This window comes from Myiozetetes cayanensis, unplaced genomic scaffold (genome assembly GCF_022539395.1).
Source record: "Myiozetetes cayanensis isolate MyiCay16 unplaced genomic scaffold, myiCay2020 scf9, whole genome shotgun sequence".
Classification (NCBI taxonomy): Eukaryota; Metazoa; Chordata; class Aves; order Passeriformes; family Tyrannidae; genus Myiozetetes; species Myiozetetes cayanensis.
Genome location: NW_026088185.1, coordinates 1 through 140,963, shown reverse-complemented (window position 1 = coordinate 140,963; position 140,963 = coordinate 1). Strand labels below are relative to the sequence as shown.

The 140,963-nt window shown below is 51.8% G+C and overlaps 2 protein-coding genes across 4 annotated transcripts; one reads left to right on the top strand and one right to left on the bottom strand.

The window, feature by feature from the left end:
* Positions 1–59,142: 59,142 nt before the first annotated feature.
* NDUFA10 (NADH:ubiquinone oxidoreductase subunit A10) lies at positions 59,143–86,704 on the bottom strand. The gene is made up of 10 exons (XM_050339809.1): positions 86,580–86,704; positions 85,849–86,017; positions 85,156–85,371; positions 84,482–84,568; positions 82,767–82,888; positions 81,690–81,769; positions 78,626–78,680; positions 74,422–74,507; positions 69,072–69,180; positions 59,143–59,573 (listed from the first exon to the last, which is right to left on the bottom strand). Exons 1-10 carry the CDS (start codon positions 86,652–86,654, stop codon positions 59,505–59,507), a joined length of 1,068 nt encoding a protein of 355 aa, XP_050195766.1. The 5' UTR covers positions 86,655–86,704; the 3' UTR covers positions 59,143–59,504.
* A 428-nt stretch (positions 86,705–87,132) lies between these two features.
* LOC126652843 (aryl hydrocarbon receptor-like) lies at positions 87,133–134,355 on the top strand. 3 transcript variants are annotated; one of them, XM_050339999.1, is made up of 11 exons: positions 87,133–87,278; positions 89,310–89,425; positions 92,456–92,643; positions 100,867–100,985; positions 104,173–104,262; positions 105,864–105,963; positions 106,078–106,220; positions 106,373–106,563; positions 106,931–107,040; positions 107,342–107,483; positions 107,852–111,455. In XM_050339999.1, exons 2-11 carry the CDS (start codon positions 89,385–89,387, stop codon positions 109,647–109,649), a joined length of 2,922 nt encoding a protein of 973 aa, XP_050195956.1. In that variant the 5' UTR covers positions 87,133–87,278; positions 89,310–89,384; the 3' UTR covers positions 109,650–111,455. The 3 variants fall into 3 exon arrangements, with proteins under 3 accessions (XP_050195956.1, XP_050195955.1, XP_050195953.1); XM_050339998.1 differs by lacking the exons at positions 87,133–87,278; positions 92,456–92,643; positions 100,867–100,985; ... (5 more) ...; positions 107,342–107,483; positions 107,852–111,455 and adding exons at positions 112,645–112,832; positions 124,010–124,116; positions 127,195–127,284; ... (5 more) ...; positions 131,115–132,696; positions 133,522–134,355 and having other exon boundaries at positions 88,249–89,425; XM_050339996.1 differs by lacking the exon at positions 87,133–87,278 and having other exon boundaries at positions 88,249–89,425.
* Positions 134,356–140,963: the final 6,608 nt, after the last annotated feature.

The window sequence follows — 140,963 nt, the reverse complement described above, 5'->3', positions numbered from 1 at the left end:
TCACTCATTATCTGGACACTTCCAGGGATGGTGACTCCCCCACTGCCCTGGGCAACCCCTTCCAATTACCTTTATTTCCCTGAAGAAATCTTTCCCTATATCTGACCTGAACCTCCCCTGGCACAGATTGAGGCCATTTCCCCTTGTCCTCTCCTCTGTTCTGTGGGAGAAGAGGTTGACCCCCACCTGGCTCCACCCTCCTTTTAGGAGGTCCTTGCCAGCCGTGAGGGCCATGCCATGATGGACTCCTTGTGAGTCCAGCTCAGGATTCTAGGTCCTGCCTGATCCCTGCCTGCATCCCCATGGACAGTTGGGAAGAGGGGAAGCCCAGTGTGGAGAAATCCCAGCAGCTGGAGCAGAGAAAAAAAGTCATCTGCCCTTTTCCAGGAAAGCGCTTTGCAACCTGATTACTCTTGTATTTGTTTATTAAACAAAGGTTCGGGGAGGAAATTCCTTGCTGCGGTGACAGAACGTGTTTCCAAGGCTATCCCAGAGCACAAAGAAAGACAACAGTCCTTTTTCATTCCAGTAATTAGAGAAAGCTTTTTAGCAGATTAGTGCTAAGCAACATTTACATACAGTAATATGGTCGTAACCAAGTGAGGGGCTGCCTCTCCCCCTGCCTTGCAGCAGGAGGGACTGTGCTCACAGCACTGTTCCCAGGGGATCTGAACATCCCATCCAAAGGCAGTCCAAACCCAGCCATAAGATGCCCATCAGGAACACCGTGTTTCTGGAATTTGCTTTCCCTGCTGCTCGTTGTGTCTCAGAGTCTCTTCCCAGAGGTAGATTTGAGAACAACATCCCTCCACCGCTCGGGTTTCCTTGGGTTTGCTCATCACCGACAGCAGTGCAAATCCCAGGCCGGAATGCCTGGCAGGGATTGGGAATGGGGTGGACACAAAGCATTCCCAGGTTCCTCAAAGCACCTTCGATGAAATGCTCCATGTCCCCTCCCCACCCCCCGCGGAAAAACAACCCCAAACCCAGCCACTCCCAGCTCCTCCAACAGCCATTTCCAGGTTCCCAGACTTAACAGTCGAAGGCTGCAGACACATTTATTATCTTTTTTTGTGGTGCCATCTGGCATTTGTGTATCAGAAGAAGATTATATCTATGTCAAACAGGGGGAAAAATATCTCTCCCTGTAACAGTTGTAGAAGCAAGGGGGAGAAGAAATACATTAAAAAAAAAAAATAAATCCTGTGGACCATATGGAAGGTTTTTTCTGAAGTGATCTATCTTGAGCAGTTAGGAGGTGTCACAGCCAATATGCAGATCCTGGGCTGGCTGGGAGTGCTGGGACAGGAGCAGGGTGGCAGCGTCAGGGTACCTGAGTCACCAACGCTGTGACTGCCCGAAATAGCCCGGGAACACGAAATATCCCCCCTCTGCTCTCCCAGAATGGGGGAAGAAGAGAAAGTGAGAGGAGAGGGAACAAAGCAAGGCAGTTTGCGGCACGTTAAGTGAATCAGAGCAATGGCCTTTCCTTGCCTTTCGGGGTTTTATCACCGCACGTCTTGCGAAAGCAATAGGTGTGAACCCGCCGTGGAGCCCGGCCAGGTTTGCAGTGCTCGCTCGGTGCCTCCCGACGCCGGGGATAGTGGAAAATTACCGGCTTCTCCTCCCAGCGCCGCCACACGAGCCTCGTCAGGGTGAAGGAATCAACCGCTGGCCCGACCCGGGAAGCACCGAACGGGGACAGCGTTGCCACCACATCCTGTGGAGAAGGAGGTGGCGAGTGTGTGTTGTGCTCGTGGTGCCCTCGCCTCGCCGGGGCACGGGCCCTCCCTGCCTGGCAAGGCGGCTCCACGGTCACCTCCTGACCGAGAGCATCCCCTGCGGCACAGCGGCCGCATCCCCCGGGCGGAGAAGCACAGCCAGCACCGTGCACGGGAAAGCCTCAGCAGGAAGGTGGAAATGCCAGCCTGGGACGTGCAGGTCCTCCTTTGCCACCCCGCGGCTTGGAGCCTCCCTGCGCGTAGGGGAGCTGCTGCAGCAGCCGGCTCCTGTGGGCAAGAGGGGCATCGGTCTCCAGCCTGGGGCTGGGCTGGGAAAGCAGCTCCCACCACGCCCTGGCAGAGCAAACGGGCTCGGGCCAACGCCACACAGGCAGCCCAGCCCCATCCTGCTGGGATACAGGGAAAACAAAAGAAATACCACAAAATCAAACAGCATCACTGCCCGGGGCAGAGCCAGCCAGCTTCCCCCACTCCTCTCTGCAACGCTCCTCGCCTCCTCTCTTTTATTCCTCTTTCACCATCGCTGCTCTTCTGAGTGAGAGGGCCAGAGGTGCTCTGGGAACCAGTTTAGTCCAGTATTTATTCTTTACCCAGCCTCCCAAAAATATCCCCCGGTTTTTACCAGTGTCAACCAGAGACATTCCCCCCTTGCCCCGTCCTCTGCTGATTCCCCTTGGCTGATGTTTGCTGGTGTGGTGGCAGGAAGGAGTCAAACCCCAGCTGCTCTCTACCCTTCCTGCTGTGGAAGTTTATGCCACAGAGTTATTTTTACCAGGAAATCCAGCTGTGGTCAGCCCTCTTCTGGCAGCTGCCCAGCCCTGGGGATGAGGAGCACCACCACCCACTGCTCCACCACCATCAGCACGTGCTGTGCCAACCTCCCCGGCAGGTGCCCCTCCCTGCTCCCCAGCACCTCCTGCTCCCCAGCACCTCCTGCTCCCCAGCATCCCCCACAGCAGCACCAGCTGCAGAACATCCCACAGTGCAGGGTCGTGCCAGTGGCTGCCCCCAGCAACCTTCTCCCTCCCCATCCCGCAGTTTCCACTGCAAACCCCCCCAGTGGCATCTCTGCACTGGGCCATGTGGCACTCACAACAGCCTGAGCCACCGGGAATCTTTCACTAGGGCTTCACTGGGTCACCCCGCATTTTGGGGAGAGGGGGAGAGCGGCCAAGGGGCAGAGAGGCAGCTGGGCATCAGCAGGCGGATCTACAGGGCTGGGAGGTGAAGCTGGGGAGGGAGGACAGGGGAGGCACATCGCTTTATTTAAGGCACATGCCCCCCCTCCCCTCCAGCAAGGGCCATGGGTGAGATGGGGCAGCAGGGGGGGATGTCCAGGATGGGCGACAGCAAGTGTGAGCACCCTGGGGATGCTCCAGACTTCAGCCTCCTCTGCTTTGCCCCAGAAGCACAGTATCCCCCACACTGAAGGGTAACCCTGTGCCAGCCCACCATTGCCCCTGTGCTTAGAATTACTCAGAAGTCAGTCAGATGGGGGGAAATGTCTTTTCATTGTAAAAATCCTTTCTAAAATGAAGACTAAGTGTAAAAGTCCTGCTCCCGAGCCAAGGATGGCTGTGGACCTGGGGTGAGAAGATCCTTGCTGTGGTGCACCACATAAAACTGCTCCCTGCAGGTCTGTGGCAGAGGAAGGGGGACAGTCAGGTTTGTTTAGTAAAGCTGATTAAAAAACTCTCAAAAATAACTGCTGTGAGAAAACTCACTCAACTGGTGTCAGGAGAAATGTCTCTGAAGCTCCTTGTGGCTTGCTTGCTCAGGCTTCCCCATCCTCCCCAAGAATGCACCTGGAGACTGCCCCAGGCTCCAAATTCCCCTCTCCAGGGTTCAGGGTCATACTGAAAGCTCCTACCCTTGACAACAGGACACTCATCCCTGCCAGGATCTCTTTGCAGAATCATCTCCAAATTTCTTCATTCCTCATTGGCTCCCTCCATGAAAGTTTCAAGCATTCCCCATCCCCAGTTTTCTGTGGCAGCCCCAGACCTGCCCAGCAGTGAGTCCCCTGCCCTTCTGCACCCACTTTCCCCTTTTCTCCCCTTGTCCCTTTGTTAGAAAAGCCCTCTCCTCTGTAAATCCCACCTGGCTCAAGCTCATCAGGAGCTCCTCCATCTCTGCAGGTTTGGGCAGGGGGTCTGCCCACCCCTTCTCCCAGCATCCTTGCTCTGCTTTGGAAACCCCATCCTGCACCCCCAGCTCTATGCAGGCTGCAGAAAAGTGGGAAAACCAGCATTACTTACTGCCCAGGAGGAGCAGCTCAGCTGCTCTCCCTTCCACCACGGAGCTTTTCTGAGCGGAAAAGGCTCCTGCTTGTTCACCACAAGGTGCTTCAGGCAGCATCAAATAAAAACTGGTCACCACCAGAACATCTGAGTGGAGAGGGATGAGAGCAGGATGGATGTCAGCTCTGGAACATCTGAGTGGAAATGAGAGCTGGAACTCTGTGAGAATCCCAGTTTTTTATCTACTCTCTTTCTTTATATTTTGTTTCTGTTCTGGGAAAACTTGGGGGGAAGGGGGAGGGAAATGTATCTGAGGCCAAACAAACCATTTTCTTTTGCTAAAAGGGAAAGATTTCCTCTCTTCCTCAGCATTAGAATAATTTCCATTTCAAAAGCAGGCTGTGATTTTGAAATGAAAATCAAGACTGTCCCATCCCCAAAGGCTGAAGTGGGATGGTTTTTTGACAGACCTTTCTCTTTCTTTTTTCACCTCTAGGGCCCTTTTGCCTGGAATCAATATATCCCCGCAGCGAGCTCTACATTTGACAAGCAGCAACTTTTCACCAGCTAAACATCCCCTTAAGTCTTCATCAGTTGAGGACAAGCTGCAGAGGTACAGAGTCCTTGTTGAGGTTCCTCTGCCCTTGGATGCCGTTTGCTCCATCCTTACTGGTTCCTCAGGGATGTCGCCTGGCAATCCACACACTCATTAGCACTTAATGCACAGCGAGAGGAGACAGTACCTATTCCTCCCACCCAGAATAACCCCCTAATGTTTGAAAATAAATGGCAGAAATATGTACTAGCAGGTGTTACCTCTTCAATGTTGTCTTGTTTGTAGCCAGTCACAAGACAACATTCTCATAACACCAGAGGTAAGCAGATGGCACTTATTAATTTACATCGTAAATATACTCTAATATGTACATTGACAAGCCGGTTCTGTGGGAGGCAGCTCTACCTGGCTCCCAGGAAACACCACGGCACAAACACTTCACCTGAGGTGAGAGATGGAGGTCCCATGTCCCTCCTCTGCTTCCCCACGGAGGATCTGTGTCCCAGGGGGAGCACGGAGGATCTGTGCCCCAGGGGGAGCACTGAGGATCTGTGCCCCAGGGGGAGCACTGAGGATCTGTGTCCCAGGGGGAGCACGGAGGATCTGTGTCCCAGGGGGAGCACGGAGGATCTGTGCCCCAAGGGGAGCATGGAGGATCTGTGCCCCAGGGGGAGCATGGAGGATCTGTGCCCCAGGGGGAGCACGGAGGATCTGTACCCCAGGGGGAGCACGGAGGATCTGTGTCCCAGGGGGAGCATGGAGGATCTGTGCCCCAAGGGGAGCATGTGCCGTTTCCTACAGCAGCAGCAAAGGAGTTCCAGAGGAACCCAGGCATTTTGCACCCCCCTTGGAGGCCCATCCCCACAGCTGTCAGTGGGTTGCCCCAGGCACCAAACCGGAGAAAATTACACCCAAAGTTATTAGAGGCAGCAAGACTCGAGGCAGCATCAACACGGCATATGTCCCAAAGTAAACAGATTGCACGGAGCTTCTCCAGCACGCTGAGGGGCCGTGGGCGCCCGGATCGCTGTTCCCGAGGCGTGGAGCTGACTGCAGGGAGAGGGCCGGGTGGTGGGAAGGAGCTGTTTGTTCCCCTGGCCCCCAGGGCGATGTCCAGAGGAGCAGCTCGTGCTGAACCCCCACGCCACGAGCAGGGGCCACACCAGGGATTTTCCTGGCCAGGTCGCCCCACAAACCCAGCGGCGGTCGAGGCTGGGTGGGGAATTGTCAGTGCAGGTGGATTCAGGCTGAAATAGCTCTGTCCCCTCCCCGCCCCTCCCCTGCTCTCTTCTGCAAACAGATACAGTTGAAAATTGGTGAGTTTTTGATTGTTTTTTTTAAATTCTGGAAGAGGCACAAATAAATGGGCAGCAAAGGGAACCCAACATCTCCATGGAATCCAAGAGGGGTAGCTTTTGGTTGAAGGCGGTTCTGAGCTGGGGGAGCACCAGCCCAGTGTTTCTGTGGACACTCTGGCTGCAAAATTCAGCCCAGTTCCAAGCTCCTTCTCCGTGGAGCGGGAGAAGGAAGGACAGTCCAAGGACTGCAGAGGAGCTTCCAACTCCAACCTGCCAAGAGCATCCAGCCTGCCTGGAAATCAGTCTCTGTGTTGGCTAATGCAGGGGCTGACCCCAAAATCCATCTGCCACCCATCCTGTTTGGAGACCTTGCCACTCAGATCCATACCTGGCTTCAGCTTGGGGAGGTGGGGTCCAGGTCCCTATGCATGGCTGGCTTGCAGGATCACAGCAGGATCACACCAGAATGGAGGTGGGCACCTCACATACCCTGCTCCACCTCACTTCTGGACCCCCTTGATGACTCATGGAGCAGATGTGGGCTCAGGGCATCTCCAAAACGTGGCAGGGGCTCTGCCAGGCCTCGAGGGGCTGTAGCAGTGCCAGGCACTGGAGGTGTCTTGGGGAACCCAGAAGTGATGCCTCAGGAGGGGAGAGGGTTCTGGGGGGCCCTGGGGAACTAGGAGCTGAACCCAGCAGGGAACAGCCCAAGACAATAGATGCCTCTGTTCCAAAAATAGCTGGCAATGTGGCCGCTTTCCAAGGAGGAACCTAAATCTGGAGAGCACACGAGGCAGGCAGCAGCTTGTTGGATGCCAGAGGAGCCGGACAGGCACATTTCGGAGAGTCAAACAGGCACCCTGACAAATAGGTAACGTGGCAACCAGGGGCCTGAACGAGCAGGTGGTGAAACTGCACGTCCTGCTGAAAGACACGCCGGGCTTGGAAAGCGGTCACGGGAGGCTGGCAGGGAACCCGCAGGCTGGCAGGGAGCCCGCCTGGCTCCCGCTCCACCGGAGCGCTCCAACGCTCCCTGTGCCCAGAGCAGGGCAGAGCAGCCAAGCACGGTGAGCCTGGTCCCACCACGACCTCGCCGTGTTCCGCTCCGCTCCCCGCTGCCCTTTGATGGGTTCCTGCAGTGCTTCCAGAAGGGAGGGGTGTGCAATGGTCCGGCTCCCGGCGTTATCCGTCTTATCAGTTTCCCAGGCACTGCACCGGGAGCAGTGCCAGGTGGCAGGGTGGCCGTGTAGCTGGCAGGGCACCGAGTGCTCGTGGAGCTGCTGCTTATCTCGCACGGGCTCCAGGCTGGAGGATCACAGCTCCTGTGCTGGAAGCTGCATCCTTCCCTCGGGGCTGCAGCGCCGGGGCTGCCACTGCCCTCGGCTTGGGAGGGATCGTTGCTTGTGTCCCACGACACCAGGATCACTGGGAGACCGAGGAATGGACGGAGCAAAAGTGCCATCACGGTGTCTGACTCGCTCCAGACGCGAGGCTGATATTCCCAAACAGGAGCAAGGAGAGCATCCCAGGTGCCTGACACTGCCACCATGTTTGAGAGGCTGCCTCTTCCCCTCCCCTCCCAGCCTCTCCATCTCCACCACTCAGTGGGTGTTTGGTCACGACCTCCAGCTCACATCTGTGACCCTGGGGACATCCCAACAGTCACCAGCTGAGCACTGGTCAGCACAGTGAGGGTTTTTCTTCCAGGCCATGTCCCCAGTGTCACCTGCGTTCAGCAATCGCTGCGAGCACCAAGGATAAAAAACCAACCAACACACATCAGGAGGTTGTGGTAAAAGGTACGTGGTGTCACCTCATCCCTGTGTGATTGAAATCAGACCTGAGCAAGGGGAGCCCCAGACCTGGTGCAGCACCTGCCCGCTGACCCCCCTCTCCTGCAGCCACCCCAGTGCCCACGATCCACGGGACCTGAGTGATGGGAGAACATCACCCACGCTGCAGAGTCTGCACTGGGGAGAGGAAATTCGCTCCAGCTGCCAGCTCTGGGTGATAAGACAATCTCCCTTCATCTCTTTCTGCTTCTTGCTCCACCCTTTCATTGGGTTTGTTTTTTTCTGGTTGCACCCAAAGCCTTCACTCCCCGGGTTGCCCCACGTCACATTGACGTCAGGGAGGCAGCAAGGGGCAGGATAATGGGGTTTCTTTCATAACCTGCCTGCCCTGGGGACACTCATTAATCATGATACGCAGATAACGGCGCCGGAGACCGACTGCCAGCAGGCCCCAGGGAGCCCACACTGGTTTTTCTGCACAGCCACCCTGCCAGTCCAGGAACAGGGCAAACACAGGGAGAAAGGAGGCTGGAAAAGGGCAGGGGGGGCTCAGTGTGGGTGCACAGGCAGTTTGCAGCAGGGACTGACAGGGCTCAGAGCGACCTGGTCTAGTGGAAGGTGTCCCTGCCCATGGCAGGGGGGGAATGAAATGGGCTTTAAGGTCCCTTCCAACCCTAACCATTCCATGATTCTATGGCATTGTTCAGCAGGGTTGCTCCAGTGTTGGCACAGTACTTTCTGCACCCACCCTGGGACAAAAAATGATGGATTTAGCCACAAGATTCTGAATTCTTATTTATCTGTCTCGTTCTGCTGGCTCAGTGCTCGGCTGTGGGTATTTGCACTGAGCTTCAGCCCCACCAGGAGCACAACAGAGCCATCCCACACTCCCAGGCTGGACACATCCATGGCACAGGAACAAGTCTTCAGTTTTTCCATTTTGCTTCCTCTTGAGCACCTTTAAAAAAAATCAATAAAAATACCTCTAAGAGTTCCCCAGCCCTACCTCCTTCTCCTTCACGTCTGCTCCTTGCTGGAAAACAAGGATTACCTTGGCTGCTGGATTTCTCTTGCTCAAGGAGGGTTAGCTGCAATCACTCCTGGCATGGCTTTATGTTAAGTACTGGCCCAAGCCTGCTTTTGGGAAGAGGGCATAAATTTAGGGCTCATTTTGAGCCACAACCCTCATTTTCAGACTTTGATCCCTCCCTGTGTAATGAAAACCCATTTCTTGTCTTGGGGGAGTCTGTTGTAGACAGAAAAGACCAGTGTGGTTTGCACATGGAAAAGAATTACTATGAGACGCTTTTCAAAACATTTTTTTTATTGATGTGCTCCCAGTCTCCTGTTTGCTGGTGGGTAATTATGTCAATTAACAAGCATCTGTTTATTTATTTCCCTCATTTATGGATGTAAGCAGTTTGCAACAAGGGCCTGTTGTATCTTGCCTGCCAATACATGAATATTCAGGCAATCACTTGACTCTATCTGTGGACCTGCCTCCTCCACCTCCAGGAACCCAGGCATGAGCTCCAGGGTGGGCAGGGATGGGACAGGCTGTGCCTTGGCTGGATGGGGCTTGGAGCAACCTGCTCTGGTGGAAGGAATCCCTGCCAAAGGCCAGGACTTGGAATGAGATGAGCTTTGAGGTCCCTTCCAACCCGAGCCACGCAGTGAAACTTTGATTCTAAGTTCCTTCCTAAAGTGCATTTTGGCAAAGCCCCTCAGACACTCTCTAAGCCCTCCTGGGGCTGTTTCTGTGTCCTTCCTGCAGGCCAAGGCTTCAGCATCCCTCAGATAACCAGGCTTTGGTTGCAGGGCAGGCTGTGGAAGCTGGAAAGCAGCACTCACCTGCCCTCAGCCCATGGCAAGATGGTCTGATTTAACACATCAGCCCAACCACAGAATCACAGAATATCATGAGCTGGAACAGACCCACAGGGACCATCCAGTCCAACTCCTGGTCCTGCCCAGGAGACCCCAGCAATCCCACCCTGTCCCTGAGGGTGTCGTCCAATTGCTTCTGCAGCTCTGGCAGCCTTGGGGCTGTGCCCACTGCCCTGGGGAGCCTGTTCAGTGCCAACCACCCTCTGGGGGAAGAACCTTTCCCTGAGATCCTGCCTGACCCTGCCCTGGCACAGCTCCAGCCCTTCCCTCAAGTCCTGTCACTGATCAGGACAGCGAAGTGATTGGTACCTGCCCCTCCACTGACCCTCGGGAGGGTGTTGAAGACCACAATGAGGTCTCCCCTCAGTATCCTCTTCTCCAGGCTGAACAAACCAAGTGATCTCACACGGCTTCCCCTCTCCTCTCTACACCCATGCTCTTCCTGGATGGCTGGGAGAGGAAGCAGCACCACAAAAGCAGCAGCTCCCTGGGAATTTGTCATCCTTGGGGATCATGTGGGGCATCCTGGTGCATCTCCACTCAGCCCACTGACCATCCTGGGGGGCTCCCCAGAATCTTTTTGGGGTGACCCAAAACTCAGAGCACTTTGGAGTCCCCAGAGCACCCCGGACACCCCTCTGTCCCACCTCCTTTGCAAGGCAAGCTCCGCATGCCCAGAGCCAGAGGCGGCGAGCCTGGCAAGCACCATTCCCACGTGGATGAAATAACTCCCAGTGGTGCCTTCAAAGAGTTATTTAATCACAGGGGAGCACAATTAAGGAGGCCTAGGAGCGAGAGAAAAAGGGATTAGCAGTATCTGGGAAGAGCATTCATCACAGGGAGCAGTTTGCAGGGGCACATCTGCTGCTGACTCCTCTCCTGCAGCCGCACCGGTTTTGTTGCCGTGTCAGCAGGATGGATGTTTACTCCCTTGGAAAGCCGTCAGGCAACTCGGATGCCGAAGCCCTGTAACGCTGAACACGCTTCTGTTCCAGAAGGGAAGGGGGGGAAGGATGCTTGGAGAGGAGGGAATTGCCAGGGCAGATCAGACTGGCCTTGCATCCCCTGCCCCTGGCGTGAGGTGCCATCAGCAGCTCAGAGGAGGCTGCAGGAAAGCAGTTGTGGGGCTCCCTGCCTGCCCTGTATCCCATGCTTGGGAGAAGGGAGGGCAAGACTCCTAAGGAGCCTTTCAAAATTCCTTGGCTTTGGTAAATTAATTAGTTTAAATGAGCAATTAGAGCCTCAATTTACCACTATCTCAGTGCAACATCCGCTGGATGGCTGCACCTTCCCCTCTCCTGCTCTTCAAACAAGAGTTCTGGTGTCTTATAGCGAAAAAACATCAGATCTGGTAATGCCAGAATGGGGGATGGAGGGGCTGCATGCTGGGAAAACACAGGTGATGGTGGGTGAGGGAGGGCATGTCATCCCCAGGCTGGGGGGAGCACCAGGGAGCTGCAGATTTGGCAAAATCCTGCTATTTTTGGCTGAAGATCTCCAGGGTGGCTGGAGCTGGCTGGTCCCTGCTTCCAGCCAGGATACCCCTGCAACATGGATCCAGGGAATTACTGCTGCTGGTTGTGGGGTGGGCTGAATTCCACATCACCAAATGTGAGGAAGGGATGGGAATGGGGGTGGAAGGGATGGGAATGGGGGTGGAAGGGATGGGAATGGGGGTGGAAGGGGTGGGAATGGGGGTGGAAGGGAGAAAACTCCAAGCAGAAGCAGTGGCATGGCTGCCTACAGATGGGCTGGAGCAGGCAGAGCCCCTCAGGCATGATCCATAGCAGTTCCCAGGCTGCAGGGGTGGGATTTGTGGTGTCTGGGAGCCAGCACAAACACAGAAAGAGCCTCCTCTTATGAGCAACATGACCACAGGGTCCTCAAAGAGGCTGGACTCTCACTACCACACATTTCAGAGCTCCCAGAAATTTGACATCCAGAGATGAGATGATGAGAGAGACAACTCAAAAAAGCCCGACAAGAGACTCCAGAAAACACCTCCACAGTCTTATTTACAGCAGAGTGGGAGGTATAATAATAACAATAATAACAATAATGATAATTGGATGAATTTAATAATTTGTGGGCTGTGAAGTGCCCCCCATCCATCTCCACCACCTCCCAGTCCTGCCCCACAGACAGTGGTGGGATCACAGCTGACAGGACAGGACCTGCTGTTGGGTTTTGCTTTGTATTTTGGCAGTGAGAGAATAAAAAGTTTTAGTTTCTGTCTTAAATGCTGGAAAGCATCACAAATTGGGGGGGGTCTGTCTTGGAAAGTTAATAATCAACTACCCCTTGATAGGTTTTGGTGTTTGGTCTCTTCCAGTGCTTCATTTTGGAAGTGGGATTTTGGGGGCTGTGGTGGGGGGACCAGGAGTTACCAACATGAGGACAGGGGCAGTGAACAGCAGTGTTGGGAAAAGCATAAACACCCAGGACACAGGGGAGGAGGGAAATTTCTTCCACCCATTTTTCTCCCAGAGAAATCACCCTCAGGTGTGGCTGCCCCATCCCTGGAAGTGTCCAAGGCCAGGCTGGATGGGGTTTGGAGCAACCTGGGCTGGTGGAAGGTGTCCCTGCCCGTGGGGGTTGGTCTGGGATGAGCTTTAAGGACCCTCTCAACCCAAACCATTATGGGATTCCATTATTCTGTCATGCTTGCATCCTCTGAGCCCTCATTTAATTCTTTTGAGAGTCTCTGGAAGACACCAATGAAGACATTATTTTCCTGGGCAAATGAAATCATTTGCTTTTCCCCATGGAAATTATTTCTATTCTGCACCTTTTCCTTAATCCCACACAATTTGAGAGATGGTTGATTTACAGATTTTGGAGGCTCTTTTCTTTCCCACTGCTGCCAGAAATGAAATGGATCATGTAGTAGTTCAGATCCCACACTGGATGAGGTATCAGGGTGTGTGCTGAGCACTCCCCATGTCCCCTGTGGACAGGGCACGTGGAGACGAGGCTGGGAGAGGATTTTAAACAGCATCTGTGGCTCCAAGCACAAGAGAAATTACACTGCCTGGTGAAGTGGCTCCTGCATGTGAGGACAGAAAACGCCCTCCTGAAAAGCACCCAGGGCATTTTTTGGGGCGTGCAAGTGAACTCTCTGAAGGCAGAGTGGGGGAGGACCCACACTCACATCTGTCAGTGGCACTGCTTAAGCACAGGTGGATTTGTCCCACAGCTCCTGGCTTTTGTAGGGCATTTTCTGCAGCCTGCAGGTCGAGCTGGGGGTGCTGAGGACGGGTGTCCCTGGCAGGGAGAGCCACACTGGCAGGGGGATGTGGGAAGCTCTGCAACCCACCCCTCTGCACGGGGGGCAAGAGCATCCCTGGCAGGACTCCCCTGGGATCAGCAGGGGTGACAGCACCACAGGCTGAAACCTTGTCAAGGGCAACCTTTGCTGTCAGGGAAGCTGGGAAGAGTCCCAGGCCCTAGGAAAGGAGAAGGGGATCCTGTTTCCTCATACTGACAGCCTCTGGGAGCTGGGCTGTGCTTCCTGTGGCTTTGGGATCAGAGGACACAGTGAGTGTCATCAGAGGGCTGACAAGGGATTAAAATTGTTGCTGTTATTATTATTATTATCATCATCATCATCATCATCATTATTATTATTATTATTATTATTACCTCCTCTTTTTATTTATACATGACAAGCTAGGTGGAAAATATGGAGGAGACACATTCTGGCCACAGAAAGGGGCACCTGATCCAAATTTCAGGGAGGAGAAGGAAAAAATGGGAAGTGAGAGAAGTAATTGGTGCACAGGAGGATGAAAGACAAAGAGTGAGCAAAGGGGTCACTCTGCAGGGATGGGGGGGTTTGGAGGGTCTTTATAACCCAGCCCAAGTAGGGTCCCACTCACAGTCTTATTACCATTAATTATTACCTCCACCTAATCTCTAATTCTCCTAATCTACCTATTTTTCCCCTTCCAAGCCCTTTGCAGGCCCTTGTGTGATGCACATGGAGCCAGCGAGGATGGCAGGAGCACTAAAGGCAGGCTGCAGCAAGGATGAGGCCTTTGGAAAACACAGAGAGAGGAGGATGGGGTGAGACACCCCATCATTGCCTCCCTGCCAAACTCCCTCCCTGGAGGGCCAGAATTGTGTCCTGGCATTTGTTTGGAGAGAAAAAACCAAAACCAACCAACGAAAACAAACAAAAAAAGCCTGATCCCTCAGAGAAAACAAATGGAAAAAAACCCAACCAGCTCCCCTCCAAACAACAAGAAAACCCACCAAAAAATTCTGAAATCCTAAAAAAATACCTAAACAAACAAACAAAACACAAAAAAACCCACAAAAGAACCCACAAAACTCACAAAAAGCCCCTAAACTCCCTCCAAAAGCAAATCCCCCAAAAAACAACCTTACCAAGAAAAAGTCCCCAAAACAAACAAAAAAAACCCTCAACCTCCCCCCAAAAATACCAAAATAAACCCAAAAACTCAACCTCCCCAAAACCAAAAAAAAGCTACCTTGAAATAACAAAACAAAACAGAAAAATACCCCCAAAAACCCTAAAACCAACCAAAAAACCCCCTCCTAAAATAAAACCCAACCTCACTCCAAAATCCCCTCAAGAAAAACCTCACAACCCTCCTCCAAAAACAACACCTAAAAAAAAAAAAATCTCAAAATATTCAAACCAACCTCCAAAAAAAAAAAAAAAAAAAAAACCAAACAAAAACCTAAACACCCTCTCCCCAATCCCCTGACAAAACAACACTTTCTGGGGTGGGGGGGCTGTTCAGATCACTGCAAAGGCAAACACAGTTTTCCAGGATTTCCTCCTAGAAGGGACTGAGCAAAGGGTTTGGAAAAGCTGAAACTGAAAAAAGAAAAATCGTTTAAAAATAATCAATAAGCTGGAGGCACCAGCACAGCTGACAACAGCATCTCCATGGTGCCCTGGGTTTTAGGGTGGGCTGAGAGCCAGCTGGGTTACAATCCTACTGAAAGCTCAGCCTGCTGCTTCCTCACCTCCTGACATGGCTTTGGTTCAGGCAGAAGGGCTGACCAAACAACCCACATTCCCATGGGGGCAGTAGGAACCTTTTTTGGGATGGTGGAAACCTTATGGGGATGGTGGAGACCTTTTGGAGATGGTGGAAACCTTGGCTGCTTCATGGTCTGTGGGCAAATCTGATCGAAATTCATTCCCCACCCTGCTCTTCCCATGGGTCTTCTCCATGGGTTTTCTCAGGAATTGGGAAGGGGAATGAAGCCATGGCAAACACAGGTTCTAAGGCACCCAAGAGACTCCTGGTCTCACTCACTCCCAGGCTGACTTGTCTGAATTTCTTCCTTGAAAAACTTCTTGCCTTTTCTAAGGACTAACTGGAAATCATTAAATGGTTTGGGTTGGAAGGGATCTTAGAGATCATCTTGTTCCAACTCTCTGCCACGGGCAGGGTGATCTTCCACTATCCCAGGTTGCTCCAAGCTGCATCCAACCTGGCCCTGAACACTTCCAGGGATGGGGAGTCCACAAGCTGGACTTGCTCTCTGTTTTCTTGGTGCCCTGAAACTCTCACTCACACAGATGTTATGGATTTCCTCCTTGAATCAGAGACTCCTCTCTCAGAGAATTTCCCCTAGTGGCACAAAAATATGTTACTGCTGGGCTGGCAAATACACTGAGAACAGATACAGGCTGAGCTTGGAAAGGAGAGAGCAGAACTCTCAGCTTTCAGGGGGGAACAAGCAAAAATTCCTCTGATATTCACGTGTTCCCCAGAGGAAAAAACCCTGATGTGGAAAACACCCAACACACTCACGTCCAGAACAGCCCTGCCCTTGCAGTGACTCCAGCAGGGATGCCAGGTGGGAATACCAACCACAAAAGGTGCTTCCCATTCAGGTACAGACCTGAAGACAAGGGAATTTGGGCCGCATTTCTGGAGGTTTTGAGATCCCTGTCTTCTCTTACCTCTGCACCTGTGGGAAGGTAACTCGCTCCTTCCTTCTTTCTCATCCAGCTCGGAGCAGGTGCTGATGTGTCTCTTCAGTGGGTGCTCAAAGCTTCCTTCTTCATCCTCGTGGAGGAGTTTTTGCCTGGCTGCAGCCTTCAGTGCTGGATCACAGGATCACGGAATCCCAGAATGGTTTGAGTTGGAAGGGACCCCTGCCATGGAGAGGGACACCTTCCACCAGAGCAGGTGGAGTGTGCCACTGCCATGGTCCTTCCTCACACAGATCACTGCCCATGGCTGAGGGATGGAGCAGCCACCACTCAGGGGGAAAGGGAAAACCTCCCGGGATTGCTGCCCAGAGCGGGCAAGGAACACAATGGAGAGATTACAATGGGCCCATAAATCAATTCGGGGAAAGCACGGAGCATAAACACCCAGAGGGTCACTGAATACACGGGGAAGTGGGCATATAAGCACAGGCAGGAGGCTTAATAAATACTCATTCCTGGGGAAACTCCACCTCTGGCACCAGCAGGGGGTTTATCCAGCTGGGCATGGAGGAGGGACAGATGCTGGCCCCACCTGCCCGGCAGTGGGTACAGCCGAGGTGGGATGCCGGCTGATGTGACAGGGAACGTCTGTCCCTTCCTGGGTATCCCAGCAGGAATAGCTGCGTGATTCCCAACCCTGCAGGAAGTTGTCATGACAGGGAAGTGGCTCCAAAGACCATTGGAAGGTGCATTTGTAAGGGAAATCCAGGGCCACCGACCCTGGGGGGAGCGTGGTGAATGGCACAGAGCAGCTCTGCCCTCAGCCCTTGGGTGGGAGGTCTTTGCCTGGCTGTCTGACAGGGCCACTCCAGAGGACAGCCTGAGGGACAGGACTTCTGCTTGAAGTCCTTCAGGTCCAACCACTGGGCATGAGGTTCACCAGAGGAGAAGCTGTGGCTGCCCCATTCCTGGAAGTGTCCAAGGCCAGGTTGGAGGGGGCTTGGAACAATCTGAGGTGGTGGGAGGTGTCCCTGCCCATGGCCGGGGATGGAACTGCATGAGCTTTAAAGTCCCTTCCAACCCAAACCATTCCCTGATTCCATGTGCAAACACGCTTCTTCATGGCTGTGCCCACTCCAGTCCTTCACCTCGTGCTGGATTAAAACCAGTGGCATTAAAATGATTGCCCTGACCCTCCCTCCCAGCTGCAAGCTACATTTTCTGGGCCAGAAATATCTGACAACCTATTCCCTGAAGGATGTAAGGAGATCTTCAAATTTGATGTGGCAGCCTTTCCTTCCTCCATTACAGGCAGCATTTCCTTAGGGATGAGCCCTTTATTTCTGCCCTCAGCCAGAGGATGCTCTGCCAGTGTGGAGACAGAGGGTCTGGGATGGACTCCACTGTACAGGCAGTAGCAAAGCCAGCATTTGACTCCATCCCACTGCCTCCTAAATCCCTGACTCTTCCAAATCCCCCAGCCCTCACGATCACCTTGCAGGGGTGGCTGAGGAGCCAGGCAAGAGCAGAGGGTGAACTCCAGCCCCCGGTGTCCACAGAGGCAGCTCTTCCCCTGCAGCTTTCTGCTTGCTTAAGCAATGCTTCTGCTATTAAATTCAAAAAAGCAATAACATCCCCAGCAATAGATGCCACTCTCGATAGCTGAGGGAACAGATAAGACTCCCAGAGATGTGTTATTCCTGTTCAAAGCTTTGGTCACAGTGACCTGCACGGACACTTCAAACTCAAGCTGTTTTAATAGTGGGTTTTTATTTGTTTGTTGTTGCATTACACGTTTTAAAGGAACTTTCAGAGACTCTGAGCCCTGCTGTGTATCTGCTGTTCTCTGGTTTTCCTGTTCATTTAATGAGGCAAAGACTAGTTAATTAAAAAAAGATCTCCATCTCCCAGCTGACAGATTGCCCTTGGCTTGAGTGATTGTGCTCCCAACCCTTCTCCTCCTCTCTCTTCCCAGGAGATGGCAACCAGCCTCCTGAGGGATGTGTTTGCACCTTTCAGGGATCCAGGAAATAAAAACATATTAAAAAAACCCCCAATGAAACAGGGTCAGTTTACTTCCCATGGAGCCCCAAAACTTGGGCACGTTGCTGCTGTGGGGTGCAGCACGGTCCTGCAGCACTCCTGGGCTGCATCCCTGGGCCAGCCCTGGAAATGAAATCTGCACCTTTCCCACTGCTTCCAGTGAGGTGCCCATCACCCAGCGAGAGATGGTTGGAGCTCCAGACCCCAACCCTGCCCCACAAACCCCTTCTTCGAGCTCCTGAAGTGTGGGTAGGAGTAAAACTTGGTTTTCCCAAAACAGGCTCCTTCCTTGCCACAGGGACCCTCTGATGGCAAGACCTGTTTGGCACCTCCCAGACAGGACAAGCCCTGGTTGTCACAGCCTGTCCCCTGGAAGGGCAGAGACCAGAACAGCAGGAAGCAGGCAGACTGGGCACCAGCATCCCAGCTGGAGAGAGAGGGGATGGGTGATCTCATGGGGCCCCATTTTTAACGCAGAAATGCAGCTTCCAAAGCAGCAGCCACACACGGCTTCATCCCAAACCCCTCCATGCAATTACACATCCATGGTTTCTTCTGGGCTTCCACTTATTTAATCATCCCTTCTCATCTGCCTTTAATACCCTGAGCTCTGTCAGAGGGCAAAAAACACAGCCTTCACATCCAGAAGGACAAGAGTTCCCTGCAACAGCTGCTATATTTAACAGAAAAAAATACACTGGGTTGCCATGGCAACCCTGGGTTCTAAAAATAGAAATGCCATATCCAGCACGGCCGAGAGCACAGGCAGCGCTGACGGAAGCTGCTTTCATGGAGCGCTGGGAAATGGAAGTAAACTTTTATTCCTTGCTGGGGTTGGCATCGAGCAAATCGTGCAAAAACCAGACGATCCTTTGCTAATTAAAACCTTGATCCAGTGCAAAGGATCCCCGCTTCCCTTGGCTCAAACACTGACCCAGGAACCTCAGGATCAAAAGACTGCCTGGAGGGTGGGAGGGAACTGGTCCAGCCGAGCAGTGATGAAGAGATGGAGGTGGTGCTGGATGCAGTTGTTTTTCCTCCTGGCACCGCCACGCTGAGGCTCAGAGCGGCCAGGTCCCCGTGGCTGCGGCACCAGGGCATCAGGGTCAGCCCCTGCAGCAGCTCTAGGGGGTAAGGCTGGGATTTGGTAAGCTCAGAGGAGCCCCCAGCCTTGCCTTGCTGGCTTTAAATGACTGCAGAGCAGGTATCCGAGCCCTGAGGGAGATAACACAGTTTCCAAATGGCCTTTTCCCCTCTCCTCCAACAAAACCAGTTCTCTGGGCGTTAAATCAGGAGCCTTCTCCTTTTTCTCTTACAAACAGACCCAGCCCAGCCCTGTTACCAAAACACACCCCGAGCTTCCTACAGCAAGAGCCAGCTGAGCATCCTCCGAAACCTGATTAGCAAGGCTGAGTAGTCACAGACTGCTTAGGAACAGCAGTTGCTTCCCACTGCACTCCAGGTCTCCAGCCATCTCGCTAATTCTCCTTGACATTTCTTGCTCCGAGTGGAGCGCGTGCCTTGCCAGATTGCAACCCCACGGAGTCGCTTCCGAGCCCCCTTTCCCCGGATGGGAGGATCAGAGTCCCCTCTCTGAGCTCTCCCCGTGCAGCACTGGCTTCCAGGAATCCTCATGCGTGCTGGTGGAGTGCTGGGTGCCTTCTGCAGGAGGCTTGACTCCTGCACTGCTCCTTAGAGGAAGCCTTTGGAGAGGGAGGAAGGGCTCTTGAAGAGGAAAATACTTCACATTGCTGCAGCAGCGTGTGTGAGTGCTCATTCTTTTTTCCCACTTCAATAAACACACATTGCCAGAGCTGAGGGGAACCTAAGGCAGTCTCCTGCAGTATTTTTTTCCATATTTCATGGCTGATTCCAGCAGCCTCAGAGGAGGGTCCAGAGGAGGCCACGAAGATGCTCAGAGCTCCTCAGCTCTGGAGCCAGGCTGGGAGAGCTGGGGGGGGTTCACCTGGAAAAAGGAGGATCCAGGGAGACCTGAGAGCCCCTTGCAGGGCCTAAAGGGGTCCAGGAGAGATGAGAGGCACTGGGGACAAGGGATGGAGGGACAGGACACAGGGAATGGCTTACCACTGCCAGAGGGCAGGGATAGATGGGATATTGGGAAAGAATTCCTGGCTGTAAGGGTGGGCAGGCCCTGGCACAGGTTGCCCAGAGAAGCTGTGACTGCCCCTGGATCCCTGGAAGTGTCCAAGACCAGGTTGGATGGGGCTTGCAGCAACCTGGGATAGTGGAAGGTGTCCCTGCCCATGGCATGGGGTGGCACCAGATGATCTTGAAGGTCCCTTCCAACCCAAACTGTTCTATCATTTCACAGTTCCATTATTCTGTTCTATGAAACTAAAAAAACCCATGCTGTGCATTTTTGGGATGATCTGCAGTGGTTTGCAGCAGTGCCAGCACTTCCCTGACACAGAGCATGCTCTGCCTCAGTCTCCTGCTACTCTTGCATTTCATTGGTTCTTCCCACTGGGATATCTGGAGTTTTCTCAGTACATCTCAAAGCAGGATGAACTGGACACATTTAGGTACCTGCACAGAAAAGGGGGCTTGGGGTACAAAGGACAAGTTCGCCTGTCCAAGGACCAGAGGACTCATACATTCTGAAACCAGTAAATTATTGACTGCAGGTTGAAATGGCATTGAAGACAATGTCACTGGGCCTAAAACTTGAGTAAAACAACCCCTTCTCTCTGCACACTTGAGCACCAGACCTTGCTTAATGCATGAGCCCACCTGCAGCGGGGCCAAGGGGGTGAATTCCAGCAAGCAGTGGGGGCTCTCCCAGCTCATTGCATATCCCATGGTGGGGATGGACACTCATGGTGGACACAGGGACATTGCCTCCCCCTGGCTCGTGCCAAGGGAACACCTCTCCCCTCCATCTGCTGTGGCTCTGGGTTGGCTAAATACACTGGCATGGCACGAGTGATGCCACAACCCACCCTGTGACCCAAAGCTGGCCAAGATGGAAACACTTAGTGGGTCACTGAGCTGGGAAGTGCCCAGTGTTACTGTGCAGTAAACATCACTGCTGCCACACAGACTCGCCCAGCTGGGGTTGCAGGCACGTCCAGGAGGCTGGCTGGAGGAAGCTGGAGCTGGGAAGAGCAGGAGAGCATGGCAATGGGCTTGGCAGGGGGGGAAGGGACCTCGCTCAGGGACTTCAGGGTTTGTTTGCTTCATCCCTCTTCATCCTGACCCAGTTCCTGGCCAATCCCAACTTGCCATGAGCTCACTGCAGAGAGGATATAAACACTGGATGTTTCTCTGACTCCCTCCACCACCTGTGATGTCCTGCTACAATTCCTGCTCAGCATCTTTCCTCAGCCTCCCTGGGCCTCTGGAAGCAGAGCACACTCATCCTCCTCTATTTTATCTCAGGTCTGGCCCACTTTTCCACCTACCCTGCATCCCTTTCCCCCTTGCAGTGCCCAGAATTCCGAGGAATGGTGTTTCTGCAGCTGTATCAGCAGCACAGCAGCACCTCCTTGCCACTGACAAGGGCAGTAAATCCGTGGCACTTACAGAGCACAGATAAACCCACACCTTTGCAGTGTGTGCAAGGAAAGGCTTTAACAGTGAATATTCTCCCAGACTGGCCAAATGGAGACAGGCATGGCTGAGATTTAACCTCAGTGCCCTGGTGTGATGGCAGGGGCCAGCTCTTCTGGCTGAGCTGGACTGAGAGGATGAAGGAGGGGATGCTGCCGGGGCTGGTGCTTTTAGAGCAGGGCAGGGAGTTAAGTGCACAGAGCCTGTTACTGCTAATGGTGTTTGTGTTCAGAGCTCCCCAGGCGTTGCTTCCGAAGCTGCTGTGCCCAGGCTGTTAACCCAGGCTCACCTGCTGTTTGGCTTTTGGGACTCGGATGTCAAACCTCCCCGAGCGTGGATGTGCAGGGCACGGCAGGAAGCACTCGCTGCAAGTGCTGCTGTTTGCCTCCCCTGCTCCTGCCTTCCAGCTGCTCCAGAGGAGGAGGAGGCTGTGCAACAGCATCTCAGGATGGCTGGGTGAGCAGGAATGGTCCAACCTGCTGTCCTCACCCAAATCTCACTGATGCCATGGGAAAGCCCTTCTTACAAGGGCCTGCAGTGACAGGACAAGGGAGAACGGCTTCCCACTGCCAGAGGGGTTAGATGGGATAGTGGGAAGCAATTCTTTAGTGTGAGGGTGGGGAGGCCCTGGCACAGGTTGCCCAGAGAAGCTGTGGCTGCCTCTGGGTCCCTGGAAGTGTCCAAGGCCAGGTTGGACAGGGCTTGGAGCAACCTGGGCTGGTGGAAGGTGTGGAATGAGATGATCTCTGTGATCCCTTCCAACCAAACCAGTCTGTGATTCTGTGATTCTATGATTATATGAAAGGGAATGTGTGGTGGTGCTGGGAGGCCTGATGGGTTAAAATGAGAGCCCCTAAGAGGGACTTCAGGTCAATCTCCAACCCTTCATCTCCGCTCCAGTGACCCCTTCCATCAGCCCACCCAAACAGCAGCTCATAGGCAGGTCCCTGTGGGAACTGGGGACACTCAGCACCCCACAGGGCAGCAGCAACAGTATCATGGACAAAGCTTCAGGTCCTTCAGTGTCCCATCTTATCAGTGGCCAGTGCACTAGTGAGCCATGCCTTCGTGCTGGAAGTAGATGGAATTCCTTATCCTGACTTGTGTGAAAGAGAAAAGCCCTGTTCCTCTGCTGCAGGGCGCTCCAGCATCCTCTCCTGGGACCTCCTTCTCCTGGTGCCTGTCTCAAAAGGGATGAACTGAAGATGCTAGGTTCCATGAGGGCATCCTTCCCTGCCCAGGAGGGTTTCCATCACCCAGTGATGCCAGACCACATGCAGATGGAACAGCAACCTGCCTGTACAGACTCACCCACGCGGTGCTCGTGGTCGGGCGGGGGCTTTCTCAAGGAAACAGGGCTCCTGACGGCACTGTCCCAGCCTCAACCTGCTGACAGCAACCACAGGAATGCAACAACAGCCCTGCACAAGCCCACACACACTGATAAAGCACTTGGCTGACACGTGGACTGTGTGGCAGTCGTGCTCTGGAAGTCAAACATGAGAGAGATCGTGAAAAGTGCTCAAGATTTACAGGGATGAGCAGAATAAACAGAATAAGCTGCTTAATTTTGATGTGCATCTGGACAGATTCACCTCAAAGGCTTAGCTGGGACCCCTGGAAGAAACTCTGCTGGCAGCAAACTCCCAGCCCCCAAAAATACAAGACACAGCCCAGAATAGCAAGGGCACCAGCACATCCAGGCAATGCCTCCAAACAGGAGGTTAGACAGCTTATCCCAGAAACCTGCATCCCAGGATGTCACCCCATCACAAACTCTCACCTTCCCCCCAATTTCATGCCACCAAGCTGGCTCAGGTTTGTGCCCTGTCCTTGCAGACAACCCTGATCTCACATGCCCACCTCTGGCAGGATAAAACTGGCGAAAAATCCCAGCAGGACACGTGTTCTGTTAGGAATCTATGGAAAACCCACATTACAAGCCAAAGGCTACCTTGGGTACATCCAGCCTGCTGGAAGTTATGTGATTTGTGGCTTCTCTGCTGTCCCAGATCATAGAACCACAGAATGGTTTGGATTGGGAAGGACCTCAAAGCTCATCCAGTGCCAGCCCCTGCCATGGGCAGGGACACCTTCCACCAGCCCAGGTTGCTCCAAGCCTCATCCAACCTGGCCTTGGATGCTTCCAGGGATGGGGCAGCCACAGCTTCTCTGGGCACCCTGTGCCAGGGCACCCCCACAGTGCCTTTTCCAGCCTGTTCTTGAACAAAACCTGATAGAACCAGCCCGAATTTTGCCTCAGGATTCATTTCTTTGCTCCAAGTTCAGCTGGGTCTATATCCAGGAGCCAGGAATTAAGTAGCATAGCTATTCCAAAGTAAATTGCTCTACAATTGCTTTTCCATAGCAAGATGGTTGTTTTCTCAGGGCAAACCACTTTAATCCTTGAGGAAAGTGTCAGCAGGAGGAATAGCCAGGGAAAACCTGGCTGTGCTGCTATTCTGGAGTTATTATCAGGTAAAAGAGGCCAGTGAGTTTCCCCTCTACGGCATTTGTGGCCAAGCTGGCAAAAAGGAATGATCCATTCTTTAACTTTCCCTCAGCTCAGCTGAGGGTGTCAGAGCCGGGGTTCCCTATAAATTCCCTCAGTTTGGGATGGGACTGTGGGGACAACACTCTGTCTCCAAACCAAAAGGGCACAAGAAAACGTGGAGCTGCTCCAGCCAGGGAGAAACGCCTGTAATTAATGTAGTGGGAAAATTACACGTTTCTACAGCCCCCCCAAACACAACAGCAGACATCCATTTCCTGCAGGGCTGTGGATGTTTGCCAGCCCACAAAATAAATCACAAAACCACAAAGCCAACAAGGAGGAAAAGAAAGGGGAATTATCACATGCAGCAGCCTTTTGTACCAGGAAAATCACCACTGTCTCCACCAGACGTCTATTGTTTATCAATAATATTCCCTATTAACGGTGGAGACCCACCATTTGGGCCTCCAGCAGAATGACGGAGGTCTCCTTGGATTTTCCAAGCTCCAAAGGCACAACCAAGGGGTATTTTGGGAGATGTAGTGACCTGCCCCTGAGGCATTCGTGGGACCAACCCCAAAAAAACCCACGGCAAGCCTGATATTTAATAGACTTTGGTATGGGTGAAAAAATGGAATAGACCCAAAGTTCCCTACTTTCCTCCAGGAAGAGGGTGTCTGGAGTGCCGGGATGGAGTGCTCAATGGTCTGGCAGCGCCTCTGGAGGGACCGTGCCCAGTGATGCTGGAGATTAAAACAAGAGCACAAACAGTTTTAGCGAGGACTCCCAGTCCCACTCCCACACATTTTCCCTCCCCCCGCCTTTCCCTGTGGAGGTTTAATGGCACGAGCTCCCACTTCACAGCCCATGGAGCCAGTGAGAGCCTCTCCATTGACTTCCAGCTGCCAGCACCGGGATTGTGACACCTGTTTTATGACTTCCCCCGTGGCTTATGAAGCTGGGCTTTATCAGCAGCAGGAGACTGGAGGAGAAGGTCCGTCAGTGGGTTTCAGAAGGGCAGTTCCTGTTTTCCTCTTTGCCCAGGGCTGTGTTAAATGAATTACGGGTGTGCTCCATACTTCCCAGAATATACTTTGGCTGCAGCAACCCTGGCAAATGCATGAGCACTCCCAAGGTTTATTTTTTTCCTTTTCCATGTGCCACGGGGTGAGTGCTGCTGGCCAGGTTCCTGGTGGAGGGGCACCTGGAGGCTCTGCCTAGAGGGGTCTCTGTGCCAGGACCTGGTACCTGATCTGAGGGTCCTTCACGGCACAGAGTGAGTCGTGGGCTGTCCAATGTCCTCAGAGCTGGACCTGCTTTTGAGCAAGATCCACGGGGGCATCCCCAAAATGCTGTGCTGAAGCAAACTTTGAGTTGAAGTGCTTGAGGGGACATCCAAATCCATCCTCTGCTGCTCACACGGCAGCTTCTCCACACCACAGACTACACTGAAGTGTGATCTCTTGGGTCAGAAGGGACCCTAAAGCTCATCCAGTCTCACCCCCTGCCATGGGCAGGGACACCTCCCACTAGCCCAGGTTGCTCCAAGCCCCGCCCAACCTGGAGGCTCTGGCTGAAGTTGGTTTATCTCACTGAGATTTATTTTACTGCCTTTCCACCAAACCTCCATCAGAACCAGAGGCCCCATGACCTGGAACAGCCACGTTTAAATTCCTTCCCTATTCCAGGATTACCGACCCCAAATCCTCACACCCTTTGCTTAGGGGGCAAACACAGCTGGCACTTAGAAAGGAAATGTGCAAAATGCTTCCCCACACAGCAGGTACTTCAGCTTTTCCTTTGTTTCCTTGGACAGATTAAAAAAAAAAAAAAAAAAGAAAGAAAAATTGTATTTATTAACACACACTCCACAGTGAAACACTTGTTCACTTGTTTTGGAGAAAAACATGTTTCTCTCACTGATTATTGGCTGTTATTCCAGAGGCAGGGAGAACAGCAGCCCTTAAATGCCTGCCCCGTTCCTCAGTGATTTGTGCTTTTGTGTTGTGAACGACATTCCCAATTCTGATAAAGGTATTAGTGCATTTCTCGGGCTGAATAACAAATTATTAAATGCAAATTTATGCACTTCAGTGCTGAGAACTTCAAGGCAAAGCACTCAGGACATCCAAATTCTCAAGGTCCCCACAGCAGCTCTGCACAGACCAAGTCCCCAGCCTCCTTGGCTGTGTTTATGGGGGCACATTTCGGGGATTAGGGCAGGGGTAGATGTCTCCTGGACGTTTGCACAGCACTTTGCTCAAAGCAGTGGCTCCAGGCAGTATCCTCTGAGCTGGGTCCACAGCAAGCTCCCTCCTGAGCTCAGTATGACTAAGTGGCACACAGGAACCGATAAGCACACTCAGGATAAACACATCTGGAAGCTACAAAGAAATGCTTATTAGGATGCTTTTTTTAGGGTAAAAATGGAGCAAAGCTGAAATACAGGGTTAGAACACGGGTTAGAGTTTTCACCTGGGGACGGGGAGGCAGGGGAAAGCTGTCCTCAAACCAGAGCTGCTTTGGCTTTTTTCAAACAGCAGATTAATCCTTTTTTCTTTGTGTTTCCATTTGCTTTTAACCAAAGGAATCACAGAACCGTTAAGGTTGGAAAAGACCTCCGAGATCATCAAGTCCAGCTGTTCACCCACCACCTCTGTGTTCACCACCAGACCGAGTCCCCAGGCGTCACATCCACACGCCTTTGGAACACTTCCAGACATGGGGACTCCCCACTGCCCTGGACACTCATCCCAGGTGGATCACGGGCCAAGGAGCTGCACTGCCCCAGGGTAGTGGTGCTTTTCCCCTTCACTCCTACAAACAGGAAGAAAAAAAACCCACAAAAAATTGATTTAGTCTAAACCTAAAAGGAAAGTTCCTATTCCTGAGCTGGATTTCAAAAACAAACCCTTGGTTTGACCCGAAATATTTAATTTGATTTAAAGCTTTTGCTTTGCTTTGCATTTCTTGGATACCTTAAGGAAAATTAATATTGAAAAATAATTTCACTTCTGTTTTTGTGGTTTGGTGTGGGGGGGTTGTGTTTTTGTTTGTTTGTTTCTTCATTTGTTTGTTTTACAGCCTCCTGTGGTTTGTTTCCTTTTTTTTATTTGTTTTTTTTAAAGTATCAGGCAGATCACGAACCCTGGGCACAGCAAACAAAAGCCATAGGGCATTGTCCTAGGTGTCTCTAATTTAGGGAGTTATTAATTAATAATATCTATTAAAGTAATAATTATAATTAATAATAATAATAATAACAAGATGGGCTTTATGGTCACTTCCAACCCAAACCCATCCTGGGATTCTGTGACTCTAAACACAAGGGTTGTTTGTAATGGTTTGGACTTAACAAAGTCATTTGCTGGTGTCCTTTCATGATGGGTGAAGGAAGGGCTGGCAGAAGCCACTTAGAAATCAGGGGACTGAACAGGTCATTAAAAAGTAAAAACCAAAGCACTCTCACGTCTGGGTTTCAGGCAGGTGACAACAATAAGCATCAATAAATGAACATCAGTCTGTGCTCACAGGAAATGCCTCATCTTGGCCGTGTGCCCACAAGGATGCACTAGTTCATGCCGTCGAGACTTCTGTATTTAAAAATAAAATAACAAAAATTAAACGTTCCCTCAGACAAATGGAAAGAGAGGGTGATGCCTGGGTAGGAGCAGGAGCCAAGCGTCCCAGCCTGGACCACTTGGTGAGTGAGGGTCATATCCCATGTCTTGCTCTTCCCCTGCACCATGAGGTGCCTGGGCTGGAGTTCCTTCCAGGCCCCTGGCACCTCCCATTTGACAGCACCAGCAATTCCAACACAGCAGGAATTCTCTGGGAGACCTGGACTGTGCAGCCACAACACTCTACCCAGAGGGTAGAGACAAGACTGGTTTTTGGGGAGAAGTCTGTGTGTTAGTGGCTGTATTTCACCTCCCACCCTGCATTTTGCTTTCAAGCCCCTCCAGCATCCCAGACACAAGCTCATCACTTTCCCACCATTACCTGTCCATCATTACTAAGAAATAGCTGTGTGATTGCATCTGCCTGTAGCTCCACCTGACAGGAGGGGTTTATTGTGCTTGGGTTTAAGAACACTTTAAAAGGGCTCAGAGCCCGTCATTCATCCATTTCCTACGGTCACAGAATCACTGAAGTTGGGAAAGACCTCCAAGATCACCAAGTCCAACCTTCGATTGGAAAGGTGAATTTCCTTGTATGCTCCTGAGAATTAGAATTTCCCTTCATTTGAGACTTCTCTGATCATCCCTAATTAAACAAAGAACACACATCTGTCCTCCTTAGTAGCCTGCTTCCATATTTTTCCAGGCCTCCTGGTTCCTGCCTGCTCTCAGTGACAGTGACTCAACACGAAAGCTTTAGCACGTTCCAGGAGCAGGCTCTGGTCACTGCAATTTTTAGCCTCAGTCTGACACATGGCTTTTGGGGGCAGAGGATTTAGCTTGTTATGTCTGAGACCATTGCCCTAAATACTTCCTCCTCCTCTCCATTTTCCCAGACATTATATGATCCCGGAGGGCATTTCACATTCCCTCCAACTTTGCTGCAGTGGAGTCTAAAATTTGCGTTGCCTCTTCCAGAGCCTAATAAAGCCTCATGAGAACAACAGCTTTTTGTGTGCTGTTACTCTCTGTATCTGAAGGATACTCCTGAACTTTAGCCTGGCTTTTGCTTCTGGCTCCTCTCCCAGGACTTTGATCCAAGAAACCCTCTCGACATGTTCCACTTGCTCAGCTGAGGAATCCAGCACTGCGGTATCTTGCATTGCAGATTATTTTTAGGGATGATCAAATCGAGACAGATAAAAATAAGGAAGGAGCTGGATCTTTGCTGGAGCTGACTCCAAAATGCTGTGACTTACCAGCACTTGGCCTCGTGGCCAGAGTGGAACTCCTGATCCAAGAGCACACCTTCCTGCAGCAGCAGGTGAGGAGGTCAAGGGTGCACCAACAGACCCAAATGGCTCAGTCCTGCTGCTTGGGGGCAACACAGTTAGAGGACAGAAAGGAGAGATCACCAGACATCTGCATGCAAAAGTACACAAATCAAACCCAAATTGCACTTCAAAGTCAAGGAAACATCATCCATGGCTGTGAAGGACATCCTGAGAAACAATGGCCAGCAAGGCTGGGGATGAGCTGCCCAATTTCACTGAAGCCCTTTCATAAATGACTATCAGATCTTTCATAAACTCATCATGTGGCTCTTTATTGGAAAGAAGAGAAGAGCAGGAAGAAACCAGTAAGATACCTCTCTGTGTCATATGTCAAGACTCCAGAAAACAGTTTGGGGGGAAATTCCAGAGCACTGTGAGGTAAAAATGTGAAGGACAAAAACTGGGATTTTTTTGCTGTTGTGAAGAAACAGACTTTGCTCTCAACTGGTCAGTCTTGCCTGGGGAAAGAAAGTGAAAAAATCACCACTGAGGGATGACAAGTCTAAACGAGTCACTTAAAGGTATTTTTTTGCTTGCTTTTTTTCCTTTTTTTTAGGTCAGGTTGACTATTGCCAACAGTACTTTAGCATCTGCTGTGCCTACTGACCTACCACACCTACCCTACTTACACTGATTCGACTTTAATTAAGTTTAGTAGGTGTTCATGCAACATCCAAAGTAAGTCAAAGGCTTTGCAGAGCATTGGTGAAGGTCTCAGCATGACTGGGCAGTTTTGGTGTAAGTAATTTTATTTATATATTTATAAAAAAGAGGGTGGTTTTTTAAGGGTAGGACACTTCTGACCTACTCCCTGTGAGCCTTCCCAGCACCTGGTCTGCAGTTCCCTTCAGAACCAGCAATACCAGAAGCGAATTGTCCTCTTACAGAGTTCACTCCATTCTCACCTTTAGCACAATTGCTCAGCCTTTGATCCTGGGGAAGCTACCTGTTTTAGAGAGCAATTGCTCTAGAACTGCTTGGGCAAAACTCCCTTTTTTCCTTTTGGTTTTGCTGTTGTTGTTGTGGTTTGGTTTTGCTTTGGGGTTTTGCTATTTTTTTGGCCTTTTTAAATGAAAGTGCACGTTGGCACTGGGAATAGGGGTGTGCTGACACACAGAGTAAACCTCACCACTGGTGATTTCTAAGTTAAAAGATGCATAAACCTGGTCCAAGTCCAAATTCCCTCTGTGCAGGAACGAAATGGGGGCATATGCCTTAAAGGCCTGGGAAAACAGATGCCCCTTGCCCACGCCTTGGAGTTAATCCTGCCATTATTCCTTGACCTGCAGTGCACAGAACGGGATAACAGTCTCCTTGGGCCTTTAAAAACAAATCCAAAAACCCAGTATTTGTCACGGAGACAAGGTAAATTCACTCCCTGAATTGAGAACCTCAGATTTCAGCACATGGAAACATCCAGCCCAGAAGCATCAGCTCCTCACACACATCCCAGCAGGGTAGGACCCGAGTCACAGAGGTCTGCTTTTAGCCCTGGATGAGCCCCAGGCAGGAGAAACAACCAAGCAGAGCAGACAAACCAGAGCTGTACCAAGTTCCTCTGCAAGTGTGGCAGATGCAGCCCGGTGTGTTTTCCTCCCGGGGACCCATCTGGGTGTCCGAGTCACACGCCCTGATGGAGCAGGGGGGGAAATTTGCTCTCTACCTTACACGAGGTAAGTGCTCCCCCTTGATGTCCTGCCCGTACTGACGCTGACTCGCAGCCTTTCGTGGAATTTGTGCTATAAATACATTTGCCAGGTTCCAAAATAGCCTCGCGGGGTTACGCTCCAAACAGAGCTGCTCCCTGATGTTTCCTGCATCTATTTCAGCAGCTCCACAAACCCTGCAGCGTTTTCTGGGATCCTCTATTCCACTGACTAACGGGGAGCGGAATGGCTTTGGTTCCAAACCCACTTGCTCCACGGCACGGGAAAAAGCCGGGAGGTAACAAGAGAAACAGAACATTTGGCAAATGTATGTTGAACTTCACACAACAAACCAATTAGTTCAGGCGGCCCCATCTCTATGGCAACCAAACAGCACAAAAACAAGGCATTAACACCTAAATTTATTAGTGTGAAAGTGCTCAGCTTTTATCATTCCAGGGGTATATTCCCCTCCCCAGCTCGTTTTGGTTCACAAGAAGACAACTCGACTCTAGTTCAAACGACAACATAAACATCAGCACACAATTTACAGACAGCAGAGCTGAACCTTTCCCGTTTTTAATCACAGTTTGAAAAACAAATAACAAAACAAAACACAAAAAAAGAGGCTGTGTGTAGGGAGTTACCCACTTTCCATTGTATTTTGCAAAATTGTTCAGGATTTGCAAGTCATGGGTGGGGGGAGAGGCACTATCCATCCTACCCTAACAGCTCCATGAAGATCTTCACTAGGAGGAGGAACTGGGAATATATACTGCCTCTCCCCAAATAATTTACAAGTGTCTTGCCTTTATTTTAAACGGATATTACAAGCCCTAGGTAAATGTGCAACATAATCTGCCACAAGGCTACAGGTCATGTCCCAGGCACTGGGGGAAACGTGGTCTGGTGACAGTTGGGGGTGATGTTGACTCCAGAAATAAGAATGGGAGTGGTGATAGAGATGCCGGGAAGCCTCTTTATCTGGGAAGATGCTTTAAAGTGGGAAGCACCTTCCCATTCAGTGAGTGAATTCCAGCGGCCTCAAGAGCACAGACCGTACTGGGACAGCTTGTAGAAGATATCAAGGTGTCAGATCTCTCTTTACAAGTCCAAGTGAGGCAGGGAAACAAAGGATGTGTCTCAGCCCAAGGCACACTTGAAGCTGTGCTGGGGCTGACAACACTCTTCACATCTAACTAAGTGTTCACTGAACTTCTCTTTTCATCTTTGCTTCGGAATTTAAAATTACTTTTACTCGGAATAAGGATCTGGCTTTCCTGGGGTGGATAATCTTAAAGACCCTAATCCTGGTCACCCTCAGAGAGTGGAAATCTCTGCCTGGAGAAACTGTGGCTGCCCCATCCCTGGAAGTGTCCAAGATCTGACTGGACAGGGCTTGGAGCAACCTGGGAAGGTGTCCCAGCCCATGGCAGGGGTTGGAATGAGATGGACTTTAAGATCCATTCCAACCTATTCCTCCTTCCATCATGAACTGCTGTTTCCAGGTGAAAGGGACCTTGTTTTGGGGCTAATAATCACCACAGATTTGGACCTAATCATTAAGCATTCTGTGTCTTTGCACAATGACAGCAAAGAAAATCCAGGCTGAACACTCAGGAAAAATCCTTAGTGGGAAAAGCAACACCGCCCTGGGAGATGAGGCCTTAAAAAAAAGCATCAATCTCCTCCAGCCCCCTCAGGTGGAGGCAATAGAGCCTTTCTGAGCTGACACCAGTGACACCAAGCACCGTGCAGAAGGTCTATTGGCAAATTGCTTGTCATCCGATTTCAGCGATGTGATCAGAGGACGTTTAATAGAAGGGTTGTGATATATTCACCACACCCCCATTAGCAGCAGCACAATCCATTACCAGCATCCCTCCGTCCCCAGGCAGCGCCTCCTCCTCAAAGCACACTGCCAAGATTTAAGCTGACCAGGGCCCTGCTTTCCAAGCCCTTCAGGCAGGTTACAAGAAAGCAAATTAACAGGTTGAAACCCTGACAATTTGCTCCTGAAACAAGGTCGCTGAGGATCCCACAAGTCCCTGACTGGCTGGCTTGCTCTAGGCTGAAAGGCATTTCAAGAACATTAGCACCGGTGCCAAAAATATCTGGGCTTTGTCCCTGCGGCAAAACAGCGGCAGGAGACGGGGGAGGAGATCTAATGTCGGTGTGTGAATGGGCAGAGTGATGGGGGGAGTGGAGATGTTTGAGTTCGTGGGTTTTGGGGTGCCTCCATCGCTGGGAAGAGCAAACGACGGAGCTTAAAACCTCCCGTCAGCCAGAACTGACTCTGTCACCAGGACACGCCCTCAGCTGCAGGGTAATGCTTGGACTCAGGATCTTAGAGGTCTTTTCCAACCTTAATGATTCCATGATTACCTCTGACAATAGATCTGAGCACACAGCAGCAAAGCCAGCTTGAAACAAACCTGCAGTCCCCTGCAGAAGACACAACTCCACCAAAACAAAATGCTGGGTGACATCATGCCCACTTACAAATGTTTTTCCTCTACTGGATTTTTTTTTCCCATCTCCAGTCTCTCCTTAGAGTTTTTTCAAAAGGAAAAACTTTTGGTTTTCACAGCAGTGAAATAAGTGCTGTAAACCAAAATTTAGCAATTATAACAAAGCTTTATTACACACACAGCTTCCCAGTGGCCTGGAATAAGGTATCTCAGAACCTTCTTTCACATCTTTCAGTGTTTTGTTTTCTAAATTAGACATCTGGAAACCTCCATGCTGAGTCCTGAGGCTTTTCCCCCTCAGAGTCCTCTGGGCTGACAAATTGCTGGGGTGAGATGAGGTCCCTGGTCCATGAGAACGCAGAGCAGCTCTGACTGCTCCTTTCAAACACAGTAACATTTCTGGGGACAAAGGCAAATGGCTTTAAGCTGAAGAAGGGAAGGTTTAGATTAAATAAGAGAAAGAAATCCTTCCCTGGGAGGGTGGGGGTGCCCTGGCACAGGCTGCCCAGAGAAGCTGTGGCTGCCCCATCCCTGGAAGTGCCCAAGGCCAGGTTGGACAGGGCTTGGAGCAGCCTGGGCTGGTGGAAGGTATCCCTGCCCACGGCAGGGGGTGGAAGGAGATGAGCTTCAAGGACCCTTCCAACCCAATCCACCTGGAATTCTGACTCCTAAAATTCACTCCAGCATATCACTGCCCTAATGGGGAAGTGCACATTGGGATAGAGGCACATCCTGGGTAGCAGCTCCTGGTCCTTAATCCCCTCACCCCACACAGGCAGGCACAGGGATGCAGATTGTGCAACAGCTTTGAAAACCCCTCCAGGCCCTCTGGAGACAGTGCCATGTTGAATCCATTAGCTGTGTTAGGAACAAATGAGTGAACAAAAGCCAAGTTTGTGTCTGTGGGGAAGGCAGAGGAGGAGACAGGTAAGAGCAGAGAGGTGGAGCAGTCACCGGCACATGCCCCGTGATGCTCATCAGTCCTGGGGGAGCTACACACCACCCAGAGCTGCCCAAATCCAGACCTGGAGGCTGCCTGAGAGTGTTTATCTCAGTCCTGCTCCCATGCATGCGTGTTCCCAGCAGGAGGGGATGTAAACTGGCTCAGCCATCCCTGCCCAGCCCTCCATCCTCCGCCACGTGCCAAAACTCTTCTGCTCACGCTAGGTCACATTTCTTGGCGCAGAGCTCCACTCCTTCTCCCCTCTCCCTTCCCCCATGCTCCTGGTGAAATATGAAAACAGCCTGCCACCTGCCATTTGCCTGGCCTGCTTCTCCCTGTCTGCCAAAAATTAGCAACATGCCCCAAAATATAATTGGAAACACTGCACCACACTGCAGGGGTCCCGTTGCTGTTGCATAGAAGAGGCTTGACAAAAAGCCAATTTAATTTCTAGATTCCCCGGGCTGCATGGAGCTGCTAAGTGAGGAGGGAAAAAAAAAAAAAAAAAAAAAAGAGTCCCTTTTATCAGGCCAATTCCTATTAGTAGATTCAGATCTTTTAACGAGCCATGCTGTAGGAATCAGCGAGCTGTCACTGCCAGCAGATTTAGGGCATCGTTTCCTGGAATTAGAGTCGTGTGGGAGGTCAAGAGTTAGGAGCTGGCATTCCCCAACTTCAGAGCTGGGAGCTGGGGTGTGCAGAGCAGAGCTGGAGGTGGCAGAGGGTTCAGGAGGGCTGACATTAAGCTCAGGAAGCAAACTGCCCAATTCCCCCTCCTGCCCAGCAGAGCTTGCACAAGTCCCTGGAGGATCCTTGCAGGAGGGATTTGGAGATGCCTCCCACATCTCCCGTGCCTGGGACAGCTCTGACAGCAGAGCATGCTGACCACTGAGGCTCCACAGACCCTGGGCCAGCCCTGCAGAGCCAGCAGTTATCTCCTTTCTGCAGAAAAAGGGCAGAACAGGCAATCAAGAGAAGACTGGGTACCTCATTCCCACCACTCTCTGGCAGAGAGCTTGGCCAGCAGATTTCTGAAACCAAAAAGCAACATTTCACCCCAAAAGAGCTGTTTGCGTTGCCAGGGTTGACTTGCCAGGCTTAGGAAAGAGCTGTGCCAGATTGGCTTATTATTATCTTCCTTCCTCCCAAGTACTCAGGGTCTGCTCCTTTGTTTCAGGGTGTCTGCATCCAGGGATGTGCTAAAAACCAGCTCCCTTGGGCAGCCCTGTACATACAGGCACAGGGCACTCAGCCACTCTCCCAGCAATAAAGAGCCCTGATGGATATTGGGAAGGAATCCTTCCCTGGGAGGGTGGGCAGGCCCTGGCACAGGTTGCCCAGAGAAGCTGTGGCTGCCCCTGGATCCCTGGGAGTGTCCAAGGCTGGGTTGGACAGGGCTTGGAGAAACCTGGGCTAGTGGAAGGTGTCCCTGCCCATGGCAGGGGGTGGAAAGAGATGAACTTTGTGGTCCCTTCCAACCCAAACCATTCTGGGATTCTATGAAACAAATTGCTGGGCTGGAGCTGGAGCCCTACTTATTTAATGCTTTCCCTGGAATTCTGCTCTCCCCCTGCCCTTACATCCAAGCTGTGCAGCACACTCAGGGTGCTATGGCCCAGAGAGGAACAATCCTTCCCTCTCCTCTTAGGGAGATGAGTGTTCAAACCTGAATCACAGCACTACTCCATGACTCCCCAAATCCTCCCTGGCCAGGTTCCTCGGAGAAAATGCATAGGGGCGCTCACATCAGGCATCCTGGGGACACTCAGGTGCAACTAAAGGCCTAAACAGGACACTGGGAAAATGGAATGCCTCTGCAGACAGGCTGGGGGAGTCTTATGTCTTAGAACCATAGAACATGCTGAGTTGGAAGGACCCCCAAGGATCCACAAGTCCAATTCCTGGCCCTGCACAGGACACCTCAGCAATCCCAGCACCAGATTTAGAGCTGGGAACTTGGATACCTAAATCCTGTTATGGATTTGATGTGTGGAACTGCCTTAATTTCAGCCTCAGAAGGGAAGGGCAAGAGGGAGCCCTGAGGAAGCTCCAGATTCCTTCTCATCAGGCTGATTACTGAATAGACTTTAACATATCAGGGAATTAAGCATTTGGTCGAGTCTAACTAAACTACTCTGAAATTCTTCAAAATTAGATTTTTTTTTCCTATAGTGAGCATGCTAAGAAATAATAGAAGATGACCCCACGTTTCCAAAAACCAAAACAAAAAAAGCCATTCCAAAATCCACAGCTGCTCCCCATTTTCAATAAGCTGTTTCAAACAAAATAAACCAATGCATTTTGCTCCAAGAAATATGCATTAGGCACTGGCAGCTTGCTTCCCTCGTTCATCTATCCCCAAGTATTTAATCTGGAGGGAGGGGGAAACCTTGAAGTGATACATGTGTGAAAAGCCCTGAGAACAATAGCTGCTCTCCAGTTGACTCCAGAGCTGTTATTAAACTCGAGATTCCCCAGCACAGCTTGAGCAGCTCTGTATTCACCAGCACCAGGCTCTGATAACGCCACCAAGTCAGACTTCCACCTCCAAATCCCTGGAAGTTCCCAGCCTGCAGAGCAATGTGCCACAGCGTGGTATGAGCAGGCTCAGCGGGGTGGCACTGTGGAAACCTGCCCTGCCAGAGCGGAATCCCAAAATCAGGGATCTAATCCTCAGATCAGGAGGGGCAGGATCTTACCTGGAGCCAAAGGTCCCCCCCGTGTTTTGGATGGAGTTTTTCTCAGAACGAGGCACAGTCAATGCCAGGAGGCTGCAGTGGGATCGTCCCACAGACCCTGCTCGAGCCCTCGGCTCGTGGGGATGGAAAAGGCTGGGGTGAAAAAGCAAGAATCCAGAGGTCCTTCATAAATCAACCCCCCAAACCCATTCACACCCTGGAACTGGAGAGGCAGCTCCTATCTCTGCTCCCTGTGAGCAGGGACAGCCCCCAGGGAATGGCTGGAGCTGTGCCAGGGCAGGCTCAGGGTGGATCTCAGGAAAGGTTCTTCCCCCAGAGGGTGTTTGGGGACTGAACAGGCTCCCCAGGGCAGTGGGCACAGCCCCAAGGCTGCCAGAGCTCCAGGAGGGTTTGGACAATGCCCTCAGGGACAGGGTGGGACTGTTGGGGTGTCCTGGGCAGGGCCAGGAGCTGGACTCAATCCTTGTGGATCATCCCTTCCCACTCAGGAGATTCTATGACTCTATGGAAAGCAGCAGCTCATCACTGCCAATGCATCTGCAAGGTTTATGTTTATTTTCAATATCCCAAACCACCTCCCCTTTCCACCAGACCTGTCATGACTATTCACTCTCCATTTTTACTTGGGGGTGCTGTCTCAGTGGACAGGGATGGGAAACCAGTCAATTATGGAGCAAACCACACAAGAGGCTGAGGAACTGGCGTGGGAAGGAGGGGCTGGAGCAGAGCAATGCTGCAGAAACCAGACCATGGTGCTCTGGAATTAGCAGCACTGTCCCTGGATGTGTCAAACACAGTAGAGGAAGTTGAGTGGTGCTGTTTGCAACCAGCTCACAGCTCTGAAAATGGGGAGAAGAACTGAAGAGTCTGTCCTGCACTGAGGGTCCCTTTTTCTAGGCTTTGGAAAATGAAGCTTCTCCTGACAGCCACAACTGCAAGTGTGCAGCTGTTTCCTCTAGTCCCCTGGACACCAAGCTGGGAAATGAGGCCATGACAATTTTCTCTGTGTTTAAAGAGAAGCCTCTGAAGCATTGTCCTCAAATCAAGCCTTCATCAAGAGAAGCAGTCAGGAAGAAGGGGCAGCACTTCCAGGGATGGGGTGAGGGCTAGGAGAGCACAGGAGGTTTCCCAGAAAGTTTTAGATATGAGGAAGCATCCAGGTGTACCCCTGACCACGGTGATGCCAAGGCAGGTACCCAGGGAAGTTTTCACCCCGACTGTTGTGTATATTCAGTGTTGATCTCGTGGTCCTGGCACTGCCTTCCCTGTGGAACCCAGGAGACTCAGGCTTGGCCTCTGCAGCTCATCTGCTGTTTGTCACAGGCAAGTGGAAGCATTTTAAATTTATGGTGAGAACAAAAGGACCCGTCAGCATTCCTGCACAATGACAGAGGGGAGGTCTCCCCTCCTCCCTCCCCATGGGCTCTCCCAGAGCTGTTTGCAAACAGCCTGTTGACAACACTGCAGAGTAAGAGAGAGGGCATTATGAAGTCAATTAAAAATGTATTAAGAGAGAGCGAGCAGGAGGGACTGCCCTTCTGAATCCAGCTGTTTCACCCTTCTTGGGGGACAATCCAAACAAACGTGAGGACTCAGTGCTTCAGAAAACTCCTTGTCCTTGCTGTGCTCCAGCCCTCAGTCCCAGCACATACTTGCACATGATACACTGCACTGCTGAACACATCCAGGAAAATAAGACCAGCTCAGAAAAGCTCGTTGCAACCTGTGCTCATGGTAAAGGGCTCACCAGAGAGCTGAACTGACTGAAGCCAAGGTGTGAATAATAAAAATCAGCTGCCAGGACTGGATTGTAATTCACCTCAGAGCTCTGATGGAGCCCAAACATGAAAATCTTTCTTTTTTTTGTTGCCCAGGTCTGGATCAAAAAAATCTAAAGTGGCAAATGCAACACCTGCAGAGCTTCAGGAGAAGTCCTGGGTGCTACAAGGAGTCCAACGCTCTCAGGCACATGGTGGGTGTCTTGGGGGTCGGACTCCATGATCCTTGTGGGTCCCTTCCTGCTCAGGGTATTCTGTTCCATGATTTTCTTCTCTGTTTCTCTGGGCACACAGTTAAACAGCAGAACTGGTTGCCACAGGACTTCCTGGGAGTCAGGAAGGTGAGAGGGCTCAAAAGGAATCAGGCTGAAGACAAGAGATTTAACAATGCCTATTGAACACTGGGATCTGATGGAAACTTCCAGCTCAGGGGTGCAGCAGTCTGAGGGATGTCTCTGCTCCTACTGTATAGGCCACCCTTCCTAGGGTATCACAGAGCCGTGGAATCATGGAATCTCCTGTGCTGGAGGGGATGATCCACAAGGATCATTGAGTCCCACTCCTGTCCCTGCACAGGACAGCCCACCAATCCCACCCTGTGCCTGAAAGCGTTGTGCAAATGTTCCTTGAGCTCCGGCAGGGTTGGGGCGGTGACCAATATATTTATATTTCTATTATTTACTAACAATGGTATATTTATTAACAGTGTGGAAAGGGAATGTCAGTCTCCCTGCTGAGAGAGAGGGACACCGAGCAGGGATGGAGTTTGGTCTCAGCTGAAAGGACCAATGTTGATTCCTTGCTGCTTTACAGAAGCAGCAGCTCAAAGCTGTGGAATTCCTGTCCAGACTCCACTGGATCTGGGAAGAGCTGCAGGTGACAGGGACAGCAGGACAGAGAGGCTGTGGCTGCCCCATCCCTGGGAATGTCCAAGGCCAGGTTTGACAGGGCTTGGAGCAACCTGGGATGGTGTGAGGTGTCCCTGCCCATGGCAGGGGGTGGAACAAGATGGGCTTTAAGGTCCCTTCCAAGCCAAACTATTCTGCAATTCTGTGATTTAGGTTGGTTTTGGTTCAGTCTGGGCAAGATTTGCAATCCTCCTCCTGTTCCCACTGCTCTACCTACTCCAGCTGAACTCTAACATCAGGAGGGGACTCTGTGCCTTCCCTGATGACTGTGCAGCACCTGGAACAGCAAAGTCCTAAGCAGGAGAACTTTCAGCTGGAAGTTAGTCACACCTATTCAAGAGGCCCTAGAGCAGGCTGATGTCTCTACTGACGGAGCAGATGAAGTAAAGAGGCTCAGAGCTGACTTTAGGTCCCACAAGGAGCTCCGAGTGCCTGTGCCCCACCACCCTAGCCCCGCTCAGCGGCAGAAATCCCAGGAGCTCTCCCTGCAACAAGAGCAACAATCTTCTCATCTGGCATCTCAGGAAAGCTTGTTTCACAGGAAGCCCTGCCAGGCTTTCTGCAGCTCTTCCTCCAGCCAGGCCTGTCCTCTTGCCTTCCCCACCAAGGAACACTTTGTTCCAAGACAGCTAATGACCCACTTGCCCATAAAACGCTATCAGGTTGTTTGTCCACTGCTCTTCCACCGCTCAGCTGCTCCTGGCCTGCCGAGCTTGTTGAGGCCAATTTTGTTGGCTTTCCCGTGGAGGCAGTTTTCCCTCTCTGCATGTGTTTTCTGTTCTGAGCACAGCACAGTTTCAACAGGTTTCTGATGCTGTTGTTGTTGTTGTTTCTGACAAGAGCTGCTGTTATGAAATGCATCCTCACGGCCCTGCCAAGGCCCCGGCAATGGAGAACCAGCTCCGTTTGACGCAGGAGCAAATTGAGACCATTTGGTACTTGGGGGCACTGGACATCTCATTCAATCTGCAAGGGAGCTGGGAAAAGGGCTGAGTTTCTACACCCCCACCCCCTTCAATACACTCATTTATTCCTGCAGAAACAGACTGTTTCTCTCCCGATCTTCCCTTTTCCCTAATTTTATCCATATGCCGTCCAAGATGGACATGGAAAATCACTTGCCTGTTGCTCTCAGCAGATGCCTGCCACAGTTGGGTCAGTAAATGAGCCTTAGGGACACAAGCTGTCCCTTGCACCCTTTTGCCAGGGGCAAAGCTCCTCGGATGGCAGTGAACCCAGAGCAGCCCAGGGCTGACCCTCCAAGCCGGCACAGGGCAGGGACCGGCCGCTGGTGACAGAGCCAAACTCCCCGGGGGAGCACCATCGCTTCCAGCACACCAGGGGATTTGAGGCCCAAGGGAGGAAGGAGGCTACAGATCCCCAACCAAGCGAGACCTTCTCCCCCACAGAGAAGGGGCCCAGGTCAAGGTCCCAGCTGTGGGGTGCAGTCTGGGTGGTTGTTCCTCCTCCCCGCTCTGTTCCCCAACCTGGCAGCTCATTTCTCAGGGAACGGTGCCAGCGGGGTGAGGAGGTGGGAGAGCTGGACCTCAGCTGTGCTGCCAGCACCCCTCAGACAGTGCAGGCAGGACACACCAATACCAGCCCCAACACCCGCTTGGCTGGACCAAGGCTGCACGGGACCCGCCACTCCTGAATCCAGCACGTGCCCAGGCAAATCCCCTACTCAGGGCAGTGTTTCCATCCTCAAAGAGATAAAAGGGATGCTCTGGGTGGAGAGCAGTGCCAGTTAAATCACAGTGGGAGAGAGACAAACCACACAAGCCACTCCACGAGCTGCAGAAGGTGGCAGGTCAAGCAATATATCTTCCTTCTTATCCTGGCACCAGAGCGGGGAGCAAAGCCTTCCCTCTATGCCCTGCCATTTAGGACATTTCGGGGAGTTGGCTGCCCCAAGAGACATGCTGTTCCCTGTTGGATTCCCTCACAGTCAGCCTGGACTACAATGACTTTGTCCAGTTTTCAGCATTACGTAGCTCTGAGCTGTTCCTCGAGGCTTGGACACCATGGACTGGCCCTGAGGAGCCCTTGCACCCCACCAAGAGTTTTATTAATGGGGACACCCTGTTTTACCACACACACAGTCCTGCCAACCCCAAGAAAGGAAAATCCATCCATTCTGGGGACAGTGGTGGCAGCACTTTTGCACCACTTGGCCTTGCCTGGAGAAGACCCCAGTGTAAAGGCTGGGCTGTACATAATTTTCACACATGTTAATGTGTCTGGTTTGGCCAGGGAAGAAGGGGAAAGAGGGAATTACATGTATATTGTTTTTAAACATTGCATAATGGCTTCCCACTGCCAAAGGGCAGGGGTAGATGGGATGTTGGGAGGAAATTCTTCCCTGTGAGGGTGGGGAGGCCCTGGCACAGGTTGTCCAGAGAAGCTGTGGCTGCCCCATCCCTGGAAGTATCCAAGGACATATTGGAGCAACCTGGTCTAGTGGAGGGGGTCCCTGCCCATGCCAGGGTGGGTGGAATAAGACCGTCTAACCCAAAGCATTCCGTGGTTCTATCTTTCTATGATAACTGAGCTCCAGGAAACCTCCCTCTTCAGGCAGGGTCTGGATCTGCCTGTCCCTGCCTCCTGCCATGGATGAAAGCAGCTCTCCCTGGAATAACTTCTTAAAGTATGACAACCAGTGCAGCTGCCCTGTTCTCCCACAGCCAGGAACCCAGTTTCAGTGGGAAGCTCATTTGGGAGGAGGCAGAGTTAAGTGACAAAGACATCAGGCTTATCAAGGTCCAGCTTGGGATGGTTGGAGGAAATGCAGCAGCCAGAGCACATGCCAGTATTGTTAATGCCTTTTTGGTCTGTGTCTTAGACAGGGTTTATTTTGGCAGCTGCAAAGCGTGTTAGAAAACCATGTCCTTGTATAGATTGCATGGACTGTTGGAGAGAGCCGGAGCTACTGGAGCAGGGATGCTCTGACAGCAGAGCCCAATCCTCACCTGGCAGAAGTCCACCTGGCTCCAGCAAATCCAAGGCCACCACATCAATTTACATCAACTGAGCGGCTGCATCCAGTTGTTTGTTTGGTTTTCTGACATCTCCTCTGAGCTCCTCCTGCTGAGTTGTGGTGGGGTTTAGGTGTCACAGTGCTACGTGACTGTCACCCAACCGTGTCCTGTAGCAGTTCAGCAGTTCAGGTGACTCTCCCAGGGCCAAACCTCCCTTGTAACATCAGAATGTCTTTCTCAGCACTGATACCCCCAAAATTCTGAAGGGATCAGGCAGTTCAAACAGTTCCAGGAGCAAAAACTTGAAAGTGAGAGGTCTCTGTTTGCCAACAACCATCCAAGCAACTTTTCCCCCTCTCCTGGCACTTCTTCCACAAAGACCATTGTTTTAGAGGGCTAAAACCAGAACCAAGTGGGTCTGTTTTCCGATTCATGGCCAGCCCCTTCCAATCCCTGACTGCCCTCCTGGTGAAGAAATTTTCCCTAATATTCAGTTTAAACCTGCCCTGTCACAGCTTGAAGCTGTTTCCTCTTGTCCTGTCCCTTGTTCCCTGGGAGAAGAGTTCGATGCCCTCCCACCCCTGGCTCACCCCTCCTGTCAGGGAGTTGCAGAGCCAGAAGGTCCCCCCTGAGCCTCCTTTTCTCCAGGCTGAGCCCCCCCAGCTCCCTCAGCCGCTCCTCATCAGACCTGTGCATCTCGGGCTTTCTTATTTCAGCAGCCCAAGAGCCGAAATCGCACCCATCGTGTTGCTATTGGTCGCTCGATCTTCGCTCCCCCCACTCTTCCTCCTGCCGCCCCCACTTCGTTCCACATTTTTCGCATTTCTAGGGATTGTTTTTCACCTCCCGGTGCTTCCTGGAGCTTGCCCAACAGAAATAAACTCAGCCTGACCATCGCTGGTGGGGCGAGGGGCAGGAGGTCACACTCTCGGTAAATTTAGCCTCTCACTGACAGATTTATCCTCCTTAATCAGAACCAAGCGGAGTTTGCGAGGTTTGTTTTTGTGGACTGAACTTCCCCCAAGTCAGCGCGCACACCTCCCCCTCCCTCCCCAATTACATAAATGCCTTTAGTTAAGAGCTAATTTCCTGGAGCGTGTGCCAGCGCTCTCCAAGCAAACAAAGCAAAGACCGACAGCCCGAAAAAAAACCAAAACCCAACCAAACCCAAAACAACAGTGAAAGGAAGATTAATCCTAACAAAAAGTGAGGAACGAGGTGGCTAAGGGGCTTTTCCCCATTTCTCCTCCTTCATTTGCACTTTTAAGATAAAGCAGAGACGGGGAGCACCTTCCCAGCCCGAAAGGCTGAGGTCTACCCGCCTGTGTGACAGCATCGGCAGGTCAGTGAGAGGAGGGGCGGTGGCAAACTGGCTCTGTCTGAACTCGTCTGGATTCCACCAGACCTTGTCTCCATCCAGCACGATCCAGAGGGCCCTTTTGGAATCCCAGAATCCTTAAGATTGGAAAAGACCTCTAAGATCATCAAGTCCAACCATCAGCCCAGCGCCGCCACCACAGTCACCACCGAACCACGTCCCCAGGTGCCACATCCACACACCTTTGGAACACTTCCAGGGATGGTGACTCCACCACTGCCCTGGGCAGCCCGTGCCAGCGCCTGACAGCCCTTTCTGTGGCAGGCACAGCCTCAGGATCTCACCACAGCTTGCCAGGAGTTGTCTAACACAGGTACTGAGCCTTCTTGGAGGCAGTGATTTGTCTTTCCTCCAGTCACAGAGAAATAAAGTTTTGGTCAGAAAACAAAAGGCAGGAGAGCCTGGCAGGTTCATCAGCTTCTCCATTTAAATCCAGACTCTCTGCTCCTGTCCTTTCCTCATCCAACACTGGCACTGCCAAGGCATCCTACCCTTCCACAGCTTAGATCAGCACAGGGGGTGATCCGGGTTTGGCTCCACAGTCCTCTCCTGGGAACAAGCTGGAGGCTCTGTGGTAGCAGAGATTTTGTGGACATCTCCCTTCGTGGGGCTCCTCCTCTACATCTGTCCACAGTCTTGCTTTAACATTTCCCTTTCGTTTTCCTTCCCACCAAGCTATTAATTAAGAACATTCCTAACATGTGCCAGCCTGGAATGTGTCGTAATGACCATTTTTTTCTTCTGTTTCAGTTTTAACAATTGTTTTTATTGAGCTCCTAAAATGCAACCAAGCCCATAAGGAACAGATTGGAAAAGTTGAATTCAGACTCTGGTTAGGTTTGATAAACTTCCATTAGGTCCCAGGCAGGGGGACCACCAAACTGGCTTTAGATGGGACCCAAATAACTATGAAGGAGCTGGAGGCATCTGCATCACACCCAGGGCAGGGGGAGCCCCTCCACAGCTTGTCCTGGGAAAGCCTGAGGCTGAGGACACTCAGGGTATCCCCACAACTCCCCACCGAGCCCATCTGAGGATCTCTGTGTAATACAAATACCTCAGAAACAACCCATGGAAAGCACAAACCTGGCACGAGGGGATCTGGGATGGGAACTCTGCCTGGATTTTTGAACACCCTGGTGGTGTCAGCAGGCGGAGATGAGCCTTGGGCAGCACTCACAGCCCCAGCTGTCAGCTCCTACAGCCCAGGAGAACCTCCCAATGCACTGGGGCCATGCACAGATTTAGGAGGGGTTGGGTTTCCATCACAATGCCATAAACATTTTTTCCCCATTGCTGCAATAAGGATGAATCCTTCTGTTTCCTTGTAGTTAGGTCAGCCCAGAGGCATTGCTTAAACACCAGAGAGCTCAGCTGGGCAGAAGGGAGAGAGAGAAAGGAGAGAAAGGAGAAAAATGAGAGAAAGGAGAGAAAGGAGAGAAAGGAGAGAAATTCCATCTGCGAAGAGGAACTGCAGGAGAGGGAAGCAGCAACGCAGAGGGGAGAGGTGCACTGACATATTTTGTGGATTAGCACGGGTTGAGATGGAGTCCCAGCCCTGTGACATCATTAATCCAGATTAGGCATCTCCCTGCATGAAACTCCCAAGGAACCACCCCAGCTTTCAGCTCCATAGCAGGGTTTTTTCCCCCCTTGCCCTATTAGGGTAAGAAATAACCTCCTGTATTCAGGACAAAGCAGTTTCTGCTGCATTTCCAAGCTCAGCCTGCAGCTGCCTGGATGCCCTCGGGTGCTGGGGATGGGAGGTGCCCACGTGGCTCTCACCGGGAGCTTCTCTCCTTGCCCCTCAAACAGCAGTGGTTACCTTGGGGCGGTGCAGATGCCAGGCTCCGCCAGACCCAACTCCACCTGAGGGGGGGACTGCTCCTTCCACAGCAGTGGAGCTGCAGTGCTGCAAACATCGGCCCAGATGTGCTGCCAGGGCTCACTTCAGCCCGCGTTCCCCCCTCCTGCCCATCTCCCAGGGGCCCTGCTGGACCAAGCGCTTCTCCCCTGCCTGGACACGGGTCCCACTTCCCAGAGGACGAGCTGGGAAGGTAAATTTCAGCGTGGCTTTCTTTGCTTCAGATGAAACTTCCCCTCATTTCGCCTCGAAAGCGAGCACACGTGGGGCTATTTTTACGCAGGTTTATTTTTATCCCGTCTTTGCTCCGTCTCCTCTCACGTGGCCGCGCGGGAGGGGCGGCTGCGGCTGGCAGGGCGCGTTCTCCCCCTGCAGCTCGGCAGGGCCGGGGCAGACACGCTGCTGGCAACCACAGCACAGCACCCTTCCATCGGTGCCCGCTCCCTGCACTGCTCCCAGCCCACGGCTCGTGTTCCCAACCAGCCCTGCTGCCCACAGCCCCCCGAGATGATACCCCACCCAAACATTCCCCTCCCGCCCGGAGGGACCCGGTTCTGCTGCCCCTCCCCGTGCTGGACCCACGGTTGGGCCACGGGAAGGCAAAAAGCCCCTCTGGGACAGACCCTTCTCTGCCTGGCCCTGCCTTCGAGCCAAGTAGCTGGCAGAGGGCACTGGGATGCCCAGGAGCTGCTTTGGCCGGGGATGTGAACAGCCCCGGGCAGGGAGGACACTGCCCAGCGGACACTGCGGGCCCGGGGATGTTTTTGGTTGGGATGAGCAATGGGCAAAGGTCTGGGCTTCGCTCCTTAGGGGAAACGCAAACATAGCCTTGAGCCTTGGTGTGTTTTCCTGAAGGGGAATCGCTGCTTCCCACCAGCATGACTAACCTCCCCCGGGGCTGTGTGGTCCAGCCAGCAGCAGCTGGTCTGGCTGGGACTGCGGATGAGGAGGGGAAGGGGAGGCAGAGGAGATTGGGCCTCGCTCAAGAGACTCCCATGTCCCAGAGCTGCCTCTCACCCTGCCATCAGCTCCCAGAGCATCTTCCCAAGGCTGCTGCTGACTTCCATAGGAAAAACACAGCCTCTCCATCCCAGTCCATCCTGGATAACAGCGTGTCCCGGTGCCCACGGTGCCACTCTGCCCCCCATGCCAGCCTGCAGTGTGCACTGGCAGGTCCCCGTTACCATGGCGATGCTGTCAAGGTTCAGATACTTTCCTCCATCCCAGTTTATCCTGCTGTTTTATTTCCCCCACCACTCCATACTTCAGGGAGGGTTGGGTGCGGCTCTACTGTCAGGGCCCTGGTCACATTGCATGAAGTCCTTGCTGGGGAATAACAGCATTGGATCTCCTGTCACCACAGAGGCAAAGCTGGAATCAGTGAGCAGATACTGATAAATCCTCTGCTGTCTCTTCTCATTAAACTTAATCACAGGGAAAAACCCAAAAGGCCTGAAACATTTTCGTTAAGTGACAGGGATTTTTTTTTTTTGGTTGGCCATAATTTTAAAAGAAAAGCTCCCCATGCAGAGGGGACAGCCGTGGGTACAGCTCCTTGTCACTGCTGGGCCCCCCCATAACCCACCTCCCCAGGGGACAGGGGGGTAGAGCACCCAGCATCACCTTTCCATGGACAGCCCTGCCCTGGGAGTTCAGGCCACACCAAAACCCAGTACCAGCCACCTGGGCAAGCAGGAGCCCCCAGAAGCACCTCCCGGGTTCCTTTTCAGCCAGGTGCTATTTCCTGGAATCACAAAACCATTAAGGTTGGAAAAGCCCTCTAAGCTCATTAAGCCCAACCGCTAACACAGCACTGCCAAGGCCACCACTAATCCATGTCCCCAGGTGCCACATCCGTACATCTTTTGGGCACTTCCAGGGGTGGTGACTCCACCAATGCCGTGAGCAGGCTGATCCAAGCCCTGACTGTCCTTTTCGTGGAGAGATTTTTCCCCAGTATCCAATCTAAACCTCCCCTGGTGCAACTTGAGGCCATTCCTTCCCTCTGGTCCTGTCCCTTGTTCCTGGGAGCAGAGCCCAAGCCCCTCTGGCTCCCCCCTCCTGTCAGGGAGTTGTAGACAGTGAGGGAAGGTCCCCACTGAGCCTCCTTTCTCCTGGTGGCCTCCATCCAGCTTCTCCATAGCAACATCTAGACATTCGATATAGATGTGTCCCAAAACTGCCTTTGCTAAATGCCGCCTCTCTCTACCACAGACAAGCATTTTCAGGGAAAATCCCAGCTCGATCCCAGGCTGGGTGCTTCATGTTCATGCAATAACAGCAGCTCACCTTGAGTTGGTGTTCCCAGGCTCTTTCCTACACTGGCATTGCCCCAATCCTTGTGCACCTGAGTCCTTTTAGCCTGTGGTGGGATAGGACACAGAAGAGAGACCTAAAGGGGCTCCAAGAGAGCTGGAGAGGCACTTTGGACATGGGCATGGAGTGCCAAGACAAGAGGGAATGGCTTCCCACTGCCAGAGGGAAGAAATTAACGCCTGTATTAAACAGAGCTTTCTGTCACTTGGAATCCCTTATCTGAGTTGTGAATGCCGTGGAACTGGGGGGCTGGCTGGGTGGGTCACTGCCCTGCCCCCAGGCAAGCCCTGCTGGGGTTTTTCCCCTCACCATCCTTGATTTACAAGAGTGGTGCTTTGGCTGAGGGTGCTGGTGAGCTGATGCTGGGACACGGTTCCAGGAAAGGCAAATCCATTAATCAAAGTGCTCCCAGTTCAAGGCAGGTGAAGCACCAATAAATATTGAACACAGTGAGTGAATCAGACTCCAAAGTAGCTTAATAAATAAAAGGCTATTAAAAAAAAATATATCTGCAGATGCTCATGCCAACACTTCTTGAGTCCCAGTCCAGGTCTGAATCACATCTAAGAGTGCCCAGCTGTGTCCTCCCAGGCTGACATCCCGGAGGACAGAGGTCCAAGGCACACTGCAGGCTGCACAGACATGGGTCAATGGGAAGGGAAATGCTGGCTGGCAAAGAAACGAGCTGCTAATTTATTGAAATGCTTTGGAAAATAATTGCATTTGGAAGCCTTCAGCTGTCCTGGGTTTGTGCCTTCATGCAGGACTGGAACTTCAAGAGATGGGACATAAAAGGGAGTGGAAAAGCAAAGAGATCTTTGAAGCTGGGGCAGGAGAGCACGCGATCAAACGGAGCCAGACTCCCAGCTCCCACCCCACGCAGGCAAAGCTTTGCAGCTCCCATGGATGAGCAAACTGGGAACAAATCAGCCCTGTTTGTTTTCATGGGGGTGAGAAACACCTCCTAACCTGGCAGCAATTCCTGTTCCTTCAGACAGCTCGCTCCCAGCAAGCAGGACGCAGGGATGGGACCCTGAGAGGGAAGAGTGACGACTCCCCCCGCTGTCTTGGCACATGGGGTGGGTCACATGCAAGGTCCTGCCCCACGGATTTCTCTGATTTCAGGGCTCCCCAGTTGTCACCAACATCCTCCCCAGTGGGTGCCTGCTGTCCTCCATCTGCAGTGGGAGGTGTCTGAAGGTGCAGGAGGCTGTGAGTGTGGTTCCAGCTCCTTAGGGCTCCCTGTCCCCGCTCCACCTCAGCTTGGCTGCAGCTCCTGGTGAGGAGCAGGCTCCAGAGCCCAGCCAGTGAGGCACGGACCTCTGGTGACTCAGGGGACACTTTCCATTCCCCACATCTAGGGGTGACACACATGGAGATGGAAAGTGTCCTTGTGTCCTTGCTGTCCTTGTGCAGCAATTCTCAGGTGAGTTGGTGGGGCTGTTGGTGGAGAGCTGGGTGGCACTGCCAGGCTCTGGATGGGGAAGGGGGTCCTCATCCCATGCCATGGTTTGTCCCCCAGCCATCATAGAAGGGGTAGGGTTGGAAGGGACTTAAAGCCCATCCAGTTCCACCCCCTGCCAGGGGCAGGGACACCTTCCACTAGCCCACATTGCCCCAACCTGGCCTTGGACACTTCTGGGGATGGGGAACAGATAGAGCAGGATGAAAAGCATAGAGGAGAGAGCAGCCCCAGAAAGGGTTGAGGAGGGAATGAACACAATTCCAGCCCCATCATCCCCAGCCCCCGCTCTGCCAGGGGTTCCCAGGCGCTCTCACAGCACTTGCACTGAGGAGAGGGCAGAGGACAGATGGGGTCACTGCTCCAGCAGCACAAAGAGGGGTTCAGAGCTCTTCCCACTAGAGTTGCCTGGCTTCCCTCCCCCCTCCCAGTGGGTCTGCTCGGTGCCACCATCCCCATCTTGCTCTTGGGCCATCCTCTGGATGAAGGTCGTTGCACAAAGCCAGAGTAATTGCCCTGCCTTGGAGGGCTCTTCTGAAAATCAGCACATTCAGGAAAAGCATCTTTGAGGTGCCCAGTGGAAGGGGCCATCCTGGTCCCGGGGACAGAGCTCGTATTCAGGCTCTGCAAACAACAGGGCATTCAGCAGGAATGAAGGGACAGTAAATTCAGAAGGGGGGGGAAGCATCTTTTCACACAGTTTGCCTCGAGGAACTCAATGTCATATGATGGGGCCAAGGGACTTGTGGGATCAAACAACTGCTGAGCCGACCTTGGATATTGGATTATCCAGACCAAAAAATAAACGACATTAGAAAGGGAAAGCTCACTGAGTGAGCCACATGAGAGCCCCAGGAAGCACTCGAGCTGTTTGGTCCATCAAGGACCACGCTGGAGAAGACTTCCTGAGGAGACACCACCTTTTCTGGGAATGGGTTCTAGGAAGCAGCCTGGATGAGGGCTCCAGGACTTCCTGCAGCTTTCCCTGAGAATCCTGGCACCAGCTGATGAGTCAGTAAGAATCCTTTGCTAGCCACAGTGGCAACCAGCCCTCTCACCACAAGGATGGCTATCAGGATTCTCTCCTTCCAGCCACTCCTGGAAGATTTTCCTTGTACCCACCTCATGTTGTTACTGGGAAGATCTTGGCTCCTCATCTCTGCAGCTGCCCTGCAAGGAGCTGCAGCCATCATTCAAACCACAGAACCATGGAATGGTTCCAGTTGGAGGGGACCTCAAAGCCCATCCAATTCCACCCCCTGCCATGGGCAGGGACACCTCCCAGTATCCCAGGTTGCTCCAAGCCCCGTCCAAGCCTGGCCTTGAACACTTCCAGGGTTGGAGTCCATAATCTCTCTGTGCAACCAGGTGCTGGGATCAGGTGTGAGGGCCCCTGCAGCTCAGCCCACAGCCCCACCTCTTGGGATGGCACCAGCAGGGGTGGCTCGAGGCCCAGGCCTGGCTCAGTCCTTCCCTGATGCACTAAATGGACCTACAGCAGTAATGGGCTTGATTATCAAAGCCAGGAGGAGGTGGGAAAACATGAAGATAGGAATATACAGTCAGTCAGGAAGAAACTAGGGCTTGGAAAGCTCAACCCTCCTTCCCAGTCCTGTTTTATATCAAAGGTTTGATCTTTTGCTGGAGGGGCAATGTCGAGATCTTTGTAATAGAAGTACAGTTGGCAAGAGGGATGGAGACCTGTGCTGGGAACTTGGAATAAAACATGTTGTTTCCCTTTTAAACTGCAGAGGGAGAAGGCAGGGAGAGGTTTAGAGCAAAGGAAGAGCTGGTGCAGTAAAATATTACCTCCAAAACCAAATATGCCAATAAAAGCCTCCAAACACCTTCAGTGACTGAAGTTTCCCTATTAACACTCACAGTATGTTAATTCCTGCCTTGGGTACCAGCGATGCCGACTTGAGAGCACAGCCTGGAGAGGATCTGGGATGCTGGTGGAGCTTTCCTTGCTGGATTGAGCCATCCCAGCATGTTCCCAGGCTGAGGCTTTTCAAGCAGCACCACTGCACGCTGCAGAGCTGGGGAGAGCCAGGAGGTCACCCAGCCCCAGCTCTGCATCTCTGCAGCTTGGGCTTCTCTTTTTAAGCTGCTGAGAGAAATGTTTTGAGACGACACGCTAAAGCCACGGCTGCCTTCTCCAGGGCACTATCAGGCTGATTGTATTTGGCCAGAGCAGGGTCCCAGGGTCGGGCTGTCAGCTGCCATTAAGGTTTGGATGGGCGTCACTGAGTGGAAAGCACTTGGCTCCATTGCTGCTCCTTGGATTGCTCTGGGATGAATCTGATCATTAACTCACTCCACTTGGCCTAGTGCAGGTGATAAGGCTGGGGCTGCAGCACTCCCAGCGGGATCCAAACCAAACGGCTTCCCAGGAAAAGCAGTTCCATCATGGCACTGCCAGGTCTCCCTGTTCCCTTGCCCCACAGGGATGCACCTACCCCAGATTTTGACCCAGGTGGAGGCGTTTGAGTAATTAAGGGTAATTAAAGCTCAGCCACCTGAGCTTTACATCTCCTGCTCTAGGCACCAGACTGTGCTCCAGCACTGCAGGAAACTGAGGTGGAAGCTTCCCTCTGTTTTTAAAGTCTCTTGCCCATGGATCGGGCTCCTTGTGACCCCTCCTACGTCACACCCAGGGGTTGGAACCCCACTGCAGCTGGTGGAACAGGGCTGCTGGGGCCCCAGGCTGGGACTGAGCCATCCCAGGTGAGAGCAGGGTGGCACAGTGGAATCTGGGCTGCTGGCTTTGTCCCCGGGAATTTGGGTAGAAGGTCTGCCTGCCTCTCTAACACATCCAGATGAGGGATTTTCATCCCCCAACATCATCTACAGAAACAGAGCAGTTGTTCAAACTCCTCTGACCGCCCCCTTGGTAGGCACATGGAGAAGGGCAGAGAGATCCAGACCAGCCACAGTTCCCTCCTCTTCTCCCAAGGGCATCCAAGGGGACAACCAGGCCTTCCCCAGGACATGGGAGAATGCTGAGACCTTTCCTTCAGAGACCAGGGTGACTCAGCTCCCCCAGGGATGGGCAAGGGACCCACATGGGCAAATGTGGGACCTGTGCCATAGCTCACCAGCCCCCAGCTGCCCTGGAGGGTTCCAAAGGGAAGAGAACATCCCTGGATAACACTGCAGAGCTGGGAAGATTGCTCTCCACCTCTTCAGAGCACATGTTGTCTGTGCAGTGCCTCTGGATGCTGAGCTTAATCCGCTCAGACCAGTTCCAAGTGCGTCTGCCTTGCATCCCATCGGCACCGAGGGCCGAGCAGGAACACTTCCCATCTCCCTTTGGTTTTATGATCTCACAAGTTTATCAAAGGTAATTAAGCTGCCCCTGGTTGAGGCATCCCAGACAAGCTGCTGCAGTCCTGCTCTTTCAGAGCAGCTTCCCAGGATGGGGAGGGCTTGGCACCATAGTCCAGGCAGCCCCTCCGCCTGCAAATCCCGCAGCGCCATCGGGCGTGTGGCAGCAGCCTGGGCCGTATTCCCAGGGCTGGGCTGCACGGGACCAGCTCCATGGCTCCTGCTGGAGAGAGAAGATGCAAAGTAAATGCAAACAAGTGCTAAGTGTATTCTCCAAGGAATTTAGGGAGCTGAAGCAGGAGGGATCCTGCTGGGAAAAGCAGAGCTGTGTTTTGCTCCACTCAAGGGCATCCGTGGCTCCTGAAAACGATGGGATCCCCAGGTCTTTGCTGAACCAGCCAGCTGGCTTCTAACACGCAGCTCAGCTGAATTTTGTCTCCAACAAGCTGGTTGAAGTTTCAGGCCCTGCATTAACTTTCACACAGCATTTTGGGAAGCCCTGGGAATGGTAATGTGTACCCAAAGCCTTTCAGGCACCACAGAGAGCCTGAGGCAACACGGGGCACACACCCCTCTGGCTGCAGCAATGCTGGGGGTGCCCCAGGGTATCTCTCAGCAGAAAAGACAAGCAGGGTGGAGCTGAAGGCTCTCCTGGGATGCTGCGGTTGTTTCCCACCCCTAGGGCTCTCCCTTGCAGGGGTTAATTCCAGTCCCAACACACAACCTCTGCCTTTGTTTGGGCACACCCGGCCTGGGGCTGGTTTGGGCCACACCATCGAATCCCAAACCACACACGGAGCGGCAGCCACAGACAGCAGGAGCAGCCTCCCCGCTCCCTCCCAGACACCAGGGCTGGTAAAGCAGTTCAAAGTTCTCCTCGGTACAAAAATGGGCTTTGAGGGTAATTTGTTGCAGCTTGAAAGCAGCTGAAGTTAATTACAGAGCAATGAAATATCACACTTTAATATTACTTCATTCCCCTTGGCTGGACTGCCATGAAACGCTGCTCTGTTCCAAGGTCCAGACCCGTGCGCTTTCTGATCTCCAGATAACATCCCAGTTACACGGGAGAGGCAGGTCATGGGATGCACGGCCCACTGGAGCCCAGGAGAAGGGGGGACAGAGCACAGGGCTGCATGTGGGGGCACCCATCACGCACAGTGAGGACTGGGAGGGGTGTGCAGTGCATCCCTAATCCCTGTCGGGGGACCCACGGAGCCTCCAGCCCTGTGCTTTCACCTCAACTGCTGCTTGAAATTCAGGTACCTCCTCTCCACCAGCACACAGGGCACTCCCACAGGTGATGCTGAGGTCCATGAGCAATCCTGCTGTCTGGCCCAGTGGTCATCCTGGGAAATCCCCTGGTTGCAGGCCAGCACTCGGCCAGGTGATGTCTTTACTCACCATTTCTTGAGCAAGAGTTTGCGGCCAAGGGCATTGCAGGTGCCTCCTCTGTCCTCTGCAGGCCTGGGAAAGTCTGCTGAGAGGATGGAGAGCAGGAGCCTGAGATGGGTCTGTAAGGCAGGCAGGAGCTGCCCTGCTTGCTGGTCGCCCCAGAGAAGATGCTGAGTGCCCCTCTTGCCCCAGTGCCACTTGGGTGCTTTCTCCTGCTTGGAAACGACACGGAATAAGGCAAACGGGGAACACCAGGCTGGACACAGAGGCCAAAGCACTTGCAAAGAGAACCTGCGTGGCCCACACAAGGGACAGAGCTGGCCCAGGGATGGCCACAGCCCCCACGTGCTACAGGGCACCTCAAAGCCGGGAGCGTGGGATCCCAGGGTCCAAAATAGAGTTAAAAGCACGGATTTGAAGCCTTTTCCACACAGTCAGGAGCCTTGGCCGCCGCAGCCTTCCCCACGGGGCCCGAGTCCCGTTCTCGCTGCCGTCATCCTGCGGGGCTGCTCAGAGGAACAGGCAGCATTGCCACCTAATGGGATGTGCTGGGAAAGCCCCGAGCCTCCCACCAAACCCCAGGGCGCCGGAGGCTCTGCGGGAGGTGCAGATGGTCTCACGCAGCTCCCCCGCACCGGCAGAGATGATCTGGTCAGGGCGACCCCGGCGCTGTAAGACAAACCAGCAGCGACCCGAGAGGGTCTGTGCGCTCGGAGCTGTGCCAGGAACAGCCGCTCGTGACCCGGCGCTGCCACAGCCCACTCCTGCCTGGCCACGGGGGGAACGAGGTTTATTGCCTCTCAGAGTCCTTTTCCCTCCGCTGCCCCCGCCGCTCGCAAAAGCTCCTGCCAGCAGAGCACGGGGAGCTCTGAGCTCTCCAGGAGGCGGCTGCGGGGCCCAGCTGAACACACCTCCTGGCCAAAAGGCTGCGTGCACGGACACCCAGGGGAAACCAGATCCACAGGGACTCCAGAAACGGATGTAGTTGGGAGGAAGGGGGGTGGTTGTGCCACGAAGGCACAAGACCAGTTGGGCAGAGATGGATGCACTGTGCCACACCCACGGAACTGGACACAGCCTTCCACCCCACTGCTCTCCATCACCACCTGGAGAGCAGCACAGCATCCACCTTCCACGGTCCATCCTGGGGAACTGCTGGAAGCAGCAAGGGTCCCATCTCTTGAATTAATGTGCTGGACAAAGTCACAAATGCCCTGCCAGAAAGGCCTGCCCACATCCCTGGTCCTGCCTGGATCACCCGCTTACAACCCAGCACAACCCAGACCGTGACCAAAGAGCCGCAAGAAAGCACCAGCTTTGATGCCTCACTCCAGCTGAGCCCCTCACCTCCCTGCAGGGTTCCCTTTGCTCAGAACAAACACCCCACGGAGAAGCCAAGAGGGGATTTGAGACCTCTCAGAGTCCATGGTGGCTTTGATTTCCCTTCCTCACTGAAGGTACAGCCCCTGCCCATGTCAGCCTGGCTTCCAGCACTGCCTCAGTTCGCCACTGAGGACAACAGGAGCCTGATTTTTACCCATATCCTAAGACAAAAGCAGAGGAAGATTTCATCATGTTGCTTCGTGCTTCAGCATTGGGTCTCTCCTGTAAGCAGAGAAACTAGAACTCAAAAAGCAGCAAATGGAGCCTCTGTCCCCATTGGCAAATCCCACCCCAATTTCTGACACTTACCTCTTATGGGATGAAATCAATCAACCCTGCCTCCCAAAACACTCAGAGAAGATGGGTTCCCCACTTTCTGCAAGAGCCATGTGAGCAGCTGCTGGAGGGAAGGACCAGAAACCCAGAGAAACTGAAACCATTGCTCTGCCACAGCTTTTAGCCCCCAGCAGGGAGACACGCTCTCCTGTTTGGAACGCCAGCAAGTCCTCACCCAGCCAGATCCACCAGCAGCCCTTCCCTGGCCACACACTCACGTTTCTCCACCTCACACCTCGGTGCGGAGACACGGGTGAGGGCTGGGAACACTCACCTGGAGGTGCAGCAGCCCACGTGCCTGTATCCCCATGCAGCACCACTGTCTGGGATTGTGTCTGCAGGCCATGCTCCCCGATCCAGGAGCAGGTGGAGGAATGAGGTGTGGTGTCTGCCTCTCCCGGAGAGAACCGCAGCGTGTTCCCATCCCCGCTGCCTTTGAAGACACTCAGCACTGAGCTAATTGAGACAAGGCTTTCTCAGGATTTAAGTACCGTTTGTAGCTGTAGTTTTTGTTTGGAAGGGTGGGGAACACAGCTGGAGTGGTCCCATCAGATAGCAGGAGCGAGGCTGGGCTCCAGCACCCGCCGAGGAATTACCCGGCACCAGGAGGCACCGCGCTCGTTTTGATCTCGCTGTGAACATGTATTTGGGAAAAAAAAAAAAAGGAAAAAAAATGACTTAAAGCTGGGAACAGGAGCAGAACCTGCAAGTTCCATGGCATCCTGCCACCCATGATGCTCAGGAATTACAGCTAAGCAGGGCCATGGGAAGCAATGCTGTCAGATGGGCTCAGTGTTGACCAACGTGGATGGGAGCTCCCAGGGCCACACACTCCCATGGAGCTTTGCCCAGGATCATGGAATCATGGGATGGTTTGAGTTGGCAGGGACCTTTAAAGCTCATCTAGTCCAACCCACCCTGCCACAAGCAGGGATACCTTCCACTATCCCAGGTTGCTCCAAGCCCTGTCCAACCTGGCCTTGGACACTTCCAGGGATCCAGGGGCAGCCACAGCTTCTCTGGGCAACCTGTGCCAGGGCCTCCTCACCCTCATGATGCCACCTCCTGTCATCTCCATAAATGCAAGTCAACAGAAAGCCATACCATGGAGGAGAGCCCATCCTTTTCCTTGATCTTTGGACCTTCTTCTCCTCCAAGACATCCCTGAACGCAGATGGTTTTTAGGGTTCTCCAGAAATGCTCAGCTCACACTAAACCTGCACAGGCACCCATCAGGTGCCATCCCAGCCCCTCTCTGCTCTGGTTGCTTCTACTCACTACTGCACAAATGATTCATTTTGCCCAGTCTTTTGCAAACAGCACTAGAAGCCAGCTGGAATTTGTTGTGCACCTAAATTGTGCTTGCTCAGCAAGCTCTTCCCCCGAAAGGATTAATTCCAACCTCTGCCTGTGGTGGGGGCACAGCAGAACTGAAGCAGCACAGATACTATCCAAACCTCACTGTCATGGTGCTGCCCCATCCCTGGAAGTGTCCAAGATCAGGGTGGACAGGGCTTGGAGCAACCTGGACTTGTGGAAGGTGTCCCTGCCCATGGCAGGGGGTGGAACAAGATGGGCTTTAAGGTCCCTCCCAACCCAACCCAACCCATTCTGGGATTCTGTGATTAAAACATCAAAGTTTCACCTTGAAGGAGGAAAGGGACGAAGAAATTGGATCCCATAACTGCAGCCCTAGGCCAGATGTCACTGCTGAGGAGCACAGGGTGGGCAGGGACAGGCGAGGAGCCACCCACAGGTCTGTTCAGTGGTGAGGCTGCCCCTGGCACACCCGGATGGTCCCAGCTGGGCCCTGGCTGAGGAGGAGGCTATTAATGGCCACACTGGGAGAGCACAGACGTGCTCCAGTCGGCCCCAGCAGAGGCCAGATGGGGTGGTAATGAGACCAAAGCTGAAAGGCCATAAGCTGAGTTGTTTGAGCAGGACAGGTACTGGCATGAAACCACGGGTTCCTGAGGCTGAGGGGCTTCACCTCCTCATCCGAGGCTGCAGCACAGCAAGCCTTTGTTTTGGTGGCAGCACCATCCCCACCCACCTCCTCTTTCCTTCCTCCCCTCCTGTGCCACCAAAAACTGAACCTGAGGGGGAGTTTGTTGCTGAACTATTGGACCGACCAACTGCAGCCACTGGGAAAGCTGCTGACTCTGCCCATAAACGTGCCCTTTCCCAAGGAATCTGCAAGGCAAAGCAGGCAGAACCAAGCATGGGACATGGCAGGCAAACTTCCCCACGTGTTAACACTGTCTTTGGGAATTTGGGACAAGAGGACAGACTGCAGATGGTATCACACGTGCACCTACGCGGACGCATGGAGAGGACTTGAGCCGTGTTAGCTTTTCCAATCTAAGTAAGAACTGGAAAGGGACTCATCCAACTGGCACAGCACAGCCTCCAAATCCCAAAATCTTTACAGCTGGTTTGCTAAGAGATGTTTTTTTGACTTGCTGGAGTGGGAAGGAGGGAAGAGAAAAACACAGCTAGCACTCCTTCCTACAGCAAGGGGAGAGAAAGTTATTTCCTTCACAGATTCAGGGTGTAAACAGTTTTACTTTTAAAGCAGAGTTAAAACCTGAATAAAATAAAATAAAAAAAAGCATGCTCAAGAAGCATTCTGTCACCCCACACTGCTCACCATACAAGCCAACACTGCTTTTCCTGACTGGAATTGAAGTCTTTTACATCCAAAGCTCAGCTCAGCTCCCAGGGTGCTGCTGGAACAGGCAGGGAAGGCTCTGGAATCTGCTCTGCACCCCGCTGGGGTGAACACAACAGCTTCCCCAGCTCTACCCACAGCACCAAACACCTTTCCAGGAGATCTGACATCAGGCTGAACACACAGTGCCAAGTGAATTCCAGCACCTGGAGAACGTGGCAATGCCGAGATGGAGGACACCTGGACAAACAGAGCTGGATGACTCCAAAGGGATCCTAAAACCCCAGCAGGTGTTCTTTTCATCTCCACACCCCTCAGTGCTGGGAGATGGAGCTCTGGGCTCGTGATCTCACCGTGTAGGAGAAGAGAACAGCAGTGCAGGCTGGCAGTCCTTCGGGATCAGGGTACCCCTTCCTGGGGGAGGGCATGGGATAAGCCATAAAACATGGAAACAAAAAGCTACAGGATCAGTAAGAAGAGCCACATTTCTATCCCACTGCTCATTCATCTCAGTATCTAAAACCAGGCCCCCGAGGCTCTCGTTAAAGGACTCTTTTCATATTGGTTTTGATACGGGAAGGGGAATGAGCATGACTTGGCTGCTTGATTCCAAGGCACTGCCCTAAATTCCGGGATGCCTGGCAGCACTTTTCCTGGGTGATTGAAGCAGTTGGCCCCTTGCTGGAAATGCAAAATTAACTGCAGCCTAAATCTGGACAGCGTTGCTTGAGCCAGTGCCAAGGTGCCTCATTTCTGTGACTAACTAACACCAAATGAATCATTTCTTTACAGAAAACCCCTCCAACTTGGACTTTCGGGGGACTTGCAAAAATAATAATTACATTTGTCTTTTATACCCAACAAACATTTTGCTCTACAGTGGAATCAAAGAGGAGAAGCTGAGTACAACCCCTGGGAATGATTTTGAATATTTTTTTATATTCTTAAGCACAGACATTTTGCTGTAAAAATTGAGATCACTTCTCTCCATCTCTCAGTAAGCTTTGCTGGCGTCCAGCAAGTGCCTTTCAGCACATGTTGTTTGTTCCTAATGAACCCAATAAAACACCACGCATGACAGAGCAAGAAATTAACTTTACAAGAGCCAGGAGGATACAGGTTTAATTTCTCTTAATTCAGCAGAACAACAGTAATCCTGTATAGTAATATGCCACAGTCTTGAGGAAGAGAAAGCTCAGCTCTGATCTAAAGCCTGCCCCAGATCACTCTGCTATCACACACTGACTACGCAACACCTGAAGTCCTGAGTTCATCAGGGAAAAACAAACCAGGATAAAGTGGTTTTCCTTCTCGGAGATTGTTCCCTTCAGCCGGGGGTGGAAGGTGATTTAACCAGCGTTTTCTCGGTGCTGATGTGGAGCAGGTGCACTGAGCTTGGCTCCTCTTCACTCAAGTCCCGTGGTCCCTCGTGGCCAGGGCTCCCCAGGGCCTTCACTTCAGCCAGATCCACTTGTCCCCCACGTCAGCGTTGTAGCCCTGCTTGTACTTGCGCCCAGGGAGCTGCAGAAAGCACAGAGCTTGGTCATGGACATTTCCCACTCCCCACACAGGGCCTGGGAGCGCCTCGTGGCATCTGCAGAACTCAGTCCTGAGCTGTGCAGCTGAAGGGGAGGACCCACAAAACTCACTATGCCATTATATATATATATATATAAATTAGGCCAGTAATCTCTACAGCATATTCCACCTGGATTCGTCCAACTCCTCCCCAGTTTGAGAGATGACTCCTCTCACTGTATCATGTGGCAGAGGAATTGAATCAGTCAGTAGAACCTCACTCCAAAATAGGCACCCACATTATTAAATACATGAAATACTTCATGCATGAGATACTGAGTTAATTACCACGTTAAATTAAACCATTCAAATGGAACTGCAGATTTAGCCTTCAAGAGCTGAACTTAACTTCATTAAAGCAAAAGCAGTATGGGCCTGTCTTCCTCAGCAAAGCCAGAAACCACTGCTTGGTGGGAAAAACCCAAAGTTTCTTGAACCCTCTACCCAAATTGCAGGGGTACCCTGGGACCTAAGGCAACAACCTCCGAGTCCCAGGTGTAGAAGCAGCTCCCTTTGGTGAGCACTGGCCACAACCTGAAATGCCAGAGATGGTTAGATCCCAGCTCCAAAAGCAGAACCCATCTCCAGAACCTCCATTCCCACCTCCAGGAATGAAAAAGAGTGTTCATCTTTGAGCTCCAACACTGGACTTGAGAAGCAAACCACCATAAAAAAAAAGCAAATTAGTTTTGTGAGAAAGTCTGAAGCAAGCAAAGATGCTGTAATGAAACTCTTCCTTTAAAAATAAGCTATCTGCTGGCAGCCTTTGTAATAATTAAGCAAGATCATCTGGTCTGTCTCCACACAAACACTGGTTTCACTCAAAACCCCTGAGTTGTCCTGATGGTTTTTCCTTTCAAAAAAAAAAACAAACAAACCTGTAAGAGTATCCTGTTGTAGAGAGCTGCCCCTGCAGAGAGAAGCAAGACCCAGTCTTGATAAAAATCTATCCTAAGGCCACAAAAAACAGCTATTTAATCAAAGATGAAGCCTGTTGTTTTGAGGAAGTGGAGGGCTGTGGGATTTTTTTACTTGAAGGTCAAAAAATAAGACACTTCTTTCCCTAAAAATCAAGCTAACAGGAGACTTTACCTCCTTCCTGAGACACTCCCCACCCTGCCTTGTCACAATCATTTGTGATCGGCTTTTCTGAGGTTTTTCAATTAAATGTCTTGTCTAAATATCAGCAGAAACCACACAGTCCTGTTGAGAGTTCCCCCTGCTGAGCAGAGAGGAGATGGGAGATGAAAATACCTGATTACTGTCTGTGCCCCACGAATCTCCAGCGGTGAGCCAGGGAGGACACCAGACCTGCTGTGACCAGCCTGTGACACAAACACAGCTCTCCCTGCTCCTCTCCAGGCAGCACATAATTGGCCCTTTGATACTTGAAGAGATTTCCAGATAACTAGATTATTAAAGCAACAGGAGATCTCTGGGAAAAGACAGGAGTTTACAGTTTTGTTTCTGGGTAAATCTGCCCTCTTTAAAAAAGCTACAATATCAATCCCAACAGAACTCAAATTCATTGTCCAAAACAAATTCCCCATGTGCCTTTGCTTAAAGACATGCAAGACATCAAAGCAAATGTTATAATAAGTATTCATCCATAACTCCATCCTTCCCAGTGGGCCTTGGCAAAGGCAGGGGGGTTTGGAGATATGTTACAGCCAACCTGTCAAAATAGCCAAAAAAAAAAAAAAAAGGGGGAAGAAGGCAGAGTAAACAAATCCCACACTACCTAGGAAGCAGGATGACATGAACTGATGTTCTGTGCACAAGTGACTTCCCAAAAATGGGCTCTTCAAATCCCACGTTTTACAGCTGGGATTGCAGTAAAAAACCCTGCAGACCCAGGCAGGTTTTTGCAGACCACTGCAAAGAGGAGGGGTAAGAGCACCAGGGAAGATCAGGGGATGCCAAGTAAGGGGTAGGATATGCTTCTCCTGCTGGAGCTGGTGCTCCAAACTGCACCCAGCTGAAATTCCCAGGCTTGGCCAGCACGAGGGCAGGGATGGGAACAGGCAGCCAGCCCTGAGGCTTGCTGGGATTGCAGCCAGACTGCCCAGCCCAGAGGAGAGATGATGGAAAAGAGATAGGAAAAAGCTCCATGGAACTTGCCAGTAGCTGAGAGAACAGAAAGGGATTGAATATTCACCTTCTCTTCCAGTATAAATCCCCTGGAAGTATCCAAGGCCAGGTTGGATGGGGCTTGGAGCAACCTGGGCTAGTGGAAGGTGTCCCTGCCCACGGCAGGGGGTGGAACAAGATGAGCTTTAAGGTCCCTTCCAACACAACCCATTCCATGATTCTGTGATAACAGAGACCCCAGCAGACAATCCCAAGGGCTAATCCACATCCCTGCAGCAGGAGATAAGGCTGAGCTCCCGCCAGGTCACTGCCAAGGAACAGATTTTTCCACTCCATGGGAATTAGTAAGACAGAGACTCAAGCCTTGGCCTGCTGCATTACACTGAGCAGAACCCAAGGGCTGGCAGCGAGGGTTGTTTCAAGAAGGATGTGATAAAATCCACCACACAGAGCATGAAACTCATGAAATGAGCTGTACCCAAAGGCAGGGCCAAGCTCGAAGGCACCGAGCTGCTCAACTTTAAAGGAGCATTAGGAAAAGAGATGAAAACAAGACCCTCTCATCAGTTAAATTAAGAACCTGCCACAGAAGTGTCTGTCAAAACTATAAACATGATGAAAAGCCCTATAAAGTGGTAGAGGCTGTGGAGTAGCAACAAACAGCTTCAGCCAGCTGTTTGTTATCCGGCTCCTCCGGATAATTCCACCCCAGCCATGTGCAGGTAGAGCTCTGGAGAGTTTTAACAACCTGAAAAGGTTTTGTTTAGAGCCTGTCTCATTTTCCAGTGTTTCAGGAACAGAAAGAATTACGGATTTTGCCTTCTATTCCTGTGTTGCTTTGTGCTAATGGCTGGTCTGCAGCTCCAAGAGATCTATAAATAGCCTGTTTTGAGCAGCACTGATCAAAGAGCACTTAAAAGCAGAGTCATTACTCTGCAAGCTCGGGCTCATTCATCAATACCCAAACCTCATCCTTCAGTGGCTGTTTATAACAGCCACAATAATAGCCCCTTCCATCACTGCTGTTAGCAGATGACTGCTTTTTCCAGTAGAAATCCTGACTTCCAGAGGTTTGTCAGTGTTGTTGGCACACAGCTAAAATCTGAGAGAACCCAGGAAATGGAGCTTCATATATTGGCTAGCATTCTGGAAGGGTTTGGCTCCCCATTGCTCTCCACAAGTACCCAGAAGGAGGCTGTAGCCAGGTGGGGTCTCTTCTCCCCAGTGACAGGAGGAAATGGGCTCAAGTTGTGCCAGGAGAGGTTTAGGTTGGATATTAGGAAGAATTGCTTCATTGAAAGGGTTGTCCAGCCCTGGCACAGGCTGCCCAGGGCAGTGGTGGAGTCCCCAGCCCTGGAGGGATTTAGAAGTCCTGTAGCTGTGGCACTTGAGGACTTGGGTCAGTGGTGGCCTTGGCAGTGCTGAGTTTACAGCTGGACTCAATCTTCAGGTTCTTCTCCAACCTCAATGATTCAGTGTCCCAGAGCAACAGCTAAAGGTGGGGAGTGGGTGTAAAACCCCCCAAACACACATTCAAGGTGTGCATGAGTTGGTTTCCAAAGGCCTGGCATACAGAGATGTTTGTTCCAGCCTCACTCCTGCCATTCTTTACTCAAACAAACCCCTTGATGCTGTTAACGTTCCCTGCAGCCCAAGAAACAAGGATGCTCAGAAGCTTTACTGAATTGAGGTTAAAACAATTCCAGTTTGCTGAAATTGTTCAATGAATGCTGTCCTGCCCTTCATTCACTCATAAAAAAAGACAGACAATAGAAATCCTTTGGAAAGAGAAGTGTCCATAAGGAGCACCAGTTATCCACAAGAGTGCAAATCTACTGCAGGAAAAAGTCAAGTAACAATATCCAAGTCACAGCAGCGCAGTTAGACATCTCAAACTGACATTATTTCACAGTTTAAGATCCATGGAGATGTTACCCCTCTATTAAATTATGTTTCAATTAATTTTAATTTAATAGAGGTCTACCCTGGGGATCATATTCATCCATGGGTATGGGATTAAGAAGGGTTTGGGAAAGGGAGGATGTGCTCCCACATAAACTGTTTCCATTCACAGGGCTCAGGGACAGACTATCTAGTTGAAATGGATTATTTTAATGCCAGTGGGATTTGTCCTTTTGCTTTACACAGGCATCCCATGCCTGGGACAGCAGGGTCCATCTCCTAAAAAAAGACAGACACAACCACCTAGACCAAGATTTGAGACAGTCCCAATGTCTCTCAAGTTCCTTCCCTCCCATATCTGGGATAAATATCCCTGCCAACTGCCCAGGGTACTTTTCATGGGAAGCAGGGTGGAAGCTACACATTTCTAAAGCAGAAAAGGGGCTGCTCTCACACTCTCTCCATATGTATAGGACTGGTGAGAGCAGAGCAGAAGTGGGAAGGTGGGAAAAAATAGATCCCATGCCTATTCCTGCCCTTTTCCAGGTACCCTTCAGAATAACTCTGTCATTCCGAGGTTTTAGTTACTCCTCAGGTTCTTCTGGTCTTAACTCATAAGCCAGGCAACATCTTGCTACTTTACAAAGGGCTAAAAATATTTTTGCAGAGATAAAACAGAAAAAAAACCCTTAAATTAAGTCTTTCCTAATTTATTGTGTGTCTGTTCTCATTCCTTCCTGGATTCAAGAGCAGACAGGGCTGGGCATTACAGCTGTCAAACACCTCCTTTAAAACAAGAATTAGGAAAGGAGATCTTGATCCTAAAAAAACCAGAAACTTCATCAAGCCAAGAAAAAAAATGGCAGAAGAGGGAAACCAGAAGGTTGTATCAAAGACAGCAGCTATGGCAACGATCCCAAACATGGAGAACAAACATTCCAAAGCTCCCTGCTCCTGCAAAGGCAAGAGTTGATCCTGCTGTTGATCCAGACTCCAGCTTCCAGAAAGCTCAAGTATTTCTTCTGTGGCTCTTCTGGGAGATTTATGTGTAAGCAGGAGATTCTGCACTCTCAGAGGAGATGGAAGAGCTAAAGGACTTCCTAACATCCCCTTCTGCCAGCAGCCACCTTCAGCCCCTGCAACCACAGTCAGGGCCAAAAACAGTCAGGGCTGCACTTCACAGGCCACTGGGGCCACCTCAAACCTGGAGAAAATCTTCCCTTAACATTTAGGCTACTTATGACCCTCTCATTGTAAACACATGTTCTTACACCCTTCCTTTTGGGCTGTGAGACAGAGCTGACTCATGTTGCAGGTTCACCTTCCCATCACTCAGAAGCTTCTTCCCTGCAACCACCAAAATAACCAAAGGAACAGCAGACATTGCACACCAGGGCTTCCCTTCCTAAGGCTGCATTCCTTAGGAAAAAAGAGGAATAAAAGCCTTGGGAAAGAGAGTGGGACTGTCCTCCCCTCTGACCCGTTGCCTCTTCTCCACTTGCTGCCATGCCAGACTGCAGGGGACTGCCAGCCTCACATTCCCAGGTCCTGGGGCAGAAGGGAACAGGATGAGGAGCAGGATATAAAAATGAAGCTTGACAAGGCAGCTGAGCAGGTGCAGATGCTGTGGAAGGAGCCACAATGCACCTCAGAGCAGTAGCCAGGTCTGTGATCAGCTCAAGCTTTCCTTGCCTCACGGTCAGCACCTTTGTGTTCCAAAAGCAGTCTGTCACTAGGGAAAAAGGAGTGGGGAAAACAAAATGAGTATCTTCTCTCACCTTTCTGGGGCATAGGACGAGGGAAAATGGCTTCACAGTGACAGAGAGCAGGGATAGATGGGATATTGGGGAGAAATTCTTCCCTGGGAGGGTGGGCAGGCCCTGGCACAGGTTGCCCAGAGAAGCTGTGGCTGCCCCTGGATCTCTGGAAGTGTCCAAGGCCAGGTTGGATGGGGCTTGGAGCAACCTGGGCTAGTGGAAGGTGTCCCTGTCCATGGCAGGGGGTGGAAAGAGATGGGCTTCGAGGTCCCTTCCAACCCAAATCATCCTGGGATTCTGTGTCTCCATGAATTCCAGCAAACAGCTGCACTTTTATGTGCACAGAAAAGCACATGCACGTCAAAGAAGCAGTTTCTCCCACCCCAGGAGATGCAGCAGGGCTTGCCAACAGCATTCAGAGTGTGAAGTACATCAGCACATTATTTAAGTACACTGATTCCATTAAACACAACCATTTGTTTTCATCTTCACTGCAAACACATCTGCCTAAGTGCTCCAGCTTCGCCGGGCGTGCACGGAGTTTGGAGCATTATCCGTGGGGATTGTGTGCAGTTGGAAGAAAGCAGAGAGATGCAGCAGTTGTTAAGGGGAAAAAAAAGGGCAGTCAAGTCTTTACTAGTCTGACAGTTCCTAAAATAATGTTGCTTCACCGAAGAATGAACATGCTTATCTCTGATCTACAGAGCCTGACTAAAAGGTTACTTTTCCCTTGCCAGAAAAGCATCCTTAGAAGTTTGTGAGTGCCTGAAGAGAATGACTGGACCCTGCCAGGTGACTTTATGGTACGAGGAGGCTGCAGAAAACCACCTCCTCAGACATGAAAAGAACCTCAGAGAACAAATTTAGAGGATATACATAAAATAAAAGCGAGCTTCTAGTACTCAGGAGCTATATGTGGCCACCTCATTATTTTATGGAAAAGCACACATACTAAAATCTTGAACTCTGAAGATGGTTTCCTCCTCCTCCTCCTTCTCGGTTGCTTTTAATGAATATTTTGAACAAAATCCAGCTTCTGCCTGGGATTTGTAAATCCCTGAAAACCACCATTATTAGGCAGCATGAATTGTGTGCATGCAACTCTGAAAGGCACAGCAGTTCCCTGCCTATTGGCACCATGGAGGATTTGGGAGTAGTTACAGGGGAAAAGAAAAAATCCCCTACGCAAATCATTGTATTTACGTGGTAAACATCATTACACCAACTTTGAAAGCACGTATTTCCCACAAGGAAAAGTTCAAGTTCTGTAATTATCCCATAATTAAGCCTTTACTTACAAGTCACGTGAGCCTAAAAACCTTTATCTTCAGATGCCAAAGTGGCAGCACAGTTTTACCAGCCCTGCAAGGACAGGGGCAAGGCAAGGGCTTACAGTTCCCTCTGCAGACCCAAAACACATCCAAAGTTTGTATGTCGACAAGCTCCTCTGCTCTCTCTGCCTGTGCAGGTGGTCTCTACTGTGTCATCTCTGCACAGAGGCCTTGTCTGAGAGGAAAAATTCAGACCCTCATTTGCTAAACCAAGTTAGAAGGAAAAAAAAAACCAGATCTTCAAAGTTTCAACACAAAGAATTTAATCCTTAGAACATAAAACAGCAGGTGGGACTGGCTTTGTGTTTCCCCTTCCAGTAGCTTGTGGAAAACAGCATCTTTTGCATTGTGCACCATCCCTACATACCCCCCCCCGCCACCATTCCTCAAGGATAACAAGTATCTAAACATTCAGAAGAGAGAAAAAGAGGATTACTATTGCCTAAATTTAACAGAACACCTCCTGAAATGTGCAACTCCTCCTTATTCCAAAAGACATTATCACTTTCCACAGCACTTTCCTGAATCAGGGCCTACAATCATGCCTGCAGAAGGGAGATTATATTTTGGCAATGTTTTTTTTTTTTTTTGCTCAGCTTCAGCTGTCAACTAACTGGCAAGGAGCAGAGCTATGCAAGAGCACAGCCTTCCCTCCCAGGTACCCACATTCCTACTCCTAAGCATCCCTTTGCTACATCTGCAAGGCAAGTCACAATTTTCCCTGGCAGCCAGCTATTTGATGAGCCAGGACATTCTCAGTTCCTTGCCAGCACAAAGAAGGATGTGCTGTCGTGCAGCCAGAGGGAAAAAAAAAGCTTTCAGAAGTCTTACCCCTGGCTCTCAGCACACAGCACCGAGGTCACACCTTGCTGTGTGTCAGGCAGCCTCAGTAATTCCCAGCTCCACTGCAAAGGGACATCTCAGCCCAAAAACCCCCTCTCATCTTGGGGAAGAAAGGCACTGTCAGTGCAGATGGATATTGTGTGCCACAGACAAGTCATGCAGCAGATTCTTCTCAAATCTGTGCTGCACAGCCACAGGCGTCTCTTGGAGTGAAGGACTCCAAAAATCTTCAGGCTGAGCTTGAAGCTTTGGGTTTAAAAATGCGATAGCACAGAGAATGAAATTCTGAGAGCAAGTCCTCTGCTGGACTAGGAAGTTTTCAAGCCCATTAGACAACCTCAGCTACTTTCTGCTGCTTTAACCTTTAGCTTTAGCCCCTTTACAAGCTGGAAAGGTCACATCTCAAATGAGGCAGAACAGCGTGAGCCCAGGAGCCTCTCCACTACAGTTAGCTGAGGAGAAACAGATTATGTGGAATATTCTGCCTATTGCAGAAGAAAACATTGTAGCTCAGAGTTTCCAAACAAGTCCATAAATCTGTACCTTACGTTTTCATTTCAGTAAGAGACTGTATATACTAGAAGGAAAAGAAAAATGGCTCTGTTTTGATTATGCAAATCATGGTTTCTAACAATTTATATTGTATATTCCTCCCTTTGTCTTCAGCAATTGCTTAGAAAATAAAAAGATGCAGTGACAGAGATTCCATCCCGACTGGAAAATAGATTATAGCCTGTAACTTCAGCTTGGCCAATCACTATTAATTACCATCAACTTCTCCAATGAGCATTTTCAATACCTGGGCCTTGGGAAAGCCCCATGTGGTGGGAGAGGACCCCGTGCCAGGTAAATCACAACCAGCACCAGGGCAAAGTGCTCAGTGGGCTGGAATCCGTTGTCTCCAGGACCAGCAAGGCAAGAGCTAATTAAAGCCTTGTGTGGGAGCCTGCAGGAGGTGTAGGAGAGTGTGGGGCCACAACGGGCTCTGGATCCGTGCCCACGTGCAGAAACACACTATTTAAAGCAACAACAGTTTGGAGAAGCGATGCAACATTCGTTCCTCCTCAAGAAAAACACCCCCTCCCTCAGCATTTTATAAGAAGTCGCCACAGGTTTCCAATTTTCTTGTTTGACTCAACGGATTATTTCAGATTTCAGAGGTCAGAGACTAATCAGGGCAGGAGAAACAAAAACAAATGAAAACCACTTATCCTTTAGTTCACATCTAAAGACCAAAAAAAAAAAAAAACAAAACCCAAAACACACAAAAACCAAAAAACAAAAAAGGAAAAAAGAAAATCAGCTTATGAAACAAACCATTTGCTTCATTACTGCTCTCGTGGGGAAGGCAGACTTCAAAGAGGTGGGGATTTGGGCAAAATCCAGAAGCTGCTCTTAGAAACGAAACGTGCATCCCTGTGCAGGAGCCTGGCAGGCAGGCAGTGTCCAGGACAGCGAGGAGCACCCCCAGGGGTGTCCCCTGGCCGTCCCACACCCACCCCCTCAGCACCACTCACCGATCGGTACTCGTAGTAGATCTTGTCGAACTCGGTGCCTCCAATGGTGATCTCTGGAATGAAGACAGGGATGGCTGCGGGATCCAGCACTGCATTTTTGTCCTGGACGCTGAGGGGGAAAAACAGGGAAAAGAAACAGGAGCAGTTGGTTCACATCCTGCCCTCAACAACAGCAGCAGCAATTCCCAGTTTGACCAAACATTGCTGCCCAGAGCAGCTGTGGCTGCCCCATCCTGGAAGCGTCCAAGGCCAGGCTGGACAGGCCTTGGAGGAACCTGTGAGGGTGGAAGGTGTCCCTCGTGGAACCTGGTGAGCTTCAAGGTCCCTCCCACCCCAAACCATTCGGAATTCTAGGATTAAAAGAATTACTTTTCTGTTAAATAGCACTTCCAAAGGTTTTATTTTATTTTCCAGCTATGACAAACATTTATCCTTTTCCTGACACAGATACTGCAGTTTTCCCCTCATCCTTGTCTCCAATTTGCTCCTGCTCCAACTTCTCCCTCCCTCTCCATTCCCTCCTCCAAGTTTTTTCTCCATCATTCCTGAGAGCCTTTTCCATGAGGCACTTCTGGCTTTTTAGGTTTATATAGGTAAGGTAAATACAGAATTTTTATTGAATCCCCAACACATTATCTTGCTAAATTCCCATCCTAAATGGATCAGTACTGAGGCAATGACAGAGTTTGGATGCCTCTAGCATCCTGCCTGGGAAGAACCAGGAAAAATTGGCTGCAGCAGCTGCAATGACAGATATCAGGATCCACCACAAATCCACACTGCACAGCACCAGCACTTTCAGATATCCCGAATTTAAAATGCCTGAGAAACTGCTAGAAAGGCTCCTGCTGCCTGTGGTGTCACACACAGGCCCACAGTGCCACCTGGACGTGTTTGAGGAAAATACATCCATTTCTAATCAACGCTGCCCAGATCCTAAATTCAGTGTGAGAAACTCTGCAAATTGCGTTGTTTTCAGTGAATTGCACGTCTTCACAAATATTGACATGCACATCAAGCACGTTCCCTGAGCAAAGCAAAGTTTACCATCTTCAAGAAATTAGTTTTTTTCCCCTGAATCACAAACTTTGAGACCTTACCTCCCAGCACTGAAGAGTCTCGACAAATAAACTAGTTTGTTAACACATCCTGGCATTCACACTGCAAACTATCCTACTGCAGACAAGCTGGTAAGGAAATACAATAATCCAGTGAAAGTCAAGATGGGAGAAGGTGAGGATAAATGACCAGGTTCAACACTTAATGATAAATGGATAAATGACCAGGTTCAAATGCTTCCTGCAAACTGCGACATTATTTATCCTCACCTCCATTAAATGTGTATTTCACATGCTGGAAGTCACAAAAATGAGCCCAGGCACTTATGAAGAGAAACTTCACACACAGAAACCAAGTCTAGTAGTCTACAGTGTACAGTTCATCCATTCTTTCCTGAATCTCAGCCAAGTGGCAACCTGTGGAGGACAATTCCCAGACACGGTTTATTTTAATTAACGGCCAAGATGGCAAACCTGCTGCTCTTCAAACTCCTTTACTCTCACCGTACAAGAAAAGAACGAAAAGCTAGTGCTGGCTTCTCCAGAAACAACTTGGAACACTGACTAAAAGCACACCCAAAGACACCTGCCACAACAGTGTCCAACCACAAAACCACAGGCGCTTGCCAGGACTAATTCCCTGCTCAGCAGGAAGCATTTAAAGGCACCTTTTATGTTCCCTTAGTTTTCTCTCTCCCCCTCGGGAGAAAATCACCATTATTTACTCTTTTCTGAGTCTTTACCACACTTTCTGGAAGCAGCTTTCATTATGCAGCACCTTTACCTATGAGACTGTGTCACACTTCAAAGGTAACAGAGCATGTAAGTGACTGTGTGGCCCCAGTAATTTAAGAACATTAGATTGTAGCTCACATAACCCTCTTATCCAGGGTTCTTCCCACAGGAATCACACCTGGAAGTATTCTACAGCCACGGGTGGCTCATCTCTTCTCCAAAAGCACCTATTACACACCTAATTCACATTCTGTCCAGCATGAGCAGGTGCTGAGGAATCAGGACTGACACATTCCTGCTTCTTTTTAGAGGAGGAATTCCTGTTTCCCTCACAGACAGCTTCCAGCAGGATACACTTTTCCAGGGAGCCTGCAGTGGTGACACACAAGTAACTGAGGTTTCACTTTCAATCAGCGTATGAAACGCAGTCCCACAGCGAACATTAGAAAGCCTGATGAACCCTGCCAAGGGGGCAAGGGGGGTAAGGGAAGGAGACTGCTTAGAAAAAAACAAACAAACCAGTCAACCCCAAAAAAACCCCTGAGTTTGCATAGGCTGGGCTGTGATTTCTCAAAAACCCCAAGTGACCTCCCTTCCAAGCTAAAAACACTGACTGGCTTAAGAGGCAGCCACACAAAACCATACTGAGAGTTCAATTCTGTGTTCATACATGAAAGTTAATTTTCCTCCTTCTGCCAAAGGGGCTCAGATTCCCTCATTTGTCCAGGCAGAACAGGAATTCCATGGCCAAGGTGAGCGAGCCATGGCCACTTTCTCAGTGAACAACACTCACCATCAACACTGAGAACCAAGAAAAAAAGGTTTTCCAAGAAAAGCAGGTCTGCAAGAAAAAGGGGACAAGGTGCAGCAACAGCTCTTCAAACCTATAAAAGCTATTGCAAAGAGGAAATTACAGAGAAGTGTTTCAACTGAAGCAAGAAGCCAGGTTGGACGGGGCTTGGAGCAACCTGGTCTAATGGAAGGTGTCCCTGAATTTCTGGTGAAATGAGAATGAAGGCTCTCTCTCCCTCACTCCCAAGTTCTCTGCTCTACCTCTCCCAGGTTCTTTACCAAATTCTGAAGGAGCTGCAGGGATATAAGAGGTTTAGCTGTGGACTTGTCTGATACAACAAGCCACGAGCAGTAAATTTCCCCCACCAGCTGGTAAAGTAACATGGACAACACCACACAACCTACAGCTCTTCATCCCAAAACATGATGTCTTGTACACTTGTGTGGACAGACTGATTTTACTGGGAAGGGCACAGATAAAAGTGCCTGAGATGGTGCAGTGATAGCAGAGGAACTCCTTGAGACATTTAAAAAGCCAGAATGGTTCGTGTTGGACTCGGAGAGGAAAGAAAGATATGAAGATTATCCTCTGGGAGATCCCTCCAGCTTCCTGACACAAATATAACCATTTTTACCTTTTCCCAAGAGATCCCACAGCCACAGTAGAGCAAGGGAGAGCACTCAAGGGCAAGGCAGGGAGATAAAAGGGATCATTATGCAACTGATTTCACATGGGTGCGGCTCACCAGTCTGATTAGCTGACTGATTTGCATTGATTAGTCAGAGGCCCTGCTGGGGCTTCTGTGCACTAGACCCTCTGTATGAGCAGTGAAAAAGTTCTCCTCACCCCTGCCCATCAATCCCAGACATGCTGGTAACAAGCTGAAGGTAGAAGAGAACATCAGCCCAAGTCAGCCCCAAAACCTGGGAGGTCAGCAAAGGAAGCAAATGCAGATGGAAAACCAAACAGAGTAGAACTTATATTAGATATTGGATATTAGGGAAAATTTCTTAACTGAAAGGGTGGTCAGGCATTGGCACAGGCTGCCCAGGGCAGTGGTGGAGTCATTGTCCCTGACATTATTCAGAAGTCCTGAGGATGTGGCACTGGGGGACATGGCTTAGTGCTGGGGGAATGGTTGGGCTCAACGATCTCAGAGGGGTTTTCCAACCTAAATGATCCGAAATACCAGCTGGAGCCTCCCACAAACACCCACGAGAGGGCAGCACGTGCCAGCACCCCAACAGGCACCAGGAACGACCTGAAAACCCACTTTCTGAAGGAAAAATTAACACAGGCACTGGACACCTGCAAACCTGCCAAAGGCTGGGGACCACGAGCTCTTTGCTACCTGGGCACTGGAACAAGGGAGGAAAGCATCAGCCTTAAGGTTCATGGATTAGCACATGAGATTGGCATTGGATGCTCAGGGAGGCAACTCCAACGAGGGAGGCACGCAGCAGCCTCCCTGCACTTTCTGGAGGCAACATGAGAAAAGATTATATCCAAACCCACACATTTTTACAAAGAGGTCCTTCCCAGGCTGCCCAACACATTGCCCAGGATTTCCTCACAGAATTGTCCTGCACAAAATTGGCACAGGATGTGCTGTCACACCTTTACCAATGCCCTGACAGCCCAGCACCAAATGAAGATGCAAAAGTAAACACCGGGAGCCGGACTCGAAGATCCTTGTGGGTCCCCTCCAACACAGGATATTCTGTGATTCTGTGACTTAAATAAGCAGTTCATTGCAGTGTAAGATCTTAAAACAGCCACAAGCTGCCAAAAGAAGAAATGATTTTGTATTATCTACAATGACAAGAGCCTTGTACAGGAGACCCTCTCACCCTCCTCCAGGGTTCAATGAAAAACTGAGCCCTTAAAGCAATTTATTCCCTTCTACAACTGCAAAGTTGAATTTTCATACAGTACTTGAACACCCTGCTCTAATTGAATGCTTTGCTTTAACTCCCTCCTACACACTGCAATTAATAATCCTTTCTTAATACCTGCACTAGTGGGGAGCTACAGGAAAACAAGCAAATTATTTTCTCTTTCAAAGGAAATCTGATTGTAATAATTTTGCAGGGTCTAAGTCACCAGATGTTACCCTCCAATTACAACACAAAGAAAACTTGTCTTAGATAGTTAAAAGGCACCCAAATCATGACTTGTTCCCCTCAGACACCACCCAACACTGCTCTTCTGCAGTTTCTCTTCCCCCTCTTGATAGAAAAAAACATAGAAAAGGAACACAGTCTCTCATTTCAGGAGGCATTTGAAGTAACAGTAAAGTAATAGGCAAAGAATGTCAGAAGCCTAAAAAAAAATAAATGTTTAACTTACTGCTCCAATGCTTGTCCCAATAAAAACAAAAATTCAGGGACGGATATTCAATTAAAAAAAAATCCCAGTGTTTCTGTTAGCTCACGAGACAACTAGAAATTATTGAAAACAGTACAACTCCTAAATTTTGTTTCAAAAATGTAACTACACTGGACTTGCTACCTGCATATTCAGTCTAAAGTTGGATGTCTTCACATCCAGCCAGGCAGAAAAGGATCTTTCTAATAAAACCCAGCCTTAAGTTTGTCTGGAGTCTCTTGTCTAATCAATCAGCAGCAAAATGTTCCACGTTCCAGTGCCAAGCTCCAATATTGCAAAATGGAACTCCCCCACCTTCAAAGACCCAAGGCTTTGACCATTTTCCCCGAGATCTGATGCTAAGAGATGCTCAGTGACTGCATGACATCACACTTACTAAAGTCTCAAGTGGTGGAAAGAAACGTCATCCTGCTCCAGCCACGGCCCCTTGTCAAACTTCAGGTACTCGATGTCTTCAATGACCTGGGATCAGAATGGGAAAGGTCACACACTCAGAGGTGGCTTGATTAGAACATCCAAAAATCAGTTAAATCATCAAAATAGATTATGAAACAAACAAAAAGGGCTTCCCTGCTAGAGCTGGTTTAACAAGGCAAATGTTTAGAGAGAACATTACCATCTGCCATCCTGTCTCAGGAGGCCCTGCCACAAGTACTGGGCAGGCACAGCTCTGAGGATCCTGGTGCTTTCAGCCCTGGATGGCAGGGAATAAGCTGTCTGCATGGTGCCTCATTTCCAAATTCTTACCTGATCCAAGACATTCTTCCTCAGCCTGCTGTTGGGGCTGGAAAGCAAAGTACAACCCCACCTCTGAGAGATAATGAGGAGAAAGTGGAAATAAATCTAAATTTACCCCCGGTTTTGTTACAAAAAAAAAACCTCCATAGGACACCTGTGTGGTGTTGGGTTTATTTCCAAAAAGGCTCAGTGGCTCATTCACTGACACAAATGGCATTTGCCTCTGGGTGCTGTGTGGTTCACATCACACAAACAAAGGCACGTTTCAGGCTGGGAAGCTCAAACAGACCTGGAGTAGCTGCACTGATGACCCCAGAGGCTCAGGATTTCACTGTCTATCAGGACCTACCCAGGCATGGATGATCCCTGAGCAGAAAGGAAAGGTAACACCTATGGCTCAGCACCCAGAACCCTTCAAACAAGGACTACCAGCTCAGCAAATCATTCCTTCAGCATCCCCAAACTTATCAATCCCAGATTTGAGCTTCATTTACAGCCTGGCTCCACCAGAAAACAGATCTTTGCTGGTCCACCGGGTAATTGCTCATCACACATGGCTGGCTGGACCTGAAGGAAACCTGAATGGTGTCAGGGGGATGCACTTCAGGTGCATGATGAGGTGGAGACAGTGCCTTAAAGCAACTTGGATTGTTACAGCTCCAAACATCCCTTTCCAGAGGCCTTTTTTTCCAGAAGGAAAAGACAAAGCTGTGAGGTCAGGACCAAAATCCTGATGACACACTGTCAAATCCATTGATAAGTAAGCAGATGCCAGTAATAAAAGATAAAATAACAAACGAAAAGCCTTTGTATTCCAAACATTAAGAAATAAAGGGAATAATTATAGTGGGTTTAAAGCCTAATTTTGCAGAGAAAGTCTTAAAAAAATACAGCTGGCATGACACCTCCAAAGCATATTTAGACTCCAAACAAGTTTAGATAGATCAGAAAATCATTAAGGTTGGAAAAGCCCTCTAAAGATCATCAAGTCCATCCACTCCCCCAGCACTGCCAAGGCCACCACTAACCCATGTCCCCAAGTGCCACATCCACACGCTTTTTGAAGACTTCCGGGGATGGTGATCCCACCACTGCCCTGGGCTGCCTGTGCCAGTGTTTGTTCACCCTTTCAGTGAAGAAGTTGTGCCTATATCCAGAGTAAGTGTTCTCTAACCACTTTTAATGCCTTACAAGGGGGCAGCTGGCACACTAGATACTGCAGATGTGAGCACAGAAAAGCTACTTTTCACATAAAGTCAATGACCAGAAAGTTAGTCCAAAAAGCCATAACCGATTTTAATTATTCAATTTAAGAGCTGAACTCCACCATACTTCCCTTTGCCTACACAAAGCAATTCCTTCTCTACTCCACAGCCAGGCTGTGGAAACTCACTGCTGCCTGATGACAGGACTGATCACAGAGCTGCTACAACAGGGCTCAGAGCGTGTTCCAGGGGAAAGAGGAATCTGCATCCAAATTAGTTTTTTCTCACTGTTATTATCATATCAGATGAGCAGCTCATCAACAGTGGTATCAACCTGCCAACCAGAGAGAAGAATAGCTGCTTAATTTATAAGGAATGTCCTGGCACCCCCTGGGAATCAGCAGCAAATATCCAGGGTTTTCAAAACAACATTTAAATGTAGAGCTAACTTTGTATTCCCTGTTTTACCCTCATGTAAAACCAGAGTGAACCACCCTAATGAAGCTCATTTCAGCACTCACCGCCCCGTTAGCCACCACTACCAATGTTAATTACAATGTGAAGCCCCAACTGACCTTTTTAGAAGACACTTAGAGAATCATTTCTACGCTGTGTGTGTCTGCCATGAGCAAATCAAAAGTTATTAAACTCCAAGACCATAAAAAATTAAGCTCCCAAATCCCAAATAATCTGTAGGCTGAAGCGAGCTAATGACCACTGCTGCCTACCAAGAGGATACCCCTGTGTAAACACACACCTCACAAGCCAAAGCCAAATCCCTCCCGCCAGCCCCTATTTCCCAGTTTCTACTGTCATTCCAAAGGTGAACTGAATCTGAAGAGAAAAGGGGGAAAACCAGCTTTATTCTTTGAGGTAGACCAAGTACCAGTTATCTATCACCAGCATCCAACGATCACATCACGGACTTGATAATCTTAGGGGTCTTTTCCAACCTTAATGATCTTGGACTTCCAAATGCTAATCCTTTCTCTAGTCCAGATTTGTCCAACCAAATTAAGAACTCCATCAGTGCATCTGATGACCCTATTTACAGTGATGGCTCAAGATTACTGAGCTTGGGAGACTCCCTACTTGAACAATAAGAGATTTAGACTGACTTTAAACCCTGATTTAAGGGATTAAAATCAAATCTCTAGCAATGGGGTTTACCACAAAAAATCCAGGGAGGAAACAAGCTGCTTTATTGTGACCACTTTTAAGACGTGTCCAGAGAGAAGGAAGGGGAGAAAAAAGGTAAATAACCTCCCATCCCAACTTTCCTTCTACCAAACATCCCTGGATACTCTCTTGAAACACCATGGTTTTCACATCTTATCTTTGTTTTTACGTGTTTATCCAGAAAAAAATAACTGTATATTCTCATCCACATCGCAACCTTGTGATGTCATTTGAGCTCTACTTTTTTCAGTATTTTTTTCTATTTATCTGCTGTCAAACTGAAGCCACCAGGCCTTTTTGGGGGTATAACCCCACACTGCCTCACAAGTCTACTGCTTAATAATCTAATAACCTCTATTATCCATTGCAGGAGAATCCAAAAATCCATCCACAACAGCATAGGACCCAAAATGTGGCACACACCCCCAAAGGGAACCAAAGACCTAGAGACCCACAGCACTGCAGCTGAGGGCAGGGGGACAAAGGGGGGATCAATTTTAGGACCAGAAAAGTCCTTATCAATATTTTCTGCTTCACAAAGTCCTATGACCAGAACTTTGAAGGACACCATGGCTAAAAAAAAAAAGGAACTTTTGCCTGATGAAGGGTCATTTAAATATTAAAATGAACATCCTGATATGCTAATAAGATTAATGAAGTACATGCTACAGTTCCACTAAGATCATGTGATACAAACACAGGAGGAGAAGACTGGGCAGTGTATAAGGAGGGTAGAAATTTCATCTAGTCAGGATGAAGACCCAGAAAACCTTTGGAGACAGTCCAGGGGCTTCTCTCCTCTCCCTCCTCCCAGGCAGGGATGACTCCTTGGTGAGCTTCCACGTAGGATTATCAACATAATATTATTGTTATTATTAGAGCTTTAGCCCTAGAACTGAAATGGGCCCACTACAAACCTGTCCAGGACCACAAAAAACTTGTCGCTCTTTCCATCAGGGAACAGCATCTACAGAGGAAAATTAATGATGGAGAAGCAAAAGGCTTCTGTTATCCCACCAGTGACCCTCCAAGAGCAGGAACGTTCACTGAAATAAGGCAAATTATATTAAATTTGCTCCAAAATAAGTAACATAGTTGAGTAGGAGGAAGCAGTGATCTCGTGTCAATCCTGTCTCACAAGAGAGAGATTATTTTTAGCAATGAGAAGGCAGTTTTTTGTCTTGGTCCAGGGTGAAAGTGTCTTGCAAAACCAACAGCAAAAAAAAATTGCCAGCTCACACAGATGAAAAATACAGGGTTACAAAGCCTGGAGCAGCTCTGGGAACACAGCTCTTAGCTATAACCAAATCATGACTGGTTTCTGGAGAGCAACAGCTATTTGATCACACAGAAACCTTGGCACCAACTTCCACCATCCTGACAAAGTGACACTGATGGAAACGTTCGAGTTCAGCCCCTGCACAGAACAGAGAGAGCCCAGCCATGCAGCAAACTCACCTTCTCCACGTCCTCGGCCTCAGCCGCCGTGTACTGCAGAACTTGGCTGCTCTCGCTGCGAAGAGGGAAGACACTGAATTCCCCTGATCCAGCTGCTCCACCCACCCCCTGCCCTGCTCCAAAACGAACAGAAACCAAGGTGAAAGGCACAGACACCAAGCCAGAATCATGACAACTTCTTAGAACACTCACAGTAATTCCTGTTACACCTGTCAGCTGCTTCTTTCCTGGTGGAAAATTGCTTTTAAAGGGCAAATGGCCTATGGAACCTACATAAATTCAGTTCAAAAAATACAAATCACACCTTTGAATTTGTTTTCATTTAATGAATGTGGCTCCTTGCCCCACTTACAACTGCCCAATCTATTTGAAGCTAAGTGGAATTTTCAACCAGCCTAACCCAAAACGTCAGCAGACTTTCCTTTTTACAAGTACATTACTACCTGTGAGTAATTTTTAGGAGAATACATTCATTGGTCACTATTCTCTGAGATAACCGAACCAATACAAACGCAGGCAGCAGGATCTGCAAGTGTACAAACATTTAAAAAAGGTAATATTTCCTGGTTACAAGACTGCGTTGTTAATCATCCAGCAGCCTCCAGGGAAAAGGCACGTGCAGAGCAGGGCCACGAGAGGAGTTCCTAAATGAACGTGTTTCATACTATGCAGGTTGAGCTGACTGCAGTAACAGCTGTTCCCAAACCTGCTCCAGCTTTCCCTTAGCTAACAAATTAAGAGAAAATAAAACAGAAACCCAACGCGCACATTGTATCAACAAACACACAGCCAGGCTGAAGGGCAAGGAGGAAAATGTCATAGAATCCCAGATGGTTTGGGTTAAAAGGATCTTAAAGATCATCCAGTCCCACACCCTGCCCTGGGCAGGGATACCTTCCACTATCCCAGGTTGCTTCAACCTGGCCTTGGACACTTCCAGGGATGGGGCAGCCACAGCTTCTCTTCAGTATCAACCCAAGGGAGAGGTCAGACTTGAGCAGAGCCTTATAATGGCAATTGCATTAACAACGCAGATCAAACCACTTGATCCCATCCCTTGATTTGACTCTGCAGATTATCAGGGCTTCATTAAGAGAAAACAGCTGCTCAGTGACTCTGCAGATTATCAGAGCTTTCCTTAAGAGAAAACAGCTGCTCAGTGGAAGCAGTATTGGATATGAAAGGGAATATTGGCAGTCTTAAGGCTCTGGTCCAGGAAAAGGGGAAAAAAAACCCAAATGAAAAACCAACCAAAAACCAAACGCTGTCTGTTCCAAATCACCAGGCAGCACCTGCCACAGCACCCAGCTCACAAATCACTACCCATAAAAACATTAAAGACATTCATAAACATGCCAGACTAGAAAGGTAACACCCACTTTAAAGCACATACCCACTATAAAACACTTTAAAAGCAGCATCAGGTTGCTCCAGTTAAATAGAACAAGGTAGAGGAGTTTCGCCCAGTAACAAACTGCATTTCAAGAGAACAAGCAAACTTTAGCATGAACATGGAAAGCATGCAGGATTTTGCTCAGCAGTCTTGTAATTCCTCTTTTTAGACTGTCTGAACCAGATTTTGGGCTCTCTCAAGATCAGGGAATCAGTGTCTAGGCAGACCAAGGAGTGACAGCCAGGTGTAATCACAGCTCGCTGCATCACTCTGCCAGCAAACAAACAGTTAAAGGCAGTTGTGGCTTCTGTACTGATCCAAGACAGGAGCCATCCTGCAGCCCAGGGATGCACAAAGCTGGTTTCACACATTCCCAACTGTCCCCCATCAAGGGGACAGAGACAAAGATCGATGTGACAGGTCACCGTGAGCTCGTCCGCTGACAGGATGCCAAGCAGAGGGTGTGTGCTTAACAAGTGTACTGACCATGCACAGACAAAGGGCAGGGAGTTGAAATCCCAGCAGGATTTAGGATTTTGCTTCGCTAAACACCACGAGATGTATCTGGGGCTCGATCTGATCCAAAGAACAGGCAGCATTTTTCTCCTCACCAATAAACTTTGCAGCTTTGCCCCCAGGGGTGGCAGTCCCAAGGCTTCCTACCCTCCTTCCTTCTCCATCCTTATTCCCTGTCATTCCCTGGCTGTGGGGGACACAGTGGGAGGCAGCTGAGCGTGTACATCACACCAGCAGCTCCTGCCTGCGTGAGTGACAAGCTAAATATCCAAGTTATTCAGTTCAGTTGCTGACAGGGCCATTACACTGATGTACCTGGAGCAAGAGCCAAGGGGAGACAGGGAGGCTAAAAACCACCTGAGGATGCACTTGGATTTCACTGGAACTCAACAATCAGCCTCATGCACACAATATGAGGGACCCAAGGCTGCTTTTAGATTTTTAAGACAATGTGATTTTTGATGGAGCTCTGGGACGGCTGGCAAACTTACCTCATCTCAAGTTTACAGGGAACCCATTTTTGCTTCCCAGCTTGAGAAAGCCAGGGGAGCCCAGAAAGTGACAAGTGGGAATGGTTTCCTTCTGACAGTAGACAGGGTTAGGTGGAACATTGGGAAGAAATCCTTCCCTGGGAGGGTGGGGAGGACCTGGCACAGGTTGCCCAGAGCAGCTGTGGCTGCCCCATCCCTGGAAGTGTCCAAGGCCAGGTTGGACAGGGCTTGGAGCAACCTGGGATAGTGGAAGGTGTCCCTGCCCATGGCAGGGGGTGGAGAAAGATGGTCTTGAGTGTCCTTTCCAGTCAAAACCATTCTGGGATTCTACGACAACAGAAATGAGTTTTTGAGAGAAAAATTCCAAAACTCTCCAAAGAGACCTGAGAAAAGCTTATGTTGCATCACACTCTCCTCAGGTCACACAAACACACATCACTCCTAAATTAATCTTTAATTTTCCACTGTTGCCATCAGGCTTTTCTGAGGCCATCTCCTCATTATACCATGACTGCAACACCCCACCATTAGGACATAACACTGGACCCCCTGGCACAAGGAGGATTCCTCCCATGACCTGGTCTGCTGGTAGTGGCAGATATTTTTGGATCTGCACACATTTTTACTCAAAGACTTACAAGACAAAACATTTTGATTTGCTAACCTGATCTCTGGAAGGAAGGTTTTCTTGTAAGCATCCTCAATGTGCTGGAGATAGGAAGGAGACACCTTTTTCTCATATGGCTAAAAACAAACAGAAAACAATGTTGTGGAATTAATTTTCTTTCCCTTCCCTCCAGTACAGGCTCCAGCCTAAGCAGAAGGGCTGTTCCATCACCTGCCAAGGGCTGGAATAAGCAAACACCCAACTGAACCACAGAAACATTAATGGAAGTCTCAAGAATTAAGAATTTTGGAGTGCTCAAAATTCCTTACATGGCATTAAATACCTAAAGTAGCCCTCAAAAAGATCAGCTTTCCAAGGAATGAACCATCCTTGTTACCTGCACATTCAAGGAAGCTTTAGATAACAACCCAGAAAATAGCAGATGATTGTCTGAGTCTACCTTTTCCATAAGAAAATGGCAATGTGTATCCACATTTCCACAGTGTCAGACAAATGCATGGGCAACCAACCATTCCAAAAAGAAATCAAAGCTTTCTTTTTAATCTGTCAGGTTTTCGACACTGAAACACTTCCCTGGACAGCATTTCCCATTACCTTTAAACAAGGTAAACATCATTTAATCCTCAGAACACATCAGAGAACAGCTACAAGCACATATCCAAATATCACAGAAGGGGGCGGGGGAACCCCCAAACCTAAAACTTTATTTAGATTAGTGACTCCCCAAAAGCACCCTACAGGTTCACTGGCCCAGGACTAGTTGGACAGCTCAGTAACCCAGCAGTTGCTTTCTGAATTTCAGGAAGTTCACTGAACCTGCTGATCCCAAGTGCCTCACACACGAACCTCAGCATGGGTGTGAAGGAGCAGTCAACTGGGAAGGTGGAGACAGGGACTCCAGCTGGGCTTCTGGCACTTAGGAATGACACACAGATAATCCTAAAATACACTGCAAGCTGCCTTTTACCTGGGAATGACTCCTGAAGCAGCAGCTACAAAGGTTCACATATCAGGGTGTGATTACAACATACATTAACAGGCAGCAAGAGCGAGAGATAAGTAATAATGAAGATAATTAAGAGAGAAATAAGCAAAAATAAGAGAGAAAATTACCTTGCCTTTCTCTTGAATCCTCTTCTGCACCTCTGGGACAGGCACATCTACATAAATGACCAGGTGAGGTGGCAGGAATTCACAGATGCTGATCTCTTTGATCTCCTTGTAGTGACCAAGGCCTGTATAAAACACAAATAAATCACATTCCCCACCCTTGTATTTGCAGTCTCCTCTTCTTGGCTCACAGAGTGAGTTCAGGGTAGGCTTTTCCTCAAAGAGGATCCAGGAAGTTCATAGAATAAACAACACCCAGATTAAAACAGAATTAAACTATGAAGCTACATGCACTGAGATCTAAGAATCTAAGCCCAACTTTATCGAAGAGGAGGTTTTATTCCTGACTCAAGTTTAGTGGAATCTGGATCCTCCTCTGTCATTTAGACACAGTAAGGAGCAGGACCTCTAACCAAGGGATTTGCTCACTAAGGATTGCAATGTAATCCATTATTTGTCCCTGGAATTTTATATGAGATTGTGGGTTGCTGGGCTTTGCTGCCTCACCAAGGCAGAGCAGTAAGATACAGGTCGTTAAAACCAGCTCTCAAAGACACCGAGCGACTTGCAGCAGGTGCTAAAAAACAAACATACCTCCTAAATCTGTGCCAAATCAAAGAGCAGTCAGGAACACAGCTGCCTTCAACTCAGGAGCAGCCAAAACACCAGATTTACTAAGAACAGGCAGCAATAGCTCAGGAGCTCAGTGCCCACAACCCCAAAGCACAGAATCCCTCAGGTTGGAAGGAACATCCATAAACCACCTGGTTCAACCCCTCTGCTCAGAGCAGGAATCTCAGCATTTCTAGAAGAGACATCCCAGGCAATCTGCTCCAGGATTTGACTCCCTTCAGAGTAGGAAAGGGGTTTTTTTCCTTTCAAATGAAACTTTTTGTATTTCAATTAGTGCCCCTTGTCTTTTGTCCTCTCCCTGAGTGCCACTGAGAACAGACTGGCTCCATCCAGGAGTGCTCCCCATCCCCGTTCTCCCTGAATTATTCAGACATAGAAACACCACCAAGTATTTGTAAACACCTTCCCGAACCTTCTCCTCTCCATCCCAAACCCCAGCTCTCTGAGCCTCTCCTCACACACTGGACATTGTTTCTCTGTGGCCCTAAGTTCACACTTTTTCTCAACTGGTAGCCCAGAACTGGGCACAATACTTCAGATTTGGAGCATCCTGGTGGCATCCTTTGCTCTAAGGACAGAGTGGTGGCTCACATTCAGCTTGGGGTCCATCAGGGCCCCCAGGTCGTGCTCTGTTTAACTTCCTAGACAGTTTTTAGCTCCCAGCATACAAAAGCACCTGCAGATAATCCTTCCCAGGGGAAGGACTTTGCATTCCCTATTCTAGACCTTCCAACCACTTCTCCATCCTCTCCATGTTCCTCTAAATAGCATCAAAAACACGGTGCATCAACCACTCCCCCCCTCCCAGTTTTGCATCACCTGCAAGTCTCCCAGGGCTGCACTCTGTTCCATCATCCATGTTTGAAACCCAGTTTAAACCTGGTCCAGCCCCAGTATCCTCCCCAAAGCCCTGAAGAAAAGCTGGGAATCTCACGATGCACAGAGCAGCCACACGCGAACAACTTGTTATCTAAAGGGATCCCAAATTCCAAGCAGGCATTTCTTTTCTCTTTTTTAAAAAGTAAACTGCCACACTTCTGACAGACTATGGTAAGATAACCTCCTTTTGCATGCCAGGAACTCACATCTCTTGTGGATATATCCCTGTTTGAACATGGCATCCAGGAACACGAAGTCACTGTAGGGAGAGCGCTCCAACACCACACCTTGACCTGCAAGGGAAAACAGGCTCCAGGTTGGAACAAAACCAGCTTTAAGGTCCCTTCCAACCCAAACCACTCTGTGATTCTCTGATTCTAAGCAACAGTGTTGGGATAAAAAAACCCTTTTCTCACCAGAAGACTCTCAAATCATTACAAAACCACCACAGAACTGTATTAATTGAAACCAAAAAGACTGAAAACAGTCACCACCAGGAAGTAAGCTGGGAGCCTGTGCAACTCACAGCTATCATGGTGTCCTTAAAATGCCCTTTTGAAAATAACCACCAGGGATTCCCAGACTGAAAATAATTACATTGGTAACTGGTGAGTGAAATAAGAAACAGGTGTGTGCAAGGCAGTTTTCTAAATGTGCTGTTATCCTGTACTAAGAGGGGGAAGTTGAACAAAACAAGAGCCTTTCATTTTAAAATGCAGAGAGTAGCAAAGCACTTTGAATCTCCCGGGCTGGAAGAGACCCACAAGGATCACCAAGTCCCACTCCTGGCCCTGCACAGGACACCCCAACGAGCAGGTTAGTCAGGACTCAAGGGTCAGAAGTTAGTTTAGGCCTGAGCTCTGTGCCCTGTGAGCCCCACCTGTGCTGAGCAGGTGCTCCAGGGCATCAGCGTACTGCAGGACACGATTCCCGAAGATCCAGGCCTGCATCCGGTAGGAGTGTCCATCAGGGCACTTGGGGTCCGTGTAGAACTTCTCCATGTTGCAGAAGCCATTGAACTTCTCAGGGAGCAGCGTCCCATCCCCGGAGATCCTGTTCAGGTAATGGATGTCGGCCTCCGGGAAGTGTTTCATTCCTGAGGAAAACAACTCGACAACTGAGCACCCAGCCAAGGAACAAGTTGCGTTCATTTACAGCAAAAGCCTTTTAACACACAGTTGTTCTTTAAACAGCTCTGAAACAACCCCCAGGCCTCTGGTCTATCACATCAGAGAGCAACAAACCCCACCTTCAAGCACTGCCCCCTTTCACCCGCCCCAGTGAGAGCTGAGCACAACCTTGGTGCCACCAAACCCACCGTCCTGACCCCCCCTGTACATCCACAGGGAAAACCCAGCCTCTCCAGGAGCCCACTGACCCCATGGGGACTGGGATTTCACTCACAACAAAACCCACCCACACAGGCATCCTCACCCCAAGTGTTACCGATAAACCCTCCCCGTTCCCCAGTTAATTAAGTTCACCGAGAGCTGCAGCTTTGGTGAGCTTTCCTCACAGAGCTGCGCCGTTAAACTCCACCAGCTGCCAGAGGAACAGCCCCAACAAGACATACCCAGTTTCTGTGCTATCTGCTCTGCCAGCTTGCCCTTCCCAGAGGCCAAGTTCCCCTCCACTGTGAAGACTTTGCTGTAGTCCGTGAACCTCTTGGTAGTTCTCTCTCCCAACATGTAAGCCAGCCACCCATACTGCAAGTTCTGCTCAGGGCTGCTGTGAATTCTTGCCTGGAAGAAAACACAAGGAAATCAGCACGCCTGGGGGCTTTTTAAGCTGGAAGTGCAGCTTTTTCCAGACCTACCACGAGGAATTTTTACGCAGTAACTGCGGCACTGATATTTCAGCTCAGCCATTCTTTAGGCTGGGAAGGTGGTTACGATACGAAAAGAGGGGAAGGTAAGAAATCACGGACCAATTTTCAGCGTGTTTTCAGGAGGGGCTGCTCTGCCAGAACCCGACGCGAGGACCCCCAAAGTGCCCAGAGCGGCCGAAGGTCACGCTCAACAGAGCGCGCCCCTGAGCTCCCAGGGGAGACCCAGCACTATCAGGCTTTTGCTGACTGTTTTGTTTACCGCCAGCTTGCAACAGCACCAAACCCTCTTCCCAGTCACTCAGGAGAATGCCCCATCCCAAGGGGCAATCCAGCCGTGCATCCCCCCCCAACGCCCTGCCCGGGCCCCTGGGGGAGCCCCGCACTGCCGGCGGTGAGCGGGGGGCCCGGCCCGGGCCCCCCGCTCACCGCCGGCAATGCGGGGCTCCCCTATCGGCCCTGCCCGAGCCCCCCCTCACCGCCGGCAGTGCGGGGCTCCCCCAGGGACCCCGGGCGGCCGCGGCCCGGCCGAGCCGGGACACCCACAAGGACATGGCGGAGCGATGACGGAGCGCGGCGCGACACGGGAAAGGGGGCGGGGCGTCAGGACACGCCCCCCCGGGCAGGCCGCGCCCATTCGCCGGAGACCACGCCCCCTTCCATCGGCGTAGGCCACGCCCCGCGCCTCGGAGGCTGTTGGGGGAATGGGACTGGGAATGGAGTGGGAATGGAGTGGGAACGGGACTGGGAATGGAGTGGGAATGGAGTGGGAACGGGACTGGGAATGGAGTGGGAACGGACTGGGAACGGGACAGGGAGCCGGACGGGAATGGAGTGGGAACGGGACTGGGAACGGGACTGGGAATGGAGTGAGAACGGAGTGGGAACGGGACCGGGAACGGGACTGGGAGCGGGACTGGGAATGGAGTGGGAACGGGACAGAGAGCGGGCCTGGGAACGGGACAGGGAACGGGACAGGTGTGACAGGGAACAGGACAGGGAACACACAGGCTGCCTGCCACCACGTCTGCCCACAGCTCCCCGCAGGAGGGAGCCTGGGCTGCTGCGTCTTTCCCACACCTGCGCAGCCGGTTGTCCCAGTTCCCTCTGTGCCCTGCTTTGGGTGCTTGGCCAACGCCTCCCAGCCCAGCTGCCTGCAGGGGCATCCGTGAGAACAGGTAGGGACATCCTGCGTTGTTCCCCCACAGCATCCTGTGCTTCCCGGCACCTCCCTGCTGAGCCTCTCTGCTGCCTCCTGACTCTCCTGCTCCAGCTGGGAGGTGGGACAGGAACCCTGTGAGTCCATGGGCAGCAGGGGATGAGGGATCCAAGGGAGAAAACAGGCACAACTGCATGATTTGGCCTCTTGTTCAGTACAGGCACCTGCTTTTGGGGGCCTGGAGCTTAGATAGGAAATTCACAGCCCCCTTTCTCCTGCCTCCTGTAGTGCCAGAGACACCCTGTGAGGTGTGTCTAAATCCTGGGATTTAGGCTTGGAACATGTGCAGCAGCCCAAGCCTGGCTCTGCTTGGCAGGAGATGCCTTAGGAAAACTCTCTGCTTAAAGTGGAGAGGTCTTAATGCATCTGTTTCCAATAGGTGGAAAGAGGTAAATCAGGTGGATTTTCCCAGAGGAAAGCTGGCAGTGGATGTAGGAGAGCGATGTAGAGCAGCCTTGGAAAGGCTGTGGGGTTGGGAGGAGCTGGGGAGGAGAAGTCCAGGAGGAGAGCACTGGGGGCAAAGAGGGGCTGGGGGGCTTTGGGCAAACATGGGACCACATGTGTCTTCATGTGGATGTGGCACTTGGGTTAGTGGACATTGGCAGTGCTGTGGGAACGGTTGGACTCGACAGTCTTAGAGGTCCTTCCCAATCTAAGTCATTCGGTGATTCCCAAATCTGGGGGTGTCCCACAGGCTCTGGAAACTGCCTTCCCACAGCCCTGCCTGTCACTGGGAGCAGCCTGGGCCACCTTCCTCCCACAGCTTCCCTTCTTCCCTGCCTTATTTAAAATCACAGCCAAATTCCTGGGTCTAAGAAGGTCACAACCAAACGTTTTACTCACTTGCCATCAAACTGACACCACCCCTGCTGACCTGGCACATTTTTGATCCCATTAGCAGCCTCTGCTTTGCCCCCGGCAAGAAGTGATCGAGTTTCATTTCAAGGATTTATCACTGGAATTTGCAAACGGCTTCAAAAACCCAACCAAACAACCCACACAGGATGTGACTGCATCTGGGTTTCCTTAACAGCTCTGTCTGCAGCTATCCCACATTGCTCCAAGCCCCTTCCAACCCGGCCTTCAACAATTCCAGGGATCCAGGGGCAGCCACAGCTTCTCTGGGAAACCTGTGTCAGGGCCTGCCCACCCTCATTCATGAAATGGCGAGGAGGCTGCATTTGGTGATGGATACTCATCCAGGAGAGGATGTCCAAGGGGTCTTAGAGGATGGAGCAGGAAAACAGTAGGTCCTGTTCAGTGCGGGGAGCTGTAGGAGTGATGTGGTGGGAATTGCACTCCCACGCATCCACACAACACACGGGAGCGGTGTCTTGCCCCTGGAAATGGCAAGGGAGGGGAACAGAGAGGATTTAAATGAGAGGATTTGTGTAACAAGCAAACCACAACTGGATGTGACGTCTGTGCCTGGCCTTTGTGTCCCTGGCTGCCTGTCCCTGCCATCCCTGTTTTCACCACAGCAGCTGGACGTGGTGTGTGGGGAAAGAGCGAAAGCTTTGGACAGTGTTAATGTAGGAAATTGGAAAGTGAGAGGGAAGGGGCTGTTCCTGGAGGGGACCAGAGAGGTCAGGCTCTGGAATGGTGGCCCACGGACATGCTGTCCCTATGGAGGGTGTCCCACGGACATGGTGTTTCCCAGGATTCGGTGTCCCTACGGAAGGTGTCCCATGGACATGGTGTTTCCCAGGATTTGGTAGCCCGTGGGCACAATGTTTCCCAGGAGTCAGTGTCCCCTGGGAGGGGCGATGTCCCACGGATACGGTGTTTCCTAGGACTCGGTGTCACCTGGGGGGTGTGTTCCCAGGATTTGGTGTCCCTGGCGGGGGTGTCCCACGGACACGGTGTTTCCCGGGACTCGGTGTCCCTTGTCCCTAGGAGCGGAGCTGGCGGGGGCGGGGCCGATGCAGATGGGGCGTGCCCGGGGGTGTCCGGGGCGTGTCCATCCCGTGTCCCCCCCGTGTCCCCCCAGCCCCGCCCCGGGCGCGGTCCCACTCCCATTCCCGCTGCCGCCGCCGCCGCTCCCGCAGCTCCCGCCGCCCGCGGGATGTACGCCGGGAGGAAGAGGAAGAAGCCGGTGCCCAAGAGGTGGGTGCAGGGAGGGGGTTCCCCCCCGGGGCGGGTGCGTGGGACCGGGGGGGCGGCTGAAAACGGGGCAGCGGGAGCCCCGCTGGATCCGGGGAGCTGCCTGGAGCTGCCCTGGTGCGAGCGGGGAGCGGCATGCTTGGGTTACTCGGTTTTAATTAGGGTTAATTGGAGCTAACGCTGTGTCGGCTCTGGCGCGCTGGTGGGAAAACAGAAATCCCAAGGATGCTCGTCCTGAATCCCAGTGAGGAGCCTCGCCGGAGAGTTTGGGCTGCCGAGCTGTGATTTGCGGGCTGGGCTGTGTTTCGGTGCCTGCCTAAATCAAACGTACAACGATTACTAATTACCAAAACATCTCAATTCCTTAACAATTAATTACCACGCTGCTCTATAGCTGTTGCATAACATCCCCCCCGGTGTGTCCCCGGTGTTTGCTGGCTCCCTCATGCTTTCCCCCAGCATCAGCTCCCGAGTCCCGTCAGCCTGTTTAACCTCGGGCTTGCACGTGTATAAGAAATCAAGATGGATGTATTTTTTTGGGAGGCCGTGGGGGGGATGGATGAGCTGAGCCCAAGCTTGGGACAAAGGTGGGAACATCGACATTATAAACCTGTTGAGAGAAGTTAACTCAGAGCCTCTCTTGGCTATGTATTTGGGAGTCTTCCTGTGGAAACACGAAAGGTGGTGGTTCTGCCTAAAATGTGTCTCCTGTTCACCTTGGAGCGGGGATTCCAGCCCCCTGGCATACCAGACTCAGGGTTTGGGCTGCACTTGTGTGGCTCAGGGTGTGGGAGAAGGTGTCTCTTTGGAGTAAGAAGGGCCCTTGTTCACTGGTTCTGCAGGATCAGCCTTGGGAATGGGAAGAGATTATTTTTCTCTGTGCCCAGTCATGTCATGGAGCGGGATCCTGCTGGGAGAGGCCGGGTGGAGCAGGGCTGGGGACAGCGGGATGTGCAGCCAGCGAGACGGGTGGGGAGGATGGCGTGAGGGACTTCTCGGCCCCTTTGCAGTTTGTCCAGGGCTTTTTACTTTAAAACAAAAAAAAAAATAATAAAGACTAAGAGACAAAACATCAGCTCAGGCAAACTCCACTGCTGGGAATAATATCCCTTGGTACTTACCAGCTTGCAAAAGGGATACATTTCCTGCTGGGTTCCCGTTCAAAGGGCAGCTGGGGAAAACCAAACCTCAGCAGCAGCACAGCTTTGGCCTGCTGGGAGCAGAGCTTTCTACCCAGCTCCACTCCGGCCCCTCTGCTCAGGGGTCACCGGCTCACCACGAGCCCCATGGCACAGTTTGCATTGTAACCATTTCACAAGGCTCCAGCAAACAGAACAGGGGCTCAGACCTCTCTGAAACACCTTCTCCTTGCCTGGTGGGCAGGTGTTGAGGTGCTTTGTTGAATGCCAGGGCTCGGTGTGCTGTTCTGGGGCGCCGGTGCTGCCTGGGACACCCTGCAGGGGCTGGAGCTCTGCCCTGCAAAGAGGGGGCACTGGGGATGGAGATGGTCCAAAGGGAAGTGAACTGAGACAGATTTCAAACATCTAGACCAGTCTTTACTGTTTGCATGAGCCATTTTCCTCGTTGTCACCCCCCTCTCCAAGGTGCACGCTGTGTGCTGCGGCTGGGGATGTGCAGGCACAGAGATGTTGGGGTGTCCTCCCTCAGCCTTGGGGTGACTCCCCACTGGCTGTGTCACCCTGTGTGCCTCAGCCAGGGGATTTTCAGTGCCTGGCCAGAGTGTCCAAGAAATCCCATTACACTTCTGTGTTGTACCCACTCCTGTGCTCATCTCCAGTCTCGTTTTCCCTTCTTTCTGGCTGTTTGGGGGCTGGATTTGGAGAGTGAGTGAGCTGAGGAGTTTGAAGAGTACCTGAGGGAACTCAGACTAATTTGCTTCACCTCTTTCTTTTTCTAATTAGAGTCAAAGGAAAACTGTTTTATTTTTTTTCCTTCCCATACATGGGCTGTGATTTCAAAAGTGTTTAATCCACTGGATCCATAAAAGCCCTGGTGCCCATAAAAGCCAGTGTGTTTTGCCCAGCTTGTATGGACGAGCTTGGTGCTGAGTTGTACCAGCTGTCCTGAGTGAGGATTTGGCCCTCCTGGTGCTGCTGTTACAAACCAGCAGGATTGAGCTTTCCTGGGGAAACGCTACGTTTTTCCATTCATCCTTGGAAGACCCCTTGGTTGCTCTCTGAGATGAAAATTCAACAGGCACCTCACTGCAGTTCATTTAATGCTCATTTCCCCTCGTGTCACACTTGCGAGCAGCCCTGCCAGATGAGATTGGAGAGTGGTGGTAGAGGAGAGAGCTTAAATTGCAGCTAAATACTGGCAGATCCTGTTATCCAAAGCTCCTTTATGAAGCGAGGGTGCCTTGGGGAGGGGGAGTTTGTGGTTAGACAAATTCCATCAAACAAAATGAGGTGCATGTTAAGGGATGCAGCCGAGCCAGATACGGGGGAGGGTGGTCTGAAGGGTTTTTCTTCACGCTATGAAATTCAGACTGGCATTAAAAAATGAAGCAGACAAGGTGACATCCAAGACTCATTAAAGTTGTTAACTGAGCTCTTGCTGCTGTGTGGGGATTTCAACTGGAGAGTGTGAAGTAACTGCAGTTGATAGAGGTGGCACATTGTGTTGGCTTGAGGCAGAGAGGAGCTGCTCTCATGGACACTGTTCCTTCTGCAGGCTGAGGGTTGGTCCCAGGGCCTGTCTGGCATCAGATGCTGTTTTAGTTTAGAAGTGCTTTGTTTTAGTTTAGAAATTTCAGAAATTCTGAAAGGATCAGAAATCAGAATATTGGAAGAAAACAAATTTTTTTGCATTTACTTTTTTTTTTTTTTTTTAAAATTGTTCAAGTCATAGAATCCCAGAATGGTTTGGGTGGGAAGGGACCTTAAAGCTCATCCCATTCCACCCCCTGCCATGGGCAGGGACACCTTCCACTAGCCCAGGTTGCTCCAAGCCCTGTCCAGGCTGGCCTGTGGGCAGTCCCAGTGTGATTAAACTCTGCTTTGCCTCTCGCAGCCCCAAACCACCGCCTGCTGAGGGTGTGAAGTCCAACCCCTCCAAACGGCACCGTGACCGGCTCAACCAGGAGCTGAACAAGCTGACGGGACTGCTGCCCTTCTCTGAGGATGTGCGCTCCAGGCTGGATAAGCTCTCCATCCTACGGCTGGCCGTTGGATACCTGAAGGTCAAGAGCTACCTGATGGGTAAGTGTCCATGTTGTGAGGGGGGAGAAGCCCCTGGGATCAGTCCCCACTGCACAGCTCACACCCCGCCCCAAGCTTTGGGATGGAAAGTTGTGTTTCCTGAAGATAGGATGGTGGTGAGATGTGGGATCAGGCCCTTGGATGTTGATACAGCAGTGTTGCACCTTGAGCTGAGGTGCTGGACTGAAAATGCGCTGGAAAAGGGGGAAGGAAAGTGCCTCATCTCCCAGAATGTGGGGGAGTTGGCAGTTGTTCCTCATGGGACATCTACCTCTCACAACACATGTTTTACCCATATCCCCCCTGGAAGAAATCACTGGAGGGGTGATTCTGGAAGGAAAGCCTGTGTTTGTTTTCTGGAAGGAAAGAATCCCCTTCATTTTTGGATGTCACACATCCAAGTCTGGTTCTGTTTGGTCAGTTATGGGTGCTTGGTGTCCTGGAAAAGCAACATCCTTGGGATAGGGAGACCACCTAGTTCAGCCTTGGAAACTGAGGGTTGGAGAGCAGGGAGGTGAGTGATAAGGGAGGGATTTGGGGGTGTTGGGAGCAGAGGACCCCGACCCCATCACTCTTGGAAGGGATGAGTGGCAGAGGAACTTCACCATGGATGGAGGGAGCAGTTTGGGTGCCTGCCCAGGAGCTGAGACCTCCTGCAAAGTTCCTCCATCTCATCAGCAGCCATCCTATCCCTGCTTTATGTCCAAACACCCTCGATTACTTCCAAAAGCCCTCCTGTGTCCCGCTCCCACCAGCCCATGGTGAAGAAGGGAGTGATGTCTTGTTGAGCAGCAACAATTCCCTGATCCAACTGGAATGGCAGTTTAAAATTACATTAATTAAGTAATTATAAATTTATAATATAATACATATTCCCTGTTATTATGTTCCATATTCTGTATTTTCATATTTATTCCATATTTGGTATTCTTATATTTATTCCTCCCTCTCTCTCCTTCCCTCCCTATTCTTCTTCAAGCAAGTCTTCAATTCTGCTTCAGTCTAGTCTTTCTCACTCCAGTCTTCAATCTAATCTTCTTCAGCGTATTATAATTACAGTATATGTAATACCTAAGTTACAGCATATATTGTATATATGGTATTTGATATGATATATAATTATTAAATTATAAATTGAATTGAAGGGTCTGTGGGCTGCTGGACCTGGCATTGCTGAGTTGATGGTTAGACTCCATGATCTTGGAGGTCTTTTTCTTTATAATTCGGTGGTTGAGCTCCTTCTCCTGGGGCTGTAGCTCACACATGGAGCTGCAACGGTGGGATGTCTCCATCGGAGCTGGTTTCCCAGGTGGGACTCAGAGCAGCTCCATCTCCAGCTCCTGTTCCTGGGCAGTGCTGGAGCATCACAACAATGATGCCTCTGGAATGGACTTGAAGGTGGCTGGCAGACCACCCAGAGTAGCTGAGTGTGGTGGACCCTCGTCCTTGTCTGTGTTCTCAGCTGTTCCCTGAGTACCTCTGATGTGTCTTGGCAGCTGCTGAGGGCTGTGCTGGGCCTGTGCTGAGTGGGTGTGGGTGAGAAAGGCTGTGACCCAGGGGGTCCTTCCTGGGAGCAGGACCCCAGAGGACATGGTGGAGGCACAAAGAGGCACTAGCAGCAGAGGGAAGATGTGTTTGCACAAGAGAGGTGACTTCTGCACACGTTAGGTGTGCTTTGGGCTCCTCAAAGCCAAGGATGAAACGAGAGTGAGCTTTGCTGAGTGTCTCTGCCTTTCTTACCTGCTTTTTTGAGGAAAACTTGGGGAATGGGGTTCAGTTCCCACGTGTCTGAGATGCAGGATGGGTGGCTGGGAAGGAAGGCAGCCGAATGCTGAAGTGGCAAGGTGTGATGGTGTGGGGACACCACGGGTCCTTCTGTCCCAGGCAGTGCTGGCAGTGTTGAGTCCCCCCTGCTCCCTGACCCAGCCTCAGGCTGCAGCACCCAGCACGTGTCGGGACTGAGAGGGGAAACGGGGGTGCAGAGCCTGGCTGGGGGCAGTCACCACATTCCCACCAGCCACCAGGATCGATGGAATGGGTGATGGACACTGGTGGAGGCAGAGCAAGGGGAGGGCAGGAAGGCAGCAGCAGCTTTCTGTGCTTGGAGGCTCCCGTTGTGTCCTCTCCCCTGCGGACTGAATAGACTTGGCTTCCTTAGCTTTTGCCTCATGCCCAGCCCTCTGGGGCTCTCCCAGGGCCCTCTCCAGCTGGGATGCCGGTCTCCAGGAGGAGACCCCAGTGCCAAACTCTCCAGATGGGTCCTGTGCCTCCGAGCAGGAGCTGGTTGCTGCTGGCTGTGCTCAGCATGTGCTTCCCAGCGTGACGACTGCTCTGGAAAATTTATTGGCACTGCAGGGATTTGTGTTCCTTCTTGGAGACCCGTCCTGCCAGGCCAATTACTCCCATTTGGCCACTTGCCTTTGATTTCCAGCTCCTTCTCCTTGGTCTGCCCCTGTTTGCCCTGAAGTTCATCGTGTTTGACTTCAGATCATCCCCCCGATTCATCAAGGTCTGCCTGGTTCCAGCCCTGCCTGATGAAGACCTGTGTCAGCTGCAGGTCAGGGCTGTTCCTGTCCCTGGCTGTTCCTGTTCCTGGTGTGTCCCCTCAGGCATTTTGGGGGGATGTGGTGCAGCCCCTTGAGCTGTGCTTTCTGCTCCAGTTTTGCTTCATGCAGGCCCCTCTCCTGCAGCAGGAGAGCGTGGCATCACCTGGTGAGCTTCCCTATCCCTCTCTCCATCCACAGCCCAAATATGGCCTTATCTCAGGCAGGAGACAGTGGATATTTTGATAGACTGACAATGGCAATTGATAGACCAATTGCACGTGGGCTCACAGGGTGATGCCCTGAGGCTCCTTTTCTTGTGCTGCATTTCTTGTGCTCCCTCCATCCCTGAAGTGGAGCTTCCCTGTGCTGTCTGCGTGGAGCCTGGCTGAGGGAGGGGGTTCCAACAGTCCCCAGCTTCTCTGGTATTTCTGATATGTGGTTACTGTATGCCTTTGGCTGGGGAACTGACCTGTTTAATGGGGTGTAGGAAGTCAGGCATCAGGGTCTGGGGCAGGGTGTGGGGTGGGACAGAGTGGAAGACAGTGGATTTGAATGCTGGCATCAGTGCCTGCTTACATGGCAGATATTAGGAAAGGGGTCTTGTCACCTGGGTGGGACCCTGGTTTCCATCGCAGGGTAGTGACTCACTGCACCATCTTTTAAAGCTACTTTGCTTTTAAATGTTCTCCCTTCTGTCCGTGCTTTAACAAGAAACCAGAAAATGAGTAGCTTGCTGGAAATGCCAGGGTTCAGGTGTAGAGAGGGAAGCCCTCAGAGCTCCCTCCATGCCTCCACAGGCTGATTTTGGGCACACACATCTGCTATAAGTCCTCTGTCCCCTGCTGCAAGTGCTGTAGGTGTTACACAGCTCTGGTGTCTCAGTTTCTCTGTGCAAAGTAAAAAAGAAATTAAAAAAAAAAAAAAAAAGGAAATTTGGCTTTTGAGTTGGGTTGGTTTTGGCTGTGACCCCTGGGCTGACTCTTCCCCACAGTCAGAAGGAGGAATAGACCCAGGAGTCCAGGTTTCCCTCTTCCTTTGCTTTTGGCATGCACTTGTCACCAGCTGTGGGTGATGCCCTGTGGGTACTTCAGGGGGTCCCTGCCATAGCTGAGCACTCCTGTGTTTGCTCTTCTCACCGAGCTGAGGCTTCTCCACCCTCCCAGGGCCAGAGCCTGCCTTGGGCATCACTGAACTTCCACAGAACCATAGAATGGTTTGGGTTGGAAGGGACCCTAAAGATCATCCAGTTCCAAATCCATCTTACCCGAGGTTATATGGATAAAACGTGGCACGGTAGGGGCTCAGGGCCTGGTGTCTCCCAAGCTCTGCACGTCAAATACGGCCTTTGAGCGCTGGTGGATAGCGATGACAAGTCTGGTGCTATCAAAACCTGCCTTAGAGGCACTCTAAAGGTTTTGTCACTCGTATAAAAAATAACTGAACCTCAGTGCCAGCCTCGTGCTGAGCTCCTGTCTGCAGACCAATTTGCAGCGGTTGCTACTTGGACCTGTGTGATGGTCTCCCAGACAAATCTGGAGTGACTTTGCTGATCCCTGTTTCTTTGAGAGCAAGTGCCCAAGGAGAAAAGCTTGTCTCTGTGTTGGCAGTGCTGTGACTGCTGTGGTGCTCTGGGCTCTGTGTGGTGTCACAGGAGCCCCACTTGCTGCAAACAGTGAGAGCTCGTGAAAGCTTGGGTGGGTTTCAGTGCTGAGCGGCTTCGAAAAGCTGCATCTGGCTGGAGAGCTGTGCTGGGGTTTGTTTCCTACAGTTCCTGTGACAAGTCCTCTGCTAACAAGCACCCAGCCCACACCCAGCCCAGTGCCAGCCTGGGGCAGGAGATGCCATTGGCCACGTGTGGGCCACACGTGTGCCCTCCTTGTGTTTCACCTCCTACCAAACCTCCTCCAAACACATCTGGGTTGCTACCCAAGCCTGAGGGAGGGCAGGGTAGAGTCCTGCACGGGCTGTGGCACGCAACAAGACTGTCTCCTGCACATCTGGCTTCCCACGGGGATGAGCTGGGTGGAATATTCCTGCCACTGCTGGCCTTCGTGGGTCTCTGTATACCTGCCCGTGGAGGAGTGCAGGATGAATCCTCCTAGACCCCTGCTGGACATTCCCCATCCCTGCACTGGTGCAGTTAGGAAGGTTAGATCCAAGATCCCCATCTGTGCCAGGGACTGGTCCTGCAGCTGACTGCTGGAGCGGGGGCTTGGCTTAGGAGGTCTCCCCAGGTCCTTTCCCACCGCTGCTGCTGGTCACACCAAGTTCCTTCCCAATGCTCCGCTGCAGGGCAGCTGGCACAGGTCTCACTGGGCAATCTCACTGCCATCAGCATTAAATTAGCTTTTTTATTCGTCTCCTCGTGTTTTGTTGTTACTGTGGGCCAGAGCTGCAGGGGTCTGGGCCTGAAGCAACTGATGCAGTGAAAGGAGTCAAGTTTAAATGTGTCCCTGGGTGAGATCGTGGAGGATTGTGTGGGATGAACGTCTGCAGCAGCAGGTTAGAGAGGCTGGCGCTGGCTTTGGGGATGCCAGAGCTCTCCTGGGCATTTCTCTGCTCCTTGGAAAATACTGGGTGCCTTTTTCTAACAGGTTTTTAATCTGTTGGCTTTGGCATTTGTCTGTTTTACTTGGATGGCATGAGCCTGCTCTGCTTGGCAAAATGCCTTTGTTAAACAGCTGGGGCAAAGGTTGGTGCTAATTTGACGGGGTGTGGGACGTGATCCAAGAGGAAAACAGTTGTGCATGGCTTGGTGTTGCTGGAGGAGCTGGGAGCTCCTGGTTCTTTGGTGGCAGGCGTCTCTGGAGCCAGTTCAAAAGGAAATGCTTGTCGTGGGCGAAGCCTGGCACCTCCCACCGCTGTAACCCAGCCTGTGAGAGCAGAACTGATTCCGGGGGTGTTACCAATAACCCTTTTTTATTTGAGTGCCAAATCCATACCAGAGGCAAGGGATGTGTGACAAGCAAAAAGTGGAGAGATTGAATTGCTTTGCTCCTTTTTCCTTCTTTCTCCTGCTTGAGGACTTTCGTCCATTGCAGGGCTTAGAAAACCCCTTGCAGAAGCAAGAAAGTCCCCAAAGGGGGGTGAAAACGTTACTGATCCTTTCTGGCATCTTCCCTGGCTGAATGAAAGCTTTTGCAGTCTTTGAGGATCACACCAGCAGCAGGAAACCTTCTCCAGTGCTCTCATGGTGCTGGGTTCAGGACAGATCTGGATTTCCCCCTCCTATCTTAAAAGTTACACACAGAGAGCCCTTATCCAAGCACTTTGAAAATAGAAATTATCACCAAATCGCTTCTTCATATGCCTGGAATTTATCTAGTACTGCAGATGACTTTTCTCATGGTCTTTTTCATGGAATTACGAAATCATTAAGACTGGAAAAGACTTCTATGATCATCAAGTCCAACCATTAATCCAGCACTGCCAAGCCCACCACTAAACCATATCCCCAAGCACCACGTCATCATGTTAATTCCCATTAATTCTCAAGGATGTGCAGCAGGAGACTGGGAAAACTGGGCACAAACAGCAAAAGTGCATCGTCCTTTTATTTGCAGTTGTTTCTATCGCTGTGGGTACATTATAGCTTGGATACATGTTGGACCTGTTTGCTGTCAGATTCTGTAAGCCCACAGAAGCTCTCCCCAGCTCTCCCTGCAGATGCTGCAGGCACTGGGAGAGAGCTGGAGACCACACCTTCTCGGGATGTGCATCCTCTCAAATCGCCCGCTGCCCTTTTGCACCTTGGTTTTGGAAGAACCCCTTCCTTTTTGAACCCCCCTGCCAGCCTGCCTTGTTTCAATGCTTTGGAGAGGAGTCAGCCCTTCAAAAGAAATCAAATTTAGAAAAAGAGACGATGTTTCACTCTGAAATTGTTCCACCCCCTGAAGTGTAAATTGAAGCCATACCCACAGTCCAGATGGGCTGGGGATGTTTGAACTGGGGGATCACACGGCAGTCAAGTGAGGAGGCTTTTTGCTTGGTGACTCCTTGCCTTTCCCAGAGGTCTCAGAGCCCCTGGCCTGGCTGATCCACCTGAGGGCACAGGATGGGAAAGAGCAGAAGATGTGATTGATGGAGAAGGTGGCGGTGCTGCCTGAACATCAAGCTTTTGGGGAGGCTGAAGTGTTCCAGCTCTCTCACCGACAGAGATCGAGGCTAATTCTGCTTTGTGGCCTCAGAGCATCCTCTCCACTGCTCTTTGTGCCACCTTGTGCAAGGCCTTCAGCTAATTCCCTTTGCCCTACCTTTGCCCACACCCTGCCTGCTGACAGCCTGCGTGGGCAGGCCCTTGTCCCTCAGGCTTCTCGTGTAAATACATCCCAGGGATGTTTTGGCCCCAAACTGGGGTGTAATACAAACATGCCAACCCATGAGGGGCAATGCCTCTGCACACTGATGGTTTGATGCGAGGCAAAACGTCTCATATCAGCAGTTTCACGTGGAATTTTTTGGGTTCTGAATTATTTTGGCTTTGAACTTGGTGTTCCCAGGGAACAAACCTTTAAAACCTTTCGATGGTGAAGTGAGACCTTCTGCCATGGAGAAAATTAAATGTACGCTCAGGCTTGGGGTGGTTTGAGGTTCTTCCTCCTCTCCTACTGCTCCCCCAAATTCAGAGGAGCTTTTACCTTTGGGTCCACCCAAGGTCACTCAGCACCATCTGACACACCAGTGATCTCTGCTGGCATGTGGATCCCACGGGGTAGGTGAGCTCTGCCTGACCTCGGGGCGCTGTGGGAGCTCGTGGTGGTGGCAGAGGTGGGTAGTTCCCACGTGGGGGCTGCTTTGAGCTTTATCTGTGGGGGTTTTTCCATTGAGCTGGCACAAAAACATGCCTTAAAATTGTCCTGAGTTTGGACTGAGGTTTTTCAGTGAGAATCAGCAGATGAAGTGCCACGTTGGGGATGTCCCTGGGAGCCGCTGTCCTCATCCCTGTTCCCTGGGCAGCCAGTTCTCTGCGTGTCCTGTGATGCTCAAGGTCCTGCGACCAGGGCAGGAGGAGGTTTCACCCACGAGTGTTGCCTTAAAGGCCTCTGGGAATGAAGCACGAGGCAGCACGTGAATCAGCCTGAGGAGGTCATGGCAGCGAGTCCTGGCAGCTGAGAGCTGCTCAGGTGTCCTGGGAGTGTCACAGACACCAACCCTCGGAGCTGCTTCCGAGCAGCCAAAGGGAGAAAAAAAATATAGGTAATTTGGTGACGTCTGGGGTGGTTTGGAAAGGTTTGCCTCTGTCCTTCTTCAGCCCTAAAGGGCAGGAGAGCTGAGAAAGCCCCCCACTGGGGTGCATTAAAGTGAACTCCTGCTCTACCAGGCTCTAACATGAAAAGTTATTGCTGTATGGGTGTTGTTTCCCAGCCTGACCATCCCAGAAGCACTTAGCTCCCCTCTATCCTTTGCATCTCTGCCTCAGACCTTGGCAGAAGTGAGGCTTCCCAGATATGGGATCAAGCAGGGAAAATAACCTCTGGAAGGAAACCTTGGGCAAGTTGGGCATGGCTCTGTCAGTGGGCTCTGTGCCAGTTCCCTCTGGTCTCTCCTCCCTCCAAGCTGGGTCCACAGGCACTGGATGGCGTGGTGTGGCTGCACGAGCAGCCCTGGGGTGAGCAGGAGGAGGGAGAGGCTCCTGGCTTGCCTCTTCCATACTGATTTCTTGCCTTCTCTCTTGCAGCCACAGCTCCAAAGGCTGGCAGCTGCCCCCTGGATCAGCCCAGAGCCCCAGGGGGGAACAGACGGACGGACCCACAGGCCGACAGGGAGCTGTTTGCTGAGGGGGAACTGCTGCTCCAGGTAATTTGGTCATTCAGGGTCTTCCCAAGCAGCTCTGGAGCATATTGTCCCATCTGTGGAGCAAGGAGAGACCGTGCCTTGCCTGGAGCTGCTTCACTGTGATTTCTGCAGGCACTGAGCACCCTGGGACAGAGACCAGTGACATTGTCTGGCTGGGGCAGATCCAGGTCCCCATCCCACCTTCCCTCTCATCCCCACTACCATTTTCTGCCCCTTTGGGTACACTACAGCTCATGAACTCAAGCTCCATCCCAGCCAAGAGGTTCAGGGACATCGTATGGTAGTGTAGGGATTGATCCCTGATTAGTCTCCAGTTCCTCATGTTCTGGCAAATGCCGAGAGGAGAATGGGGATATCTCAGGATAAAACGTCCCCCAGGAGCTCTTTGCCCCACCTGGGGCATTGCATGAGCTCTGTAGGGATATATTCCCTGCCTGCCTGGGATGGGAAAAACCCAGCTTCAGTTTGTAGGTTGTGGGGCAGAAAAGAAGGGAAGATGGATCTTGAAAAGAGATCCGTGCAGAAAATCTGTGGGCGGTGGGAGCTTTGCTTTGTAGAAAGGCCAACGAGTGTCTAATGGGAGAGCTGTCAGGGAACTCCAGAGCACAAGGAGCTGGTGAATCAGCTGCCCCAGAATGCTGTTAGTTTGGGCTGCCATTTATAAATGTGAGCTGGAAGGAACTGGGATGGAAAGGTCACATGGAAAGGCTGGTTGCTGAATAAACACCTGGGCATGTCAGCTTTGCAACCCTGCCCTTGGGGGCCTGGCAAGTCTGTACAAGATGTTTAGCTGCTCTGTGTTCCTGGCATTGCCTGTGCCTGTGCTTTCACAGAATCCCAGAACAGTTTGGGCTGGAAGGGACCTTAAAGCCCATCTCATTCCATTCCCTGCTACAGTCAGGAACACCTTCCACTAGCCCAGGTTGCTCTGACCCTGTCCAGCCTGGCTTTGGACACTTCCAGGGATCCAGGGGCAGGCACAGCTTCTCTGGGCAACCTGTGCCAGGGCCTGCCCACCCTCACAGGGAAGAATTCCTTCCCAGTACCACATCCAACCCTGCTCTCTGGCAGTGGGAAGCCATTCCCCTTTGTCCTATCCATACATACCCTTTACAAAGTGCCTCTCCAGCTCTCTTGGAGGCTTTCTGGGCCTTCTCTCCTCTTCTGCCACCTCTCCAAATACCAGTAGATGGATGCTTGGCTTCTTGAAGTCTGTCTTCAGTCCCTTCAGCCCACAGCTGTGGGGGTGGGCGGGTGTGAGCAGACCCCCAGCACAAGGCTCCATGCAGGATTTTGGCAAGGCAGCGACTCCTGGGAGCTCAGTGTGACTCCTGGCCATGGATCTCGGACCACATGAGGTCTCTCATGTGGGCTCCGGTCCCAGCTGTCTGCAAGTGTGATAGTCACGGAGGAACAGCTGGAATAACACGATAGGGAGCCCGTGGTGGTTGCCCCAGTCCCACGATGGAGCTGCTCCTGAGCCCTCTCCAGGGGTCTGGAGTTGGACCATCTGACAGCAATTTGTTGATCCACCAGAGCATTGGCAGCCTCGGGTGATTGAAGGCATCTGGAGAGCTTATGAGGTGTGAGTGTGACAGAAATCCCCCACTGAGCTGCCTGGTGGTTTTTTTTATTCTTTCCCCAAAGAGCATTTTAATCAGACACTGTAATTTGCAGAAAGCTCTGACTCGGGGCCCCTTGGGGGGCTGCAGCACACGAAGGGAAGGGACCAGTCCCTCAGCAAGCTGGATCTGTATGTTAGGTTTCCATTTAGGGTGTTCTTTTTCTAATTTTTCTCCATCTATTCACTAATAAATATATTACAGACAAGAGCAAGGGGTAAGAGTTTCTGTCTAAAGCAGTGCTTTGCTTTTGGGGGAAATCAGTCTGAAATGGTCACCAGGTATCTCTGGATCTTCATTTTGCCTCGTTTACTGGGTGTTCCCTGGATGCACGAGCTCACCTCCCTTTACCCCAGCCACGATCCTCTAGAGTTCTGGAATAGTTTCCCTAATTTGTAGTGAGGCCCTGGCGCAGGTTGGCCAGGGAAGCTGTGGCTGCCCCATCCTTAGAAGTGTCCAAGGCCAAGTTGGACAGGGCTTGAAGAAACCTGGGATAGTAGAAGGTGTCCCTGCCCGTGGCAGGGGCTTGGAACAAGATGATCCTTAAGGTCCCTTCCAACCCAAAACACTCTGGGATTCTTTGATGCGTCAGGGCTTTCACAAATCTGGGATCTGATATTCCAGATTTTCCCATCTCTTTTTATTTCAAGGTGGGTGTTGGTTTTAGCTGCATCACCATCTTTGAATGATGCTGGTGACTGGGTTTGGTCTTACTTCGTGTCCATTGTGACGAGTTGTTCACGTACCCTCAGAGCTGAGAGCATGAATCTGAGGGACAGAGATGCCCTCGGGTGCTAAGGGTTAAAAAGCAGGTTTTGGAGGGGAGGAGGTGATTGGAGACAGTGTGGGGAGAAGACATGGAAAAATAAGTTTGTATAACCTCTATTTAGGATGAAGAGCAAGGCTTGAAGTGTCTTTGGATGTCATCTGTAAAATTAGCGAGTGGATAAATAGGTCAGGTCAGGGAGTGACTGGAGTTTGGTTGCTGTCTTTGACAGCTTTGTTTGCTTGAACTGACGCCAGGCTTGTCCTGGAGCCTTCAGGCTCCTGAATGGCTCAGAGCCCTTCTTCCCCCTACACACCCGTTGCTGCTTGTTATTGAAGCTGTAAGCAGGTTTTGTGAGAGGAAATCACAGAATCGTAGAATATCCTGGGCTGGAAGGGACCCACAAGGATCATCCTGTCCAAAGCAGAGTCCCAGAAGAGTGTAGCTGTACCCAGCTGGCGCAGCTGGAGAGGAGGAAACCAGCCCCAGGTCCTCCATTAAACCCCTCCTTAGCTGGTCCCTCCTGGTGCAGGAGCTGCCCTGCAGCGAGAGGACTTCCACGATGGGATTGGAGAAAGTGGTCAGTCCATCCCAGATCACTGCTCATGCTGGGGACAAAAAGACCAACAGAATTAAGTCTTGCATGTTTACCAGGTGCTTTGCTTCTTGGTGGGGTTCTTTGTTGATGAAGAAGGTCCCCTCCTGCCCCCTGATGCTGAAGAAACACCTGGGGAATTTCATCTTTCAGCAACTGGGTTGAAGCTGGGGAAGGTAACTCTGGCTCAACTTTTGCTTTCAGGCACTCAATGGGTTTGTCATCGCTGTGACAGGAGATGGCTACATCTTCTACATCTCCCCTACGGTGCAGGACTACCTGGGCTTCCATCAGGTGGGTACCTTGTTTTCTCGGCATCCAGGCAGATGCACTTCTTGTCTGGGAAGGAGGTGATGATAGCCATGCTGGCATGGCTTTTTCTTCTCCCTTCCCAGCTCCCCTGGGTCCCTTCTGGTGCACGTTCCCAAATGAGTCACGTTCTTTGGGGGCTGTGAAAGCCAAGGAGTGTGTTTGTGACTTTAGTGGGAACAGATGCCAGCTGAGCCATGGCAGCTCTGTGTCCTCTTGCCTTTGTGTGTAAGAGGGGTGTGAGATATTTCTTGTGTCATCCTGCTGGGCACACATGCCCTCACTTAGAGGGCTGAGGGAATCTCACCAACGAGCAGTGTCAGTGCCCTGAAGGACCCTGAGTTACATGGGATGCCAAGGAAAAGCAGGCCTCTCCCCACATCCACCCTCTTACCTCTGATTCCCCCCAAAATCCAGCTCCTCTGGCCAAAGGACTGAGGCAACAAGAGGGTTGTAAGGCTGCTAAACCTGTTTCATTGCAGATATCCCTGGAGCACTTGTGGAGATTCTTGTTGTTTGCTTCTTCCTCCTCTCTTTGCACCCTTTTCAAGCTCCCTGGAATCCTCATGGCTGATGTCCCAAGTCAAAACTGCTGTCAGGCAGGGACTGAGCTTCTCAAAGTATGTCTGGTTAAGCAGGAGACTCTCATCCAACATGTTCCTGAGGGCAGGGACCTGGCAGTCAGTGGCATGTGCTGCTCGTGGGCTTGGCAGGATCTCTGGGATACAGATTCCCATGGGTTTCAAGGAAACAAAACCTCCAAACCCCTTTTCTAAAATGGCAAACTCCCCTGCATAAGCCTGAAACAGAAAGAAATTGTTTGGTTTGGTCAAAATGTTTTGAACGAACCTGAAATTGTTTTTTTACATTGATCCTGTGGAATACATTTGCTGAGAACCAGGGATGGCAGTGCAGGAGAGAGCTTTGTGTGCTGTTGCAGACCAGCATTTTGTACTCCACAAGCAAATCCCCTTGGACACCCCTCAGCCTGTCTGGTGCTGTGTCTAGATTTGGTCCTGAGAAGACGCTGGAAGTTAGCACGTGTTCGCCCCACAGATGGGCAGCAAACTTTCCCCAAGAGCAGGAGCTCCTGCAGCAGGGCAAGGAGCTGGAGTTTCAGCGTTTCCCATTAAGGACTGAGAGCCAAAGCCAGGGTGAAACACCCAAGGAAGGGCTGGATAACACTAGGAGAACCTCAGCCTTGATGGTGTGGGCAAGAGGCTGGAAAGCTCTGCTTGGCTATGGCTGGGGAGTGCTGGGGAAGCAGGGAATGTACAGTCCTGAGCAGCCAGGGTTGCCTGGACATCTCCATTTCTATTGCTTCTAGAAAACTCTGAGCCATTCCCAAGATTTCCCCGGGAAGGTCCCCTCTCTGCTCCCCTTCCCTCCTTCCTGAGCCATCCCTAAAGACGCAGCCGGTCCTGCTCCTTGCTGCCCAGCACGCAAAGCTGGTGGTGTTTGCCTGTTCCTTACGCTCCATCACTGCACTCTTAGCAGCCGCGAAGGAAAACCCTGGGCCGTGTCCTCCTGCAGACACCTCTGCCAGGCTGTCCAGGAGCCGACGCTCTTCCCTTGTGTCATTCCAGTCGGATCTCATCTACCAGAGCGTGTATGAGCTGATCCATGCTGACGACAGAGCCGCCTTCCGCCGCCAGCTGCACAGGCCCCCGGCGCACGCTGCCCACGGTGAGCGCCGGCTGATCCCTGCAGCGGCAACACTGTGGGCTCAGCGGCTCTGAGCCGTGAGCTCCAGGTGTGCAGCACAGCTTGGAAAGCTGCCGTTCCCCTTGGGTTTTCCAGCCTTTCCCGCTGAGCAGCCGCCGCTGGCTGGATGCAGCGCCACGTCCAGCCCCCAGCACGTCCGTCCTGAGGAGCGATCCTTCACGGAGAGGAGCTTCACCTGCCGCTTCCGCTGCTTGCTGGATAACTCCTCAGGATTTCTGGTAACACAGCCCCACGCTGGGACATCCCTCTTCTCCCCTTCTGCCCAACAGCGTGTTCCCTCAGGGACGCCTGTGTCCCATAGGGGTGGGAGTGCAGCCAGTTCCCACCACCCTGTTTGCTTCACTCCCACATGTTCTAATCCCCCGCTAAGGCCTTGAATCTCCATGGGCGCCTGAAGTTCCTTCTTGGGCAGCAGAAGTCTGCATCAGACAAGTCCCCCGTTGCTCTCTTTGCCATTGCAACACTCCTCCAGCCACTCTCCATCCTGGAACTGCGGACCAAGACGCTGATCTTCCAGACAAAGCACAAGCTGGACTTCACTCCTATGGCCTGTGATTCCCGGTAGGGCATCTCTCACCTTCCCCATGGCAAAATCCCTGGTGCTGGACAGAAAACAAGACCCCATGGGAACAAGGAGTGTCTGAGCCAGCTCCCATGGCAAAGTGCCTCGTGCTTCTGCCACTCCACTGCAGCCCCCCAGTAACACGGGGAGCAGGTTAACCGGGCACCAGTGCTTCTTGTCTGCTGTGGTTTAGCCCAGCAAACCCAGCACAGGGCGGTTTTGTGGAAGAGGGGATGCAGCTCAGCCCGGGATGGAGAGTTGCACCAGGCAAAGCAGGAAGCTTTGGCAGGGGATCGTGTCTGACCGGTAGGGTGCAACTGTGGGGGATCCATCCCTGGTGTCCCAGGGTTTCTGTGCTGTTTCCAGGGGGAAGGTTGTCCTGGGATACACGGAAACGGAGCTGTGCCGGAGGGGCTCCGGGTACCAGTTTGTGCACGCGGCTGACATGATGCACTGCGCAGAGAACCACGTGAGGAGTGAGTGCTGGGGGCTGTCGGGATGGGGGGTTTGTGAGAAGCTCTGCACGTGCAGCTCTGGCCGGGCCATACCATTGCTCCTCAGTGCTGCCTGTGCCAGGGCTGGAGTGGCTGTGAGAAAGGCTCTTCCTCCTGGGTGAGACCTGCTCGGGGAGCTGGCAGAGAGGCAGCATCCTGCATCTCCTGCCCCCAGAGCAGGAGTGCGAGGTGCTCCTCGGCCTCGTGGCGTCTCGCCTGTGTCACTTGTGTGCCCCCACGGAGGAACTCTGTGTGTGCCACCTCTCTTGTGTCCCTGCCCCAGTGATGAAGACGGGGGAGAGCGGGCTGACGGTGTTCCGGCTGCTGACCAAGCAGGGCGGCTGGGTGTGGGTGCAGGCCAACGCACGGCTCGTCTACAAGGGGGGCAGGCCCGACTGCATCATCGCCCGCCAGAGAGCCCTCTCGTGAGTGTCCCTGGCTCCCTTCCCCTGCTCCAGGCACAGGGGAGGCTATGAGGGTGGAGGGGGGCACGGTTGGCACTTTGTAGCGTGTGCTCTCCTGTGGCGTGAGTGAAACGGCTCCAAGGAAGTGGAAAGTGGACGTGGACATGCTCCTGCCTGGAGTGAGCCCTGGACACTCAGCCCTTCCCTGAGCCATGCAGACCTCCCCATGGGCAACCCAGAGCCCCAGTCCTCCACCAGCTTAATCCAGTGCCTTTCCCCTCTAGAAAAGCCAGGGCAGGGTTGTGAGCTCCTCTCTTGCTGTCAGAATGGTGGTTTTGCCTGGCCCAGAGGAGGTGCTCATGCTGTTTCCATCTCTTTTTTCCCCAAAGGAATGAAGAAGGGGAGGAACATCTGCGGAAAAGAAACCTGCAGCTGCCTTTTAGCTTTGCCACAGGGGAAGCAGTCTTGTATGGGAATGACTTTCCTGGGTTCCTGGACTCCTTCCAAGCTAAGGAGAAGTTGCAGACACAAGCAAATTCCCACTCAAAGCAGCAGTTGGTAGACCCCAACTCTCTCCTCGGGGCCTTGATGAAGCAGGATGCATCCATATACAACTCCCATGCTGATAGCGTGCCTCAGTTCTCCTTGGCAGATCTCATCTCTGAGCCCAGGGGACCGGGCAGGAATGAGGACATCAGTGATGCCAAGGAGGACAGCGACTCCCTCCTGGTGGTGATCGAAACCCTCTTTGAGAAGAGCGAGGTGGAGGGAAACGTCTGCCAGAGCCTCGGCGTGGGCCACGCAGAGCTGCAGCAGTGGGAGGAGGCTCTGCTCAGCTTGGGGGCAGAGGAGGAGTCGCCGGCTCATGGGGCTGGCGAGAGGCTGGGCACCAAGGCGACATCCTGTGTGGAGCAGGTGCTCCTCAGGGAGGATGCTGGGAAGAGCGCGGACTTTCCATACGGCAACGAGGAAAACGGCGCTGTGGCTCCTTTCCAGCACTGCTGGGCAGCTAATTCAGTGCCCCAGTCCCCACGACAGCCCCGGGCCTCGGGTGCACAAGGAGGCCGAGGTGCTGTGGTCTCTGCAGTCTCTGTTAGCTCCCAGGTGAGCTCAGCTCAGGCAGAGCAGCAGGTCCTGTTTGACCCAGCCGGGCTGGTGGGAGGGGCTGTGCTGGCTGTCCCGGTCCCCAGCAGCAACTCTTCTCTAGCACTTCAGCAGGCAAACCAAGTGCTTCAAGCAGAAGTTGCCCCCTCTGCTCCTGTGGATAACGCTGTTCCTGCTGCTCAGAGCCAGCTGGGGTGCCAGCTGCTGGGCTCAAGCTGCCCACCTCCCATGCACTCAAACACATTAGTGGCTCGGTGGCACCATGTCCTGCTCCAGGCAAACCCGCCTTTGGGTCAGAGTGCTCCTCCTGGAGGCTGCCCATCAGAGGCTTGGATGGCCATAGCTCCAAAACAGCTGGAAGCAGCAGGTACACGCGTGGAGTCCCAGACCCTGCCAGCCGGCAGCCCTGAGAGCCCCCCAGGGACCGGACTGTGGCTGCCACCCCCCTCCCAACCTGCTCCTTGCCCTGCCCAGGGCTTGCATGAGTCCTTGTTTTCAGGGGATGGGAACCTCCATGACAAGGAGGCTGTTCTCCCTGCACGAGCACCAGCACCCTTAGGAGCCAGGCAGCTGCCAGGGGATGGTGGATTCCCCAAACAGCCCCTGACACCCCACCTAGAGCCCAGCTTTTCCTGGGAAGGGGAACGGGCAGTGCTCCGAGAGGCCAAGTGGATTTCGCAGCTCCAGGCTGGGGCAGGTCCAGTGCAACACAGCGGGCTCCTGCTGGGGTCCAGCACGGCTCCCAGCACCCACCGCATGGGCCGTGCCGTGCCACCGGAGTGCCAGTATGGAAATAGCCTCTATAGGCAGGAGACCGATTTCCTCGGGGATGCCTCCAGAGCATCCCTTCCCCTGCAGCTGGGCGCCTTACCTTGCCCCAGGGAGAACCACCCCGGAGCATTCTGTCCCCCGGTGGGCTCGATTTCGAGGTGCTCAGTGGCTGCCCCTGGGAAGGGGGGTGCAGGAGCGCCCCTGTGCTCGGAGCAGGGCCCTGGCTGCCCGCTGGGGCCCTCGGTGGGCGGGCAGCAGCTCTGTGCCTGTGACATCCAGCCCAAGGTGAGGTGTGAGGGCTGCAGGACCTGAGGGGTGCCCTGGCTCTCGGGGAGGGAGCGAGGGGAGCTGCCAGGGGCTGCGGGCACACTGGCCTTTGTGGGCAGCCTGCTGTGAGACATCACTGTGAACTGGGAGCCACGTTTTGGGAAGCCACCAGCAGCTGTGGGCTCTTCTCACACCTGCAAGTGGTGCCCTGTGTTCCCTGGTCGTTCAGCAGTTTGTCTTCCAGTGCTATCAGACAGTCAAAAGTGCAGTGGTTTGGACTTTTTTTTTTTCCCTGAGAAGTCTTTCAGGGAGATGCAGCCATGGCAGTGTGGAGGTCTGTGGCCTCTGGGGGTCCAAGGTAGGACACTGTGCTTGCCTGGCCCATGTGCTTGGGGCAGCCTCTTGCAGGTGGACCTGCTGCCTCACAGGTAGCACTGCAGGTAGCACTGAAAGGCTGTTTCTTGACTCGGCGTGATCTCCTCATCACCTTTGTATGTGGACCACCCTTGTCACATTGCTGTTCAGTCCCCTGCATCATCTCCACCTGCCTGAGTCCCTCTGCTGCCTCCCTCCTGTGCTCTGCATCTCCTCCAGAGCCCCTGGTGACCCAGTTTATTTAGAAATGGGATGTTACCGAGCACTTTGAGAAGCTCAGCAGCACTGAAGCGTCTCAGTGGGAGGTGGAGGTGGTAGGAGCAGAGGCATCCTGGCAGTTTGGGCTCTCCAGCAGCCCTCTTGGGGAATCTGGGAGAGGTGAGTACCAGGCTGTTGTGGCCTTTCTGGGATGCAGAAGCTGCTCTTGTCAGTGGCTCGTCCTTGCCTTCCTCTCCTGCACCTTGCAGTGCCACTGGACTGAGGAACGATGGGGTTCCTCCTCTGGATTTGCCAAAGCAGTAGAAAGAAGGGCAGGGAGGGATGCAGTAACCTCTGGCTGATCTCCAGACTCACTTTGTGCCCCTCAAAGCGCTGTCCTGGAGCCCACCACAACCACTTTGTTGAATTCCCTTTATTTTCTATTTTTTTTAACCTAAGATGTGAATTCATTACCTTTCTTTTCCCCACCATGGGGCGTGTTCTCCCAGATCCATCAGGGAAACCCGCAGAAGCAGCAATAATAAAGGAGGGTGTATTCAATTTGAGACCGCACTGGAGTGCAATGTTGTGTCAGAGAGAGCAAAGTGCCTGGGGATCTTCGCATCTTCCCCCGTGCACCCAACACCCTGAGCTTCCCATCTGCCTCTCACACCACTACTAAGCATTTACCAAGCAAATTAAATCAGTAATTAGTGCAGGGCCAGCAGCACTGGCAACGTGTCCTGGTGTGGAGTGGTGTTGTCTTCCTGGTCCTCGTCCTTTACGTCCTGCTTTGCCTCACTGTGCCAGGGCTGCTGGGGCTCTGGAAAGGTCAAACTCCTGTCTGCAGGTTGGGGGCAGAGAGGTGCTGAAATGCACCAAAGTGGCTTGGAGGAGCACTCAGGACAGGGCAAGGAGGCGGCTCACCGGACCCAAAAAGCAGCAGGATGGAGTCTGCTCACCAGCCTCTGCTGTCCTGGCACCGGTGAGATGACGTGAAACACTGCACGGGGTGCTAAGGGCACAGGTTCCAAGAGTCATCTTGGAGTGGGGGCAGCCGCCAGGCTCTGCTGCCTGGGGCCCTGACAGACCCCCTGGTGCTCTGTGACTGCTGTCTGATCTCTTCATACCTTGTGGCTGTGCACACAAAGTCTCTTTTGGTAGCAGCGTCTCATTTTACGCCATGTGATTTCTTTGTGCTGCTGTGGGCAGCCGGATGATGCTGAGGAGAAAAGAGACGTCCTGAGACTCATCCCCCCCCACCCCCCTCTGTGTTTGATTGGGTATTAAAAGGCGATTTGCTTTGTGTGGTGGTGGTGTTTGTTTTGACCTGAAACCGTGTCTGTTTCCTCCATTTCCTCCTCGACTGGGAAAAGCCTGGCCCTGGTGCGGGGTGTGTGACACACTCCAGTGGTCTCCAGCCCCTGTGGGCACGTGCAGCAGAGTGGTGTGACAGTGTCCCCGTGTCGCACCCCCAGACTGCCCTGTGAGGTGCTGGGGGGCTCACAGATGGTTACACTCGATGCACACACACGCACACAGAGGTTCCCGGTGTCACTGCCATGCAGGGACACATAGGGGCACTCCCCCGGTCACATCGACAGCCACTCTGCCTGCCACCGGGACTGCAGTGTCACCGGTGCTCCTACCCCTCACCCGTGTGGGCGGGGGCTCGCTGCCCCATCCCCGCCACTTCCCCTCAGCCTCCATCCACCTCTCATCATCCCTACAACCCCTCCTCACCTCCCAGACCCCGTTCAGCCCCCCACCTCCTTGCTCATCCCATCCATCCTCACTCTCCTAACATCTCCCCATCCCACCTCACCCAATTCCCCTTCACACCCCAAATCCCCCTTCAACCCCCTCCTCCTGCCATCGATCCCCACACATCACCCCCACCCATCATCCCCCCCACATCCCTCATCACCCCCTATTTCCCCACCTCCCACTCCCCCTTCGGACCCCAAATACCGCTTCAACTGCGTCCACCACCATCTACACCCTTCTGCATCCCCCTTCACCCATCAGCCTCCTACTCCGCCACCTTCCAATCCTCCTTCCGAACCCAAATCCCCCTTCAACCCCTTGCATCCCGCTACGTCCCCCTCATCTCCCCACATTGCTCTCACCCATCATCCCCCCCATATCCCCCGTCACCCCCGCAGTTCCCACGCCTCCTTCAGACCCCAAATCCCCCTTCTCCACCCCCGGATGCCCTTTCCCAATCACGCCTGATCCCCGGCCCCTCCCTCCCCGAGGGCGGGCCGCTCCCACTCCCACTCCCACTCCCTCCCACTCCGCGGCTGTCCCCGAGGGAGCGGCGCCGGGCGCTGCCGGCCGGGCCATGTACGCGGGGCGCAGGCGGAGAAGCCCCTGCCGCGGGCGTGAGTGGGGGCGAGGGCAGGGGCTGAGGGGGCGAGGGGGCCGGGGGTCCCCCTCCCGGTAACGCGGCTGTGCCCCCCGGCAGGACGCGGCCGGGCGCGGCCGAAGGCGGCAGCTCCAACCCGTCCAAGCGGCACCGGGAGCGGCTGAACCGGGAGCTGGAGCGGCTGGCGGGGCTCCTGCCCTTCCCGCCCGACGTGGTGGCCGGGCTGGACAAGCTCTCGGTGCTTCGCCTCAGCGCCGCCTTCCTGCGAGCCAGGAGCTTCTTCGGCGGTAAGGGACGGACGGCTTCCCCCCGGGAATCGCGATTCCTCCTCGGGATTCCCCCTGGAATTGTGCGGTCCCCCCGCTGCTGCATCCCCTCTGGAATTGTGCGGTGTGTCTCTCAATTGCTTCATCCCCTCTGGAATTGTGCGGTGTGTCCCCCCGCTGCTGCATCTCCCCCCGAAATTGCTCCCCCGCCCCACAATATTGTTGCACCCCTCTTGGAATTCCCTCTGCCCGCCCCGAAGTTTGTTTTCCTCACGAGAATATTTTGGATGTTTTCCCCTCTAGTATATTTTGTGGGTTTTTTTCCCCCGGAATTCTGTGGGATTCCCTCCTCCAACCCCTCACGAGAATTTTGTTTTCTTTCCCTCCTAAAATTTTGTGTGTTCTTCCCCTGAATTTTAAGGTGTTTTTTTCCTCCCTCAAACTTTGTTTCCTTTTGTGTGTCCCCCCTTTATGGGTTTTTCCCTCTCGAATTTTTGTGGCTTTACCCTCCTCTAATTTTTGTTGGGTTTTTTCTCCTTTTTTTCTCTCCTCGAATTTTTGTGGATTTCCCCCACCTGCCTCGAATTTTTGTGGATTTCCCCCCTTGAATTTTGGGTTTGTGGGGTTTTTTCCTCCCCCTCAAATTTTCTTTTTATTTTCCCCCTTGAAGTTTGGGGTTACCACTCTGAACTTATTTCCCCCTCAAATTTTGGTGGTTTTTTCCCCCTTCCAATTTTGTGTCTTCCCTGTCAGGAATTTTGTGTCTTTCATATTTTCACACCTTAGAATTTTGTTCACTCTCCCAAGTATTTTGTGCTTCCCCCCCCCCAGAATTTTAGTTTCTTTCCCCTGGAACTGCTTTTTCCCCCTTTCTGACCCCACATTTCCTCACTGTGCCCTCTCCAGCTGCCAGGCCTGGGTTGCATCGTGCCAGGCACTCATTTGGAATCAGAGGGATCTGGAGAGATGAAGTTGATTTTGTTCATGGGTTCTGCTGAAGTAGAAAATTCTGGTTTATGCTGGAGAGCTTCTGTGGCAGAGCCTGGTGCTGCCCAGTTGGGAAGTTTCCTCATGCAAGTGGCTTTTCCCCCTCTGTTACGATAGACTCGGTGTGCTGACAGTGAGTGATAATTCCCTGTGATGTGGTTACAGTTTACTTGGGAACCTTTGATTTTTGGGAGCCATTCCACTGCGCTGTAATTGTAATTAATAGGAACCCGCAGGATGGCATTGAGGCATCCCTGAGTTTTCCTGGTGAAGCAGCAGTGCCTTAAGAATGCTGCATGTGGCCACAGAAAGACCACAATTGCCCAGTTTAACTCCAAGTCACTGAATATATTCAATACCTCCTTTCCCCCACCCTTTTCCACTCTTTTTTAAACTGCGCTTGAGGGATTGACCAGCAGGTGAGCTGGAAAAGGAATGGCTACGGAGAGTTGTTTGCCTTACAGCATTAGGTCAATCTGTCGGGCTGTATTGACTGTGTTTTCTGTGCTGATTTTGCCCTGAAAAGGATTTGGAATGCTGTCTGTGAGGATGCTCTGAGGCAGAGGGCAGTCGGTCCCGGTGTTTCGAAGGCTCCTGCCTGGTGGGCTGGGAGTTCATGACTTTGGAAGTGCCACATCAGGAGTTGTTTTGGGGTTTGTCATCCTTTCCAGGCAGACTGTGCTGGGATGCTGCCCCAGCTCAGCCAGGGAAGGATGAGCATCCCTGGGAATGTGGTCCTGCTGCTCCACAAACATCCTGCTAGGGCTGTGCATCCTGGGGTTTGACGTTCCCACATCCCTGACCCTGTGGGTGACTTTGGTTGAAATTTACTGTTCTGAGATTCTCTCTCTCTCTTTTTTTTTTTTTTTTGGTCCCACTCGTCATTCCATCTGGCTTGATTTCACAGCTCCAACTTTCTGACTGTCTGAGGCTGTGGGATGGATGGTGCCCACCCCTCTCTGCTTTGAGACAGGTCACTGTAATTCAGGGGTAGGAGGGAAGCCTCATCCTTTTAGAGGCAAATAGTGATTGGAGACCTTGTTGAGTCTCTCCTAGTGCTTTAAAACAAAATAATAATTTAAAAAGTTCCTTTAAAGGAGCCTTGGGCAAGCTCATCTAGAAAATGAAACGGTTTTAAGTGAGTTTATTCCTTTTGGAGTGAATGCTGGAGTGATGTGGCTGTGCTGGAGCTGAGATAAAGTTCACCTTAGGAAGGCTCCTGTTCAAAATACTCTCTTAATTCCTTCCTCTCCTTTTTCCTTCTTGATTATCCACGTTTAGGTTATTTCTTCCCTTGGCCTGTCAGGGAGCAGGGTTAGGAGGGGCACCTGGAGGCCAAGAGGGCTCGTGTGCTCCAAGTCCTGCTCAGCATACCTGGAAGTGTAAAATGGGATCCCGAGGAGACAGTTTTAGCTGCTCAAGTCCTGGCTGAGATCAGATCAGAAAACACCAGTGGTTTGGGGGCTTTCAGTGTTTATTGGGAGCAGCCAGCATGGCAGGAGGCAGCTCAGAAACAGGCAGTGTAAACCCTGGGCAGGGAGCGAGGAGGAGGAGCCCTCATCTCCCCCCCTCCAGTGTGTCTTGAGCACTCCCTCAAAGAAGACCATGGGAAAGCAAGGATGAAAACTGGGGTGTGCTGCCATGGATTGTGAGGAGAAACCTCTGAAGCAGGTCTCAGGTGTTGCCCATGACCTCTGACAGCAATCCACCCAGCAGGTTCATGCCAGCCACCAATTTATCCAGCTGGAATAAATAAATAATTATTGATTTATTAATTATTAATTGATTGGTTTAAATTTTATTTCAGCATCTTGGTTTACTCGTAGCTGATAGATGGGGAATTTTGTACAGGCTTAAGTGATTAAAAGCAGGTGGGCTGTAGATCTTGGTCACTGGTAAAATCTTTGGGAGCTCCTCTCGGGGTTTTTTTGGGCTCTTGGTCACCTTCTGGCCATGTGATAAATTCCTCAAAAAGCAGAGCTCCACAGCTCTCCTTAGACACATACCTGCATTTTTAATCCTAGAATAGTTTAGGTTGAAAGGGACCTTTTAAAGCCCACCTCATTCCAACCCCCTGCCACGGGCAGGGACACCTTCCACCAGCTCAGGTTGCTCCAAGTCCCATCCATCCTGGCCTTGGACACTTCCAGGGATCCAGGGGCAGCCACAGCTTCTCTGGGCAACCTGTTCCAGGGCCTACCCACCCTCCCAGGGAAGAATTTCTTCCCAATATCCCATCTAACCCTGCCCTTTGGCAGTGGGAAGCCATTCCCCCCTTGTCCTGTCCCTTCATCCCTTGTCCCCAGTCCCTCTCCAGCTCTCCACTGGAGAGGGCTTTAGCCACTGGAAGGGACTCTCAGATCTTCCTGGAATCTTCTCTTCCAGGCTGAACACCCCCAGCTCTTCCAGCCTGGTTCCAGAGCAGGGGGCTCCAGCCATCAGAGTGTTTTGGCGGCCCACTCTAGACTTGCTCCAACAGCTCCATGTCCTTATTTTGCTTTTCCAGAAGTGAACCTGCTGTTTAGCCATCAGAGGTGGCTGAGATACTGTGTGCAAGAAGCACCTGCAGTGCTTGTACCTGAACAGTGGAGCTTTGAACATTGTTTCAGGGAGATTTTGCCAGGAGGTCTTTGATTTTTTAAAAAGACACATTTTGCCTTTGGGCATGAGGATTTTTATGCCTTATATGGCCTTAAGTGATGCTGCATATGTGGCCTCTCTGCCTGTCTGGGGGCACAACTAAAGGCCTCAAGTACTATGGCAGGAATTAGGGCAGGATTTAAGGCTGCTCAGTGTTCTGTTGTTTAATCTTTGGAGTGGTTTAGAGACCATTAAACACTGTCTTTGTTAAGCAGGATTATTTATCGAAACAAACCTTTCCTCAGGCTGAGTGCTGGGCTGGTGTGTCTGCTGTGTTCCCATTGCCACCCTGATGCCAGGTGGTGGCTTTCTGCCTGTCTTTGGAAGCGCAAAGGGCAAGAGCATCCACGTGTGTGTTTGCTGATTCTGTTCAACTTCTGTGCACCATCTTTGCTGTGTAACAGAGCAGGGAACAGTTCAGTGCCAGGTGTTTGCCATGTGTGCTCAGTGTCTCTGGGAAAGGAGGGAACTTGGCTGTGATCTCTTCCTGGAGCCTCCGGATCCGCATCAGGACGGAATAAGCTCCTCTTGTGATGGAGCAGCACTGCTGCTCTCTGTGAAATTCCCAGGTGCCTTTCCCTGGCCCCATTGCCTGACTTTGCAGTCCCAGGTTTATACAAATGCTTCCTGCCCACAGGAACATTGCTTCATGGCTGAGGTGAACTTAGGTGTGGGAGCAGGGCCACGGGAGGGATGGAGATGTCGGGAAACGTGTCCTGCCAGAGAGGTGAACCACTCCTGGCCAGCAGCTTATCCTGGCGGTGCCTGGCGGCTGCTCCCCTCTAATCCCTGCCCGTTCCTCCCCTTGGTGCCAGGGCCCAGCAAGCACGGGTGGCTGATGGAGGAGGGGTCCCTGTCTCTTCTGCCTCCCTCACCTTCTGGAAAGGGGGAGAGAAGAAGGAGAGATGCTGCAGGGAAGGTTTGCTCTCTCTGCCTGTGTGGGGATTTGTTAGCCAAAAAGGAAGATGTCTCAAAGGCACTTTGTCATGTGGCTGTCGGGTACCATCTGTGTTGCTTGGGCCACTTAAACTCCTGGTGGGAGGTCAATTGGCAGATGTCAAAACAGGCAAGGGCTCAGTCTGGAGAAGTGTCTCTTGCGGTTTGGTCCTGCAGCGTGCTAGGAAGGGTGTCCAGGCTGTGCCTCCCATCCTACAAGCAAGCCGGGCCCTTCTGGTGTGTGAGAGCACTCACTTGTCCCTGGGGGCCAGATGGGTGTCCCCCAGGGGCCCTGTACCTGTCACAAGTCATGTGGCACCGACATTCACGTCAGCAATTGACCTGCAGCCTTCATTTCGTGGGATTTCTCTGAAGGCTCTCAGTCAGCTCTGGGGTTTATAAACTGTAGGAATAATGGTAGGAAAAGGTCAGTCTGTGGTGCCAGGAGGTGCATTTTTGAACCCCACTGTGAACCTTGCTGCCAGCCAGCAGTGTGCTAATTCTCCCTGGAAATGGGAATCCTCAGAGATGCAGATGCAGCTCTGCCTGTGTGCAGCATTCTGCCTGGATTGCTCGGCTTGCCAGTGGCCTCTGGGCAGCTCAGGTGCATTACTGGCTGGGAGGAGAGGAGCAAAACACCCTGGCATGTGCTGAGACCTTGGAAATTTTTGGCTCCAGGTGGATTACCAGCTGCACAGCCTGTGATCGTGAATCAGATGTAGCCGTCATCCTGGGCCGTGTGTGGTTTTGAGCTCTGCGTGGGTATGTTTTATATGGAAGGTTAAGGTCGTGTATCCAAAACTTAAGCAGTTTGCCTGGCCCATGTATTTTTAAAAGATGATACTCCTGTGCATATTGAGGGCTTGGGGATTTTCCCTGAGTCCTCTTAAAATCTTAGGTGGCTGCTGTGGCATCGATGTGCAGCCTCAGGGCTGAGCCTCATCCTCGAAAAACTCATATGAATCCAGGCCGTTATTGCTGGAGCTGTGATGGCCCAAAAAGTGCCTGAGCTGCAGTTGGGTCAGACTGGAAAAATGCTTTTAATTATATCATTATTACAGACTGTATAACTTTGCCCCTGGAACCTCTGCTTAGGGGTGAGGCCTTGAGAAGGGATGTGTGGGACTAACCTTGTTCACTTTGTCTGCTCTCCTTCCTTCTGAGCTGTTCAGCCGAGCACTGCAGAGCTGTAGCAGTGAATCCTTAGGGATTGTTTAAGAAAATAAAGCCTGGTCCTGTGATCACCCTGCTCTCTTAATTGCCTAGGTAATGAACTGGCCTTGGAGGAGCAATTTAAGCTGGGGAAGTCTTGTCACTTCCCTTAGGTAAGCAGTTTTCCTGCTGTGTACTTTCTTGCCAAGTATTTTTCCCTGGCTCTCATGAGAATAGCTGGTAGGGAGCTGTTGGAGGTCCCTGGGGTTCACTGCCATCTCAGGGGGTGCCGGGGTGTCTCAAGGCTCCCTCAAAGGAAAGCACAGGAGCAGAGCTGGGAAGAAACTCCAGGTTAGGGTGTTGGGCTGGGCTGATCCTTCCCGGTCTAGTGGAAGGTGTCCCTGTCCATGTTGTGGGGGGCTGGAACCAGATGGTGTTTAAGGTCCTTTCCAACCCAAACTGTTCTGTGGTGGACATGTAAAGCTCCTGAGGGATGAGTGGTGGGAGTGGGAGAGTTCAAACCGCTGTTGATGCTGCAAGAGAAAGGGAAAATCTGGCAGGTCCTTGTCATCTTTGCCCTTGTTTAAACTTCTGCACGTGCTTCTCCCTTTGAGACCCGAGTGCCTTTGGTGACACAACCGAAAGCTACACATGGTCAAGGCCTCCTTGCTTCTAAAAGTGCAATTAGATCTGATAAGAGGCCATCCATTATTCACTGTGCGTGTTCACAGAAGGTGGTGTATCCACACCATTCAGGCAGGGATAAATAATTCATCTGTTTAATGAAATTTGTGTCAACAGGGAGCTGTGGAAGGTATTAAGTTAAGTAAAACCGTAGTATCCATTAGGAATAAGCCAATGGAAAGTCAAGAAGTATTTGCCAGTTGCTAGAAAATGGGCTTTGTACAGCTCTGATGAGAAACCAGCTGAGGCAGGGAGGAGACCGGGTTGAACGAGTCAACCAAGAAGGCGTTTGGGCCAAATTTTGATCCCTTTGTATCACAGAATCATAGAATAGTTGGGGTTGGAAAGGACCTTAGAAGCTCATTTTGTTCCACCCCACTGCCATGGGCAGGGACACCCTCCTCTAGAACAGGTTGCTCCAAACTCCGTCCATTTTAAAGGAAAATGTTGCTCTGGCTGCGACAACAGCATGTTTTCCTTTAGGTGATTTGTAAACATGAAACAGCCTCAGTTTGCTCAAGAGAAACCCAAAGTGTTGGGTTGTTGTTTTGTTTTTTCTTTTTCTCCTCTAAATTTTCAATATTTTATTTCTTCTTTGGAATGGAGTGCAGGAAAACAATTTTGAGGGGTCAGTTAATGTGAGGGGCTGTACTGAGCAGCAGAGCTGCAGGTCCCTCTGCCTGTGAGCATCTCAAAGCTGGAGGGGGGTGGGTGGGAATCTGGTAAGGTCTTTACTCCCATGAGCGGAAGACCAGCTTTTCAGGGAATTGCCACAAATGACAGAAAGAGAGAGGTGGATAAAATGCAATTCATGTAATAAATCAGCCTCTCCTTCCCCCAGAGAGTGAGTGATACTGGGGCTTGCATGCAGCACCGTTACCAAAATCCTTCTCTCTCCCCTCCCCAAGACCTGCTCACACTAACAATGGCCATGCAGATGGCCTTACCTGCAGCCCTTGAAGAGCCATGAATTAGTTTGGTTTCCTGCTCCTGCTTCTCCCGCATTGACACCTGAGGAACGTTTGGGATAGAGTTGTCCTGTTTTCCTCCTCCACAGTCAGCAGACAGTGTGAAACTGCCCCCACCGGGAGCTTTTGCCCTGTGGAGGGAAGGGGGCTGGGAGATATCCTCTCAAAAATGTTAATTCCTGCTTGGTAATGCAGAGATTTCTCAGGTCTGCAAAGCCCTGTCAGGTTCAGGAGTTCACTGGCAAACCTGGTAGGCAGTGAGGTGTCCCTTCAGCACCACGTGAAACAGCTTCCCAGGCTGAGTGCCGAGGGAAGCACCGGGCGATGGAGGGAGGAGAGCCACCTCCTTGCCCCCCCGCCCCCTTCCCTCCCCAGTCCTCCTGTTCCTGGGGGTGACAGCACAGGGCCAGGCAGCAGAGTCCTGGTGAGCACCGTGGGCACCTGTGAGTGAGGATGACCGCGGGGCAGGGAGCATCCCCTCCCGTGGGAAGGCAGATCGGGCAGGGAGTTTGTTCCTCGGAGATGGAACCGGGCAGGGAGAGATTTTCTTCCTCTCAGCTAAAAGGCTTTTTGTGGCAGAACAGCCTGCACAGCCTGGCAGAAGTTCTATTTTCTTTTTCTTGGAAGAAATAGCAAGAAAACTGTGCAAGCGTTGCTGCTTTCAGGTGACCGGCTTGTGTCTCCTCACCTTTCTCCTTCCAGCAGTAAAGGCCACTTCTGTCCTTTTTATTTTTTTTTTCCCCTCTTTTAATTTTTTCCCCCTGAAAATTGCGCAGCGAGGGCAGAGGCTTGCCCCCCGTCTCGCTGCCCTGCGTGAAGTGCTGTGCTGGGAGGGCACCTCTCCCGGTCCCTGCTCTCCGGGCAGGATGCGGCAGCGGTTGCCCGGCTCGTCTCCGCCCCATCAGCCTGATGTGCTGTGACAGTTCTGCTGAATTGCTGACCCGAGGGGCTGCGAGGGGCTATTTATGGGCAGACAAAGCCGGGGCACACCGGGCAGGAGGCCAGCCTGGGGTGGCCACACCCAGGAGCAGGTCGTCTTTGGGGTTCCTTGGGTGACTCGGAGGAAAAGGCGCTGTTTGGTGAATTTGGCAGGGAAACCCCCCGTGGGAACTGTGGTTTATACGAGAGCAGCCCCTCATGCCCCAGTGATTCGATCCTGCTTGCAGGAGCAGGTTGGGTTTGGTGGCAGGAATCTGCACTGAGAACAGCAGGCCGTCCTCTGCTTTTACCGTGGGCCCCAGAGCCCAGGTGCTGATAGCAAAGTCTTATTTTTAGCCGCTGGAGTTGAGATTTCCTTTTGCAGGGGCCATATCAAACCATTAACCAGACCCCTGAGCAGAGGGCAGCACCCTTTAGCTGCTCTCCTGTCAGCCAGGTTTATTTTTATCTCACACCTCCTGCACAGCGGGTTGGGAGCTCGCAGAGGAGGACTGGAGACCTTTAATAATTCATAGCTCCTACATTTTGCTCCCAGCAATCGGAAAAGCCAGAAGGGCGCTGGCACAAACCTGCTCCATCCACACCACAGGGCCGTTGTGGCCCTGTGCTCTCGTGCTGCTCTGCCCCATGGCCTGTCCCTGCCCAGGATTTGTGCTGGGTTACAGCCTGGGCTGGGGGACCCTGGATGGTCCCTCATGGTGGGATGGCATTTGGGGTGGGACAGAGCGAGGCCACGCTTGGGACCGACCCATGGGTGGACAAACACCTCAACCCTACTGTCAGCCCACCTGTGTCCACATAGCTCCTGAAATCATCTGGGCAGGCTGAGCTCAAGGGGAATTTTCAGAAGCAGGGGGTTTGCTGCCGTATCAGGTGTTTTTCTCGTAATATTAGAGCTGGGACGTGCTTTGTCTTTGGTTATGGAGCTGAGTCCATCTTTGGGACGGTTCTGTGCCTGGTGGAAGAACCTTTTGTTCCCAAAGTCTGAGGTGTGTACTGGTGAGGCTCTGCAGACCAGAGCACCCCTCCTTATTCCCACCCACCTGTGAGCCAGTGCCTGCTGAGGGTGTGGAGGACTTTGGGATGGAAGAGTAGCCCTGGCAGTGGAAGAGGGGGCCATGTGCCTTTGCCCTGTGCTTGCCTTCCTGGCAGAGAAATGCTGTTGGATAGGGGGGGTCCATGGTAGAAACTGAACTACTCCATCTCTCTCGGGTGCCTCTGGGTTCAGCTTTAGACCTGGTGGTTCTGGAAGGCTGAGATGCATCTGGAGCATCTGCCTTTTGCAGTGTCCGAATCCTTCAAGATCTGCTCCACGCGGATGGAGGAGCTGATTTTCAGCAGCTGCTTTGGCAAAGCACAGGGTGAGCTGAGTGTTACAGAGCCCAGTTTTGTTTATGTGCTGGTGGCTGTTGCCTTCTGAATCGCTGCTCAGTCTCTGTTCACAGCTTTGCTGCCCGTGACAACTTTTTGGGCCATTAAATTGCTTCCAGAGTCCACTTGTTCCCATCGCATCTGAACCTGTCAGCTCTGTAGCACTTGTAGCACTGGAGCTGGGAAAGGCAAATCCAAATGAGCTCTTGCTCTCTCTGGGCATTGGCAGGCTGCAGTGGTGCTGCAGCTGGTGCCTCACACCTTTCCTTCCGCATCCCAGGGGGAGCAGCTGGTTTAGCAACAGCCAAATGCTGTCCTCTGTCTTCATGGTGCTGGCAAGAAGCTTCCCAGCTTTCCTGCAACCTCCTCTGTCTCCTGGACAGGCCTGTCATACACAGGTCTGTTGTCTTCTTACTCTTTTAGTATTATCCACCCTAAAATATCCCCAGGATTTGTTCTCTTGGGGAGCACAGAGCAAAATTTGCAGGCACATCTTTTAGTTAAACTGAGTGACAGATTTCCTCATCTGTATGGATTGTGCATCGACCACTATTAGATCTCAGATGTCCGTGTTTGTATCCATGTGTTTTCCGTGTTGTTTTTCTCCCACTGTGAGCTGTGGCTTGCCTTAATTTGGTTGAATAAACTCACTGTGTTGCTGAACTGTAATGAGACATCATTGACTGAGCTATATCCTTCAAAATGGCACATTCCTCGTCCTGGAAAAGTGGAGGGCAGACTTTTGCTGCTGGGCTTGGGGCAGAGCAACTGGAAAACTGGAAAAGGAGCTGGGGTACTGGTGACAGTGGCTGAGAGAGCTAGGGGGGCTCAGCCTGGAGAAGGGGAGGCTCAGGGGGGACCTTCTGGCTCTGCAACTCCCTGACAGGAGGGGGGAGCCGGGGGTGGGGGGGTCGAGCTCTGCTCCCAGGGAACAAGGGACAGGATGAGAGGAAACAGCCTCAAATTGCACCAAGGGAGGTTTAGATTGGATACTGGGAAAATTTCGTAACTGAAAGGGTAGTCAGGCACTGGCACAAGCTGCCCAGGACAGTGGTGGATTCACTGTCCCTAGAAATGTTCAAAAGACAGGAGTTAGTGTTTAGGCTGGCAGTGCTGGGGGAACGGTAGGACTGGATGGTCTTGGCGGTCTTTTTCAACTGCAACTGTTCCGTGATTTGATGATTCTGATGCCTACCTCCTTTAAGGATCCCTAGCTTTATTACTTGTATGTAACTCCGTTTATTACCTGTAGGTTGTTAAAAGTTCCAGGAGGGAAAAAAGAATGGAACCCCACCCTCCGCCAAACCAAAACAGTTCAGGGTAGTGGGGAAAATGTCCTGTTGAAATCGAGGGGTGAATCACCCACCTTTGAGGGGTGAAGCAAAGGGTTGTGACTCGATGGTGGCTTCCCCTGGCACAGCACTGTCCAGCTTTGCAGCCAGGTCCACTTCTGGGAGGTTCCTGGCAGCGGGCTGGGTGTGCTCCTGCAGCACTGATGTCCCTTCCCTTTCCTCCGTGCAGTGGCTCTGAAGAATCGCGGTGCCAAAGGAGTGGAGTGGGATGGAGAGTGTGGCAACAGACCAGCTCCAGGCTCGGCAGCCGTGCCGGAGGGCGAGTTGCTCCTACAGGTTAGTGCTCCTCACTGGCCACCTCTCCCTTGCAAATGCCTTCAAGGGATTTCCCTCTTGGCCCTTTTCCAGCTCCTTTGAGTTTTACCCTAAAAACGGGCTGTTCTGTTGCTGGTGGCAGGTGTTTCGGTGAAGCCGTGATTCCCTGTGGTGTGCTTCTGACTGAGCAGAGGTGTAAGACCTCCTCAGGCCCCTGGGGAAGAAACTGTGTTGCTTCTCCCCTGCTTTTAACATCATTCCTGGAGAAAATTGGCATCTGTAAATTGTCCATGTGTAGGAAATGTCTTGGTAGAAGCAGTGCTGGATTTCTGAGCACAGAGGTTCATCTCTGTTTCTCCACTCTCACATGTAAATGTGCCGTAGGTGTTATGTGGGAGCCAAGGTGTTTGAGTGCTGTTTTCAGCATGGACACACTGGTCCTGATTCGAGCATGTTATGCAAACACTGGTGAAAACAGGGAAGAAAATGTCATGGGAGTCTTTCCTGATTTTGCAGCAGTGATGCCACTCAGTACGTGGATAGGTGCTGATTGTGTGCTAAGCCCAACAGTCCCAGGGTGTATCCCAGGAGGTCTGCCAGAGCTCCCTTGTTGATGCTGGAGACAAGGCTGGGGATGCTGCAGCATGGTTGGCTGAGCCTGCTGCTTCCATGGTTTGCTCAGAGATGCAGGAGATGACCTTCTGTCTCCAAACTGTGCACAGTGAATAGGAGGATGCCCAGCTCTGGCAGTGCAAGGGCCTGCAAGGACACAGGTCTCCCGTCCCTGCCTGGCACCCGGGCACAGGCTGCAGCTCTGCCCCCTGCCTGGCTGGCCTCCAGCGTGCTGGGCAGCCCCAACTCCCCTCCAAACGCTCACTCAGCAGGAATTGTAATTACTGTCCTGCTTGAGAGCTAAGCAGCCATCATCTCCGTGTCTAGGGAGAGAAGTGCTAAAGCCAAGCTAGTTAACAAACAAAAAACGGAGGTTTTTCCCTAAGGATGTAACAAAACTGCTCAGCAGGGTTTGCTGGGGGTTGATTCCCACTCATCAACTCCTCCTAGAGCTGGATGCCATCCTTTTAGAGGTACCAATCTGGACACTAAAAGCTCTGGGTGTAGGTTTTATCTCTCAAGGGTCTGTCAGTGGGATTCTGGATGTGGCAGGGGCTCCAAATCTGCCTCTGTGCCCCAAGGAAATGCTCCTACCTGTTTATAAACCTACTTCCATCCAATCCATCACCTCTGATGTCCAAAGTTTCTTTGTCTCTTGGTCTACTCTGATTCTTCCCTTCTCCTCCTCTGAAATTGCTCAAAGGGTTAAAGTGCATTTGGCAGCACTAATTGACCTCTGCTGCAGATTCCCACACACTGAGATCAACCCCAGTAAATAGAGAGAGCATTTGTGCCCGGAATAAAGGGAAGGAGAGGGGGGAGAAACACCGACCTTGACAATGAAACAGGAGTTGGCAGCAACAATAGCTGGACTTGGCTGAGCCTACACACCAGGCCCTAATTAATCCTGATGTCTGTGCATTATGGAGTGGAGGAAGCAGCCAGGGCTGCCTACTGTGGCTTCCCTGCCAGGTTAGTGGTACAGGATGGTTTTGGCTCTGGGGCTTCTGGGGTCCACGTGCAGGACCCTGCCTTCCAGAGGGCTCCTGTGCTGGCACACAGGTCTCCCCACGGGGATCTGTTGCCCTTAGGGAGGGGTGATCCTGTGGTGCTGTCAGGGCAGTGAAAGCTCTTTGGCTTCTGGGGATATAAACCAATGATTTTCATGGGTTTTCAGGGCCTTTGCTCTTAGGCAGCTCTGTGGGCTTGAAGATTTAAACTAAATGTCTGTCAGGATCATTTCAGAGTTGGGGAAACTGAGTCACAGTGATTTCTACCACTTGGGCTCAGGGAGGGCTCCTGTGGGCCTGCTCTCTGCTCTAGCAGGGGGATGGTGAGGTGTTCAAAGCACTGGGCTCTGTGCCACAGAGACTTGCAAAGGTTGGTGCTGTGCCTACAGCACTTAAGGATGCTTCCCTGGATCCTGCCAGTGCCTGTGTCAGCAATGGTCTTCTGCCTGTCAGCTCCTGCCTGGTGCCAGAGAGCAGGGATGAAAAGCCATGCCTCCTGGGACAGCAGCTGCTCTCCCAAAGCAGTAGGAAAGCTTCTCTGCCCCTTGTAGTCTTCTCCAGGTGTGAAGACTCAGCCTGTCCTTCCTCCTGCTTATGAAGGACATTGGCATTTCAGAAATCAGATGGTTTTGCTACGGTTTCAAAAACCAAACCCTTATGCTTTAGCTTTTACCTTTTTATGCTTTAACTTTTACTTTTTCTGTTTCCGCTGGTTGAGGCTCTCTCAACACTGGGTTGGCCACCTCGGGGAGGGGAGAGGGCAATGGAGACAACATCTTCCTTGACCTTGCTCTTTGCACACCATGGTCCTTCTCCAGACCACTCCTCTGGCACCCAGGGAGGACAGGAGGGATGCAGACAAGGCCAGGAGCTGGGCAGGTTTCTCCCAAACCAGTATCCTTACCCACAAGCAGCAGCAGGGAATGCCCAGCCAATGCTGGCACTACTGTGGTGGGTTTGTTCTCCACTGAACATCCCTGGCTTTTCCAGCCTCATGCAGCCATGCACAGCTGCCAAGACCCTCCTGGGCCATGAGGAGGGTGGGAACTGTGAGACCAGAGCCACCTGGGTAGACACAGCATTAATGCAGCCAACATGAAACGCTGTTTGGATTCTGGATTGTTGGAAGGGCTCATTTCCCCCAGAATGGATCAGTTCCTGATGGTGTCCAGTCACATTCTGCAAGCAATTCAGAGATTTTTATTTGCTCTTCGCATAGGATGAGTGTCAATCTCCTCCAAGGCTGAGTCTGAGTGAACGCTCCCAGGATGGAAGCAAAGTTTTCCATCAGTTTGGATTAGGATACGCTCGGGCAGCTGTACAGAAGAGCTGCATGACCTCAGGGAAACCCAGTAGGAGGTGCTGTCTGTGGTGGCTCAGCTCCCTGCCAGCTGGGGCCAGCCAGGACTGGGGTGACCAGTGTCCTGCTAGAAAAGAGCGATGTGAGCGTGGCATGTACCTCTCCTCTCTCCCACAGGCACTCAATGGCTTCGTGCTTGTGGTGACCTCAGAAGGGCTGATATTTTACTCCTCGCATACAATTCAGGACTATCTGGGATTTCACCAGGTCAGTGGGACTCCTCTGACTTGCTGTGGTGGGTTTGCAGAGTCAATTTTTCCTTGGTGGTGGAGAATAGCCCCAGGTTCGCCGCTGGGAGGAGACTCTGCAAGGGTCACAGGGTCTCAGGGGGCTGTTTGGGGCTTTTCCTTGGTCTTGTGAATTTGGACCCCGTATTGCCAGACGTGGTCACTGATAGGTGACAAGGGACTTCTTTGGTCCACAGAGACTTTTCACCAGCCACGTTGATGGGCCATGAGGCTCATGGCTGTGGTGAGACATCTGGGGTTCCCTGCCCAGCTTGCCTTGGGCACCCACTCCCTTGGTGGCCGCTGGTAAATCCCATAAGGCTCCAAAGCTTTCTGGTTATCTTGGGCACCCAGGTAACCTGGAAGGCACTAGATCACGTTTACAGGGAAGTGGGACTTACCAGCAGTCCTTCAGCTACTGTGGTTTGGTGTTGCTCCCACACAGCTGGCTTTCCCCAATATCTGGTGTAGATGAGGACTGTCCACCTGAGCAAAGGGAGCAGGTCTCAGAGCCTTATTCTTTCGGGAATAGAGTAGGAATGAGGTGGCTTTGCTGCTGTTTTGTTCCCAAACCATGTTTTCATCTCATCCCATAAGTCAGCTTTAGGATTTTGAAAGACATCATGTTCCAGGGATGAGAGTGTCCCAGGGAAGCTGTATGGGCTCTTTAGGACTGCGGAGGAGGTCAGGCCCAACACGGGCAAGGGGTCCTTAGAGCCAGATGTGCTGTCTGTTCCCACTGGCATCAGTGTTGGTGGAAGGTGTCCGGCCTCATTTGGCCAGGTGGGGCCCTGACAGGCTGTTTCCAGGTGGGACATGAAAACTGGCACCTGGGGACAGGCTGCAGAGCTCACGGGTTGCGCTTTCCCTCCAGACAGATGTCATGCACCAGAGTGTCTTCGAGCTCATCCACACCGAGGACCAGCCGGAATTCAGGCGCAACCTCCACTGGGCCCACAACCCACCACACGCTCCCGAGGGTGAGCCTTCCTCAGAAGGTAAACGTAGGATGGCATCCTGGTTGGCCTGAGATGTGTGGCTCCCCAGGTACGATGGGAGCAGAGCTCCCTGACGCCACTTGCCCATGTCTGTGTGGCTGAAGCCATGGCTTCATCCAAACACCATGGCTTTTCCCGAGTTTCTGTTGCTGTGGTCACTACAAGCTGATGCAGTGCCCAGTGCTGGGGACCTCCGGCCCTTTCTAGGGATCTCCAGCCATCACCGGAGTGAATTCTTTCTTGATCTTCTCTCAGTCCATCTCTTCCACAGTGGGGAGAAGCCATGGTTCTTCTGCTGTGATCTACAAGCCGGATCAGCTTCCCCCAGAAAACTCTTCCTTCCTGGAAAGAAGCTTTGTGTGCCGTTTTCGCTGCCTCCTGGATAATTCCTCTGGCTTCCTGGTGAGTGCAGACCCTCCACAGCAGGAGGGTGGGACAGGCTTACCCAAGGGGTTCATATCATAGCTGAAGCAAGTTACTCTTGAGAGACCTTTCTACCATGTGCAGTATCTGCTTGTCTCAGCAAGGAGACTTTCCCTGTTTTCCACAGGCTTGGTCTGTACCTACAGCCTCTCCATGTGTGTTTTGTTCCTCTACTCTCAGAAATGCTGAATCTTGAACAAAAGTGCTTTTCCTCCATGTGTTTAACTTGATTTTTCTGTTAAAGGCATGTCTTTAAACCAAGCAGGTAGTATTCATCCCTGCTCCTCTCTGCTGTAGAGAAGGACAGGTCACAAGGGTGGTGAGGCCCTGGCACAGGTTGCCTTGAGAAGCTGTGGCTGCTCCATCCCTGCTGAAAGTGTTCAAGGCCAGGTTGGACGGGGCTTGGAGCAACCTGGGATAGTGGAAGGTGTCCCTGCCCATGGCAGGGGCTTGGAATGAGATGATCCTTAAGGTCCTTCCAAACCCAAGCCATTCTATGATTCAGTGATCCTATTTACACCAACTCTGCAGACAGACATCTTGCTCTGCTCCCTCTCTTCTCTCTTCATCCGCTTTTCTGCATAGTACTGAGCTTTTCTTCTCTTCCCAGGCTTTAAACCTGCAAGGCAGGCTGAAATTCCTTCATGGGCAGAACAAAAGGTCCGAAGATGGGTCTGCACTTCCCCCTCAGCTTGCTCTCTTCGCCATCTCCACCCCGCTGCAGCCCCCGTCCATCCTGCAGATCCGCACCAAGAACATGATCTTCAGGACCAAGCACAAGCTGGACTTCACCCCTTTGGCGTGTGATGCCAAGTAAGCAGCAGAGCTGGTTTGAGGGGTAGTGCTGTGGGCTTCCAGCATTGCATCCCAGCCCCTGCCTGGGTGGCAGCCCCCCGACACAGCCTGTGAGCTGAGTGTGTTCCTGGTCACCCGCAGGGGGAAGACTGTCCTGGGCTACACGGAGGCGGAGCTGCGGACGTGTGGCACCGGCTACCAGTTTGTCCATACCGCTGACACGCTGTACTGCGCCGAGAACCACGTCAGGAGTGAGAGGCTCTGCCCTGGCCACTTGTGCCCACCCCTAGTGCTGATGAGTGGGCTGGGACCACGGGCAGCTCTGTTGACTGCCATGTCCAGCCCAGGGGCTCTTTCCCTGTAGGATGCTTTACTTTATGCTTTGCTGTGGTGCTCTTGTCACTGCAGGGAGCTTGGGGTGGAGATACCAAGCTCTTAGAGACTGTCCAAAGGAGGGCAACAAAGATGGTAAAGGGCCTGGAGGGGAAGCCGTGTGAGGACACTGAGGGCACTTGATGTGTTCAGCTGGAGAAAAGGAGACTGAGAGGAGACCTCACTGCAGTTACAACTTCCTCAGGAGGAGCTGGGGAGGGGCAGGCCCTGAGCTCTGCTCTGGGGGAACCAGGGACAGGACCCAGGGAATGGCCTGGAGTTGTGTCAGGGCAGGGTCAGGTTGGATCTCAGGAAAAGGTTCTTCCCCCAGAGGGTGGTTGGCACTGAACAGGCTCCCCAGGGCAGTGGGCACAGCCCCAAGGCTGCCAGAGCTCCAGGAGGGTTTGGATGATCCTCTGGGGCACAGGGGGTGACCTTTGAGGGTGGACCTGTGCAGAGCTGAGTGTTGGACTGGATGACCCTTGTGGGTCCCTTCCAGCTCAGCATGGGATTCTGTGAGTGCAGGGAGGGGTATTTGGCTGGACCACACTTGTCCCCTGTGTGTGCCAGCCATACTCCTGCTCTGACCCCAGCTGCTTATCCTGGCAGGAAAGGGCAGTGTCACCAAAGGCAGCCGTGCCCCTGGTGATGTGGTGGCAGCCCTCAGCACATGTGCTTCCATCTGGCAGTGATGAAGACGGGGGAGAGCGGGCTGACGGTGTTCCGGCTGCTGACGAAGGAGAAGCGCTGGAAGTGGGTGCAGGCCAATGCACGGCTCGTCTACAAGAACGGCAAACCCGAGTACATTGTCGTCACCCAGAGACCCCTTGTGTATGTGCCATCAGGGGCAGCCTGGGCTGGGAGGGGGACAGGCTGGCTTTTTCCATTGCTGTGGCCTCTGGGATTCCCTGAGCAGGGCAGGATGTTGGATCTATCGTTGCTTCTTGTGCCTTTTAAAGGAGCAGCCATAGGATACTGTACTGTGATGCTGTTCAGCTACGTCCACCCTGCAAGGATGGGGTGATGCTTGGTTATGCTACAGATGTGGGGTTTTATGTGTGTGTGTATAAAAATGTGTGTGTGTGTGTATTTGTATGTAAATGTATGCTGGTTGTACCAAAGGGGCTTTGGCTTGCTGGGGCCACAATTATCCATTGCAGAAGCACTTTGTGGGGTGTGTTTGTGCACATGTAAGCCACAGTCTGCTCTTCCTGCCCTGCAGAGATGAAGAAGGAGGAGAACACCTTCGGAAACGGTCCATGCATCTTCCATTCACCTTTGCCACAGGAGAGGCGCTCCTATACCAAAGTGCATATCCTCTCCTGGGCTTCCCTGATCCTTTCCAGAGCAAAGAGAGAACCAGCAAGTCCAAGAAGATCTCCTGCAGCCATGGAGGGCGCTCCCAGAAGAATGGTGTCAGCCCCAGTTCTCTGCTGGGCACTGTAATGCGACAGGACAAGGCAGTGCACACCTCCCACCAGGCTCCCACTCCTAACCCCTCCTGCAGCAGCATTTTCCACCTCGAGGACATGTCCATCCTGCCAGATGCAGGAAGGGATAGCTGGAGTATGGGTGCTGCTCCAGTTTCTTCAAGGGGGAACAGCCTCAAACAGGAGCTGCTGGATTTGCAGCAGGAGGACCCTCTCTCAGCCACCCTGGACTCGCTGTCAATTAAGAGTGATGAGAGCTGTTCCAACAATGAGCTCTTCAGTGCATTGGAGGGGCTGGGGTTGAACGCAGAGGACCTGGAGCTCCTGCTGCTGGATGAGAAGATGGTGATGGTCAATGCGGACCCAGAGCACTCTCCATCCCTGAAAGACAGCCTGGCCAGCAACCAGATTCTCTCCTACATCCACAGCACGAGGGACGAGCACGAGGGAGGGCAACAAGTGTGTCCCCTGCCAGGCCCATCCCCGAGCCCACGGGGAGGCCCTACTCCATCCCACACTCCGTCCTATGCAGGGAATGAGGACCTGCCACAGGGTGTGGTGCAGCCCAGCCCTGCCCTGGGCCAGCCCCCTGTCCAGTTGTGGCAACAGCCCCTCCACACTGTGCCAGGGCTGCTGCCAGAGGAGGAAAGGCTGTCGGATGGCTCGCAGAGACCAGCTGGGGAAGAGGCTCTGCTCCGCTTCCTCCAGCCAGCACAGGGCACCCCATGGGACGAGGCCTCCACCTCACCCCCAGAAGCCCCCTGCACGCAGGAGCCACCCAGGGCTCGGTGGCTTGAGGGTGACTATGCAGAAGTGCAGCCCATCCAGGAGGATGCTCACCGGTCCTTCTCCCTGCCCAGCCAGTGCCAGGACCATGTGGGGCTCCCCGGCCGGCCGAAACACCGTCACTCGCCAGTGAATGGGCTGTGTGGCCACAGCCCCGACTCCCCTCCACACCTCCTTCCCAGCAGCAACACTAGCCCTAGCCCGTGGCAGGACTATGTTTCCCCACTCCTGGGGTCTCCAGCTCAGCCTGGTTTTTATGGCATCAGCCAAGAGCTGATCTCCCAGCACCAGAGCTGCTTGGGTCCAGGGCCCAGCCTGCTGCCACAGCACTTCAACCTGAACGGATTATGCAGCATGGAAACCACAGGCAGTGGGAGCTCCCAGGAAGAGGTGGCTCTGTACCGCAGTTTTTTCCCCCCTACCTACCAGCTTATTCCGAAAAAGCAGCTGAGTTCTGATCCCTCTGTGCCACAGCACCCTTTCCCAAGCTCAGCTGCAGGGCACTTCAGGAATATCGGCAGCTGTCTGGAGACTCTGAATTCCTACGGGGCGTATACCTCTGCTCTGAGCCAGGAGGGCAGGCACAGGGTAAGGGCCTGCTTCCACTCTGGGGTTCAGTGTTCTCTGTGCTGGTATTTCCCAGGAGCCTCAGCACTGGGAGGCACACTCTGACCGGTGAGGACATGGAAATGGCCTTGCTCTAGCTACTGCGTGGCCAGAAAGGGAAGTTTTAGTGGCTTTTCTTTGCACCAAGAGTTGAAGAGCAAAAGGTTTGTATTAGGAGTAGTTCCAGCCAGGCACTGGTGAGCTGTGATGGGTGATACAAAGCACATGTGAGATGACATTCTGTAGCACCAGGTCTTGCCTTTGTGGAAGCATCCCCTGGCCTGTGCACAACTCATGGAGAGCCCACCTGGCTGCTGCTGAGCCCTCCAGCATCACAAGGCCAGGACCATAGCACTGGATCTGAGTGTCACCTGCACCTCAGCTCCTCCCATTCCACACCACCTTCAACTCGTATGCCAGGCACCTTCTTGCTCTGTTGAAGAGCTTAACTCTGGCCCTGCCTGGGACTGTGGGAGTGTGTAGAACCAGCCCTGACATATCTCTAGAGCTCGGTGGCCACCTCGTGTTTTTGGCTTACCAGGAGTGCAGGTGCAGGACCAGGCACTGTTTTAGATTGCAGCCAAGGTGCTCGTGGTTTCCCGTGATCCACAGGGCTGGGATACTTGCCCAGGCAGGTCCGTAGGTGAAAAGTAGTGCCAGCAGCGGGTCAGCATTTGCAGGAGAGGCCCTGGGGGAAGGCTGGGACGTGCATGGGGTGGCTGCTAAGCCCCTGTCCCAGGGCACGAGGGCAGGAGCAGCCCTGCTCCCCCTGCAAACGGCCTCACCCCCGTTTTCTCTCTCTCCTAGACCCTCAATGGCCGTGATTTTCCTAGCTCTCCCATGGGACTCCTCGAAGAACACCAGGTGCTGGGAGGAACCTGCCAGCATCAGCCCCAGGCAGAAGTGCTGCCAGATCACCCCCATGCCTCCAGTGGGGACTTTTGCCTCTAGGAGAGACTGGAATGGACAAAGCAGGACTATTCCCTGGGGAACTGCCTTCAGGTTTCAGACACCAAACCTCCCCAGCTGCTGGTGCTCTTGATGTTGGTTGCTTTGACTCAGCTGGGGTTTCTTTGCCCTTTTATCAATTTGGCATCGTCCTACTCCATGTACCATTCTTGTGGAGGGGTCCCTGGCCTGGGGAGGGCTGAAGGACAGATTTCCCAGGGCACTGGGAGCACGCTGGGCTGCGATGCAGGTCTCATATTGTTCAGGAGTTAAGTGGCTCTTGGTCAGCTGTAGGATCTCATTTATCACTTGCTGTCTCTCATCCTACCCATCCAACCTCCTGAACGTGTATTTTTGGTGTATTTTACCAGACTTCTGGAAACCGAGGTTGCTTCCCTGGCTGTGGCTAGCCTCCCATGGTTTGTTAGGCCCTGGCAGTGCCTGTGTCAGGCAGCCCTGGCCCTGAAAGACAGGCACGTTTTGGATGGCTGATGTCCTCCTGCTTTACCAAAGCTTTGCATTTCCATGCATGATCCAATGCGGATGCAGGACCTGTGTGTGCAAAAAACGAAAGACAGAAAAGGTTTTCACCTCTGGTATTAAATTCCCTGCCATCCCAGCCAGGCACCTGTGGCTGTGACCACCTTGTACAGATACTGCCTGTTTTATAAGGAAAAGGAACCCTGTTCTTGTGTTGCTCGAATCCTTCCCCACCTCAGCTCTCCCTGTGTCCAGGTATTCCCATGGTTAGGATCCAGATTAGAGCTCCTGCAGCCAGCACCCTGGGGCTTGTTGTCTTGTATGTGGTGTGTCCAAGTTGGCTACTCAACTAGTTTTCTCCTGGGTGATGGGCTCTGAGGTACCTTCAGACTTTCATGTGAATTTCTATCCTTTTCTTTCAATAAATGGCTTTGGAGCTCATTCCCTGACATCCCCCTTTCTTGGTTGTGTCTTTTCCTGATCTGAAGCATGTCAGGATTTGGCTTGGCTGCAGCACTGAAACCCAGGTCTTGCCACCGGTGGCCTGGGACGCAATGGTTTGTTTTGGAAGGGACCCTAAGGATCATCTTGGAATGATGAGTCACCCCACCCCGCTCAGAGCCTTTGGGGTGCTGGGTGCAATGTCGGGTCCTGCCATGGATGTTTGAAAGGAGCTGAGAAATTTGACAGAGAAGGGTGAGTGTGTAAAAACCCAAACCAAAACAATTAAAATATTTCAATATATGTCATTATTTATGTACAAATATAATACATATATAATATTTATATATAGTTATGCATAGATATATTGAAATGTAAAGTGTATGTATTTATAAAGTGGCTATATAATGGGAAACTTCCTTTAAGACAAACCAGCTGATACTTTTCCCCTGGATTGTTGTTTTTCAGTCTGGAAATCAGAAGAAACACAGTTTTTCTTTTTTCTGAATATTAGGTTTTCCAACATTCCCACCCCTACCTAGCACCTGCTTTTCCTTAACAAAACTAGGCAGTTTTGTAATATTTCTGAAGTTTGATGGAGATACGCCGGGAACATTTGATCTTTTATGTTTTCTGTGCCCTACTCTGCTTTTTCTTCCCTTTTCCTTCAAAAGAGTTGGCACTGGGCAGCACCACACACACCGATGGGGATGGAGGGACAGCCTCTCCCAGAACTGCGTCACCGGCACCAGAGCATCCTTGTGGCTGCAGTCAGTGACTTCCAGTGGTCCATTGAATCCCAGATGCTGAGAACAACCTGACTGCTGGGAAACTTTCTCCCTGAGCCAGGTCCTGGGCGTGTGGGCAATTGTACCATCACCCCATGTCCTGCTTGGTTTCTTCTCTTCCTTGCACCAAGAGCTTCCCAGCAGCCAAGGTGACCTAGGGAGGACTGCAGCTCTCCTGCCTTTGTCATCAGGGTGCTGTGTTCTAGTTGACCACAGCATCTGTTTGTCCAGTGCTGTGTTGCTATGAGGTCTGTGGAGCAGCAGCCATCATTTCTGCGGAGAGAGGTGCCCTCTGCTCCCCAAGGAGGCCTGCTCCTCCATAAGTCATGCCCATCCTCACGCCAGCTGCTGCCTGTCCTCCCCCGGGCCTTGTGGCACTGATTTTTTACACCCTGGACCCGCCCAGGGAGCCTGGCTGGAGCGAAACTTCTGCTGCAGCAAAGAAGAAGCCTCTGTTCAGCATCCACAGCCTGCCCTGAACCATGGCAGTAAAAAAGCGGGACTGGGCTGTGCTGTTCTTTTGTTTGCACACCTGGGGTGAGCATGGTCCCTTGGGGTGTGCTCACCCCAAATTTATGGGTGAGGCTGAGGAAGGTGTGAGAAAAGAGTATGGAGAGTTTAGAATCATAGAATATCCTGAGTTGGAAGGAACCCACAAGGATCATGGAAGTCCATCTGCTGGGCCTGCACAGAACAGCTCCACATCTACCTTGCCCAGTTGTCTGTATTGGTGCTGGGTTCCAGCCGTTTCTGATTGTTTTGGCTCTCCAGAGGAGGAAATGTCTCTTTTCAAGCTTGCCCAAGAACAGCTTGCACCTCTGAGCTTATTGCCTTCTCACAGGATAGTTTGTGCCAGAAAACCCTTTGGCTTGAGTTTGAAATAGCATTAGTGTTAAAAATCCCAGCCCAGGCTGCTGGTGGCCTGGCCACATAAGGGGAGGCAAACTGCAGCTCTCGAGGGGGAAGAAAATCCATTTGCACCTTGGACCTCTGCACCCATCAGTAGCTGGAATTACTCTGCAGAAAGCAGAGCCTGGCAGTGAAGGATCAAGCAAAGGAGCAATGTGAGTCCTGCACACAAAGTGGAGGAGCTCAGAGGTGGATTGAGCTGTACATCAACCCCAGGGACAGAAGGGACACCAGGCCTGTCATCCCTGCTGCTGGTGAGGCCGTCGCAGTGTGGAGCGGCTTGGGAAGATCCTTGCTTTTGCTTAGACCTTGTTGCCTTCCCAGTAGGGAGAGTGGGTAGAGATATTTGAGCTAATTTTGGGAGCATAACAGACACACTGGGCTGGACTCTTCTGAGGTGCTCTCCAGGCTACAGTGATCCCATGTGGTTCAGTTCATCCTAAGAGACATTTTGCCAAGGTGCCTTTACCTTCGGACAGGAGCCTCTGCTTCTCCTCTACTGCCTCTGGAGGAGAAGCAGGGTTTTATGGGTTTGATCCTGGCATTTACAGCTTTGATCCTGCCCTTAAGTAACTGCCTGCAGTTCATTTGGGAGTTGTTTTCCCAAGGTGTCCATGTGCCTGTCAGCAGCTGACTCCTGGTGCTGTCAGGAAAGGAGCACTCCCAGCAGCATGGTGGGGTACAGATCGTGCAGTCCCATGAGGAGAGGAACCTGCCTATCACCCCCCATGGGACACAGAACCAAGGCAGGGCAGGGGGGAAAGCTCAGCCTTCTCTTTCCCCTCAGCAGGAATAAAGTTCCTGCAGCAAAGGAGGCTTTGAAGAAAGGTGGAAGGGAAGCCAGGCAAGACTGTGGCAAGCTGGGAGAGGAACAGTCCAAGCATTATCCATGCTGGCTGCACTCCTGTGGAGGTAATCTCATAGTTATTTTAGACTCCAGCTGGGATGTAACTCTGCTTCCAGCTTTTGCAATATCCTGCCAAGCCCATGCTCCAAATTTGCCCTTTGCTGGCTCTGAGCAAGGCAGGGCCACGTGCTGAGAACCTGCCAGCATCAGTCGAGGAGAAAGACCTTTGCTCTGCTCTGTGTGCTGGGTGTGCATTTTTGTGCCTTGCTGCCCATCTCAGGGCTCCTGGGAAGGGGGTCTGGAACCTTGGGCTTGGGCTTGTCTTGGTTTGGTGTTTGGTTTTTTTTGTTTTGTTTTTTTTTTTTTTTTTGTTTGTTTGTTTGTTTGTTTGTTTTGTGGTTTTTTGTTTGTTTTTTTTTTTTTGTCTCCATTATACACAGATTTAAAGATAAAACTGGAGCAGTTGGATCCATGCTTCCTAATGCTGAGGAGTTCCTTGCTCCCTAAAACCATCCTGTACAAACATGGGAGATGTCATGTGGGAGATGGTTGGTTTTGTGTCCTGGAAATACATGAGGAGGCTGCGAAGAGGCTCAGATCTGAGCTCCTCCCTCATATCAGCACAGATGGCTTCTCCTTCGGCAGGATTTCTGTACCAGCTCTGGGTTTGGAGTAAGTTACAAGCTTGTGGTGAGATTTCACAGTTGTGGATCACATCTCCTGGGCACACTTGGTTGCTTGCTCGAAGTGTGCTTTGAAGGGCTTCAACCTCAGCAGTGCTCCTCAACAGCAAGTCTGGGTTGAATCAACTGCAACTGCTGCTGGTCCTCAGATCCCACAAGGATTTGAGTCCTTGCCCAGTTTCAGCTGGATAGTGCTTCAATTTGATGGGTTCTTGGAGGTGGATCAGCAAACACTTTTTTGAAGTTTGGTTTGCTTCTTTGTTTTCAGGATAGAAAAGGAAAACCCAGCTGGATTGGGGGAAAAGGGAGGATGGAAAGGTCTCTGTTTAAAGCAGGCTTTGCTTTCTTAGCCAGGTTGTTTAAGCAAGAGAAGTCTCTACATCCTTTGAAATAGATTAAGTGTGGCTCCAGGGGCCATTGTGGAGAGCCAGCACTGTAAAAATGCAGATTTCAGGAAAGCCTTATGCACTGTGACAATTTAAAGTACCCCCAAAGGGCGTTTGCTCAGGCAGAAACACGCTTTATTTGAAGCATATTATGAATGAGACAGGGGAACAATTTGTTTGCTGGAGATGGGCAGAGGATCAGTTAAGCAGAGCACAGGGCACAGAGCAAGTCAATTTGCAAAAGGGCAAAACAGAGAGGCGGTGGCTATATCCTGTCTGGCTTCCAGCATGTCCTCCTCACTGAGATGGAGTTGAGGAGCTCGACTTCAGGATCCTGAGTGCCTGCAGCATCCCTGGATGAGGAGACTTGCCTGCCCTGAGGAGGAGACTCGCTGCTGGGCATTGAGGCCACTGAGCTGCAGCAGGCACCCTCCTGAGGGCATGGGGGCATGCCCTTGGCTCTGCTCTTCCTCCTGCTTATCCTGATCAGTGGGACTGGGGGCGTTTCCCAGTGTGCTTGGACAGTTGTTGTGCTGCAAGGAGCTGTTCGGCCCAGAACCTCTTCAGGTGGTAACAGCTCACTTAGCTGCATGGAAGTACCGTGAAACCAAACCCTAAACATCTCTGGAGATGGAAAAAGGAATGGGGCAAGTCCATTTGTGGGTTTTAGGTTGAAGGGGAAGGCTGACTGCCTTGGAATTTAATTTATCTTCTTTTTGAGGGGAAGGGGCTTTCCTTTGCTTAAGGTAGAAAGCGAAGTGCTCAGAACTGCAAAATCTTCCTAGATACCAAAATTGAATTGTTTAAACAGGAAAAGGAAATATCTCAAAAAATGAAGGTTTTTTCTTTTTGCAGAACCTATCTGAAAGTGACTGGGAAAAAAGAGCAGCATAGTGGCCTTAAAACTTAGTGGGTGTGCATGTTTTAGTGCTGATTCTGTGTGGAAGACACGGGATCTGCATGAGTTAATGTCATGACCTCAAGGACCAAACATCCTTCTGAACTTCAAGTTTCATGACCTCAAAGTATGTCCTCAATGACCAAAAACATCCTTCTGGATTTTGAGAACCCATGAATCCAGTAGAGTGCTTGTAAGTTAATTGGAATGTGAGAAGAGGTGGAAAATCATTTCACTGTCCACTGGGTGGGGTACAATTTAGAGTGGCCATGGGGCTCTTTGTGTATGGGCAACACAACCACCACTGCCCAGGCAGGGACAGCTGACAATCCACCTGGAGTAACCCAGCCTACGAGGGATCTGCCTGGGCAACACAGGATTGCTCTTCATTTCATCCAGATGTTAAATTCCCCCTCTCCTTAAGGGCAGGACTTTGTTTGGTGCTGAGGTTTCTTGTAGGACAGACCTAGAGCAAGAACTTAACTGCTCTCTACAACTCCCTGACAGGAGGGTGGAGCCAAATGGGCGTCTGGCTCTGCTACCGGGTAACAAGGGACAGGATGAGAGGAAACAGCCTCAAGTTATACCAGGGGAGGTTTAGATTGGATTTTAGGGAAGATTTCTTTATTGAAAGGAGGTCAGATATCAAAACTGGCTGCCCAGGGCAGTGGTGAAGTCACCAACCTTGGAAGTGTATGGATGTGGCACTTGTTGACATGGTGTAGTGATGGGCTTGGTGGTGCTGGGTTAATGGTTGAACTCTATGATCTTAGAGGGCTTTTCCAATTGTAATGATTCCATGATCCTGTAATTCTACTGCCATCCTGTGTCACTTGGTGCAGTCCCTGTAATAAGCACAGCCATTCTGCTGTTCCTTATCTTTAAGGACCCATCCAGGGGAAACTGGGGGTTTCATTCAACACAAAGGGCCCTCAGTTTCCCACTGTGGTACCAGCCTTTAGCAAGAAACTGCTGATAGTTTTGGGCTAGACAGTGGGACATTCTTAAAAGGACAGCAGTTCCCACTCCATGGGAGTGCAGGTGCCTTGTAGATCCTTCCATGGATGATAACATAACCATCATGTTATGCTTTGTTCTACTGCTTTGGCTGTGATGAGATTTCAGTCCCTAAAACTCCTGCTGTCACCCCCAGTGGCTGAGCCTGCCCAGCCCCAGTAACTGTCCCACAAGCTTCCCCTCTATACTGGTCCATGTGCCGTTGGAAGCAGCAACCTACAGGCTTCATCTGAAAAGTCTTCCCCCTCTGTTTCCTGTCCGTTCCCTCTCTATTCCCCCTGAATTTCCCTTTTATTTCCTCTCAATTCCCTATCCCCGCTCAATTCCCCCTCCATTCCCTCTCAATTCCCCGTTTCCCATCTGTTCCCTCTCAATTCCCCTTCTCTCCTTTCTCTGTCTGCCCTCCCTCTCGCCCCGGCCTCCCCTTCTTCCCCCGCTCCCCTGCGCGCCCTGATCCCCCTCCATTCTTCCTTCCCTGCCCTCCTCTGTGCACCCTCCCTGCCCCGCCTCGTCCCCCTGTCCCCCGTGCCCGTGTCCCCGCAGCCGCGGGCTTGGGGGCGCCGCTTTAATAAAGCCGCGATGGCCGGACCCGGCGCCCCGCCTGGATCCCCCACACCCACCGTGCTCGGCGGGTCCCCCCCTTCAGTTCACAAGCACCGCCCGACACGGCCGGGGCTCCGACCCGTCCCGACATCACACTTGGGGCTGCGGGGGCAAATGCTGCGGGATCGGTCTCGGGAACAGACGCCGAGGTCTGTTCCCGGCACCGAACCCAGGGGCTGTCTGGGCCCGTCTTTGGGGCGGGAGGAGGCGGGCGGGCATGGGATGAAGGTCCCCTCAAGAGGAGGGGGC

Bases quoted from the DNA above. Each gene is read 5' to 3' on its own strand.
- NDUFA10 (XM_050339809.1), bottom strand. From the start codon at position 86,654: ATGTCCTTGTGGGTGTCCCGGCTCGGCCGGGCCGCGGCCGCCCGGGGT. The intron at 86,018-86,579 runs GTGAGGGGGGGC...GTTTTCTTCCAG, and splicing joins GGAGCCCCGCACTGCCGGCG to GCAAGAATTCACAGCAGCCC. The intron at 84,569-85,155 runs GTGGGGCTCACA...TTTCCCTTGCAG, and splicing joins GGAGCACCTGCTCAGCACAG to GTCAAGGTGTGGTGTTGGAG.
- LOC126652843 (XM_050339996.1), top strand. From the start codon at position 88,935: ATGCTGTCCCTATGGAGGGTGTCCCACGGACATGGTGTTTCCCAGGAT. The intron at 106,221-106,372 runs GTAACACAGCCC...TCCCCCGCTAAG, and splicing joins ATAACTCCTCAGGATTTCTG to GCCTTGAATCTCCATGGGCG. The intron at 107,484-107,851 runs GTGAGTGTCCCT...TTTTCCCCAAAG, and splicing joins GCCCGCCAGAGAGCCCTCTC to GAATGAAGAAGGGGAGGAAC.